The sequence below is a fragment of the Drosophila suzukii genome, chromosome 2L (genome assembly GCF_043229965.1).
Source record: "Drosophila suzukii chromosome 2L, CBGP_Dsuzu_IsoJpt1.0, whole genome shotgun sequence".
Classification (NCBI taxonomy): Eukaryota; Metazoa; Arthropoda; class Insecta; order Diptera; family Drosophilidae; genus Drosophila; species Drosophila suzukii.
The window spans coordinates 21,910,439-22,054,617 of record NC_092080.1 but is presented as its reverse complement, the minus strand read 5'-3'; the positions used below and the strand labels follow the sequence as shown (position 1 = coordinate 22,054,617).

The 144,179-nt window shown below is 41.2% G+C and overlaps 6 protein-coding genes, 1 long non-coding RNA gene and 1 other non-coding gene across 10 annotated transcripts; 4 read left to right on the top strand and 4 right to left on the bottom strand.

Annotated features, from left to right (window-relative positions):
• Nucleotides 1-8,362: 8,362 nt before the first annotated feature.
• On the bottom strand, nt 8,363-9,796 carry LOC108009770 (brain acid soluble protein 1 homolog). 2 transcript variants are annotated; one of them, XM_017074402.4, is made up of 2 exons: nt 9,639-9,796; nt 8,363-9,561 (listed from the first exon to the last, which is right to left on the bottom strand). In XM_017074402.4, exon 2 carries the CDS (start codon nt 9,553-9,555, stop codon nt 8,458-8,460), a length of 1,098 nt encoding a protein of 365 aa, XP_016929891.3. In that variant the 5' UTR covers nt 9,556-9,561; nt 9,639-9,796; the 3' UTR covers nt 8,363-8,457. The 2 variants fall into 2 exon arrangements, with proteins under 2 accessions (XP_016929891.3, XP_070855162.1); XM_070999061.1 differs by having other exon boundaries at nt 9,614-9,753.
• Nucleotides 9,797-10,204: 408 nt separating this feature from the next.
• Nucleotides 10,205-10,991, top strand: LOC108011145 (uncharacterized). Its single transcript, XM_017076233.4, has one exon. The coding sequence runs from the start codon at nt 10,308-10,310 to the stop codon at nt 10,878-10,880; it is 573 nt and encodes a 190-aa protein (XP_016931722.3). The 5' UTR covers nt 10,205-10,307; the 3' UTR covers nt 10,881-10,991.
• A 3,640-nt stretch (nt 10,992-14,631) lies between these two features.
• On the top strand, nt 14,632-19,090 carry LOC108008344 (uncharacterized). 2 transcript variants are annotated; one of them, XM_017072175.4, is made up of 7 exons: nt 14,632-16,003; nt 16,061-16,503; nt 16,560-16,891; nt 17,638-18,163; nt 18,224-18,490; nt 18,546-18,695; nt 18,750-19,090. In XM_017072175.4, exons 1-7 carry the CDS (start codon nt 14,686-14,688, stop codon nt 18,882-18,884), a joined length of 3,171 nt encoding a protein of 1,056 aa, XP_016927664.4. In that variant the 5' UTR covers nt 14,632-14,685; the 3' UTR covers nt 18,885-19,090. The 2 variants fall into 2 exon arrangements, with proteins under 2 accessions (XP_016927664.4, XP_070855159.1); XM_070999058.1 differs by lacking the exons at nt 18,224-18,490; nt 18,546-18,695; nt 18,750-19,090 and having other exon boundaries at nt 17,633-17,808.
• A 21,047-nt stretch (nt 19,091-40,137) lies between these two features.
• Nucleotides 40,138-93,631, bottom strand: kek2 (kekkon 2). The gene is made up of 3 exons (XM_070999053.1): nt 93,582-93,631; nt 75,523-75,553; nt 40,138-45,941 (listed from the first exon to the last, which is right to left on the bottom strand). Exon 3 carries the CDS (start codon nt 45,328-45,330, stop codon nt 42,643-42,645), a length of 2,688 nt encoding a protein of 895 aa, XP_070855154.1. The 5' UTR covers nt 45,331-45,941; nt 75,523-75,553; nt 93,582-93,631; the 3' UTR covers nt 40,138-42,642.
• LOC139354801 (uncharacterized) lies at nt 65,805-67,280 on the bottom strand. Its single transcript, XR_011605653.1, has 2 exons — nt 66,938-67,280; nt 65,805-66,882 (listed from the first exon to the last, which is right to left on the bottom strand). It is a non-coding gene; the product is annotated as an uncharacterized lncRNA (long non-coding RNA).
• spag4 (sperm-associated antigen 4) lies at nt 69,284-70,543 on the top strand. Its single transcript, XM_017089419.4, has 4 exons — nt 69,284-69,524; nt 69,583-70,152; nt 70,207-70,373; nt 70,431-70,543. The coding sequence occupies exons 1-4, from the start codon at nt 69,372-69,374 to the stop codon at nt 70,456-70,458; spliced, it is 918 nt and encodes a 305-aa protein (XP_016944908.3). The 5' UTR covers nt 69,284-69,371; the 3' UTR covers nt 70,459-70,543.
• A 2,795-nt stretch (nt 93,632-96,426) lies between the features above and the next one.
• LOC118876838 (U2 spliceosomal RNA) lies at nt 96,427-96,576 on the bottom strand. Its single transcript, XR_005013777.3, has one exon. It is a non-coding gene; the product is annotated as a U2 spliceosomal RNA (small nuclear RNA).
• A 1,477-nt stretch (nt 96,577-98,053) lies between these two features.
• Mst33A lies at nt 98,054-99,669 on the top strand. Its single transcript, XM_070999033.1, has 2 exons — nt 98,054-98,170; nt 98,365-99,669. Exon 2 carries the CDS (start codon nt 98,394-98,396, stop codon nt 99,591-99,593), a length of 1,200 nt encoding a protein of 399 aa, XP_070855134.1. The 5' UTR covers nt 98,054-98,170; nt 98,365-98,393; the 3' UTR covers nt 99,594-99,669.
• Nucleotides 99,670-144,179: the final 44,510 nt, after the last annotated feature.

Sequence of the window (144,179 nt, the reverse complement as noted above, 5' to 3'; positions counted from 1 at the left end):
AGCAAGAGTATCGATGAGGGCGTGCAGAAGTTGAAGCGAGTTTTGGAAGTGGCACAAGGAAATGGTTTGCGCATAAATTGGAGTAAATGTCAGGTGTTGAAGCGCAAAGTTAATTTCTTAGGCTATGTCGTTGAAAACGGTACCATCAAGCCAGGTAATGAGAAAACTCAAGCAGTTGCTGATTTTCCGATTCCGCGCGACAAGAAAGGAGTCCAAAGATTCTTAGGATTGACGTCATACTTCCGTAGGTTTGTGGAAGGATACGCCGTAATTGCCAAGCCGTTGTCCGATATGTTGCGCAAGGAGGTGAGGTTCGAGTTTCAAGACCAGCAATTAGCAGCATTCAAAAAGCTCAAAGAAGCGTTGATCAGTGGTCCAGTTCTGAAGCTCTATAATCATTCGCTTGACACAGAAATTCATACCGATGCATCCAAGTTCGGATTTGGAGCCGTTTTGCTTCAACGAGATCCCTGTGATAACTTGTGGCATCCAGTTTTCTACATGAGCCGTAAAACCAAGCCATGTGAGGAAAAGTATCATTCCTATGAACTGGAAGTACTTGCAGTTATTGGAGCCTTGGTAAAGTGGCGGGTGTACGTTCTAGGGAAGAAGTTTAAAACTATTACGGACTGTAACGCTTTTACCATGACCATGAAGAAGAAAGAGATTCCGCTCAGAGTGTCTAGATGGGCGATGTACCTACAAGATTTCGATTACGAAATAGAACACAGGTCAGGTTCGAAGATGAGACATGTCGATGCGTTGAGTAGGGTATCATGTTATACGTTGACTGACAGTTTGTTTCATCGTTTGCGGGAAGCACAGCTGTTAGATGAGTGGACGAAGGTGCTCAAAAGTGTCGTTGAGACCAAAGGCTATGAAGACTTCTACATCGTGAACGAAGTTCTGTTCAAGGATCCTAACAAAGAGTTGCTCGTAGTTCCTTCACTCATGGAAACCGAAATCATCCAGAACAGTCACAAGCAAGGATACTTCTCATCCAAGAAAACTCAGGATTTGATTGAGAAGTCGTATTACATTCCGAAGCTGAAAGATAAAGTAGCGCGAGTGGTCGATAGCTGCGTAGAGTGCATCCTTGTGAATGCGAAGGCTGGTAGGCAAGAAGGGTTCCTTACACCAATAGACAAGGGAGACAAGCCGCTCGTCACATACCATGTCGATCATGTTGGTCCGATGGAGTTAACCAAAAAACGATATAATCACATCTTCGTGATTGTAGATGCCTTTTCCAAGTACGTATGGTTGTATCCTACACGAAGCACAGGGGTTGAAGAAGTAGTGATTTGTTTGGAGCGCCAGGCTGTTTGTTTTGGAAATCCGTATAGGATAGTGTCAGATCGTGGAGCTGCATTCACATCCCACCTGTTCAAAGAGTACTGCGATAGGGAGAAGATCCAACATTTGCTGATTGCAACAGGCGTACCAAGGGGAAACGGACAAGTAGAACGCATGCATAAAATAGTTGTTCCGATGCTCTCCAAACTAAGCCTTGAAAGCCCAGGGTGCTGGTATAAGCATGTAGGTAAGGTACAGCAGATCATAAACAACACTGAGCCAAGGAGTACCAAAGTTTCACCGTTCAAACTGCTAACAGGATTAGATATGCGTATCTCAGGAGATGTCCAGCTCAAGTCGTTGATACAGGATTGTTTGATTGCAGAGTTAGATGACGAACGCGACAAACTAAGGAAGGAAGCAAGGGAGAACATTCAGAGTATCCAAGCGGAGAACAAGAAAGCTTTTGATTCGAAAAGAAAGGTCGAAAAGAAGTTCCAGTTAAACGATTTGGTAGCCATTAAACGCACCCAGTATGGTACTGGTTTGAAATTGAAAGGAAAGTACCTAGGGCCGTATAAAGTAGTCAGAGTAGGAAACCATGGAAGATACGAAGTTGAAAGGGTAGGAGAAGGTGATGGGACTTATAAGACATCAACCGTCGCAGAGTACATGAAGGCATTCGGGACGAATCCTGCGTCAGGAGGGCCGATTGTGGGATGCGGTACTGGAGAGACAAGGACCACTAGAAGCGGTCTTGCCTACTGATCTAATATCTTTCCCTTTCTGTACTCGATATTTCTAAGTAACACTCGATATTCCGAAGTTGTATTCGATACCCAGTTGCAACGTGAGTGCAAAGTGGCAACGCACCGCCATACTCACTCGCTGCCAGAATCTCGAAGAGTACAGTTTAATAGCACACGTATATTTTGTAAAACCTAAGTTAATCAGTCGAATGTGAATAAAGCATATCATCATACTATTTAAGTCAGCGTCATCTTTTCTAAAAGAGGACCCTGCATTAGTTTTATTCAACCAACAAAATTATCCATTATAAGTATCTTTATAATAAATATTTTAGATCTTTACATTCCTCTCACTAGCAACGTCCATTTTTGACCTTGGTAATTCCTATCATTTCTGCTTCGCATTCGAGTTCGCAACTGTTACCGTAGGTTACTTGATCCGATCCACAGACAGGGGCAAAAATTTTAGGACACGGGCAAGGATGTCTAATTATATGGCCAGCAGACAGGACCAGGAAAGCAAGCATGCAGAAAGGCACCAAAACGAGTCAACGCATGGTTTTAGTTTTAGACTGATCGAAAAAGACTAAAGCTATCACAGCCGACCTGCACTCATTATATATACACCAACAAGTGGTTTATATTTAAAGCGATAAATTAAAATGTTAACGTACGTTAAAGCCCTAAAGGTTATATTACGTTTGTATGTCAATACTAGGTGTTAAATATCAATTAAAGTGATAGATTTAAGTTTTTAAAATAAACAAAGTACACTCCAAAATAATTTATTTCGGTCATATTTAAATGGCAAAGGACTTTCAAAATTGTATGAAATAATTTGTGATGACGATAGTTCCTCTTAGCTTTTCTTCTGGCGATCATACGTAGGATACAGTTGTCTGAAATAGAAATATGAGTTTTGGGAAAGTTTTATCGAAAGTAAGTGTTAAAACAGAGAGACTAGTTTGCTTAGAAAGAAATGGATATACGGTCTTGGCTAGATCGACTCGTCTAGTGATGCTAGATCGGAAAGGTCTCCCTCACTGTCTTGCAAGCTTCTTTCTGTAATCTTACAACCCTCTGCATGGGTATAAACACAAAACATTACGGATAATCTCTCAATAATAATTTAGAAACATAAAGCCGAATAAGAATTGTGATCAACACTCCAATGATAATCCATAGAAAATCAAGTTCTTGCTTAAAAAAACAGACGCCACAGACAGCATATGAACGACTTTTCCGGTAAGTTTATCCATTGATCTTACTTCGTTGAGAAAAATTGGTGCGACTGACTCGTTTCAATTTGTTGCTTGAAATGTTGAATTTAAAAATAACGGCCTACCTATTTAAGATTTTGTGGTATTGTTAGTTAAATATTAGTAAATAACAAAACAACATTAACAAACATGATTTGGAAGAAATAAGCTTAACGTTTATCAAATAATAAGTTCAGTTCCAACGGGAGTAAAAAGGCGTAAAGTACAAAAACAGTTCCAGTTTTCGCTTGTTTTACTCGAAATCGATTTTCACAAAGGTAAGTATTTGACAAATTGAGGGTAATTATCTTAAGAAAAAATTTAATTATTGTTAACATATATTAATATAATTTAATTTATTAATATAACAATACTTACCAAAATTTTTCCAAGTTGCACAAAAACTAATTTAAATTTCTAGTACTCACATAATCAAAAGAAATTAATATGAATTAGTTTTATTTTCAACTAACAATACTATCCATTATAAGCATCTTTATAGTAAATATTTTAGATCTTTACATTCCTCTTACTAGCAATGTCCGTTCTTGACCTTGGTAATTCCTGTCACTTTTCCTTTGCATTCGAGATCGCAACTGTTATCGTAGGTTACTTGATCCGATCCACAGACAGGGGAAAGAATTTCAGGACACGGGCAAGGATATCTCAATATATGGCCAGCAGACAGGACCAGGAAAGCAAGCATGCAGAAAGGCACCAAAACGAGGCAACGCATGGTTTTAGTTTTAGACTGATCGAAAAAGACTAAAGCTATCACAACCGACCTGCACTCAATATAAATGCATCAGGAAGTGGATTATATTTAAAGCGATAAATTAAAATGTTAACGTACGTTATAACCCTAAAGGTTTTATTACGTTTGTATGACAATACTAGGTGTTTGATAACAATCAAAGTGATAGATTTGAAGTTTTTAAAATAAACAAAGTACACTCCAAAATAATTTATTTCGGTCATATTTAAATGTCAAATTACTTTAATAATTGTATGAAATAATTTGTGATGACGATAATTCCTTTTAGCTTTTCTTCTGGCGATCATACGTAGGATATAGTTATTTGAACAGGCTCGTTGCGACTTATATACTGTCTAAAATAAAAATATGAGTTTTGGGAAAGTTTTATCGAAAGTAAAAGTTTTAAAACAGAGAGACTAGTTTGCTTAGAAAGGGATGAACACACGGTCTTGGCTAGATCGACACGTCTAGTGATGCTGATCAGAAATATGTACGTCTGCTTCACTGTCTTTCAAGCTTCTTACTGTAATCTTACAACCCTCTGCAAGGGTATAAACACAAAAGATTACGGATAATCTCTCAACAAAATCCGAAACTTTTAAAATAAAAATGTTATACTAGATTAATTTCCAAGACCAGTTGTTCGGGAGGACTAAAATTCAATTTCTAAGGCATTGAAACAAAGTCGAAGGACACAGAGACGTGTGCATTGTTCACTTTGTGGGGGGACAGCTCTCAGGGACTCAGTTCTGGACTGAGGCTACGACTGAGCCTGTTCCTGACCGGCACTCGAGGGTTCAAGAAGGCTCTTAACCCGCTGCTTGAGGCTGTGGCCAAATCCACACCACTGTGCAAGGAGGTGGGATGAAAATAAATTAAAAATGTGTTGGACTAGCACCCACACAACAACGTGGACACTTATCCAGGCGACCGCATACACAGACATATTAAGGAACGTGACTTGGCTGTCCTGAGACAACCACACACTCCCACCGCCATATAAGTTTAGCATGTTATGAAAAATGTATACACAGACAGGAGACGGAGGACTGAAGGACTTGGGATCTGGGACTGGAAATGGGACTGGGATTGGGATTGGGACTGAGGGGACTGCCTTTGTCCACCCGGCACGTAGCCGGCCACGCCCAGTCTCCTCGGCGGCCGCCCCCCGCTTTTAATGACAAAAGTTATGACGACAAATGACTCGGTTGACTTTCACTGCGAAATCAGAGCCGGCGTTCCACAATGGGACCATGAATCATTTCCCGTTGACTTGACGCCGCTCTCTGAATTCACTTTTGCCATTTGGCCGCCTTGATTTGTAGTCGCTGTAGTCGCTAAGAGCGCTCCTCATTTATCATTATGCAAATTATAAATTAAATTTTAACGCAGTGCCGCAGATAATAATGTAAATGTTTTAATGCCTGGCTGATAATTATGCAAGTCTTGCTGCATCGGCGAAAAATTCACGCTCGACCGCAGGCGCCGTCGCGTCGTGCAAATTGAATTTGTTAATCAACTGCATTTAGGCTTAATTGAAAGTGCGGATAGAGGCGATAAAAACACGCGCGGAACTTTAATGTTAAATTTAATAAATAAAGGTCGGGTTTGTGTGCGAACTGTGCACGTGCCTCGGGTGAAATTGCCACAATCAATGCAATTACAAAGTAGATTTTGCAACATATTTCAGAAAATCGATGTACTTATACATGGCTGTGAGACATACGCCTTTCAGCCCTCAATAATTGTCAATGCCTAATTAGTATTTGCCTTGAGTTGATTTGGGCAAAGGCAAATCATACATAACCGACCAATAACTTGGACAAATCAAATTCAAGTTGTGGCACTTCACACTGGGTATTAAATGCTGTCAACTAATTTCGAGCTGAGGGCGAATAACCCATTTCCTTTTGAAGCTGTCAAACAAACATGAAATGAAATTACGGATTGTAAGCCGTAATGTTTTCCTGTCAATGGGAAATTTGCTGCACATCGAATTTGAGTTGATAATTAGGGCAAAAGTAAATCAGCTCGAGGCAGAAGTTAGTGTCGCAATCTGCTGGAATTTATGTCTATTTCAATAGAAAACATTTGCCTTGACTCCCATACTAACCCATCCTCGAAAAGGGGTGGTATTATTTACTGCAGCGCACCTTTGCCTCGGGCGACCTTGAGCCAAAGGATGCGTTAATTCAATTGTATTACGCATACGCAGTGTGGGCCGAGCACAAAAAGACATGTCGGCTTTTAAAGTGCGCCTTTTGAATTGTCCCTGTTCAGGGAATAGTGTGTGTGTGTATTCCTGCTAATATCTGCACTGCGACAGTTTGAAGTGTGTTTAACAAGAGCGTGTGTGTGGATTCACTCCTTTCTAGAGCAGCAATTAATTAGGCAGCCTTTGTTTGCCCATCTAGACGAACATATTGGATTTGCACAAGCAGGATGCTCATAAATTTGCACCGACTGGTAAGGCTCAAGAAATAGGGTGCCGAGTGCTCAAAAATAAAGCGATGAAATATATAACAATCATATCCTGATTCTGCAAGTAATACATTCCATTTTAAGTCCAAACAAATCAACAGAAAATAGTAAAGATAGTAATTGAGGAAGCCCCCTTTGTTCGCAACTTTCAAACTAATTCGTTCTGCGCTCAAATTACTTTGGAAATATTTCTAAAGAAACCGCCGCCTGCATATTTCCACCTTTTTTAATATTTTATGCTCTTTATAGGCGCAATGTGGGCTGCATCTGATGGCGTTGCCACTTTTGCTTTGTGCAATTGCTTTTTGCGGATATTGTTGTTAGTTTTACTTTTGAGATCCGTGTTGGTTTTCGCTGTTTGTTTTTGCATTGTGCGATGCCGCTTTTGTTTTACACGGCCAGCATTGAGACTGTGGTTTTTGCAGTTGTTTTAGCAGCCGCGCCGGCTGCCGTGTCCTATTTGTATCCTGTTGGCACACAGATACAGATACAGGGACAGACACAGATACAAATGGAATACCCACATATACTTACGTTCACTCGCATTTATGTCTATTGGCGCGCGTCCATTTCCATTTCATTTCCGTTATTGCAAAACTTTTCGTATTAAATATATTTTTCTCCCAGCGTTTTGTTTCATTTCGAAGCCCTTTGCTGGTTTTTGCACTCTGGCAAAGTTGTTTGTTGCCGTCGTTTCTGGTACTTTATGCGCCGTGGCCATTATTGCAGTTGTTTCCTTTATTGTACAAGTACAGGCATACAAATCCCGCATTTCCATATAAATATTTTGCGCACTCGCCTCGCCTTCGCCTCATTTATTGTGGCCTACTTACGGACGAGTGTGCTCGTGGGGCCAGCGGCTTACAAATTGACATGCAATTAAATGTAAGCCACAGGCATTTATTATAATTGTTGCACCCCACCCCATTTTAGCTGGTTTGACTCGCTTCTCCGGGCCCACAATTCCGATTCTGCTCCTGGCCAAATGCTGACGCTGATTAGGCGGCCACCAGCAACAAACTAACATTGTTGTTGCCCCCTGGCAGCTGCAATTAGCATTCTGCGCTGTAATAAATAAAGTAAAATTAACCACAATACCCCAAACAAAACGCTCGACCAAAGTGTCCCCATTAATTTAATTTCAAACAAACAGTTGGCGTACTGTTTTTGGCCAGCTTTAAATTGGAAATATTTTAAACTGTTTACCATTACATTTGCAATTACCATCATATACATTTCAAGACTTAATCCATTTTAGGTTTTATTTCTAAAACATTTTAAAAGTGTGATTGCAAACCTACCCCATGCATGAGTTCGCTTAATTAACAGTGACATGTATTATATTAGTTTGACTTGCCATTTCAATACTTTATTTATATGCGTATCTATTTTGTAAAAATGGGGTTATATATTTGCATATTTTATGGGTCAACAACGCATTCAAAATTAAAAAGTGACCGCAAATTTTTAGCGCATTTGAATAAATGACACAGAACATCGGTAAAAAACGTTATACCGCAAATCAGGTTAGTTTTTAACTTCCTATCTCGTTAGCCAAATGTGGTCAAAAAAGTAAGGAGAATTTGTTTATCTGATTGTCGTGGTGTGGTGCACTACGAATTCATTCCACGCGATTAAACTGTTAAAAAGGAAAGGGATTATTTGGTATGTTTCGAGTATTGGAAAATACGTTGCCATAAATGTATTTTATCCTACTTTGATGGGAACAAAATTGATTTAGAAGAATTAATAAAGATTTTACATTTTACAAACAAATTTACCTTACTTTTTGCCGACAGTAGTAAATGGAATGCAAAAACTGCTAGTTTAAATTTTTATTTTTCCGTCTGACTCAACAGCAAGCAATTGTGACCAGTCTTTGGCTATGGAATTTCGGAATAAGTAAATAATTTTCCTAGGAAAGCACAGCATCGCTAAACCAGAAAGTCATGCGATCACCTTGAGAAAGTTTTTGAGGTACTGCGATAGAGTGATTTCGGGCCACTGAGTTGTAGCGCCTGAAGTTCTCATTTCCGGCATTTAGGCGATCCGCCAGCTCGGCAGCTTGCTGGTTCAAGGATTGTCTGTAGGATAAGGCAGTCTCCGACTGAATGTAGCTGGGCCCATCCTTCGATTCAGGGAGCACACTTGACGTGTTGGTTTTCGATTTGAAATTAGTCTCTGAAGCCATTGCCTTGGAATTTTTAAAGATAAGATCAGAGGCGGGTTGTTCCTGGGAAACCCCCTTTTGAGAATCTTGATTTTCTGTCTTAATGGAGTGTTGGGAGACGGAATCAGTCTTTTGTGGCTTTACAGAGGGTTCTGAAGGTGACTCTTCAGTCTTTGATTTGACGGATCGGTGAGTTCCCGTTTCCGAGGACTTATCCGATACTTTTGATTTGATTGCGGTGAAGGAAACTTTTGCGGACTCCGAGGTCTTCGGTGTCTTCAAAATGGATTTTGGAGTGAGTGTAGTATTCGAAGAACTCCTGTTCGAGACCTCCGATTTTGCCCGGGAAGTTTTCGAGGCCTTGGCATCGATGCTGGCTTGACTTTGCCTGGGAACGCTGCTCGCCTTGGAAGCCACACTCGAGTCCGATGCGGACACTTGGAAATTGGCCCTACCCTCACCACTGGCCTGTCGACTGGACCTCACTGGCATTAAAGTGCGTAGCGAGTCCTTTGCCACCGCTTCTTTTGACCTGGAATCCTTGGCAAGCTTCGTCCTTGAAACACCGCCCGCATCAATGCGGTCTTTTTCGTGGATAGCTGCAGCCTGCTTCTTGGCCACGGCCATCTCCTCGTTAATGGCTTTGGAAATGGCCACTTCGCCAAGCTTTGTCGTCCCCAGCTTTGGCTTACTCTCCGCCTGTAAATATTCGGGCTTGGCCACGAACACCGGTGGCGGATACGTAACGCAGGTGGGGATTTTAAAGTCGGAGCGGGCTCCACTATTGGGGGGTCCCACATTGAACGGATTGAAGGGCTCCACGTCGAAGTCATCGGGAAACATTTTGCCCTGTGAGGATTGCAATTGCATATGGGTCATCTAGTTTATTTTCTAGTCTTACACTCCACAACTTTACGATCACTCACTTGTTTGGGGTTGAATTTTGGAAGGTAAAGACTTTCTAGTCTTTAAGTTGGCCAGCCGAATCGGGTTTTTGTGTGATTTTTGAATTGCTACTGATTTATAACATTTAGAATAAAGTGACACAAAAATCAGTTTGTGCTCCAGTTGCAATGTATACATAGGAGTATTTTTTCTCTACTTGTGTAGCTGAAAAAGTACAGTCTGTAATTATGGAAGGCATAATTGGAGTGCCCACATGCACACCATTGGTTATCCTACAGAGGTATATCTCTAAGAGCCATCTCTTTTTCCCCTTTCTTGTCTGCCTTTGTTTTTTTACTATGACAGTCTGGTCTACCTACTTCAGGTTCTACTCTGGCCTTAATTAAAAACGCCTCCTGCTTCCTCTGGGCCCAACTCTGTGTATCAATTCAGAGAGTACGTGCTGATAAGGTGTAAAATCCTTTGGCTCTTTTCATTCATGATGGAAAGCATGTTTCAAGCTGTTGCTCAGAAGTTACAAGTGGCAAATTAATTAGCAGTCCGAAAGGTTTGTGAGAGAGTGGCAGAGACTAAGCTGTCAAGATCCTTTCCCCCCTCTAGACAGTCTTTCGATCAGCTTTTCGGTGACCGGTAGTTGAAATTCGAGTGTGGAAATTCTAGAAACAAAAAAAAACAGAAACGGTTCTAATATGACTAGTCTGCAAAAATCGGCTGGCAGTCAGCAAGTGCAGGGCGGTCCCCCGCAAGTCCCCCAAAATGGAATGGTAGCCTATGGAAGCGGCCTCGTCTTCGGCGGGAATGTGTATCCGGTGTTGGTGGACGGAGTGCCCATGCAGCCGCCCATGGGCGCTCATCAGGCAGCAGTGCATCAGCGGATGCAGATGCAGATGCAGCAGCTACGGCCGCAGGCTCCACAGATACTGGGCCACAAACTCGTTGCTCCACAGCCGTCCTGTCAGCAAAGTGGCGTTCGAGCAGTGCCGCGATGTCCTGCTCCCTCGTACATGACCAAACCCCACCAGCAGAACTTTGGTCCTGTCATGGCCCAGCAGCAGCAGCAGCATTACAGCAACATCGCCAATATGCAGCAGCTGCAGGCGCAGATTCTTCAGCGGCAACTGATACAGGCTTCCATGGGCAATCCTTACAGCCATTACGGCAACTACAACTTGCAACCGAATGCGGGTGGCGACTCCGGAGGCTGGAACGGCTATGCCATGATGCAGCCAGCGGATGCCAATAAACCGTATTCCTTCGGCTAGAGCCTCACCGATTGAGACCGATTTGCATATGTGGCTGTGTTGGGGAAAACCGATGAAATTAAATGTAAATTTGTAAGCGCTCATCTTCGGGGATTAGCCCTAATCAACTTATGGTACTGTGCAATCCTTTGGGGAACCCTTCTCTGGGGTTAACTTGGCCATCATTTGCAGCAGCTCGCCTCGGTTCCTTTTTTGCACTTCGTCGAGCTCTGAGGTTGCCTCTCAGTGGCGGGGGCCACCTCGGTTCGGGGGTTGGTCGTCATTTAGTGGTAAATTTCCGTCTTAGTTGCCAACGAACGTCAGACGTGACATTTTGCAAATTCCGTTTTCAGCATTTTGTAATCGTTCCAGCATACGTGAGCCACTGAAAGTCGATTCCCAGCACCACCCATTTGGCTCCTGATGCGGTGCTGTTGGTGACACTCACTCAGGTTGTTCGTGGTGCTGCCGGATAGCAGGATAGCAGGATTTCAGGATTGCAGGATTGGAGCATGTGTGGGCCAGCGGGTTGTAACTGGTTTTGTAGTGGCTTCCGATTTTTTCACTGGTTTTCAGAAGCTCTCGTGATGATACCCTACATTAAAGACCTATCAAAACTATTTTAAGGCCATTAAAATGAGCATGAATATCAAATAAAAGTCGTCATTAAGGGAAAAGCTAAAACAATTGTCTGCTTTCGGTTTGAAAAGCTTAAGAATTTATTCTCTTATTTATGGAAAAGAATTTTATGTACGGTGCTGACGTTTTCGTGCAAGTTTTTATTTAAATTTAATTTCTTTCAAAGCACAGAAAAGTCAATTATAGCTGTCGGTTTGTGTATTAATTTAATAATTTCTGATACCACACGTTGCTTGGGTTGTTCAAAACGTGTGAAACAATAAAATAAATTGTTGTGGCCTAAGGAAAACTTAATATTCGTTAAAGAATATGTAAAGTTAAACATATTTTCCGAACAGTCGTATCTTTTCACATATATTGAATGTTAAGTCTATGATTCGAGGGTTATTTAAAGAAAATATTAAGAAAGAACGATGTAGGACCTTAATAAAGAACTCTTCTGTACCGTTTTAGAAACCACTAATAAATACCAACAAAGTCTCGGATTTCCTCGAATTCCCTCAAATGTTCCTTTCAAAGGGATCAACTTTCTGCTTACTGTGATAATTAACATTATTTCCATAAATAACTTTCTTTGTGGCGGGCCTTCGAGGCTAAGCTCCTGACGTCATCGGAGAAAACTCAAACCGCAAGCTGCATGTCGGCAGGCACTCACACATACACTCTCGGCTCTCTAATGATGATCCCCAAAGTCAACTTGCTAAAGTAACACGAGCTCAAACATGCATACACACACCCTGGGACGGCGGACTCATAAGCACACAGTGGTATTAACGCCATAATTCGTAAGTCACACACACACAGGCGCCGCAAAAGGGATTAAGTTATATTAAAGTTGTGAGCGCTGCATTTTAAGTTCCCCTCCTTTGACGACGTGAAAGTGCAGGAGTGCAGGAAGCCATGAAGCCGAAGTCGAAGCGAAGCCAAAGCCCAGGGGTGCGCACACTCGATCTTGAGGGCAAAAAGGACTCCGGTGGCCCAAAAAAGTGCGCTATGCAAATTTCGACTGACCCACATTTAAATAATAATAATATTCGGAGCCCGTCGAGCCCGTTATAAATGCAATATATGGCATAAGTTTACGCACTGCAATCCACGCTCATGGAAAAACTCCCTGGCTTGTATAAATTTGCCATATTTTTATATAGTTGCAGTCGCCAGTATTTTTACTCTGCAAGTTGCAGGTCAAGTGCTAATTTCTGTTCTCTTATTTTATTCCATTTCATTTTTACTGTTCTTGCGCTTGCCTTTACATGTGCGCACATTTATGCGAAAAGTTTGCGCGAAAGTTTAATTTTAAAAATGCATTTCCACTGACTTTGACCGTCGCGCTAAAAAAAATTAAAATAGAAACAGCAAAAAAAGAGCCACAAAACCCGACAACTATGACCTGTAAAGTTCCAGATGCAGGGAGACTGAAAATTAAATCAAATAAATTGACTTTCTTTTGTTTTTAGTTTTGCGCATTTAAATCAATTTACGCCCGGCCTTTTCTCCGCCGCCTTAATTAATTGCCAGCTAACAGCTTTGTGCCTAATTGTTTTGCCTTTCGTAGCACTGGCAGTAAAGAAATGTTTTTATCTTCGAATGAATTCAAAGAATTCCCTAATCCAGTGGTGATGACTGATTAAATTAGATCTGCGGCTGCAGCTGCCAGCGAATTTAATTCGCAGCCTGTCATATAGTATTCAAGCTGCTTCATAGCACTCCTGCCGAAATATGGTTTACGACCCCACCGTGTCTAATAAAACTTATATGTCTGGGAGCCATAAAACCCGCACAGCAACCCAATTCCAGACCAAATGGCATACGATTTTTGGGCCAGACCGTTCGGAATTTGCGAGGGCGCTCGAAAGCGGAGCAACCAACTTGTTGAAGTGTTTATTGTTTAGAATCCCGCGGCGTCGGCATCGGAATACATAAAACACTTTTTCGTTTTGAATAAAAGATACGCAGATGAGAGTCCTGGAGGGCGAGTAGGTAACCTTCTCAACTCCTGTAAGGATTGCGTGGATGTCTGCGAATCGGATACGCATTTCAAGTCTGAAGGAGGCATCTCAGACGGTTTTTGTGCAGCTGAGATGTATAAACGCGTTCCATCATTTTGAAATTAGCTTGGGTCGTCAGGATTTTGTGTCATCTGTATGCGCTGCGTATGGATAAATCTTAAGATATATAAAAGAGGGCTAGACCAGCCTATTTTTTACACAACATTCCATTGGGGGCCTTGGTGCCCACACTAAACAATATGTCCCATTTGTTATGAGATATGTACAATATACATTGTACAAATTTTTTAAAGTGGTGGTAGCTTTAAGCAATCTCTATACGGATGTAAAATCAGACCATTCGTAGCCAGAACTCAGAACCAGGGTACAGTGAAATGGTACTTTCAACTAGTTAAGATTTTTAGTCACTTCTTTCATCAGCAGAAGTCTGGTTTTTATTGGGTCTAGCTTTAACAATGAAGGGCTAAAATTCAAGTGTTCACAGTTTCTAAACGCTGGCATAGACGTGTTTTTAATGTCGCGTGCATTTTCCTTCTCCGGTTTCCCTAGCTTGAATCTTCTAGATTTATTTAACCAATCGGCTTATAGAGGTTTAGTACCGAGAATTAAAGAAAATCACAATACTTTACGATCTTGTTATGATCGGACGGTTGCTGCAGCTTTTCCATTTTGCGACTATATATAGTAGTCGCCTTTGCACAATCGCCTGGTGCCGTCCACAGGGATATCAACTTTTGATCAGAACCACTAGCCGTTTCCGTCTGTCTGTTCCTATGAGCGCTTAAATCTCGGAAACTATAAGAGCTAGAAAGTTGTAATTAAGCAAGTAGATTCTTGAGGTTCTGAGACAGCCACGCCCACCCTAACGCCCATAACGTTAAGCTAAACCTGTCTAGCGCCCACATTTCTTTAATTTTGTAAAATTGTAAATTAATTTTTGTTTTATTTATATTTCTTCATGCCAAAAATTACTCTCATCGGACCATCCATTAAAAAGTTATTAGGATTATAAAGGAATCCACGCTAGGTGGCGATGTTGCGGGGTGTGCAATTTTGGGATCCGTCGCTTTTCTGAATCTGGTTAAAATAAGAAATCCGTGTTTCAATTGTCAGCCCTTGCTGAATCTATAGATTGTTTCCCGTTTTTCCTGGTACACCTACGTATATTTTAAATCACAATGGAGAGAAACAGCGTTGTCGGTCGGAATACTGTCCGTCGAACTGCTCGTCATACCAGGCGAAGGCGGTCAACCGGAGGAATCGAGGGCAACGGGAGCAAGACATTCGAGGTGCCAAAGGTGGAGAAGCCCCCGGAGAACAGGACCTTACAGCAACGGGTCTTCCTCTACATCCAGCTGAACGAATTGACCAAGCTCCCGAAGACGGACTATCCTCTGGAGCTGCACCTTTACCATCCGAAGAACACTCTGCAGAAGATGCAGGAACGCTACACCACAGAGACCATCATCTACCAGCACGAGTTCAACCTGAAGAAACCGGTATTCGCATTGGGTGTCATGCAGGACGACATCGAGGACATGAACACGTTCAGCGATCAGCCGCTGTTGATTTCCCTCTACCAAAGGATTCCCAGACGTCGCAGGGGGGGAAGAAAAAAATCCAAGAAAGCTGTCTCATCGGCTTCGCAGGAAGTCAGTCAATCGAATACGGGGGCTTCGGAGAATGGTGAAAATATTCGAAGGAAGTCTTATCCCGACGCCGAAGAAGCTGGGGAGGAAGGTGAGGGAGGCAACTTTTCGGAGGAGCGACTGGAACTGTTGTCCCGCGGTCATTGTGATCTCTTGCAGCTTTTCCAGCGACGCCGCTTCATAAGCGACATAACCATCTTCCTGTACCCGGAGTACCACACCTTATCGAAGGCAAAGGGCCATGATAAAATCACCTCGTGCAGCGTTTGGCACATGTATTCCATACTGCCCATCCTGAAAAACTTTAACTTCACCAATTTGGCCTTTCTGACCCTGGAATCCATTTACAACGTTCCAGAGGAACTGCATCCCTTAGCCGCCGAGCTGGGCCTAAGTGTTTCCTTTCGAGCAAAGGAACCGGAGGGAGACAGCCTTACCTTCAGGGTGATTCCTCTGTGCACCTACTCGGGATTTATATCGCAGATTATCAGCGACCAGAACACCAGCATCGTGTGGGAGGCCATCAAGAGGGACCTACACCCTAATATGCACCTAAGCTTCAACCAAATGGAGACCAACTCGAGGATTAAGTTGCCAAAGTTGTTTCGCCTGTTGCTCTGGGAGCAGGACGTCGACTTTCAGATTCACAAGATCGATGCCGTGACTGACTTGGCCCTGATCAACAACTCCCTGCACCGATTCGTGCTCACCGAGGATATGCGAAAGATCCTTGAGCAGGCTGTGGTGCATAATGACTACGAGTTGCTGCTGCAACTGTACCAGGAGACACCCAGTAATGTCCTGTACGAGGGAGTCCTCAACCCGAGCATTTTTGGCTACCCAGGCGGTAAGCAATCTTAATTATTAACTTATTCATACCATTTAACTTTGTAAACTCCCCCAGTTAACTACTGCCGCTTTGCAGTCCGCCTAAAGCCCCTTTTCGAACCGGAAATCAAACTAAGCATACCGAGAAGTACCCTGGTAATGGGCCCCATGTTCTGCACCTTCAAAATTTGCTTCTTTCAGCCAATTTGCGAGCGCAACGAACCCCTTGACAAGTACAATGAGAGTCTCCTCAAAAGGGCAAAGCTGCGACGATGCTTCGATATGGAATTCCTCAAGGAGGACGAGGACGATGTAGATGTGTGCATGGAGCTATATCGGGCCTTCGATGATCTCATCTCCGATACAATCGGCTTCATAGTCAAGCATGGTGTGCAGGACATCGAGAATAACAAGGACTTTTTCTGCTGCCACTTGGGCAACCTCAGCAACCTGGTCCTAAAAATCTGCGGCTGCGACTTTAACGTACGCATGCCAACGAAATCGAACATAGAATTCAGAGTGGGTGTATTCATAAAAAATAAGTTGATAGTTTTAATTATTTATTTTGTGATTAGGAAATGCTAACGCACATGTACAAGGAGTTGATGGATCGTATTGAGGGCATAGTAACTGCCTGCAACTGGAAAAATAGTTTTGACTTTCCGACGCATCAGGATTATGGGGAACATGGCCTAACCCGACTGATGAATGAAATGCGTCTGGTCAGCCAATCTGGACAGAGGGATTTGGCCATTCATATATTCGAGGAAATCGACAAAAGCACCCCAAACCGCATTATATTTGACTTTGTTACCCTGATAAATAGCGTCGAAACCCTGCAGTTTGAACAGGCTGCCAGGTATTTCATGAAGCCCAGGACCAGCGATTGGAGTGGACATTACTTCACGTGAGTTATGGGATAATAATAGTATTCAGAAGTAAGGCTACTGGTATATTACATGTTCATAGAACTGAATGCCTACACTCAGAAAAAAAATCAAGTATTTCGTGCTTGAACCTAGTATTTTCGGTGTCAAAACTTCGCCAAGCATGGAAAATACAGAACGCGAGATCAAAATACTACTTTCGAGCACGAATTTTCAAGACCCAAAATACTAGATTTAAGAACCTTTCGGTCTTGAATCTAGAATGAATAATTCTTAAATCAAGTCATATTTGGACTAAAAACAAGAACGATTTAATAATAAAGTAAAAAGTTGCAGGCATGATTTAAGGACGAATAATTTTTAAATTAGTGTATAAATATTATGAAATTAAAATGAGTTTTTATTTTATGCTAGTAAGAGAAATAAGTATTGGAAACTGAAACGAAATAATCGAGATATATATAAATAATATTAATATTTGAAGTTTACTTACGACATGCCGCTCACGGGCATTAAAACTGTCTAATTTATGCGCCTTATATACCGAGTACTTTCAGAATAAACAGTTGGGAATTATTAGAGTTTGCAGACATTAAAAATCCAAAAAGTGCTCAATACGAGAATTTTTTGAGCACGAACGTTCTTAAATGTTAAGCATGCAATTTTTCTTAAATCAAGGCTGTTTGTACTTGTTTTTAGCACGGTGTTTTTCCCTGAGTGTAGTTAATATATAAGTTAAGTAAATACCTTTTCTTTTATAGCACAGATTGCTTTTGCAGCTCTATATTAACTACATGATGGATCTAAGATCCCCAGATGAAGAAGTCCTTGGCACGGCAAAAACTAATATGATCGAGAGCTTGCGCCAATTCGCCGATAAGAACAGGCTGGAATCGGAGATCTGGATTCTGTTGTACTGCTATTACAGGGAAGCCGAGTATTTGCCCGGGATGGAGTTTACGCGTTGGAAATTTCAGAATCTCCACGAAATTTCTTCAAAAACTCTAGCCTTTACCCCCACCTCCCTTTATGAACTGTACCTGCCAGTCGACTTCGAATTGAGGAGCTCGTGCACCCCGATGAACATTCAGTTCTATCCAGTTTTTAAGCTGTTTGCTCGCTTGGGAGCGTACGCCTTTGCTGAAATGGTTTTTTCCGTGGTAGAGCAGTGTTTTTCGGAAGCTGATGTCTATCTTATAAAGACCACTCTAAAGATACTTCAGCGACAGATTGATAGTAAGTTTAGGATTATTAAGGTGCCTACGGATAACAGTGTGCAGGGAAAGTTGAAAGTAAGATTCGGTTTTTGTTTTTAGTTGAAGAAAGTTGAATATTAAATAACTACAATCTAGCGCTGTTACCAACTGCACATCAACGGCAGTGTGGAATATGCCCGTGGGCGCTGTGACGAAGCTGTGAAATATTTTGAGGAATTGTTTTTAGTAACAGATCCCAGTGACAGGTCATTGTTTAAACTGAGTTTCCTGCGTCTCGGTCAATTAGCCTTTGAAAGGGAAAAATTCGATTTGTCCGAAAGGGCCTACGACATCTGCTTGCCTTGTAGCCAAAGACGCAAGAACTTTACGGCAAACTATGGAAAGGGCCTGGCACTTTACCATGTGAGTTCTGATAGATAAGGTGCAATATAATACTAAAACACATGGGTATCCATAGCAAAATCGACTGGAGGAAGCGATTCCCTTTCTGTCTCGCTGCACTGAAATCGACATCTTTGTTCCCGATGTCTGGGGATATTTGGCCACCATTAACCTGAGACTAAGCCGAAATAAAACTGCCTTGGAGTGCTGGAAGGTCGCTAAAATGGTTGGTATTAAAATGGGACAACAATAATATGCATCTAAGATTCCCTTTTTTAAGTACCCCGAACTAAGCATCAGCAAGAACGTGTATGCCGAACTGGATAAGATTCAGTACTCGGATATCCATCTGCTCGTAGACGACGACGGGAACCCAGCGGAAAAGACGTCGAAAATGGACTTTCTTCCTTTGTAATTAAAAGCTTTAAGACCACCCAAGAATATATGATTTTATGCACCTGGTAAATCCTAAGCAAACACATTAAAAGTCACGCCTTTCATCAAGTTCCAGCAACATTTATCACTTAAATTTAGTGCCCTACATTTAGGTGAAATTAAGTATACGCACACGCATATGTTTACAAGGTATTTCGGTCCCTCGATGTCCTTCGCCTGACTCGTCGAGCTGCCGCTTGTCAAAATTTTAGCCGCAGAGCGGCGGCACAAACGTGAATATGCCAACACAATGCATTTTTGGCCAAGGGCAAACCGCCACAGCAATAGCAACAACAAAACCGACAGCAGCAACAACGACAAAACAGAAACAAGTGAGATACGTAGTTAAACCCTTTTGGCCAACACTCCACCCATGACAGGTGTTTGCTCTGCAAAACGTTTGAGGGGTATGGGGAATTAGGCAAGTAACTTGCCTTACATGAACGATATTGTGAGCCGATATAAAAGTTTGCATTTGTCTTATTTAGTTAACTTAATTTTAAATATTTATTGGTTCCAGCTCTAAGCGAAATATTTTTTGTCATTGTATAAATAATTTTTTCATCTTGTATTTTTACAGAATCTAGCACAGATTTTAACCACTTAAATGATATATTTAAATGTACAATTTTGATTGAGCCTCTTTTTTAGTTATTCGACTAAGAACCATATTTCTGTCAGTTTCCTAACAACAGTAGAGTCTACTCTGTGGATATGATATGGTTGAGTGAATATTAATGTATGCAGTAGTTTGAATTAAATTCATAACGTCTTGCTCAAATGTAATCTTATAATCCTTTCTATTAATGAGCTAGATAAATTGGCTTAATTTATTGCAATTGTTTAATTATATTCACATAAAATATATAAAAATATATTTTTTCCACTATCCACATTTAACTAAGGTAAAATACAGAAAAATTCCATATTTTGTTTTCATTTATTTATAATAGAATCATTTGAAAAAAGCGAAATAGGAATATTTAGTAAGTCATTTTTCATCTAATAAATCAAGTTGTAAACCCTAAAAAATTTCTTGGCAGATACCACTATCCTATCTATCATTAGTGGGCCAATTCGAAGGGCATCCCCATTTCGTTGGCCTGGCGACTCAGCTCGCCTGTTGTTGTTTACCTGGCAGCGAGTGCTCTAAAATCCGCTTTGACAGCTCGGCTGTCAGCTCAACTCAAACCAAGCCAGGAGGGATGGTGTTGTCCTGCTGTTGGGATGGGATGCTGTACACTTTTTTGCCTGTCTTGTTTGGGCCAGACCCTCAACTACATATGCTAATGACGAGGGGCCATGCCGAAGGGGGACTGCGGTGGGGGCGAGGCAGCCACTCAGCTCGGGCTTTTGAGCTAGTTTAAGGCCAACAACTCTCGGCTGCTGAGCACACACATTGGAACACACTGGGGGACCAAACACATTGGCTTCATCAAAATGAAATTTGTGAGCAAACACATAAAGTGAATCAGGTAAGCAAGCCAGGTAGCCGGGACACATGCTGCTAATGTTTTAAGACGGCTTTAAAATGCGTTTGGTAGACACGGCCCTTGCTGCTCCTCGGTCCAGGTCCATCAACATCACGCATACGACGCGTGTGCCCGGCCCTGGTGAAAGGAAGCTTTTGTCGCCCCAACGTAACAAAATCAATTAGACACATGCATTTACATACTCCGATTGCAGATGCCGACCCCATCCTAAAATACCCACACTCCTCTGCCCGGCGAAACAACAATTGCAATTTAATGTGCTGCCTGCGCCTGCTAATGATAATGTTGTTATGTGCCTATTATGGCCGTTGTTTGTGGGTTCTATGGGGTCTATGGGGTGTGTGGGTTCTACGGGGTCTGTGGGATCTGGGGGATCTGGGGGCACCGTTTCGAGCCCGGTTGCGAACACATGTCATTAGCATTTGCATTATGCGAACTTTGCTGTCTGACAGCACTCAAAGTGATGCAGTTGGGCGTCTGCCCCCGTGGGCATCCGCCCGAAAACACCAAATGAAATTAAAGCTGAACCCAAATGGGACCAAAATTGATTGGAAACAACGGGAAACAAGTGGAGGAAACTGATACCAAAGCACATTATGCACATAAAATTGATAGTTGAAACTAAGATTCTAATTTCGTTGCGATAATAATACAATGCAGGACTGGAGTTCCGAGAAGTGCGATCGGTTACACAAGTTTAAAGTTGATTAAAGTGGTTCCAAATCGGATATCTAACATGAAAGCGAATCTCTATTATGAACTGAGCCGTACATCTACGCTCCCAATCAGCAAGATGGCCGAAACAGAATATTAAATGCCACACATGACCGCCCTCTACTCCCAAATATTAATCCGCATGAATTTCATATGCCAAAATTCCGAAACAAGGCCGAGTGGCAAGCCCGGCTCAACCTTGGAAGGATGCGACCTGTGGTGTGCGGAAACCTGAAGCAATTTCTAATCAAAATATGCGATGGACAGGCTAATATGCAAATACCATGTAAGCAGCTCAGACGCAAAGGAGCTCAGCTTAATACCGAAATAGCTCAGCTCGAGCACCGGCAGCCACCGCACATATCTTCAGCTCCGGCTAATAACACAACCGCAGAGAAAAATCCAAAGGATCCAGCAAAAAAGAGGAGCTGGTGGCTAAAACTACAACAGCTGCGTGCGCTGCTGAAAAGTATGCAAGGATTTCGCCCGGAATTAAGTTGGCAAAGAGCTAACGTGAAATTTACACCAGAATGGCTGCGGATCGAGGGGGTCTGCCAGAATGTTTGCTGCGGTGTGACATGAAAATTTCATTTGAAATTGAATATGAAAAAAATGGGAAGCCTCGTGTGCGCCGCTTGTGCGACAGCTGCTGCAATTGACAATTATTATTATTGTCAGTGCGAATGGGGCTTGGTTGGTATTCATATGACACCCGTGTAGCTCATAACCAGCGCCCAAAATGCCTCGACATCCGTCGGCTTCAATAAAATTCAATGGTCGCATTAAAATCATTTAAATTCTATTGTTTCGTTAGCTTTTTTCCTTGGCTCTCCGGATTTCCATGTATTTCTTTACGACTGTCAACCGCACACGCAAACCCACGCACTCGGACGGATGGAGCCCCGGGGTGTGGGTGCGGCACTCACGGCGAATGCCGCATAAGCTGTTTTCGTTGCGGATTTAGGCGATATCAGCAAATGCATATTTAATGGGCTTGCGATCAATATGACATGTGGTGGGGCGACACCGACCCCTCGCCGGTTAATGCAATTTAAGGCGGGTAGAGAACTTAAGTCGCCAAATTGATTAAAGGGGCAAGGGGTTTTATACCTCTAATATCTATATATGATATGTATTAGTACATTTTGCATTTCTTAACATACCTGATGAATATTTAGGTATAATATTTCTAACGCTTTTTTTTCTGACAGCATTATAAGTAAAATAATTTAAAATAAATATTTTTGTGATATTTACTTCCTTGATATATTTCATAATTATAAAGGTTCACCTTATAATTCATTTCATAGCATATCCACTATGGTTTTCACATAAAACTAAGAGTGTCCTCAAGGAATACATATGGATTTTCCCGCACTTTAACCTAAACGGGTATCTCCTCAAAATCTCAAAATGAAATCGTTGGCGTCACTTAAAAATCATAACTGCCAAAACGGAGTGGCATCTGTTCGTGCCCCCTTTCTTGTCGCCCAAACATCGCAGGTGCGATTCCATTTGGTAACCCCTCCTCTTATCCCCCGATGTTTGCAAATTCTCAACTTTCTAAAACGCGAGGACGAAACACGTTGAATGCGCGCAGCACGCAAATGCGAAATGGAGAAGGGGTAAAGGGTCCTTGGGCTTTGCCCAGGATCTGTCTTGTTTGCATAATGCCAGGCAGTCAACAGCCACCCACTCACGCGCCACATATGGCGGGTGAAAAATAAGTCAGCGGTTTTCATTTTACAATTTGATAGCCAAATAAGAATTTTCTGCTGACAGAAGTCGAGGCAAGAAATCGTTCAAGGAGCTTCGGCAAAGAATTTCCACTTTTGTGCCGTTGATTTGTTTGGTGATTTGCGTAAGTAACGTTTGAGGGGCGTCGCTGGGTCCTAAATCCTTTCGAGCGACTTTATGGCCAAGTTGTTTTTACATTTGTCGCATTTATAAATTATTTAAAGTGGCAAAGCGCCAGCGCTTCGCTTGATGAATGTGTGCGCTGACCATCATTGACCCCGTGACCCCAAAGGCAACTACACATTCAAACAGGGTATTCTAAGCACACAGAGAACAATTAGCCTTGTTAGAATGGAAAATCGATTTCGATTCGGTAAAATAATATGCAAATAAGAGATTACGGTTCAGTAAAATAATAATAAAAACAAATGTTTTCGATTCCGTAAAATAATATGCAGACAAATTAGAGTGTGGCTTTACTTATAAAAGTGGTGGGTTTTAACAGCGTCAAAGGAAACCAATGATTGTGATCTTAAATGTCACACTATTAATACACATTGTGGCATAATAAAATATTTTAAATATTATTATTTAGATAACCTCAATTTAAGTTTTCACTATAATATTTAAAATGTATGTAGTTCTAAAACAAAGAGGTATGCCTACATTTATTATATTTACAGACTATTTACAATAAAATTTGATGTTATCCTAAGTTTTATAGCAGGCAAACCATCACAAACTACCTTTGGACCTTCAGATAGTCTATAATAATTAGCTGTGAAGCAGTTTCGGATCTAACTATAATAATACACCCATTGTTCTCAGTGCACGCACAGGCAGATGGACCAGTGACATGAGAGACCATAAACAGTGGCTAAACAAGGTGCTTAAATTATGCCACAAGATCTGAAAACCGGCTGTAAATAACAAGCCGGACCAGCAGCAGCCCTTCCCCGCCCACTTCCTTCCGCCCACAAATCCCCCCTCCCCTTCCCTTTCTCCGTTCCCCTACCCCTCCCTCCATTGAGGACATGCATTCATATTTATGGTTGTCTATCTGTGGCTCGTCCTTTGCCCCCTCGGCCCCCCCTCGCCGCTCCGTTGACAAGGCCATGCGTCGCCTGCCACAAACTGTAGCCACTGCCACTGCCCCCTCTGCCCCCCCTCCGCTGGCAGGACCCTCCGCCCATGTCCTGCTGCTCCTGGCTTGTTGCTAGTTGTTGGTCTCATGGCTGGATGACTTCGGTTTCGAGAAATCAACGCGCACACTCGCACCGTGCGTGTGTGTGCCGTCCTGTGGGTGTGCGATATTTGCCCGAGTGTTTGTGTTTGCTTAGCGCTACTCAGCTGGCTGCTGTTTACACACATATATATGAATACCAGCGGACAGCGTTTAACTTCTGGTGCTAAAAGCCAGCGCTGCGACTTCGGCGGTTTTATGGCTAGGGGAGAGCCGCGGTCAGAGGTCCTTAAAGCTTTGAGCCACGCAGAAAAAAAACTAATTTACATATCAATAGAAAGGATTATAGAAGAAGTTATTTGTTATGATATTATTAGTGACTACTATTTTTCATTATGAGTTTTATTTTAAAACTCAAAAAGTAATCATTATTTTTGATCAACAAAATCAGAGTTCCTTAAGGCTTTGAGTCACACAGAAAAAAAACTAATTTACATATCCATAGAAGGGATTATAAAATAAGTTATTTGTTATGATATTTTTAATGACTACTATTTTTCAATATGAGTTTTTTTTAAAACTTAAAAAATAATCATTATTTTTTTATTTTTCTTTTCCGCGTTTGTCGATCCTAAGTGAGTGATTTTCTGTTTCAAAAAAACAGATCATTAATCATTATTTGAAGTCCCTGCTATTTTTACTTATAAATGGGGGTGCAACCATTTTCCAAATTGGAATTTAAACGAAGCTCAATTTACTATTGTCTCAAAATCAGGCAAACAAAAAAGCTAGAATATAAGTATAAATATTTAATTATGTGAATTAATTATCATTCTCTCAGTGGCTTGCGAATATATATAAATATCAACATCTCCAGCAAAAAATAATTATTATTTATTGGATTTTACAGATTGTACTGTTTTTTCTTTCACAGTTTCTTTCTTATAAAAAACATAAATGAAGGCCATTCATGACTATTAAAATCTCATTTGAAATGTATATAAATAATATATAATAGTAATGAAATTAAGTCCACTATTCACTATACAAAATATGATTGCCAGCCTTGACCTCGATTTTAGCAAGCAATTAAACATCGATTATGTATGTATACCGGTCGCAAAAACCGAGGACTTTCACTGTTAAAGGATTTACTAAAGCAATAAAAAACTAAAAAGGATTACTAATGTGGGAAAAAATACGGTTCTTTTGCTTTTTCTGAGTGCATATCTTTTTGTGACTGCGGTTACTGTTACCTGTCGGCCCGAAAATCAGGCTCCTTCCTTCCTGCAGAAAACGATTTTAATTAAAATCGGATTCAGCATAGACGATTTCCGGAAATTTAATTGCGTGTGGCTGCAAACCTTGTTTACATTGTGTGCAAGCCGTTCAACCTGGGTCTTTGATCTAGAGTTCCCCGGCCCCGAAGAGACACTCCAAGCAATAGCTGTCAGCTGCCCCCAAAAACAATATAAACTACGTGGCAATCGGGGTCGGATGCGGGGTGGGGCTGTTAGGATGGTCGAGAGCGAATGGTGGCAAAGATAAAAAATAATAAAAATTCATAAATGAATGCTTGAGCGCTTCTTGACACACGGAAGTTGGCCACCGGATGTGGGTATATGTGTGGCCGGTCCTTGAGCACAATGGCTCCTCGTGTGAGTGTGATGGTGAGATGGGGGCAATCACAATGCGAAAGACAAACGTCCTGCTGACTTGTCTTTGTGCCTGGATTTCGGTGTTGTTAGCAGTTCCGGCTTTGAGGCAGTAAAAGCCATTATGGTATTTACTTTATGTTGCCCAGACGGAGTCTGAAAATTGTTGACAATTTTCTATTTTAATCTGCGAATCGAGAGAAGCCCTGGAATTCGGGTTCATCTGGCCCGACAGCGGTATGCATTTAAATTGCTGGCCCCAGGACCTGAATTTATTGGGCCAACGAGTGCGAGGGCCACGCCCCGCCCGACACATCCTTTATCCTTTTCCGTTTGCGGCCGCAATGGGGCAATAATAAACAGTTTCCGTCACTTGTTTGACATATCTACAAGGCGCAATCTGATTGCACTCGCCTGCGTATTTGTGTGCTTAATGATATGTACAAAGGCCGGCCAAACATTAACCCTTTTCGGTGCGGCTGGGCGTGAGAGTGTGGAGAACAACGGCCGGCCGACTGGTCAAATATAAAGCGCTCGGCCCGTGCGGTTATTGCTTGATTAATTTCCGGTCAAATGGCTCTAGACACTAATGACTATTTAATGTTACAATTTACACTTTATTGATTCGCACACATATCTGATTGTGTTTGTGTCAGCATAATCGAGGCATTATGTCAAGCTGTCACGGCCAGGCCAATTTAGTGGCCTTTAAAGGGAACCCTTGTTCGACTGTCGCCGCAACTTAAGAGCCGCCGCTCAAACGAAACAAATTAGCCAGGTTGACAGCCTTTGCATTTAGCGTTCAGGCCCTGCGACGAATTTATGCAGCATTTTCCTGGCTGATTGTTTTCTTTTTCGCATTTACTTCCCCCATTTTTCCCACTGCAGCAGGGGAACTGGGTAAAGTGGTTTGCATTTCGCCTAATGCGACGTTGCATGAAAACGAAAATAGCAGCGTAAACAGAAAACAAAATAAGTGTTACGACATCAAGGATGAACGACTATTTTATGCTCTGAAATGTGCTAAGAAAGATCAGTAAATACTTCCATATCTTCTTAAATTAAGGAAATACTAATAAAGTGTCATTGGGTTAATAACTTCATATTTAGCAGTCCTGGCATTATAAAAATTTGAGTTATCTATTTTATTTAACCTAAGTTTTTTGACCAGTTTAAATGCTAAGCAGATATGTCTTCTACTCGGTATTACATTCCCTTTCTGCCTTCTTAATGCGTAACTTTAGATGACAATTGCAAAGTTATTATAACTAGAAACACAATTTAGTTTTGGCTCCCACTGAATCTTAGCAAATACCCTTATGGCAAGTAAATCTGCAAGTCTAAAACCAAGGCAAAAAATACAAGCAAAGCGAAAATTTTGCATTTTGCATATGCAGAAACACAGACGCTTTGGACTTGAGTGACCCCCGGGGAATGGGGATTCGGATACCAGGACCAAGTCCGTTCTCAACTGCTGCCTGTCACAAAATTTGTAGCCAGCTTCGGACTTTTCAGTGGTCTTTGCGGGGGTATATGGTTTTCCAGAATACATGCACTGAGCCATATCTTCTAGCTATTCATAAACGTTATAAATATTGGTCCTTTATTTTTAGAAATTTAAATGTAACACCTGATTCGATGTGATAAATAAAACAATTATGCATGTTTCCATAATAAAGGCTAAAAGGATTTTAATAATTGATTTGTGAAAACATGCTCGTCGATGGAAATGTGTTATTCCCTAACCACTTACCTTTCAAATGGGTATAAACTTTTTATTTTACTTTGGTATATTTATATTAAATACTGACGGATTTAAATAGATTTTTCCCAGTGATGGTCGGGCACAGCAGAGGAATGGCATTCGGAACTTGGTCCTGGGTGTTTTTCAGTCGGAACCGGTTGAGGTTGTGCCTATGGGAAGCGGGCTCTGCTGTGGCTGCTGCTGGACGTTGGAGTAGTCACAGCTATTATTTTCTGGCATTATCTCATCATATTTCTGCGCTGCGTTTGTGCCTGCAAAATTGCTAGAATTTCCTGCTGCTCGTGGGGACACCGAAACAGGAACAGGACCCGGCAAAAGCCATTGGAAAGTCGAGAGGATGGGCAGGATGCGAGCCTGTTTATGGCTGAAGAATGCCAGCTAATTCACAGAAAATACTCAAGAATTATGTGCTGGCTCAGGCTTATCCTCAGACAGAAACAGAGCAACAGACCTCGCAGTTCATCATGTGTGCCCCTTGAATCCGCATTCATATCACGTATTTTATTACATCGTTATTCATGATATTGACTCTCGGCGGATGGAAAGTTTTACCCACCGCTCGAGATATTCAAAGTGCAGTTCAATAGATTTCACTGCCATAAAGAATACATTAAGTTTAGGGTCGCTGCTCGCCAGGCAGCACATAATTAAATTGATTTCCACGTTCGTTTTGCTCCTTGCGATTTATAGTCATGTGCGATAAAGCCAATTCTGGCAAATTGAAAAGCGACTCGTTGCTCGTCTGAAATGTTGCTAAAAATGGCAGCATAAATTGTGTATGCATAAATTATACATGCACGTCGAATTGATCTGTTTTTTGGGCATCCGGCAAGAGTTGAGGCATTCCTGGCATTTTACCCGGCAGTGCGAGGAACAACCAGCTTTTCCGGCAGAGCCCGGCTTCAACTTATGAACTATTCGCTTTGTTTGGATATCTTGCCTCCCACTCCTCGAATGTTTGTGTGCTGACTTTGCAAAGCCCTCAAATCCCCGACTGCATAAAAGTTCGTATCAAAATACCAAAGCAAATATTTATTATCCGTGTGTGCGGAGGAAAACTCTCAACAAGGCCACACCTCAGCTGAAAACTCAAAGCGACGAATGCCGAAAGGCTGAGGAAATTTCGAATAGAAATTATTTCTGGCATTTTAATAAACAACTACAAGCCACTGGCAACTATTCTAATATGTTTTGTAGTAGGTACCTCAGCATTTTCAAGTGCTTTAAATATTCGTTTATAAGCGTTTTGTACCTCGTGTCGTATGCGTAATGGAATTAAACCCATAGAAGCAACGTCGAAATATATTAAAATTGTTTTACGAGTCTCAAGTGGAAACGGTTCTTGCCTTTGCACAAAAAATGTCAGAAAATTAGTCAGTGAAGCGTGTATTCACTCTAATTAAGACATTCGCACTAGCTTCTCTTTTCAGGCTTAATTTGGAATTTTGTGCGACCGGCTCTTGAAGCCTTCCCTGCAATTGCAGCGCTTTTGCGACGTCATTTAAAGCAAACATAAAAAAGCAACACAAACCGTGAAGTGCTAAAATTAAAGCAACAGCAGCTAATTACAAGGCGACCTAATTTTATGCGAGAGTGCGAAAAAAAGGAGCCCGGCGGTTGGGGAAGCGCCAATAAATGGCAACGAGGCCAAGCACCTCCGAAAACAAACACAGAACCACAGGGAAATGTTGCCATCCGCCCGGCCCCCGGAACCCCCGGAATCGTATCTGTGTGCTTGTTTTTTGCTAATTAGCGAATAACCGTGTTTAGATTGCAAACACTCATGCCGGCGAAAAGAAATAACAGACGCCGGCAAATTAATTGCCAAACAAGTGAGTGCAGAGTTGGCAACTGGAAACTGCCGTCGCCCAAAACCCACTGCCACAACAGCAACGGCCTAATGTCCGCCTCGGAAAAACACCAGCGGAAGTCGCTGCGAGGGGAGCCACCAGAGTGCGAAAACCGTTCACGACTATCGGAGGTGGGACTGGGTTAACTTGTTTTTCTTTTTGCCAGTTTGTTTTTATACAAAGAAACAAACATTCCAATCTGTTTGGAAAGACAACTCCATTTTATCAATGTAATGTTAATTTTAAAAAACACTGATCCTGAGATAGTCTGATATCTCACAATTCAATGAAAATTCGATTTGAAAAATATGTATCGTTTTGTTGTCGAAAAAGATAAAATATATTACGATATTAAGAAACTTCCAGCAATTTTCTTTATGACAATATTTAACACGACATTATAGTATTTATTTAATTTTTGCGTATTATTTTTATTAATTAGTATTATTAAAGCAATTATTTTTGTTATTTCCATATTTGTCGATTATTGCTAACATGAATTTTAATTAAGTTTCAAGGCTAAACAAAAATGTATAAGGTATTAAAAGAAATATTTATTTTCTATTGACAGAACAAAGCTGCTGCCAGTTTCTTGGCAAAGGGATTTCTAGATCTATGTCATTTTTGTTCTTTTATGTGAATTGTCTTTGAATTCAGTAAGCAACTTCTCGATCCCACCTCGCAGGGCTGCAGCACGCACTTGTGCAGAAGGGAGGCGGAAAAAGTCCTGACCCCCGGCAACAGACGCGATGTGGTCGACGACAGCGGCTCTGAAGGTGACGTCGCCACAGCTGCGCTTAGTTAATTAGTTTAGCAGTATGTTGGTCCTGTGTCGGTGGCTGTATCTGTATCTGTATCTCCGTCTGTATCTGTACATCTAGCATCCTGCGAACATGTGCTAGAAGAGGGGCCAACTGCGCCTGTCATTTTAGGCCACTGGGATTGGAGCTCTGGCTGCGTTTGCAACTGTTTGCTGTTGGCGGTTGATCAGCAGTTCGCTGAATTTTGGCCCTGTTTGCGTTTCTGTTTCCTGTGTCCTGAAATGCTCTTCAATTACAGCCCGACAAATTGTGACGACAACTGTTGGCAGTTCGCGACTTTAAAATCGCTTATCCTGCAGCGGGTGGGATTTGTTTGAAGTGTTGAGTGGACGATGCTAATTAGAACTTCCAGGATTAAACAAAAGTGCAGAATTCTCCATTGAGTCAGTATAGGAATTTAAGATGGATGTGTCATATTTTCCAGAAGGGAGTACTGTTGTTGCTTGACGTCTTTCCTTAACCTTTAAATCAATTTTTAAGTTTGTATTAAACAAATTCATTAAAAATGAAAAGTAATATTGAGTCTGAGACTACAATCTTAAAATATGCAATCCCAAGCGAAAATCCTTCCGACATATTCTAGCAATTTCTTATTCAATTAGGCTGTGTGTTTTCTTTAAAATTTGTTGATGCCTGACAAACACTTTGGAAGATTTAATTTCAGTTTTTAAAGTCTAACAACATCAACACCCGCAAGGACAACGGGCATAACAAGGGAAAGTGTGAAACTTTTATGTTGTTTGTTAAAATATAACCTAAAGCCCTCTTGTTGGTCAAGACAAGCTGCACACACCTCCTCCACATTTTTCCCACTTTTCCCGCCGCTTTTCCTTACCATCCAAGGAGCCAACAAAGTTGTCCGGCGGAGACTTCCGAGCAATTCCCTCGGGTGTATTTTTCAAGTGGAGCCCGGCATGGGCGAAACTTGGGCCCATCTCCAATCTCCATTTCCCAGGGAGCCGGGCATTAAAAATTGATGAGTTCTTAATTTGTGTTGCGCTGCCGCTGCCATATTGAAAATAGATTAAGTTCTATTATTTGCAGTCATGATGTGGATTAGCACGGACACTTCGCAGGAGCCTGGAGCCTGGAGTCCGGAAAGAAAGGGAAGCGATCCTTGGCCGCTGGCCAGCGGGGCAGCCTTTATAGACGTCATCATTAATCATGCTGACAAGGGCCGCTTGGATTTTCATTTTACGACGCTGACGGCGCTGCCGCTCCCACTTCTGATCCCATTCCCGAACCCATTTCCATGGCACTTTTTCCCCAGCCTTTGCCAATATCCCCGTAAACCCTATTTCGATTCTTATGGCGTTGCCATGGCCCGTAACAATTTTGTGTGCCTTTTGCGTTCGGTTTGTTTGTATAATTTATGTGCCTCACCGATGCGCAGGCCAACTGTCCAAATCCGTACTCCCTCTATCGGAGATGCCAGAATGGATATGGATGGGAACTGGGCAGTCCAAGACTCATGAACAAGTAAAAAGTGTAAGGTTAATGAAGAGAGGCGTGGCAAGGGATGGGAAATAAGGAGGATGAATGGAATTAAGAGATATGCCAATGAGAATTAAGTACCATCAATTTTAAATCAATCAGAGAAAATAGGTAATCGGTATTTTAAGGTGGTCCTAGCTGTCGTACTTATATATCTGATTTATTTACCAACAATTAGCTTAAGCATCGTAGAGTCTAATCAAAATTAATCTATGTTGAAACATGACTGGCTAAAGTATTAGGCTATTTCGTAGATGTTCAAATAATAAATAATAAATTTTAATATACATAAATGCAAAGGTGTGAATGCTCATGTGGAACGCGATAGGTATTACCCATTCGAGATGCCACTCTGCATATTTTTCCAACTCGGAGCCCATACACAACAATTTGCGAGTTATTTATGCGCAGCGCGGGCTCTAATTGCAATTTCCGCGCAGTCGCGAAATGTTGCAAAATGTATGGACCAACCTCATGCGACTGGGGCAAAAACTCAATAATATTTGCCACACACACGCCTTTTTGACAAATTTGCCAATGACGGTGGGACATCAGAATGGAATTGGATGGGGGTCCGGCTGGGGGAGCATCTAAAATTTATTTATGGTAATTTCGTCAAACTGCGCGATGTCGGCACCCGCAGGGGGAGGCAAACATAATAACGGCGGGCAAACACGGCATTTGTCGCAGCCATTTTATCGGGGGCGGGCACAAGGTAAATTTAACAGATTACCTCTGCGGCCCGACCAGATTTCGGGGACCGTCCTACCGAATATATGGATTTGGAATTCGGCATTCTATTAAATATGGTCCAGCGGCAGTTGATTTGATTTGCCGCTCATCGCTGGGCGCAGTTCATTTTGGGAGAATTTAATTAACAATTTTGTATCGTTCCTATTGACTGCTCAGCCACGCGATGGTAATTGTAATTGTCCTTTTTTTGTACCAACCAGACGATCGTTTTGTTTGTTTGCCTTCGATGGAGTTTGTGTAATTAGCTTGGCGCGCATTAAAATTTTCAAAATTAATTAGTTCAAACAACAGCGCGGTTTGTTGTGTTTCCATAATGCACCTGTTCAAAAGATTTTGTCTTTTTTTGTTTTCGTTTGCCACTATAGAATGCACAAGCAGTCGATTGCAATTTACGAACAGCTTAATTCAGCTGGCCAATTAATATTTTTATTTACCTAGCTGCTGTCTTGTCAATAATGTGCTTCAGTTATTTAATAGGAAAATACAAGCCTTTAAATGGAAATTTAAGTGATTCCATTAATTTATTATAACGAATACATATAGATTATGTATATATGAGATCATCCCTGCGAATATTTATAATAGCTCTTTGCTTTGTATTTTTTTAAGCCTTATAAATGTTCCTAATTAAATTGATTTGATATTCAAGGAAAAGCCAGGCCATACTTATCTGACCATTTGAATGCGAATTTATTATTCCGGATGCGATGTCGCCTGCGAACATTTCCTAATTAGACAGGGCGCCCAAAGCCCTGCGAAATATCCTTTCGGCAGGCGAAAGTCCACACACCCACATGCACAGGCAAAGGACTCAGCCACACACACTCTTACACCCTTACACCCAAATTGGAATGAACGTCGAAAACTTTCAACGCCACAATGAGGCATTGCGTATGGTTTAAGCTTTATTTATTTGCGGCCATAAATAACGCTTAACGCATCTAAATCTTGAACTTTGTGCGAGTGCGCTGGGTTAGGATATGGGCGGTTGGCGGCGGATGGGGGCGTGGCAGATGTGAAAGGCCCGAGTTGTTTACTCGACTAAGGATAACTCGACATGGCTTAAACGCCCGATTCAAAAGCCAAAAGCTAGAAGACAATACAAAAATCGTAGGTATTTCCCGTGCCGAGATTTATGAGCGACCTTTTTGCGCTCCCTTGAAGGGTGACGCTTAATAAAATGCTTTAAAGTTAACCATATTTCTCGTATCCTTTTTTCAGTTTAACTTGTCCGAGGTTTTTTCCGTTGATCTGGCGCCATATTTTATAGTTGTTGTGGCAAAGGGGCGGGGAAACCCAGCACCAAAAATGGATAGTAAAGGAAAATGTTTGGCTGACTCGAATCTGAATTACGATTTAAGAGCATGATGGAAAAACAATTTTCAATACATGATTTATAAAAAAAACTGTACTGTAAAAACTGTACACGTATGGTTTTATATGCGTGAAATATATTAATTGTGTTGGGTTTATTACCAAACTTTCTTTAAAAACAAATACTTTACTGTAAGAATTAAATAAAATCGAACACTTTAATAAAATGTCTTTGCCTTTAATAAATTTTAAAAAGTGTTTAACTGACGAGTAAAATTAATTTGTACTATTATTTAAGGTATTAAGGTATTAACTAAGTTATTAAAACTGCTTTTAAACATTTTACTATCTAGAAAATGCACATCCTTTGTGACTTTATTGCTGGGTGCGTGCATCCTGGCCCAAAGTGAGGCCTTTCAGGGCTGTCATGTTGTTCTACCAACTGATGGCTTACAGCTGCCTGCTAAAACTTGTATCTCGTCCTGTCCGCCCCCCTCCCCACCCTCACACAAACATATCCTGGCACCAACACACACACAGATATTGGCTCGGCAAATGTCAGTTTTGGCACCTACAACACTTTGTTGAACTTTTCGGTTTTTCTTCTCTTTTTCCTTTTTTTGGTGTTGCGTGAGTGAATATTTTTGTTTGCCAACGTAAAGAGAAGAAGAGGTATGGAAAACGGGGATTCGGGCCAAAAGCTTTCACACACTTTCCCTTGTCGTTGTGGATTTTGCTTACAAATTAACATATAAATTGATTTTACGCAGCGGCCAAGTGTTGGGCTTTTGAATTGTAAAAGTGGGCCAAAGGTGGCAGACTTGTAAGATCATGGAGAACAGCATTTGAAACCCGTGTTTTCCCTTTAAAAATGCAATATTTTTGTTTACCACCGAGAGCGATTAAGATTCAATTGCAAGTGAAAAGTAATTGTTATATCATGGCCTAAACTCCTTCGGCCAGGCCCAGTCGTATCGTCCGTAAATCGCCTTAGCGCTTTCCTTTTGCGAACTGGGTCAACCGGAAGTTGTATAAATTACAATCCCCTCCCAGGCCGAAAAAAGAACGGAAGCCAAGCAACCACATGCCCAGCTTAGACTTATTATGGCGAAGATACTGCACTGGTTATCTTTAAAATAGCCGCAAAATCCATTTAAATTATACAACAAAGGATGGATATAAACAAACAGAGCTTAGGCCAAGCTTCGGGCCATCTTAGATCCAAAGTTCTGGCCAAGTTAATTACACTTAATACGCATGGAGTAGTGTGTGCGAGTGGCTTTGACCAGAAAACCTGTTTGGTTATTTGGTGATTTGTGTTTAGAGAATGTTCAAATATCCCAGTAAAAGGGTTCGAGGGCGTTGGGCCGGATTTGTGTGTGCCAAGAGAAAATATTGGGTAGTTATTTGGCCCAAGATAAGCACAAGGATTGCATTTCAGAGGGAAGGAAGTGCCGAACTTTACATTCGCCCTAAAATATGCATTGGGAGAATTCGGTTCATTAAATTCGATCAAAGCCCAAAGCTAAATGGCAAGATATACGGAAAATTCCTAAACTAAAGGCATAATACAAATTCCATTGACTTCAAAATAAATACGGATATTAAACTGTATAGGTTAACTGTATAGCCTCCTTTTAACCAGTATTCAAATTTAGGGCAAGCAATTATGGAAAACATTGGTATAATTTAAAAAATTCCATTTTATAGTTTTAAGCTTGCACAAAACAAAAAAGAGAAAGTTAAGATTTAATACCGATTGTATTAAAACTTTTAATTTAAAGGTAAAGTAAATGCAGGTTTGAAATTAAAGTATATACTTATGACTAAATAATATTAAGTCTATACTTTACAGTTTCATTTCTATGTTAAAGAGTCTTAGTTGGGATTTGTGGTGTTATTTTTAAAGCAATATTCAGTACTTGTGATTTTAAAGTCTCAATTTAAAACTTTGGATCGATACTCAATATTGTAGATCTAATCTAACAATATCTGATTTTCTATGACTATTTTTTGCAGTGTGCTTCTATTAAAGGTATATAATCGTCGTTTCTATTAGACCATCCAAACCTGAAACCCAACCGATTTACTTTCCTAGTCCAAAGTGTGACCATTAAATATTTTGGCAAATATTCTGGTGTAGTCACCAGCAGAATGGCCAAGGAGCTGAGTTGTAGCAACAGCTGGCCAAATTATTCTAATTGCCAGTCAATGGACGTTGCCTGGCAAAACAAATTTAAAATTCCATCAATTTGGCAAAATAGTGAGAGGGCCAAGAGATCCAGATCCGAATCAAATTATCCTAAAGACGTTGACATTGCTCTTTGTGTGCCGGATCCGGCAAATAGAAAGTTTTCCAAGAAGTCCTTTGTTCGTTTCATTTGTTGCAGTCTCGCAAAATTGATTTGTCAAGCAGCCACATTAAAAATTGACAACTAGACAAATACCAAAAGGAGCCGTCCTGGAAATACATCTGGAACGTGTGGGGTTTTCCAAGATGAATGGCCCGCATCCCACATCATCTTCGGCCCAGCTGGCAGGCCAAGTCTGTTTATAGTCAATATTTTATGAGTTTGAATTAATTTCGAGACATCCACCGGGCAGCTGCTCGATTCGTGGCCGGCACGTTTCGGTCCTGTCCATTGTTTGTCAGACGAGTTTTGCAGTTTGACATATTCCGAGAGTCCACTCCTTCCTGGGACACCCAAAGTTTTTGCACATTTTTCGTATTAGTTATGCAAATTAATGTGCATGCATGCGTGAATGTGAATATTTAATTTCAGCTCTACGGGGAAGGGAACCTGTGACAAAAGACCGGGATCCGTTCTTCTTTTTACGGCACAACCCGAAACGAGCCATATAAACGAAGCTAGTTCGCACAGGCACATTTGATGCCGGGGATTTGAAATTGGTTAAGTTTCGCAAAAGGCCGGGAACGTGCCTGAAACTACTGGGAACTTATGATCAAAGTTTTTGAGCACTGCAAGTTTTAATTTAAAGTCTTAAATTTATGTATTGCAGCCATCAATATTTAATTGGCATATTAGGCCAGCTCAACGCCTAATCTCTTTCAACCTAATGACCAACAAAGTTGGCCATGAATCACCTGCCACTTCGAGATGCTTTACTTATGCATGACTCTGATTGCCTTTCTTGTGGCAGCAAACCACACATACTCATATCGACTGCCTGAACCGTTTGTTTTATGCACAAGCACTTCCGAACCACATAGCAAATTTTGTAACAAACATTAATTTTGGTTAATAACTTTATAAGACAAACTAGCCGGCCAGTTGTGCAGATAGCAAACGCCGGCTCACAGGATATTTCGCCACCATGCCACAAACTTTGACTCAACATTTTTCACACAATCTTCTTGGGGGCTGGGGCCTCCGAGGCATCTGGTTCGAGTTGGGGCATAAAATAGAATTGGAATAACCATACGATAAGCCCAATTTGTGCGCAGCTTTAGTGGCGCATTAGCCGTACATAAAGCAAAGATAGACGCCTCCATATTTGTGCGTTGATGTGCGTCACTTCCGCTTGTAATTGTAGCTACAATGTCACAATCACTAGACCATATAAACGCAGGCAGTTGGAAGGACGAGGACGGGGACGGGGATCGGCCATCTCTCGCACACATAAACTACCAGGACACCCCCACCCACACCACCACCCACAACACTACCACACACACACGCTGCGGAGCTGGCTTTGTGTGCGCTTTTAAGTGGCTCTGCGTCTTGCCCACTCGGGCGCCATCCCACCAAACTGAAACTTAGATGATGCACTGTGTCCTGAAAGTTTTGGGGAAATTCTAGACTCCACGTAACTACCCTCTAAACATGTTTTACTATCAGTTTATACCGTTTTGTAACTAAAATGGTAGTTAAAATATACAATTCCATTGTGTGCATGTAAAATACATTTTTTTTAAAAGAGTTCCCCTGAAAAATTTGGTGTAAGTTAAATATTTTTTTAAGGGGTAGATTTAACATTGAATATTAAATTTAACTATCTGTCATTTTGTTTATCCTAATTATGTTGCTAGCACTAAAACTCCCTTAACTTAATAACACTAAAATTCTTTTTTAAAATTATCATTTAAATACACTTTATAGATAGTGTACGATAAATGATCAAAAGTTAAAGAGTTCTTTAAATAATGTTTATCTATATTAACATCTTCAAGTTTATTTAATTATTTTTCCCAGATTAATAAAATACACACGTAAATCAAGATATTCTGTTAAATCTGTGTAGCCTCAATTTATACATATTAATACAAAATACTTTTTAAATTTGTTAAATTAAATTAATCAGTCAATTTTCGAACATTTTTCGGTTTGAAAGAAGTTTACCTTTGCGATTCTTGTATACCTGGTACTCTTTCAAAACTCCTGGAACAGTAAGCTAATTTAGCTGAAAACCTGGCCCCACTGTGTGGTGCCTGGCAACCTCAGCCTCACAGTCCTTGCTCGTACTTGCCACTTTGTAAGTAGCCGCATGGAAGGCACACGCCCCACCATATTCGCATCCCAAAGATACTCGGCATCCGGGAGATATGGTGTGTTTGGGTGCTGTGCATTGCCTTGGCAATATTTACAAGTCACTTGTTTTTATGCCTACATTAATTATGCGCGCCTCTGACTTTGGTTTTTGGTCGGAGCCGAGTGTGCTCGTCTTTGATTTTGATGCCGTGGCCGTTGCCGTTGCCGTCGCCGCAATTCCTGCTTGGCTTTGGTTTTTCTCTCCGGGGCTGTCAACGATGTGGCTGCTCGAGAGGGGGCCCCCGCCGCCCATGCTTATCCCCGCCCACTGTTCTGGCCGTATTTTTGCGGGCTTTAGACGCCTTTCGGGCGTGCGGGCTTAAGGCATTTCCAATAAATTTCGACACTCATGTGGAGACGGCGCTGGTGCGGAGCTGGTTTAAACCCTGCTCTTAATTGCTCGGCGCTGGCAAGTGTCTTTCGCCCCGGGCGGCTATCTACAGCTTTCTACGGCTGCTCATAAATGTCAGGTCGAGGTAACAACTGGCTGGCTGCATTAACTGACCCAGTTGTGCTTCCCTTTCGGCGCTCGCAGCCTCTTTTAATGACATTATTGCGCACTGGAGCGTATAATGTGCCAGGGCCCGGGTCCGGGTCCGGGTTTTGAGTCCGGGCCTTGTGCTAGCTCCGCTTTGAGCCGGGCTGCGACCTTGCCGCGCCTTGATGTGCTCATTTTGGGCAGACACTGCGTATGCGTGATGTGCGCATCTTGAGGCCTGCAAATAACCTTGTGCTGCAACGGGCTTTCTTGCTCGAGTAAGCCTGCGGCAGTAGAGCAGTCATTACTTATGCCGAAAGCGTTTGTGTTTCGGTGGGACTTTGCTCGGGTTTTGGGCTGCCTTTGACTTACGATAATTACATTTCACCTTGCCTACTGAATTTACTAAGTTATTAATAATCAAGTATGTTAGACTTTAAGTGCTGTGAGCACTTCAATGTCATTTTCCCATACTAATTGGTTTTAATTTGTAGTTATTTTGTGTGAAAGCCGTTGGGTTCAGTCATCCCATATTTTGATCCTTATATATATGTGAAAATAATCTTTATTAGCTTCACTGATAAAATCACGAAAAAAGGAAAACAAATATCTGCATATTGAATTCAATGTTTCGTACTACAAATTTAAATTAAACACAAAAACGCAACATTAAATAAAAAGGAAGTTAAAAACCGTGTAGTTACCTTTTGGTATCAATGCTCTCAAGAAAAGAGAAAAGAAAAGTTAAATTGAGTTTATGTAACAACTTTTTGATATTTAAACACTACTGACTGGACTCATAAGTTAGTTGTTGAGATAAGCAATGTAAATACCGTCAATTCAACTTGATTCGATCACAAATAAAAAATTTCAACTTCAAAAAGAACATCAAAGAACGTCAGAATTCTCTCTGTGTGAAAGTAGAAAATGTTAGAATGAAGTTACTCTTATTTACTTTAAATATTTTAAAGAAATTAATCATGCTAATTTTTTTTGATGATTTAAATCCAGAAAAAAGATTTTTCTTAGATTTCTAGCAACTACTTCTTCCTTACTTAGTTCGGCTGCAAATTGAATGGTAATTTTTCAGAAGGCCCAAGTTCAGGGTACGATATTTTAATCAACAAAAAGGTATTTATCTCCATTTTTCTATCCCCACAGCGTTCATCTCGCATTTAATTTTCTTTCAATATTCCAACACATCTGGCTTAGCATTCACTGAAACTCCGGAAGGTTTTTTTGCGTAGCCTACTTAGCGGCGCATTTGCATTTCCCACGCCATTCATTGTTAGTCCGGCATTATCCAGCTGCAAAAAAGGAAGAAGGCTCCATTTCCATCTATTTAATATTCAATCGCTGGAATTGTTTGCATCCCCTTTGTTGGCGCTGCAGCGGCCATTTGGCTTGAATGAAAGACGACATCATTTAGTTTATATTAAATTCTTCAGTTTAATGCGTTTTATTCGGTTTAATTTCTCTCTTATCCTTTTTACACTTTGCTGCTGTTATTATCAGTATGCATTTAAGTTTTAATTTAACTTAGAAAATTAATTTATAACTAGATTGTGTCTCCCCATTGTCGTTCTGAATTTTAATCTCTCTCTGTTATCCTTTAAATGTTCTGCGACCGTTTATGGGCCTTTTATTTGCTTTATGCGTATATGTTCTGCCTTGCCTAACCATTAACTTAGTGCTAAACATTCTCTTTATATCGTAGTGTATGCCATATAATATTTAAAATTATTCCGCCTGCAGGCAATTCTTTGTTTAATATACCTTCGAGTGTGTCTGTGTTTGGGCTGAGATTTAAACAGTTTGCTAGGCTAAAATGTTTTTGTGGTATTTTTCGCTTTGTTAATTTAGTGTCCGCTGCTATATTCCTTAGGTGCATTTGCCAACTAACTCACTTGGTGAAAATAAAACTTAATCGTTCGCTAGATACACAAATCATTCTGAGTACGAGTGTGTGAGTGTGTCTGCAGGTGTTAGTGTTTGCTTCGTTCTTACCTCTAATGATTTATTTATGCAATTTACAATATTCCATATTGTGCTTAAATGATTGCTTCTGCCCTCGCTTCCTCATATGCATTTTAGCTATTGCTAACCGTATGTTTTTGCCTTCTCCTCAAAACACTTTGCAAGCGTTTTGCAATCTCCGCTCTTCTCGATTCTTTTCCAATTTATTTTACAGTGGGAGATTCTTGAACACGTTACAGAACATTTACTTTAAAAGGTGAAAGCTTGGGCTCTGCTTAAACGATCTCTATAGCTACATTTACATACAAGTCTCAAACGGTTGGGGTTATCCTATGTTTAGTTAGTTCTTACAATGTTAGCCGTTCTAATTTACGATATCTACTTTAATGTTACCCGGAAACACTTGTGTTCATGCCTGTTCGATTCGATACAACAAACTTAAGGCGGGAGAATCAAAGTCAGGATGGGATGGCATGGGATGAGGTGGGTGAAAGGGAAAGGACTGCTTGCGACCGAAGTTCTGTGGAAATAAATGCTATAAATTATTTAAGTGCAACACTGGAGCGGATGTGTCCCGAATTAAAATTTCATAAACTAGAGCACACTACGAAGCAGAAGCCCTTAATGCCACTCGCGATTTTCGGCCGGAATTCTCGACTTAGCCCTTCGCCGTGAGAGGTTCAACAGTTCAACAGCCGGTCCTCGACTTGGAGTCCTTTGTGTCACGGAGAGCAGGTGTCGCCATGGCGAAAACACATGCCACTTGGCTCTGAAGTGAGCCACCGACTCGGAACCCCGTGAAGTGGTCCTCGGAAGGGGTGGGCCTGGGACTACCCCGTCGATTGTCAACTAACAACGCCTCCGAGAACCCAGAAACCCAAGACCCAATCGGCAGGGCACACACTCATAGGAACCCCATATGTCTAGTCTAGTAGGCCCAGGATTTCTTTGCCTCTGCTCGCTTTCTTGCCTTCTTTTCGCCATTGTGCTGCGGGGAAGCTGCTGAAAACTTTATATTAAATGAAAAAGTTTTTCAATTACATCAGCGGAAATAAAATGCTGCCAGCTTGCCACTCGAAGCACGCAGCAAACAGAAACAAACAACGACAAGAGGCTTTTGTTTAGCGGCGTCTTTGTTTTTCGGCTTTATTAGGTTAGGTCCGCCTATTGTTTCGCCAAATACCCTAACCGCAAAGGGTCCTGGAAAAGTGTGGGATGTCGGGGAAAAAAGGCTACTAAATTGTGCAGCATTTTAAATATGATTTCTTATAACTGAAGTTAAGATAATGAACTGGAATCGCCTTTAAGTGTCATTTAAGGTGCCTAAAAGTATGCAGTGAATAAAGGATATACCTCTTTCTGAATGTATTTATCGAAATATATTGTTGCATACTTTTAGACACCTATAACTACATTTTAAAATGATTTAAAAACCATACTGATTCGTGTGGCTGCCCACAGAAATTCCCTTCTATTTTTTCAACTTGACCTTTTGGAATTTATTGGTTGATATTCTTAAATTGCCTTCCGATTATACCCTCATCATTTGATCTAAACAATTTTTCAAATTTTAAATAGCCTACAACTTTATCAAAATTCTCAGAAATCAATTCGCAACAGATCCCTTTAGCTTGGGTATTTAAACTTCGGCTTGCCCAAGATTTCTTCTAACTGCGCTCCTTTTGTTTGGTTTTCTGGGCCTTCTCCTTTTCGGACTGGCATTTCCAGCTCCCTCCTTCCGCCAATTATTAGGTTAAACTCGGGTCTGCCTTTTGTTTGCCTGTTTTTTGCGGGCAAACCAACAAACAGAAAGAGGGAAAAGTAAGTAAAGCAAAGTCGGGGACGGAACTTAGGCTATGAGTGGTTTGGTTTTGCTGATCAGCCTGGCCGCTTATAGGGCCACTGAATCGTCTAAGGCCGCTTCATCCTGCTGGGCTGCCGGCTGCTGGCCGGGTCAAATGTCGCTGGTCTCCTGGCCATCGCCCACGTAGCCCTCGTCGGGGCTGTCGGCCAGCGGTCCATTAAGCTGTTTGAGTTTCGCGGAGTCCGAGTTCTCCTCCTCGCCACCGCCAGGTGGCGCCGCTGACCCGGCGGCGGCGGCTTCCTCGAGGCGCGGCGAACACGCCTCGCTCTCGTCCAGCTCCGGGATGGTGGATTGTGTGGTTCCGGCTGACGAGGATGGAGGTCCTGGGGCGGCCACCACTGCGGCAGGGGGCGTGGCTACCGCCGGCTGGCTGGTGGGTGACTGGGCGAAGCGGTAGCCGGGCAGACAGCTGGGCCACTGCTGAAAGGGCGCCGGCATCACCGCGAGATCGCTCTTGTAGCCCTCTGGCGGCGAGGGAAACTGATGTTGCAGCTGCAACTGTTGCTGCTGCTGCTGCTGTTGCTGCTGTTGCTGCTGCTGCTGCTGCTGTTGTGGATAGCCCTCCGCCGTGAAGCGCACATTGGGCAGCTGGTACTTCTCGTAGCTCACCGTCGGTCCCCTCTGTATGAACTCGGCCTCCAGGCTGTAGCGCAGGGTGGGATTGCCTCCACCCACATTGCCACCTGCCGCAGCCGCCGCCTGGAATTGCTGCTGTTTGTGCAACCGGTTGTGCGGCAAGGTGCGGTAGAAGTTGGCCGCTGGCTGCACCTGTTGCTGCTGCTGCTGCGGTGGCTGCTGCACCAGGTGGGCACTGCTGTAGTCGTAGGCGAAGGATCCATCCTGGCCCAGGAAGCATACCGGGTTCAGGTGGACATCGACCTGGTGGGGAGCCGGCTTCAGTTGCATGCCGCGCGGCAGGGTGGTCATCGCCTGGGCGAAGCGGCCCATCAGCGGGTGTCCCGGGTGCGGGTGCTGGTGTCCCGGATGCTGATGAGGATGTGGTGCCGCCGCCAGCTGATAGCAGCCCTCGTACTGGCCGCAGTCGCTCTGCGTCTCGTACTCCCCGGCCCCGTCCAGACTCACCGCCGTCTTGAGCTTGTGCTTCACGCTCTCCGCATCGTTGACCAGGTCCGGATTCTTCTCCTGGTAGTTCCTCAGGGAGGCGGGCGGCGAGCAGTAGGCTGCGGCCAGGCCATGGCCATTGCTCAGGAGCAGCGGGGGTGAGCCCGGTCCAGCGCCCATCAGGTTGACATTCAGCTGCAGCTGCTGCTGCTGCTGGCCGGGATTGGGACTGGCGTACAGCAGCAGGTTCTGCTTCATCTGATTGCCCAGGATAATGCCACCGCCCGCTGCTCCATTTGCCGCCTTGGTGGGTGTCATGGTGTCGCCCATTAGGAGTCCAGCATTCCCGTTCATACTGTCGCCGCCGTCGTTCAGGATCGAGGCGCACTTCATCATGCCCATGCCCGTGTCCTGGGTGCTGCCCGTGGAGGAGTCCGTGCCGCCGGCAATGCTCGTCACCTGGTCGCACTTCTTGCGCTGCTTGGCCGGCTCCGAGCTCTTCTTGCACTTGACCACAATGGTGCAGAGCAGAACCACGAAGATGATGCCGCCGCCGGCACTGCTGGCCACAATGTAGTTCATGTAGTCCCTGGGGAAGGAGACCTCGTTCACCACCGGCGGCTCCTTGATGATCACCCGCAGGGTGTAGTTGCTGAAGGTGGTGCCGGCGATGTTCTGGCCCACGCAGGAGAAGGTGCCGTTGTCCTCCGCCCCCACGTTGTAGATGAAGATCTCGCTGCGCTTCTCCTCGGCACCGCTCACGCCGATGGTCTCGTCGATGTAGTAGTACATGTGCAGGTTGTCCACCAGGCTGTCGTTGCTCATCACCTGGCCGTTGAACAGCCAGAGGACCTTCGGCTCCGGGATGGCCCTTACCAGGCAGGTGATGGACATGTTCCTGCCCTCGCTGACCTCCGTGTAACTCGACTGGGGACTCACCTCCGGCAGGCAGGCCAGCTGCTCCCGCTGCAGCCCCTTTATCACCTGACCCTTCAGCCGAGCCGGCTCCATGCACTTGGGCTCCTCGGCCAGCGGGGTGTTGTAGTTGACCAGCCAGGAGTGGATGTCCAGCAGGCGGCAGTCGCAGTTCCACCGATTGCTGTGCAGGCTGATGCCGTGCAGCGACTTGGGCAGGATGTGCGGCCCCTGGATGAACCCGATCCGGTTGCCGTCCAGCCGCAGCCACTCCAGGTTGTCCATGCCCACGAAGGCCTCGTTCTCGATGCGCTCCACCTGGCAGTTGGACAGCTCCAGGGTGGTGAGGAAGGACAGGTGGCGGAAGGCCGAGGTCTTCAGCTCCCGGATGGGGTTCCCACTCAGCGAGAGGCGCATCAGGGAGCTGTAGTCCTGGAACGTCTCGCTGGGCACGTTCTGCAGCGCGTTCTCGCTGAGATCCAGCTCGACCAGGTTGGTCAGGCCGCGGAAGGCCTTCTCGTGGATGCGGATAAGCTGGTTGCGCGACAGGTAGATCTTCTGCAGGTTGAGCAGGTCCATCCGCAGGAACCGCTCCGACTGCAGGACCTGCAGGGCGTTGCCGCTGAAGTTGAGCACCTGGGTGCCCGGATCCATGCCCTCGGGCAGGTTGGAGAGCTGCTGGCCCCCGCACTCCACCGTCTGCTTGCCGCCCTTCCACTTGCACACACACACCTCGGGCGGACAGGCGAGGCTTGGGGCCAGAAGAGTGAGCAGTGATACCAGGATTGGCAGAGCCCTCATTGTCTCAAGTGGCCTGCTCCTTTCTTCAGAGATTTTTCTAAGTTTCGTTCTCGGGGATTCCCGGCTGATTGGTAAATATTTTGCGCCAGCTGGCTCACGTTGGCATGTCAAATTATGCAGCGGGGCTTTCTCCGCGGGTAAATATTATTAGCCGATCGGAGGCTGTCACGTCTGCTCGAGGAGCAGGATTGTCGGGCCATAAAAGCAGCGCTACTCCCACTGTAATCGCTATCGAAGGGCCGCCCATCATTGTCCTGTCGCCGCGGCTTTTGTCATGGCTGCCACTTCCGCTTCCACTTCCACTTCCAGTTCTACTGCTTCAGCGACGTCCTTTGTATTAATTTCATAAAAACGCCAGGTCCTTGATTTTCGCTTGACAGCGCCCAGAAGTAGGCAATGGGCTCGGGGGCTATTGTCGCCTTTTGCGGCTTTCCGACTTTCTCCTTACGCCTTTCTCCGCGCTCTCGGCTCTCCCTTCTCACCCTATATCTCCCGGCAACGTTGTTTCACTGCCGGCGGAGAAAGGCTTTTGTCCTTAATGAAATTATAATGTAATGCATTTGCCGCGTGTTCTTGTCGAAGTTGTTTTGTGTGTCCTTAAATGCCGGTTCCTGCAAGAAAATTAAAAGAGACACAGAGATAGGATTAGTAAGGATGTCTGGGTTCATTTAATAACTTTTTAATTTAACATTATATCTATAAGTAATTATTTATGTCAATATGTTGTATTTTAATTATCAATGGATTAAATATCACAATAAATAACCAAATACATTTCAGGATATATTTTGTGAAAAGCAATTTTCCCACTCCGATTAGTTATTTATTATCTTTATGCCAGTGCAAAATTAATTAAACTCCAACCTTTCGATTTAGAAATTGTAAATGGCATTAAACTAACAAAAACCGAATCCTTACACATTTAGTGCACTCTGTGATTACAGCCAAACTAATTTTCCTCTCGTGCGATTAACACGCAAATAAATTGAAAATAATTTGGCTCATTATCTGCGTGACATAGACCCATAAATTAAGCGCAGTCTAGGTAATATATTCCCAATAAAAACGGTCCATTTCTGCGTCTGAGCCGGCTGATTTATTTTTAATTTCAACGTTTCAACGAGGCTTCTCAATTATTCAAGTGTTTGTTTTCTTGCATAATAAATCGGATCGGATCGGCTCGGCTCGATTTCAGCTGGCCAGTGAATCAAGGGCCCCAACAAGCTAATTATTGCACTCTTCTGCGAATCCGAATCGATATCGCTGTTATGTAAATACACACCCGGCCGGATAAAATGAAATGGAAATCGCACTCCCGGCATTGACACAGCGAAAGTACGAATTGAGTGCGATTGTCCGACTTTAATTGGATGGAAATGGATTGGTCGCTTTGTTGATATAATCCCAATAATTTGCTGGCCCCATTATGGCGCGTCATTATGCTTCTCCACCTTGTCCCTGACATTACCTGCTTGTTATTCATATTTTTATGAGGGCAGTTCATTAAATGCCCCTGGGCAGGCTGACATTTATATTTGTCAAAATTAATCTAAGTGAAAAACAAAGGCGGACCGAAGTAGAGCAGGAAACGAGAGCAATAAACAATTGAAAATGTCAGGCATAAATCATGCAACATATTGCACGATGGCTGCCTTAGTTAAATAACAGATAAATTACAGGAAAATTAACTTAAATGCAGGTTTATTGTGCGCACCGAGGAATTGCGTCTACGTGGAAAACAACATGAAACAAAGCCCCAGATTTCCCCCAGGTTCTGGTTCTGATGTGAGTCTGATTCTGGGAAACCCTAGATGAGCTGGTCGAACAAAGGCGGTCCCGAAAAGATTCCGGCGCTTCATTAGCTTCTATTCTCCCACGCCGAATACTACGGACTGACTTGAATTTCAGTCTGGCGCCAATGCAAATGCGTAATGGATACTCGGATTCCAGCAAATTGACTTGATTTGGCAGGCACCTGAAGTCCGTTCCTCGACCGACAGCAGGACATTATTAATAACCGAACATTAATCATGGCCACCGACTTTCTATGGCCTAATGCTGTTGCCGCAGCTGCTTTCGGCTTTCACTCAAATGCATGGTGCTTAGTCTGAAATTGAAGTCGTGAATGTAATGATACCCCGGGCAGGTGAGGATACTTTGGGCCCTGACTTACACAATGGCGCTCTGTTAATTAGAGAAATGTTTTGGTAGTGATATAACACAGGGGAGATGACCCACAACACACTACAAGGTCAGAAAAATAAGTGTCCATTTTCCAATATCAATTATTTAGAATTTTCCTTAGCCATCTGTAAATATTGTTATTGGTTTTTGCCTAATTGAACAATTTAATAGTTCTTTCCTGCTGTTCTCGGTTAGTTTAAGCCGAATCGAAATTTTAATTAAATTTCGGAAATGTCTCTCTCGGCAGTTTGGGCCCAGAGATAAATGGAAAATGTTCTTTCTCATTTGGTTGGCTTGTCAGCAAACATTTTTTGACATTTTCATTTGTCAGTTATGAAGCAGACACAGACACGAGATAGAAAATCCTGGCTCGCATCTGTGTGAGTGGAGTGTGCACATTTGTTATATCCTTATCACAGAATGATTTGACAGTCGAGACCAAGAGGCAGTTGAACCTCTGCCAATGTGTGGAACATCCAAAACATCCCCAACATCCCACATCCGTCCTGGCCCGAAACTTTTTCTATTCTATGTGATTTAATAAGACGACATGAGCGCAGCAGCCTCGGGCAATTTGAGAGATTTGTTCAACTCCTGCCTGCTACGGCTACTTCTGGAATTTCTGGAATTATTCGGGCTAGATAAATATTTATTTTATTTTTCACATGTCCCATGTTTTCGCAGGCCCAGACATTGACACGTCCTCTAAACTGCTGTCACTGGGAATAATTTCAATTTCATTCCGTTGGCTCGATCGAAAAATCAATAGGCATTTACACCAAATTGACCTTTCACTCACGAGCAAATGAAAATTTCATAAGAAAGTGGTTGCGCTATCGGCTGGCTGTGAAATCCCTTTGAAATATTGATGACTCTGATAATACGGGCTATCGATGCGGATAATTTGAGTGCGAAAAACCACTTTGTCTGGGCTTACAAGATATTTTTGTTTACGCCTGTACAACATGACGTATGGGTAATAATTAAATGTGTAAATTGAGAGGTGGAATTTATACCATCATCAAATTTATTAGGCAATCAGGTAGGCTGCCGTCAGTAGCAAAGCTCTTTCTTAGAAATGGTTTATTTATAAATGGGTCTCAAATTAAAACACATTTTCATTTCAGGTACATTTTACGTATTACTTTAAACGGTTTGAAGAATTTCATAGCTTAAAATTTAGTAAAAACCTTTTAAACTTCAAACAAGTAAAATTATTAAGTTTAATTTAAATCTCCCCTCCCAGAATAAAAGCTTAAGACCGAAAATGTTTCCAAAACCGCACCATTCTATGGCCTAGGCCAACTAATAAGCCTAAACCTAATTAAAAACTTATCAACAGCTGCGTTAAAATGGCAATTTGCCAAGCGTTTGCTGGTTGCCGTTGGCAAGACGAAGCCAGTCAACCACCAAACAACTCCGGGCTATCTCTTCGAAGGCCAACAAATTGCATTACCAAATTTAACAACACCAATTTAACAGAGGCCTTCGCTCCCATAAATTCTTTGGGCCTCTTAAAGCCGCACTCGGAATTAGTCATGCAGTCGTGGGAAAACTTCAAAGGGGCGCTGCGAACATGTCATAACATGTGGAAATTAAAATTTACATCGCAACTTAAGCGACGTCCTGGCACAGGACCTCGTCCCGTCGAGATCCTTTTTTTCGTGTTTTTCGCTGCTCCTTTTTGGCAGGCAGAGCACTTAATTTGGCACATTGCCGTGCATATTCTGGCAGCGAGACGACGACAACAATCCGCCCAGGTGCAGCCACAGTGGCGACAACAAGCAGCATTTTGTTGTAAAATGCATACATTTTTTACAACCTGCCAAAGGACCCAAGCAGCAGCAACCTGTGATGGCAGCTTACGAAAAACAGCTAGAATACTCCAGATATACGGAGGATGCCAGAGAATGCATAGGGGTTTAGAAAATCGTATAAAAGTGTCTAACAGCATGCTACAATATACTTTAAGCGTGGGTGTCAAAAGGATATCATTTTTTTTAGGCTGCCTACTTTTAGGCACATTTATAAGGGCTCCCAGCCAGTGAATACTTCCAATGTAACCATTTTTTTAGGTTTGTAAGGTAAGTAATTTAGAAAGCGTATTCTATTAATTTACAATAAAAAGGTAAAATATTTAAAACATAACGAGTAAGTATGCAATAATATATTTTTACCTACTTTTATATACACTTATAAGTGCTCCCAGCCTGTGAGTACTTCCAATGTACGTTTGGTTTGTAAAGTAAGTAATTTAGAAAGCGTAATATGTTAATTTACGATAAACACCTAAAATATTTAAAACATATCTGTATATCACAGAAATGCAAGGGCTGAGGAAATCCTAAAAACGTGTCTGAAAAGTATGCAACAATATATTTTTACCATGGCTTTTGAAAACAATTCATCTTTTCTCACAGCCTACTCTTAGACATATTTATAAATGCTCTTTTCGTTTATAAACTAAGTAATAAAGTGGGCGTAACATGTTAAACTTTACTTTCATGAGGATTTAAGGATTATCCATACATTTTTTATGATCGACTTTATATTTTATTTAAATGTTTATTTTTATAAATTTCCAATGTATTGGAATGTAACTAGTTGTTTCTGAAGTAAGGCTACTTACGAATTACTTATTAGATTAAAATTGCAAAATCCAACCAGTATCCGGCTAGAAAAAAGCTACGTATGTGGGATGCGGTACTGGAGAGACAAGGACCACTAGAAGCGGTCTCACCTACTGATCTAATATCTTTCCCTTTCTGTACTCGATATTCCTAAGTAACACTCGATATTCTTAAGTAATATTCGATACCCAGTTGCAACGTGAGTGCAAAGTGGCAACGCACCGCCATACTCACTCGCTGCCAGAACCTCGCAAAGTACAGTTCATAAGCACACGTATATTTTTGTAAAACCTAAGTTAATCAGTCGAATGTGAATAAAGCATATCATCATACTATTTAAGTCAGCGTCATCTTTTCTAAAAGAGGACCCTGCAATTTTTGGGGGCTCAACCGGGATATAGCCTACCATTCGACAGAACTTTCACCTTGGCAAAAAACACGTGGAGTGCGTGCAGAGAGCTGGTGAAATTGAGCAAATCGGCTAGATATCTTCAAATCGTCATAAGCAATTTGGCTGGAGTGTGACAAAGAAGACTGGCGCAGAAAGCAGACACAGTTGGTGGCTTTTGCAAAGGCAAGAACTTGGAGAACTAGCGGACGAAGTGCTGGAAGGATAAGGAGGCAGCGGATCGTGGCTGGAGATCTAGGAGAAGCAGCAGACACGGGCTGGAAGCAGTGGAGATACAGCGAGCAAGACATTGGATCTGGTGTGGTCATCGGAGCGTGCGTGCAGGATTGTGCAAGCGGAAGGCTGGTGCACAGATCTTGGCAGCAGACGAAAGCATCCAGAAAGTTCCAGTTGAGTTTGGAAGTCTTCATTGTATGTGTGACGTTACAAAAGCGGGAAGCGTGGCAAAGAAATACGACGACGACCAAAAGCGACATCATTGAGCGAGTGGCTGAACTTTTGGAGGAGTGTTGCCGGAAAGTTTATTTCAAGTCGTTTGTAAAGTAGTGGGGTAACATTGAAATCAAGCAGTTCCAGAGACAGGGTGGTTAATCTATTTACAATTTGCTTTTGATACTAAATTTAAGAAATCATTGTTTAATCTTAATAATCTACAGGACCAAGTTGTAAAATGGAGAAAAACGAGATCTTGGCACTGCGAGTTGAAGAGTTGCGTCGGAAGTTGTCGGAGTTGCAATTGGGTACGACTGGATTGAAAGCGGAATTGCAAGACAGGTTGTTGACCTACTACGGTCTAAACAATGACGGTGAGTCGGAAACGGAGGATAATGGTGAAGATGGTCTATCAGTAACGTCCGCAGAAACCACTATAAATCGGCCAAACGCAGCAGGTTGGCATCAAGGTCTAGGAAACGAAAGGCAGGGTAGATCATGGTTCACGTTGAAAGATGTAGAGGGCAGTGTTTCGCAGTTTTCTGGGTCGAGTTCCCCAGATATAAACCAATGGATAGGAGAGCTGGAGGATTGTGCAGCTACAGTTGAGTGGAACCCTTTACAGTTGTTTGTGTATGCAAAACAGTTGCTTAGTGGAGCAGCAAAGATGTTTGTGCGTAGCCAGAGAAATATCAAAGACTGGGCAAGTTTGAAATCGGCTTTGGTGGAGGAGTTTGGAATCAAGTTATCCTCAGCAGAAGTTCATCGCAGGTTGGGAAAACGACAGCAGCATAAGGGTGAATCCTTGCACGAGTTCCTTTATGCACTTATGGAAATTGCAAAGCCCATTTGCTTGGAGGAGGAAAGTTTGATCGAGTATTTCATTGAGGGTATCCCAGATGCTAGATCAAATAAGGCAATGCTATACCAGGCCAGAAACCTTAAGGATCTTAAGTTACAAATCGACGCGTATCAAAAATCCCGTGGATCATCCAAGCCAGTAAACAAGTATGGTTTACAGGGTAGCAAGGCTGTGCACGACACAAAACAAGATGCGGTAGGTGGATCAGTTAGGAAATGTTTTCGGTGCGGAGATTCGTCGCACATGAAGAAAGACTGTCCCGTGAAGGAGAAATGTTTTAAATGCGATCAACCAGGACACCGAGCAGCGCAATGCAAAGCAGATGTACAGGTCAAAACAGAGAGAGCAACCAATGTCGTCCAGGACGATAAAGTCGTTTCACAACCATCGCGTGAGTCCTTTTCTTCGAGCTTGGAATTGAAATCTGTGATTTGTAGGAATTCAGAATTCAAAGGACTTGTGGACACAGGTGCTGAATTGTGTTTGATGCGTAGGCGTGTGTTCTTGAAACTAGGCGTTGGAGTAGGCAGTCTGATGGGTCGTCAGAGAGTTTTGACAGGTATCGGTGAAAGTCAGGTGCTAACATTCGGAAGCTTCATTACAAAGGTCGTTATCGATGGAATCGACATGTCGGTCGAGTTTCACGTCATACCTGATGATGATATGAAGTTTGACGCAATCTTAGGCACAACAATCTTAAGCAGCGTTGACATGATGGTAACCAAGTCTGGCACTATATTTTCGCCAAGAGTTCAAAGTGTTCAGGAAAGACCAACGACAGGATCAGACGATAACCAGGCAGGGCAAAATACTTGTATGCAGCTAATTAGTGAATTCGAAAGTCTGTGCATGATCAGCACGAAAGACTCTAAGACAGTCTCAGCAGTAGAATTAGAGCACTTGAGTCAGGAAGTAGCTTCTGAAGTGGAGTCATTGATCGAAAGTTACAAGCCAAAAAGAAATCTCACTTCACCAGTCGAGATGAAGATCTTATTGACAGACGAGTTGCCGGTTTTCCAACATCCGAGACGATTAGCTTATTGCGATCAGAAAATTGTCGATGACCAGGTTCAAGAATGGCTAGAGGAAGGGATAATCAAGCCTAGTACATCCGAGTTTGCTTCGCCAGTGGTGCTTGTAGATAAGAAGAACGGGAAGAAGCGCTTGTGTTGCGACTATAGAAAGTTAAATGAAAAGATCGTCCGAGATAACTTCCCAACAGCTCAAATGGACTGTGTGATCGAAAAGCTACAAGGTGGACAAGTTTTTACAACTCTAGATTTGACTAATGGTTTTTTTCACGTGCCTGTTTCGCCAGAATCCCAAAAGTATACATCGTTCGTAACTCAGAGTGGTCAGTATGAGTTCCTGTTTGTACCCTTCGGTATAACAAACTCTCCAGCAGTGTTTACCAGGTTTATCATGGCAGTTATGCGTGATTCGATTAAGAACGAGGATGCGGTTGTATACATGGACGATGTGATCATTTCGAGCAAGAGTATCGATGAGGGCGTGCAGAAGTTGAAGCGAGTTTTGGAAGTGGCACAAGGAAATGGCTTGCGCATAAATTGGAGTAAATGTCAGGTGTTGAAGCGCAAAGTTAACTTCTTAGGCTATGTCGTTGAAAACGGTACCATCAAGCCAGGTAATGAGAAAACTCAAGCAGTTGCTGATTTTCCGATTCCGCGCGACAAGAAAGGAGTCCAAAGATTCTTAGGATTGACGTCATACTTCCGTAGGTTTGTGGAAGGATACGCCGTAATTGCCAAGCCGTTGTCCGATATGTTGCGCAAGGAGGTGAGGTTCGAGTTTCAAGACCAGCAATTAGCAGCATTCAAAAAGCTCAAAGAAGCGTTGATCAGTGGTCCAGTTCTGAAGCTCTATAATCATTCGCTTGACACAGAAATTCATACCGATGCATCCAAGTTCGGATTTGGAGCCGTTTTGCTTCAACGAGATCCCTGTGATAACTTGTGGCATCCAGTTTTCTACATGAGCCGTAAAACCAAGCCGTGTGAAGAAAAGTATCATTCCTATGAACTGGAAGTACTTGCAGTTATCGGAGCCTTGGTAAAGTGGCGGGTGTACGTTCTAGGGAAGAAGTTTAAAATCATTACGGACTGTAACGCTTTTACCATGACCATGAAGAAGAAAGAGATTCCGCTCAGAGTGTCTAGATGGGCGATGTACCTACAAGATTTCGATTACGAAATAGAACACAGGTCAGGTTCGAAGATGAGACATGTCGATGCGTTGAGTAGGGTGTCATGTTATACGTTGACTGACAGTTTGTTTCATCGTTTGCGGGAAGCACAGCTGTTAGATGAGTGGACGAAGGTGCTCAAAAGTGTCGTTGAGACCAAAGGCTATGACGACTTCTACATCGTGAACGAAGTTCTGTTCAAGGATCCTAACAAAGAGTTGCTCGTAGTTCCTTCACTCATGGAAACCGAAATCATCCAGAACAGTCACAAGCAAGGACACTTCTCATCCAAGAAAACTCAGGATTTGATTGAGAAGTCGTATTACATTCCGAAGCTGAAAGATAAAGTAGCGCGAGTGGTCGATAGCTGCGTAGAGTGCATCCTTGTGAATGCGAAGGCTGGTAGGCAAGAAGGGTTCCTTACACCGATAGACAAAGGAGACAAGCCGCTCGTCACATACCATGTCGATCATGTTGGTCCGATGGAGTTAACCAAAAAACGATATAATCACATCTTCGTGATTGTAGATGCCTGTTCCAAGTACGTATGGTTGTATCCTACACGAAGCACAGGGGTTGAAGAAGTAGTGATTTGTTTGGAGCGCCAGGCTGTTTGTTTCGGAAATCCGTATAGGATAGTGTCAGATCGTGGAGCTGCATTCACATCCCACCTGTTCAAGGAGTACTGCGATAGGGAGAAGATCCAACATTTGCTGATAGCAACAGGCGTACCAAGGGGAAACGGACAAGTAGAACGCATGCATAAAATAGTTGTTCCGATGCTCTCAAAACTAAGCCTTGAAAGCCCAGGGTGCTGGTATAAGCATGTAGGTAAGGTACAGCAGATCATAAACAACACTGAGCCAAGGAGTACCAAAGTTTCACCGTTCAAACTGCTAACAGGATTAGATATGCGTATCTCAGGAGATGTCCAGCTCAAGTCGTTGATACAGGATTGTTTGATTGCAGAGTTAGATGATGAACGCGACAAACTAAGGAAGGAAGCAAGGGAGAACATTCAGAGTATCCAAGCGGAGAACAAGAAAGCTTTTAATTCAAAAAGAAAGGTAGAAAAGAAGTTCCAGTTAAACGATTTGGTAGCTATCAAACGCACCCAGTATGGTACTGGTTTGAAATTGAAAGGAAAGTACCTAGGGCCGTATAAAGTAGTTAAAGTAGGAAACCATGGAAGATACGAAGTTGAAAGGGTAGGAGAAGGGGATGGGCCGTATAAGACATCAACAGTCGCAGAGTACATGAAGGCATTCGGGACGAATCCTGCGTCAGGAGGGCCGATTGTGGGATGCGGTACTGGAGAGACAAGGACCACTAGAAGCGGTCTCACCTACTGATCTAATATCTTTCCCTTTCTGTACTCGATATTCCTAAGTAACACTCGATATTCTTAAGTAATATTCGATACCCAGTTGCAACGTGAGTGCAAAGTGGCAACGCACCGCCATACTCACTCGCTGCCAGAACCTCGCAAAGTACAGTTCATAAGCACACGTATATTTTTGTAAAACCTAAGTTAATCAGTCGAATGTGAATAAAGCATATCATCATACTATTTAAGTCAGCGTCATCTTTTCTAAAAGAGGACCCTGCACGTATTTTGGCAGCACTTGCCACATCAGCAACAAAAATCGCAGCAATGGTCATAAAACTTATACCTTCGCTGCGAATTACGAGCCCGCAACTAGCCGCAGCAACAACACCGTGGAGGGATGGGCGGAGGGGGCGTGGCGGCAAATAAAATTACGCATGCAATGGCAAAATAAAATATGCATCAAAAATAAGCTGCAGCTGAATCCGAGAGGTGCAAAAAATGCCATAGCTTACGGCAAAAAATATTTATATAAAAGTAAATAAAAGAGCCAGGACTTTTGGGTTCGTTAAGCTCTGCGGGCCCCAAAAAGGGAGTGCGATGCGGGGAGATAAAATGTCCATGGGCGGAGTCGGTGAATCTGCTGCATAAATTAAATATTTTATGTCCCACAGAGATCTTAGAAATGTTTGGTCTCGCTGTGTGCAATTAATTCCTGCATTTTTTGCGAGGGCATCCCTGCTTCGGCTTGACATTAAGTATTCGCCCCGCGTTGCCGCTGTTTTATGTTAATTTCCACTTTGCGCTTGCCAACACAAACACAAGCGAAAATACAAATATGAATATGAATGTAATCCAAACAAGCGCTGTGAGAATTTTCACTTAAAAGACTTTTTTGTGGCAGCCGAGCCGCAGCTGCTGCTGCCCTAAAAGCTTTAAGAGCTGCGCTCCTTCCGCACGAAGACGTATAAAAAATCAACTAATTTTCATTTTATGCTGCAGCAGAAACAATTTTAATTTAAGTGCGCCAGACGCACGAACAGAGCCCCACTAACAGCCTCTAAAATTTTAATAGCTCACACATTATAAACGCAAATAAACGCCTCAGCCGGCATTCCTTTGAGCACTTTCGTCCTGCTGCCATTTCGCATTTCGATGTACATTTGCCTAGCGCCTGGGTTGTTTGTGGCATGTGCACTTAGAGAAAGGATCCCGGTTCCAACGGGCTGGAAAGGCAGATGAGGAGCAACTTTTCCCACCGCTTTTCCCGGCGTCCAGCGCGCACTTAAGGGGATTCCCCGTTTCTTGCGTCCCGCCTGCAACTTAAAGGCACTAAAGTTGCCCAGAATTAAGCATACTTCCAGGCACTCAACGGCATATTATGTTTATCATTATTATGTTCCTACTAGGGGTATGTGTGTGCCCTAATGTTGCCGTTTTCTTGGCCAGCAGCTGCTGCCGGAAAGTTCCTTTCGGACCTTAGGACTTACTATAAGGTGCGGCGGCGAGGGGAAATGGAAATCATGGCAGTGCACAAACTTTTTAATTGCTTTAAAGTTTCGCAAATATTGTGCGGCATTTTTGCCATCGAAAACAAATACCGGAGGGGACATCTCTTATTTTGCGTAAATTATTGCCAAAAATACTGAAAACAAAGCTTAATAAAATGTGGAAATTTATGCAGTTTGTCTGTTTATTAACTTTATGTACTCTTATATGCAGCTTAATTGCTTTTTAATATAAGAAAAACTTTGCTCGAAAACAACAGCTGCCAAAGGGAAAACCAAGGAAAAAATTTGTTTTTCATAATATTTGTTTTCGCTTCAAGAAATATCGACAGTACAAGTTGCCAACGTAAGCTTCGGGTAAAAATAAAGTATTCAATACTTATTTATTATAATTGAAGTGTAATTTTAGCTCAGTTTTTGCTGGGCGCCTTTAAAAAAGGCAGGTTTTTTAACCTACCCTAATCAGCACTCATTCTTTTATCGTAAATACATATGCTCGGTGTTTTATTCCCCCTTTCGGGACCATTCAAATGCTGCAAATAAAAATTATACGCTGGCTGATGACGTCCTGATAGCTTTTCTGGGTCCCTCTTTCGCTTTTTTGGCGCATAAACATAACGCAGTTTATATTTTATTTATTTTTCCCTTTCTTTTGCCGCTTTCAGGAGGGAAAGCCGGCTAAAAACCAATCATAAAAACCCAACCGTAGCGCCGGCGTCTACCAAACGGTTTTATGACATTTTCCTGCCTGCAAAAGCCACGCCCCAACGCCCCCAGCCATCCACACATGCGGCTGGGTAATTTGCCATAAAAAATTGGAGCACAGGCTCGTATTTGTGCAATTTCACAGAAATTGTCAATTTGCACTCCCCCAAAGTCTAAGCCGGAATGATGATGACGAGGAATGTCAGGGGCTGATGGGCCAAAAGGCAGAGGGGGCTTATCGGAGGAAGGGTTTTGGGCCACAAGTAGATAAGAAAGGAGCACGCAAATACGCGTTGATATTTTTATGGGACGACTGTGTGCATCGGAAAATCGACTGTTAACATTTAACGCTGCAAATTTAACCGCATTTATGCGATCTTTTCGCTCTTCCCGGCTTTATTTGATTTTCATTTAATTCCACACACTGGCTGGTCCTTAAAAATTGGCATAACAATTACGCCGGAAATAGGCAATGACAGTGGACTGCGACTACGGGATGGAGACGGGGGATCTGTAAACGCCGGACTCTGAAGGGTGTAACGAACACACTCTATGAGCGTTGTCCACCCTAACACCTCTGTCTACGCTTTGACCGGCCTGCTCAGGGAGATGGGTGTGGGTTTGTGTTAAGATGAAACAAGAGTGTCACAGAACTAACAATAGTAGACAGAGAGACGGTAACGATAAGGATTTTTAACCTATCGGCTAAGATTCGGACGAGAGACTGTACCTATCGAAGACGGAGGCCCAGATGTTATTGGCCACCTTCTATACCCACCCTACCTGTGAAGTCTCATTAGACTCCACCCTTAAAACAACCGCTGCGCTACATCCTCTAAGGTGCCCTCAAAAGATCACAAACTAATTCATCTTAAATTTCATTTAATACGGCAAATACGATAATATGGTTCATGGTTCTTAATACTACAAATCCTAACACTAAAGCCTTAGAACTAAGCGTTCTTTACGCCAAAAGACTCTCTATATGATCGAGTGTCAGTACAAGATTATCAAATAGGAAAAGAAATGGATATTTTGTTTACGTTAAATTATTACGAAACTGATTACATATTTTATCGATATGCGGCAAGCTTATTCAAAAATTACAGGAAATCACTTAGGCGTATTACGTTAAATTATATAAGTGCAAACGATTGTTATTTAATATTTATATCAATACGCGAATGTGGAAAAATTACATGTATATATTGGTACCAAAAGTGTGCGGGCTCAGACAAGAATGAATATATATGTAGGAATGTAAATGATTTACGGCTATGCCGTACTTACGAACTCTCCAACGAAGTCAGCAGGCCTGATGACGATCGATGTGCGCTGTAGGATAATTTAATTTAAGTGTATATATGTCATACTATGTCGTAAGCACACACGCAAGTATAAAAGCTAAATAGGAATCGTAAATTAAATTAGAAACTCGTCATACAAATATTTAAAATAAGAAAATTAAACTACCATCGCTTTAGCGATACAAAAACGAGTTGGCAGTCCCGGCCAAAATTAACTGGAAGCAGAATTGGAACTGAAATTCCAATTGGGATGCGGCGTCCGCCTCCGCTGTCTTGCCCGAATTACGCCGAATCGGCGCCGGTGCGTTTTTCGCCCGAACTGCAACTTGATCTGACTTGTAGATCGTGGTGCGGACTTGGCAAGGTCAAAACCTCACGGGGGTTCACTGCGGCGATCCTTGAAGCCGCTTATGGTTTGCCGATGATGAAATTAATCCAGGTGTGGCAAAGAAGACAGATTCCTTTCACGCGGTGTGCGGTATAAGAATCCCAAATGGCGATTATGGCCTGGCGCTGAAGAAATGTATGGTTCCGCTGATGAATCGCTGCACGCGGCACCTGCTCCTTGCTGTGCGCAGAGGGAGGACTGTAAAACTTCCGTCAATTCCGAGAATTTGCACGTGGGTCTGGTCACTGCTGTTTTCCGGGAATTACAATTAGATTTTTCCAATATATCGTCGAATAATCTTACCACCAATATTGGGAATGATAACAGGTCGTACTGCTCAACCAATATTCCTAGAATTTCACACGCGGATGTGTGGATGCGAACGGGTTTGAAAATTATAGCACTTTTTGCAGGGAACGAACCGATCTCGGGAGAAGCTTGCGACAAAGAGGAGGAAATCATGGCGTCTAGAGTGGATGTAGGATGCACAAAATCCCCAAAATCCATAAAACTGGTATTTTTGGTATTCTAGCGAGGATCGGATCCTTGCTACTGAAGGGTTGCATCTGGGCTATTTATGTTAATTACCATGGGTAATGTCTTAACTAGGAATGCCAACTTAGCCGAAAATACTGACTCCCACAACCACAGTTTTGATTTTTAGTCCCTGTGACTAATAATAAAAACTGAAAAAGGAGTCAGGAGGGATCACCAGATGTCCTTGGCATGGAATTTACCAAGCTCTTTGCCGTTCATGTCTTCCAGAACATATAATGATTGACCAAGTTTCTCCTTAACTCTCGCTTTTGTTCCGACTGGTGCTAGCTTTGCGTTGAAATGATTGGCAGCGTTGCTCAGCGCAAAGTTCCGTTTTGTCACCTCTTGACCTACTTCGAACGATCTAGGCCTCGTACGTAGGTTATATGTGCGCTGGTTCGTCTCATAAGCTTTGCTCAGATGTTTATGGATGCTTGCACGAATTTTCTGACACTCGTCAGTCCTTGAAAGGTTGACATCACCTTCGGCGAGTAAACCCAACTTGCGCAACAGTTTATAGTCCTGGCCGTGTGAGATCATATGTTGCCCAAAAACAACTTGGTACGGTGATACACCGATAGACTGATGAAGGAAGTTACGAAGTGAGCAATTGATGCTGCTGAGGAAAACATCCCATTCACGCTGGTCCGAACGAATGTAAGCTCTTAAAGCCGCGTTGATTGAACGGTTGACTCTTTCCGCTGCGTTGGACTGCGGAGCATAGGCGCCTGTGAACATGTGGCGCACGCCATATTTCGAGAGGAAGTCAGAGAAGTCACGGCTTTTAAACTGAGTGCCATTGTCACTCACGACTGTCTCGGGCACACCAAAGCAGGGAAAGATTTCGTCCTGCAGTATACTGATTATCACTTTAGTGGTGAACTTTTTCACTGGCTTTAGAAAAGTGAATTTTGAAAAGTGATCCAGGATAATCAATATGCCTATGTTTCCAGACTTGGAACGCGGAAATGGACCAATAAAATCCAGATAGAGTCGTTGAAATATCCTTTCGCTATGCACTTGAGCGCCCATAGGTGGTTTCAAGGAACGCGTAGGATGCTTTGTTGTGAGGCACGTTTCGCAGTTGCGTATGTAGTCCCGCACGTTGATTACCATGTTTGGCCAGTAAAAGCGGCGGCGAATGCGCTCTAGGCATTTGGTCATTCCACAATGCGCAGATGATGGTTGGTCATGGGCGGCACTAATTACGCTTTGGCGTAACGATTCGGGTACGAACAATTTCCAGCAATCGTCTGGTGAAGTGTCAATTGAATTGGGAAATGCTGCACGGTGATAGATAAAGTCGTCGACTACTTGGAAATCAGGTAGCTGTGAGGACGAGAATTTGTTCCGGAGTGCAGAATATTCTTCCGATTGGAAAGCATCTGATGCGAGATCGATTTCAGGGTGAACTTCAAAATTCAACGCAGCAACTTCCACGTCCTCGAAAGCACGGGATAGAGCATCCGCCACGACATTCTCACATCCTTTACGATGCTCGATTTCAAAGGAGTAACCCTGAAGTTTGATAGCCCATCTGGCCAGTCTACCGCTTAAATCAGATTGATTCATAAGCCACCGCAAACTGGAGTGGTCAGTGACTACTTTGAAAGAATGTCCATCAATATACATCCTGAACTTTTTTATTGCCAAGACTACAGCCATGCATTCAAGTTCGGTAACTGTATAGTTACGTTGGGCTTTGTTAAGTTTTTTGGACATGAATGCTATTGGTCGTTCGCAGCCAGATTGGTCACATTGGGCCAGAACTGCGCCAACACCATGTAGTGAGGCATCGCACTGCAGAATGAACGGTTTCTCATAATCGGGGTGAACGAGACATGGGGCAGAACATAACTTGGCTTTGATGTTCTCAAAGGCCTCTTGAGCATGTTCATTCCATCGAAAGTCTTTGCCACGTAGCAACTCTGTTAGGTGGAATATGACTGAGGAATAGTTTGAAATGAAGCGCTGGTACCAACCAGTCATACCAAGAAATCTTCTCAGCTGTTTCTGAGTTTTTGGTATCGGGAACTCACTGACAGCGCTAATCTTGTTTGGATTAACTTGAAGTGTTCCTTCTCCAACCAAATATCCCAAGTAATCTACTCTTTTCAGACAGAACTGACTTTTCTGGACGTTAATTGTCAATCCTGCTTTTCTCAGCTGGGTGGCTACCTCAGAAAGATGTAGAAGATGGTCTTCAAAGCTGCTTGACAACACCAAAAGGTCATCAAGGTAGACTAAAACGTGCGACTTCAGCTGATACGGTATTACAAGGTCCATTAAACGGCACATGGTTTGCGGTGCGTTGGTCAAACCAAATGGCATCCTTTTGAATTGGTACAGCGGACGGTTTGGTATCGTGAACGCTGTCTTTGCACGGGACTCTTGATCTAGGCAAATTTGCCAAAACGCATCCTTGAGATCTATTTTAGAAATGCAATGCACTGGCGGGAGACGACTAAGCAGACCTTCCATAATAGGAATCGGGTAAGCATCCTTAATGGTAACTGCATTAAGTTTCCTCGCATCGAGACAGAAACGTACCTTGCCAGGTTTGACGTGCAAGGTAACCGGAGAAGACCAAGGCGATGATGGTGCCTCTTCTATGACGTCCATTTCAATCATGCGATCGATTTCGACACACAAAAGCTTTTCCTTAGCTGGCGATAAAGGATAAAACCTTTGTTTGATTGGTTTCGCGGTAGATGTGTCAATGTTGTGTTCTATCAATCTGGTCAAACCTAAGCCCTCACTTTCGAATGATGGAAAGAAGTCGATTACCTTTTTCAGCTTTGATTTCTGTGCGTTGGATAAACAGATGTGTGAGGGGTCGTCCTCGGGTTTGTATTCAATTTCGTTAACTGAAAACGAAAGTTGGATGGAAATGCCAAAGGTTTCCCAGAAATCCATGCCGCATATCACGCTGTGTTGAATAGAGGGTACTATTAAGAATTCAAATTTTGAATCTATAGAGTTGTACGTCAAGGGAATGGAGATTGTGCCAGCCACGGATTGTGTTTGGCCGTCTGCAGTACGGACTATGCTTTTGAATTTGTTATAAAGTTTGTCAGATATTATTTGCTGGGCAAGCTTTCCACCAATGACACTTTTGTTGGCTCCGCTGTCTAAGAGAGCTGAATATTCGAGGCCGAAAATCTGCACCATTGTGAAAGGCCGGATGTCATTCTTTTTGTGGATGATTGATGAGATAATGCAACGGTTAAAAGCTCGTTTGCGCATCCAGAATTTACGTATACGCAAGGTAGAACGACGTTTGTAAGCAAAGATAGAATTGACACTAACAGGTTTAAGCCTTCGTTTAAGATACTCTTGAAAGCTCAGGTGATATGGATTGAACGCTTTAGTAGTCGGTTCATCAGGTTTGGGAGTAGACACATCAGATAAATTATCCGTTGCCGTAGCATCCGGAGTACTAAGAATATCCAAGGCTAACGGCGGACATTCATTTTGCGAATGTCCTGCTTGGAGTTTTCCGATACCGATTTACATTTTGCACAATTTGGTTTATATACATCGGGTATGCCGCAACCGTAACAGAAAATACGGCGAGGTTTTAGACAATCATGGTACCTGTGACCTGTTCCATCACAGTTCCAACATATGAATTTGTCTGCAGGCTTAATTGCGCAGACTTCGCCCTCGACATCGGCTTCGTCTTCGGACTGGTCTTCAGAGTCGTATTCGTGAAGAATTGTGTTGACAAACCGTTTTGTTACATTAGGGCGTTGAATTGGCTTCGATCGAGTGCTACGATAAAATTCTTCGTGGCGGTGACACGCCTTACGCAAAGCTTCCAAAGAAGGGGTGTCAACATGCAGTAACTCAAGTTTCAAGTCTGCCTTAAGATTGTGGCGCACTTCGCTGGCTAGCTCACTATCATGCATGGGCTCTCGGAGGGAATTAGCTATGATAAGCATTGCGTCAAGAAAGTCATCAAAACTTTCGTTTGAACCCTGCTTACGACGACGCATGGCACTTTTTATTTCACGGTCTGATCTCTGATCTGAGTATCTCTCCTTTAAGCGTCTGCATAATACATGCCAGTTCATGTCATCTACCGACCTATGAACACGCCAGTAAAAAGATAGAGCAGGACCTGCAAATAGCAAATTTGCAAACTGCGACAACAAATCGAAATTTCCGTTTAGGCTTTGTGTAGTGAGACAGTTTACACGGTATATAAAATCCTCAACTGCGATGTCGTCAGCTGACCCACTGAATTTGATTCGCCAGTTGGAAATCACATTTGAAATTCTGTCAGGACGATCCAAAGAAAGATCGCTTCGATCGCTTCGCACATCCGGAGAGTTCCTAACTCGCTGACTGTTTTGACCCTGATTGTTCTGGAAACCGACTTGTCCTGAATTGTTACGGAATTCGTGCTGCGTATTGTTATCCACAAACGTAGACCTATTCAATTGGCTAAACATCTGAGTCATTTTTTCTGTGATTGTATCTGTCATGGTTACTTGAAATGTTCTCTGGTTCTCTAACATGCTTTTTTGAAATGCTCGCATTTGATTCGCAAGACTTTGCTGATCTGGGTCTTCGGTTACATCTGAGTCATTGGTTTGCCTATTGTCTTGCTGGGGATTCGAGTTGCCATTCTGAGAGACGATAATATTGTTCTGATTATCGGCGTTACGAGACCTAGATCTGGTCATCATTCGATTTTGCATAACGGAATTCTGATTAGATACCGTCTGGGACTGAGAACATGGTTGAGAGCATGTTGGACAAGTGTTGCTATCCTGCAGCCAGTTTTGTAGACAAGCCTTATGAAAGCAATGTTTACAAGCAGTTTCAATTAAATCCAATTCGAAAACTACTGCGTTGCAGAGGGTGCACATCACTGAGTCATCATCACCTAGAGAAACTAGGTTCTCGTTGCTGTGCCTAACCGACATTTTTAAAACCTAACTAAACAACCAACTAATCTCAAAAACTTAAAAAGAGAAATGGAAGATATACGATATGCGATAGAAATATACGATATGCGATAGATATGTACGATATGCGATAGAAGTATACGATAATCATTCAACAATGACAAGACGAGAAAGATCCTTGAGAAATACGGAATGCGGTAGTATCATAAAAATATGAGGGGCTTATCCTGAGGAGTAATGTAGCAGCAGGTTGATTTTCGTTCGATAGGTACTAATTATTAACTGAAAATGTTTGCGGAATTAATTATATAAAAATAGTATTTTGAGGTCTAACCAATCAAAAGAGGGACTAGCCGAATTTTTCCAGCTAGAACAAATCTCGATTTTAATTGGATAGAAGATGTGGTTTGAAAACTGAAAACTTGGTAAAGAACCGACCTTAAATCAGAACTAAAATTCCGAAGTATCAAATAATCAAAATGGAATGTTTTTAACTATAATGTCCGAGTATGACCGAACTGATAGAAAAACATGTAACAAAAGTATAACATTTCTGCTGGTATGGCTCCGAATCTATCCAGAGTACCATCAAATCCAAGTCAAAAATGAAATACTAACTGAAACTACAATTTTACAAAAATGGATGGATTGAAATATTTTCGGGAAGCTCGGCTGTCAAACGACAGATGCCTGATCAGGCATCGGGCTTGCTCCATTGTTGGGCGCCATTTAATTCTGTAACGAACACACTCTATGAGCGTTGTCCACCCTAACACCTCTGTCTACGCTTTGACCGGCCTGCTCAGGGAGATGGGTGTGGGTTTGTGTTAAGATGAAACAAGAGTGTCACAGAACTAACAATAGTAGACAGAGAGACGGTAACGATAAGGATTTTTAACCTATCGGCTAAGATTCGGACGAGAGACTGTACCTATCGAAGACGGAGGCCCAGATGTTATTGGCCACCTTCTATACCCACCCTACCTGTGAAGTCTCATTAGACTCCACCCTTAAAACAACCGCTGCGCTACATCCTCTAAGGTGCCCTCAAAAGATCACAAACTAATTCATCTTAAATTTCATTTAATACGGCAAATACGATAATATGGTTCATGGTTCTTAATACTACAAATCCTAACACTAAAGCCTTAGAACTAAGCGTTCTTTACGCCAAAAGACTCTCTATATGATCGAGTGTCAGTACAAGATTATCAAATAGGAAAAGAAATGGATATTTTGTTTACGTTAAATTATTACGAAACTGATTACATATTTTATCGATATGCGGCAAGCTTATTCAAAAATTACAGGAAATCACTTAGGCGTATTACGTTAAATTATATAAGTGCAAACGATTGTTATTTAATATTTATATCAATACGCGAATGTGGAAAAATTACATGTATATATTGGTACCAAAAGTGTGCGGGCTCAGACAAGAATGAATATATATGTAGGAATGTAAATGATTTACGGCTATGCCGTACTTACGAACTCTCCAACGAAGTCAGCAGGCCTGATGACGATCGATGTGCGCTGTAGGATAATTTAATTTAAGTGTATATATGTCATACTATGTCGTAAGCACACACGCAAGTATAAAAGCTAAATAGGAATCGTAAATTAAATTAGAAACTCGTCATACAAATATTTAAAATAAGAAAATTAAACTACCATCGCTTTAGCGATACAAAAACGAGTTGGCAGTCCCGGCCAAAATTAACTGGAAGCAGAATTGGAACTGAAATTCCAATTGGGATGCGGCGTCCGCCTCCGCTGTCTTGCCCGAATTACGCCGAATCGGCGCCGGTGCGTTTTTCGCCCGAACTGCAACTTGATCTGACTTGTAGATCGTGGTGCGGACTTGGCAAGGTCAAAACCTCACGGGGGTTCACTGCGGCGATCCTTGAAGCCGCTTATGGTTTGCCGATGATGAAATTAATCCAGGTGTGGCAAAGAAGACAGATTCCTTTCACGCGGTGTGCGGTATAAGAATCCCAAATGGCGATTATGGCCTGGCGCTGAAGAAATGTATGGTTCCGCTGATGAATCGCTGCACGCGGCACCTGCTCCTTGCTGTGCGCAGAGGGAGGACTGTAAAACTTCCGTCAATTCCGAGAATTTGCACGTGGGTCTGGTCACTGCTGTTTTCCGGGAATTACAATTAGATTTTTCCAATATATCGTCGAATAATCTTACCACCAATATTGGGAATGATAACAGGTCGTACTGCTCAACCAAAATTCCTAGAATTTCACACGCGGATGTGTGGATGCGAACGGGTTTGAAAATTATAGCACTTTTTGCAGGGAACGAACCGATCTCGGGAGAAGCTTGCGACAAAGAGGAGGAAATCATGGCGTCTAGAGTGGATGTAGGATGCACAAAATCCCCAAAATCCATAAAACTGGTATTTTTGGTATTCTAGCGAGGATCGGATCCTTGCTACTGAAGGGTTGCATCTGGGCTATTTATGTTAATTACCATGGGTAATGTCTTAACTAGGAATGCCAACTTAGCCGAAAATACTGACTCCCACAAGGGACTCCTCTTTTGGGATGCGACTATTTGCTATCTGCAGTCCTCACTAACAATGGGCTGCCTCAATGGCACGTAATTGCAGTGCACACAATCGCAGCACGCACAGTGGGACCAATTGATGTTATTGGACCTTATGGATGCCTATGGACATTTTAATCAACTGGGTAAAAATTCCCAAATGTAAATATTTAGTCGGCTTGGGAGTATTATTAATAGATGAATGTATTTATGAAATTATCTTTTTTTATTAACTAAAAGGTTTTCAAGTTACATTTAAAATGGATTCCAACTCGTAATAAAATAGGATAAAAACATTTCTCGAAAGCAAAAATCAGAACAGGGGTGTATACAAAAGTAAAGAATTTTAATGCAGGGACTACAAATTTAAAATATATGATAACTAGGATTGACTATTTTAGAGCTCTGGACGAAATTCTTAATTAACATTTTTAGTAAATGTTATGTGTCGATTGTGTAAAATTTTTTTCTTTATTAAAACTAAATAAATTCTTGGAAATCAAGTTACTAAAAGTTAATTATTTTTACTGACTCCCAAGATAGCTTTAAATTACACCCAGAAATAAATTCACATACTAATATTTCAGTAATTTAAAACGTAAAATTAGCACCCTACATTTTTAGAAGCTAAAACTACAGCCCCGTCCCACGGTAACCCCAACTATTGTGCTCCCCTGCAACATATCCTTGCAACTAGCGCTTCCGTTTCCGTGCGCCAAGGAGACGAGTCTTCCTCCTCCTCCGCCGACTTGCCACCGATGTTGTTGCAACTTGCAATCCCCTGTACTCGCTGCCGCCGAGGATGCCCCTTCAGACCGCCTTTGTTGTCGCTCGCCGTGTGAATGAGTGCAATTAGCAGAGCCACTTGCTCTCAACGATGCCGTTTTTGTTTGTGTCCGGCTCTGCTGCTGATCTGTCGAGCAGTTGCATTAAAAATTAATTGTCCCCTGTCTACTGTCTGCTGACGAGGACGTGTCTCCAGCTCCCTGTCCATGTTTCGGGTCGTGATTGCGCAGCACAAAAGTCGATTAAACAGGAAAATGGTCCAGCACGAAGTGGACACGCTCCTCAAAGTCTGTCAAGTTATCGAAATATTAAGAGCTTCCTTTAGCGATTCTGTTTGAGCTCGAAGAGGCCATAAATATATGGAAATGAAATGCGTACAGCGTTTGCCTTCAGGAAGGATTAGCGACCACATCCGAATTCCTGTATTGGGATTTCTCGGGGCTGAGCAATTTTTGATTAAAATTACATTCGCTACGGCCTTTGAAGTGTTGGGACTCGGCCTCGGACGTCTGCGCCCGTCCGTAACCCAAATATCTCGTCCGGTCTTCGGGTCAATATTTTGCCAGCTTAGGCAACGCACGTGAGCTGGGCCAAAAGGACTGCTGGGATGAAAAACCCCCATCTCGAACCGGGGATGGTCACGTTCACGCTGCCTTCTCTGCGGGATTTCGTACCTTTTTGTGGACTTTGGGGCCGGCACAATGTGCTGGTCCAGTTCGGTCCGTTCCGTGCAGGCCAGGCTCCGTCCTGATGGATTGTTTGACTAATTAATTTTGCTAGAAATTTTCACAAAATTGCATTTGGCCCGGGCCAGAGTTATTAAATTTTTAATGGACGCTTAAAGGGCCGAAGGCGCTTTGTGTGTTTTTATTTCACCTCGACCGGCAACCAGCTGTTTAGCATTTAAAGTGATTTTCATTTGGATTTTTCCTTAATGCTATTACGTTCCGTTGGACCTTCCCCGCGTTCGCTGCTTCTTTTGCTCTCGGCTCTCAATTATTTAGCCATTGACAATTAGAGACTTTCGCAGATGCTGCCGCACCTAATGCGATTTCGCCTCATTATTCTCAACAATTGTTCATTTTCCAGCGATTTTCTTGGGGAATTAAATCTGATTCATTGAATTCCTTTGGCCCCATTATCGAACACTCCTTTTTGTGTGGTGCAGTGTTGAGCAATGAATCGGTTGAGAGCAAGGCAGAGATTTAATTTAACTCACATCTAAGTAGTCTTTTGCACAATTTTCCCTGAAATCAATTTGGGCTGAGCTATATATTTCTCATCTAAAATGGACCATTGTCGTCGCGCTGGCAAGCGAGTCTGCCTCACCTATTTGCTTTCATTTTTCCTGCTCTCGGCGTTTTTCTACTACCTAATGGCGCACAACAGCAGGAATAATATGGGTATAATGCGCCTTCGGGAGGATGTGGACGATATATCGGTGAGGATATGGATAAACCTCTGTGAAAAGGACCCACTAACCTTGTAATATTCCACAGCACATGCTCCGCCAGCACCAAATGGACAGCAGGGGAGGCCAGATCTCGGGCAAGTTCAACTGCCTGGGAGGAGAGCCAAAGGGTTTGGGATCCGGGAGGTGTGATAACCGGGACATTAGTGCCTATGTGGACACTTTGTTCAAACGCAAGATCGGAAATTTAATGGACGACGTCTACAACCTGAAGAAGCAGTTGATGAATGCCGACTGCTCAGCTCGAACAGCTCAGTTCAGTCCCCCAAAGGAACCCGTTTCGCTGGCCAAACCTCGCATTAACTACGCCTCTGAGGATCTGGGGGCCCGAATCATCGACGTGAAGGCCCAGCCCATGGGAGGTACCAATATTATAAAGACCCTGCTGGGACTGGATTTCAGCGCCAATCCGCCGGTGAATATGTTGCGGCCTGGACTGTCCCCGGGTGCCTGCTTCGGATTCAATGGAAGCCGGGCAATTGTGACCCTTCATTTGGCCAAGACCATCGTCGTGGAGGCCCTAACCCTTACCCATGTGGCCCGCGAAATGACGCCCAGTTTGTGCGTGAAGAGTGCCCCCAAAGATTTCGATGTGTATGTGAGTAGGGAGCGGTACTCGATCCCGATTCTTAATAACAAGTCATTTTGCCAGGGTCTCCCGTTAAATAATTCCAAGCGGCAGTTGTTGGGACAGTGGACCTTCGATAACGCGGCCAACAGGCGCACTCAAAGCTACACTGTGCACAATGACATCTTATTCCGAAATCTGGTTTTCGCGTTCAACTCGAACCACGGTGCGAATTCTACCTGCATATACCGGTAAGCATTCTTCAGGGCCTCAATAACTTGGAAACTAAATCTATTTCTTATTCGCAGCGTTGAAGTGTTCGGAAGACTGAAGTAATGTGCTTAATTTATTTTTTGAAATGTTTTTATATTTTATTTTTTTAAGCTTAATAAATGTTGACCTTGTTCAAGTTTTATATTAATATACCCCAGCAACTATCAACAAAATTTAATGAATGTTTGATAAGTTAAAACTATCAGTTTCTAAGATCAAATTGTGTGCGGAAATAATGTAATTTTTTCGTGTAATCGAATACATTGTCTATAAGGAAGAAATATAGCAAAACCATATGGTCATAAGAAAGCCGACAATATAGTAATGTAAAATCTTAAATTTGCTATTATTGGCATCCAGTTTCCAGAAGTGCCGTCCGTTAAACGGGCAACTAATTTAAATTTCGCAGCACGGACCGCTTGGAAAATTTCGGGATCCCCAAAGACATGTCGCATCCGCTTTGATCTTTCGCGAATGGTGTGTTTTCGTTTAATTTCGCTCGACCTGAATGCTGAGGGGAAAACACGGCATAAAAAATGCCGCCCTGGGACGGGGACGGTGGACCCAATAAAAAAGAGGATGCAAAGTAACTCAGGACCTGTGCGGCGGTACCAAAGTCAGCCGTTTGATCTGCGCCGTGTCACATTGTCAGTGCCCCGAGACTAATTAGCGCTTGAATGTGGATGTACCAGGCGTGCACATGCGTTTAATTAGTCGACAATATGCTCGGATGTCATCTGAGATTTACACGGCACTCGATAGGGAATTTCCCAACCATCCCATCCCAGGGACCCATCTGCCCAGAATTGTTTCATTTGATTCCGTTTCGTTTGAATTGATTTAATGCGATTCCATTTGTGACTTACTCGAGATTCGTTTTCGTAATTTTCAGCTGTGTGTGCTTCGAGTAAACACACGGGAGGACATGAGCACATAAGTCTGATTGTCTAAATGGGAATGTCGGTAGATGTGCTTGATTTTGTTTGCGCAAAAATTTATTTCCGTTTTTCTTCCGTTGAAAAGGGTATGGGGCATTTGTAAGGGATTTGGATAAATCACAGAAATCTTATTCCATCGCTAAATCATTTTTCTTAAATACAAAATTATATATTTTATGTATAGAATGATTTCTTTTAATATGATTTATACTTAAGGTCCCCAAAGGCATTTGCAAAATGAAGAAAAATCTTGTGCAAAGTCAATTTTTTTCATTTCGTAATCTTTCTGGTTGAAGTTAATACAGGGATTAAGCGGAAGATACCATAAAGAAAATTCAGAGAGAGAGTGCTCAAATATTAATAAGGCCAGTTTTAGTTATTTCAGTGACTGTGTTTTAACGATATGAGAAACCAAGAACAAAATATAAACTTTATTTGGTGTTTGCAAATTGTTATATGAAGTATATTTAAATGGATTAAGTTTCAAACACTTTTCAACTATAAGATTCAAAACAGGGACTGTAGGTAAGGGCCTTTGAATTGGAATTCACAAGCTCCAATCGATTTGAATTAAAATCAAGTAAATCACCCAAAGGCAACCAAAACGAATTCGAGTTCGTTCGAAAGTGAAAATGCTTTTCCAAAAGCGAAAAACAATATTTTGTTTTAGTTAGTGCATTTAGTGTGCGATTTTCCCGGGCTTAATTGTTTCCATTTTCTTCCTCGTCGCCAGCGCAATTGTGGCTTGTTTACACGGCAGCCAGCGTTTCGTTTCATTCTGCGGTCTGTGCTCTAATTGCGCCTCGGCAATATATCAGAGGCGCCTCCCCGAGTGCCACGCCCCCACACACACACTCCCATTCTCACCTGCCACCACCCACACACATACATTCCTCTATGTAGATGGCTCTCCACTTTGGGTTTTTTGCGCTTTTTGTGCTCTTTCTTAGCCAGCTGCTGCCGCTTTGCCATTTGCTTACGCGTTAAAGCTGACAGGTAAAATGGATTTGTTACGGCAATAGAACAGGTAGCTGGGGAGGACTGGGGGGGAGGGTCGGAAAATGGGGATTTTGTGAGAGCTGGCTGGAAAATGCATGACAAGTGAGGAGATAACCCGTGTGGTCGTGGAGGTGCAGCTGCAAAATAACTTGAATGGGTACGAATATTTGAGAACATTTTAGTAAAAGCTTTACCAACCAAAATATTTATGTAGGATTTTCGTTTACATCAACGCGTTGATTGCATAAACTTAATTAACACTAAAATGGTAAAAATAAGGCATACATTATACAATTATACATTTTTTAAACGTAATCATGTATTTAAAATATAGAACTTAACTTTTAAGTTTAAATTCCATGAAATATTTTTTTTTCTTTACATTTTATTGGGTACTGTGTAAAAATAAACTTTAAAACTAATATCCCCCACTGAGCTACAATTACTCGCATTAGCAACAGTTATGTACACATTTCAGCATGGTCCATCTGGGCATGCCATGAATTTTTCTCTGAGTTCAAAATGATCTGGCACTTTGAACTCTTGTCTCTGATCATTGCGATCGCATTCTGCATTGCCCCAGTTTTTTCACAGCCAAGACCACACTGTCCGCCCTGGCCACGCTGTAAAGATTGCTGCCAAAGAGCGGGATAAAGTGGGAAAGACCAAACTATAGCGATATTAAGAATTTTATAAGAAATAATGTAAGGAAATAAAAATAAAGTGTTTGATATGTGAAGACTTAAAAATATGTGTGCATTTTTCCGATTCTCGGATGCTTCCTAAAAATATTTTTTTCAAGTTTATTTTCCACAGATTTTATAAGTCGAATCCTTTTTTTTTTGAGTGATCCTTTTTACACAGACGCTGGCGGACAGAACTTTTGGCCAAATCGAAAAGCACATTTGAATAATGAGAGCGTTGAGAGCTGCTGCAGTTTTGCTGAGTGCTCTGTTGCATTGTTACTAACTGGAAAGCAGGCAAGCCGGCAAGCAGGCAAACCCGGCAAAACTGGGAAGCTGGCAAACTGGCAGCTGGCAGGCAGCAGCTGCTCCTGTCTGACGTCCTGTCCCTTGACAGCCCTCCACTGTCTGCTGCTGCCGGCCACTGACATTTTGGGATTTCGGTCTCGAAATTTGAGTTGCTGGTCGTTTATGTATGCAGCCTGGCCGGGCTAACAACCGGAGCTATAATAATGGTAAGCACTCGCTGTCGGAGTCGAAAAGTTTTGAGTTTGTGCTAATTATGCCGCCAGGAGTTGCCCATTCCCGATGCAAGGAGTTTGTAGCCCGGAGTCCTGAGTGCCGACTGGCAGCTAATTTTTGCCAGCTGTCAGCGCTCTCCATATAAATCCCTCAAAGTCAACGGCACTGCACCCACGTGACACATCAATTCGCATCCATGTCTGTCGGTGGCACACGCACATCCAGTACATATGTGAGTGCATACATATCCATCAAACTGCAATCGTCGGTTGTGTCGCCGCATGCAACGTCGCTTATCGCTCAGCTCTGTAATGATGGCAGCAGACCCAGAGAGATCCCAAAGTCCCCGGAAGACCCCGAAAGACCCGAAAGACCCCGAAAGTCCCCCCAATGTTCCTGCTCAGACCGTCCCCAGCTATCCATCCATCTCCTCGAACTGCTGTTGTACATTTTTCATAACGCAATTCATGTTATTCATGTGCCAGCGACAAGTCTTCGTGCCCCTTGGATCAGACTCTCTGCCAAATGCACAGTGGTCGGGGATTGGCATTTGTGTGACAGCCGAATTGATTACTTTTCTGACTAGACGGTTTAGCACGTTTCGGGAACTGCAGTTGGCTGGGCAGGGGATTAAAAACATAAGAGTTTTTTAAAATTTTTGACATCTACGCTAGATGGCTAAGCTGGAAATGCCCTGCTCTTATATTCAGTCCTAAAAATATTTTTTAAAAATCATAGGCATGAATAAATCCTAAGCAAGTTTCAACTTATTAAATTAAAACTGTTTTAAATTACCAAAATACTTGTTTTTAGAAATTCATAAATTAATAAAATAAACTGTCCAAAGCTTTAAGCTGACAGAAAAAAGACAAACAAAGAGGGTGGTTTAAAAAATACTTTTTTATATGGGCGATAAAGGAACTTAAAATAGATTTGTAATAAAAGTTTGACATCGTCTTTTACTAAACTTTAAATTTTCATTTTCTTGAAAGACTGAAGAAATAGCTTGAATTTTCAAAGAGCCCTCCCATTACTGTGGACCAGTAGTTAAGTAATCAATTTAATATCTGGCCATTTCCACTTCATGCTCCCACATTTCGGATGTTTATGTCGGCTGACTATTACATGCGCTCGCCCACTGTGCGATGTCATAAAAATTGTCTCATTAATCATCACACGACATGCCCCCACATATCCCCCATTTCTTGCGTTCTTGTTCGTGATATTCCCCATCTCAAGGGGCTATTTCGGTGCTGTTTGCAGGAAACATGGACTTAGTGTGAAAATCCAGCGAGCAATTAAATTGGCTCCCCCATTTTTATTCCCATTTCCATTCCCGGATTCCGATTCACATTCAGATGCAGCCCCTCGAACAAGTGCAGGGAGCATAAATCAAAGGAGTCGCCCCTTCGTGGCACCGGGAGTTTTATTTTTACTGGCGTGGCATTTTAAATTGTCTGCGCCATATTTAAAATAGCAACTAATTAATTTATTTTTTCACGCCGTGGCTGGGAAGTGCGCATTAATAAACAATTAAGTTGCTTTAATTGCAGTTTGCCTTGTGGATTATAAATTTCCGAGTGAAAATCCCCCAGACCCAGACAACCATAATGAGCCGTAGCTCCCAACTAAATTCGTTTATTATTGATCAGTTTGGGCCATAAGCTGCTTAACTTTGCCGGGTGCCAAGCCCCACCAGTGAGCTCTTTTCAAGTCCCCTCACAGACGCTTTCAAAGGAGTCAGGTGTTTGAGCCCGCTGCCAGACATTTGGCCAATTCCAGGAAAATGTGCTGCTCACTTTGCTAAGCTGAAAATCAGCGAGGCACTTTCCGCAGCTTACATGGCACGTGGCTTTTCTTATTCGATTTGTAACTTCAATTCTATTTATATACCTTGTAAAATTCACATAATATCTTGTTCATACTTTAATGATCCTTAAAGGATATCCTAACTCGTGCATAAAAATGTACACTCATTTACATACCTTTTAAGAGCTTTCGAAATAGTTGGGCAATCTGCAAGTAGAAAACAAGAAAGTTCTTCTTAGTAAAATAATTAATTCAAAGAAACGTCTCCTTTAATCCACCCGAACTGACAGTCAGTTTTTGCTTTCAGCATAAATTCCGGCCGTGGCATCTTGGCCAAGTTAATATGATGGGACACGTTAAGCAGGCTTGAATGATGTGTATCAAGGACGAAAGGAAAAACTACCAACTGTGTCAGCAGAAAACAGAAGCAGCAACAGAACAACAAGTCAGTGCAATGTCTGGTTGGAAAAAAGGGAAAAAAAGGACAAGGACGAGCGGAAACCAAATGGGAATGACGATAGACATTGAACACGAAAAGGGAAAATGGAGCGAAGACATTAGCCTGAAATGACAGCAACAAGATGCGAGATAGACACTTGGCTTATATCAGTTGTGTCCTGTCCTGCGGAGGCGGCCACGCCCCTTTCCGCCCCCGCCTGCCACTCTGCTACGAAAACAAAAGCAACTTGCAACCGAAAGGCGTCGAAAGTGCGTGCAACAAATTGAAGCCAACTCGGCGAACAACAAATGCCGATTGACAGGCAGCCCTACAACGCTTTCAATGGGAACTTGGCGGAGAGGAATTTCCTTGATTTGAAAACAGCTGTACGAATATTATTTTACCCAAAAGCGGGGAGGAAGATATTCTTAAACAGCGAATCTGTTAAGGGGTAGATTATGGCCAAATTAACTCAAACTTTGCTATAGTTATTAATATTCAGGGGTGCCACAGAAATCGCTTAGCGCTGAACTTATTTTGACGCAAATAAGAATCGCGTCTCCATTAAACGCTAATCGATTTCTATGGCATACCTGACTATTGATTTAATTATGTTGAATTGTTGTATAGAACTGATCATTGTATAATCGCCATAGATTATATGCATCATTTTAATTATGATTTATATTTTGTCAAATTTATGTTTTGATATTTTGGCACAAGGTTAGATAACGTTAATCCAATTTGATTTATAGCACAATTAAAAATATCTGTTTAATGTTATTTTATTTTTCATATTTGTATCTTTCGTTATAATTGCCGAAAAATTGGGGAAATAAACTGAGATAAATATTTCATCTTCCCAAGAGAGCATTAAACATTTGACTTCTAGTTTACGAGATTTTTGGCCTCATTTCGAGCTCATTCCAGCCATTCAGGCGATGCAGTTTTGTTGAGAGTGGGCCAAAGCTGGAGTCTTAGTAACCAATCTGTACCATGTTGCCAGTTTGAGTTTTCTATTGAAAAGCGCTTTTCTGGCCCAAGGACAGCTGGCTTGGCCCAGATCCTTGCAATCGCATTCGCAGCCACGCACACACAGGACTTGTTCATCACTCACTCAGTTAGTCAGTGTGCCGCCCAAGGATCGATGGCAAGGAGGCGGGAATTCGAAGACGTTGCCCTCCTCCAGGTCCACGTCCTCTTGCCGGGAAAATACAACGCCGCCAGCTGGCATAGGGCTTTTATTTCCCATTTCTAGCCCAGTCCTAAGTGCAGATAGAGAAATGCTTTTCATGCCCCTGCTTTAGTTTAAATATTTATGTAAGCGCGTTATTTTATGAGAAATACTTTGCAATTGCAGGCCCGTTCTTGAGTATTTTGCTTTTACTGCTTTTGGAATAGGTCCGGACTATGCAAAACGAATTTATGCCAAGTATTCCTCTCGTTTGCAACTGCACTTTGGCAATGAAGTTTGTTTTTCCCCATAGACCGAACATTACATTTTAGTTATTTCCTATTTCTGGGATTTTAAGAAAATAATGCGGCCTATCAGTTCCATTGTAAATGCCATGCCACAAGACTATCGTATATCTGGTATTGGTTACATAACATTTAAAGGTTTTTGGTATACCTAGATACCATTCTCTGCGCATTTCAGTTGCAAACAACATTCCACTTCCACATTCAAATCTATTTATATCAATTTACTCACTTCAGTGCCGGATCCGACAGACAATTTCCAGCAGAGACCCCAGACTCAGATCTCGTGGTTGAGCAATTTTTCAACAGATAGAATCAAGACCAAACAAATCAAATCAAATGCAGACAACGGCACAAAATTGTTACACCCAGAACACCCGCACACGTGGCAATGGCAACTAAGGCACGGTGGCAAACAACAATACCAGGCAGCAACAAAAGTAAATTAATAGAAAACAATAACAATTCCCTTTATTATTATTACTGCAGTGGGTCGAAGTGGAGTGAAGTTTCCTGGGAGAGATTCGAATTTGTTCGCCTGCCGTTTGCTGTTTGCCGTTAGCTGTTTGTTGCTTGTTTGTTGTTCGTTGTTTGTTGCTCGGTAAATGCCCAAGTTTCTGGGTTCTGAAGTGTCTGTGTTTGTGCATGTGATTTACTCAACGGTATGTAAGTAAAGAACAAATCATGTTCAGCGCTCGGCCTTGCCCCGAAAAGTGAGCCACACTCTTTGACGCTGGGCCCACGGGGCGGATGCGTGACGGGGGAATATCTGAGGTTTGTCCTGGCAAATGGTTGGATGCTCCCTCCGCCTCTCAGGGAATTTTCCCTTTTATAAACTCAACAATGGAGACCGAGAAATCAGGCTGAGTGAAAAACAACATGGAATGGATATGCAAACATATAATACTCTAACTGACTGATTGTTTACTTAAACTTAAATCTTAAATAAAAATGTATTGAGTGAAAAATTAATTAATGGTTTAAACAATCATTCTTTTGGATATTTCTTTTTGAGCAAGGATAGTACTGGACTTAACTGAATATTCAAAATAAAATTTCCCTGCCTACCAAAACTTCTCAGCTATCTTTTACTCTTGGAAACTGGCACGCATTTAAAAAGTTTAATGATGATCAAAGAACGAATATATTTATTTATACCTTGGATACGTATTTTTTCTTCCGGGCTTGGCAAAGTTTTTAGAAAAACTTATCACACTCTCAGCAAGAGTACGAGCTGGAGAAAGAAAATATCACAACAAGCAAAGTGGGATAAAAGTCTCTAAAGAAAAACTTTTGCCAGGTGTTTGTTAGTGAGTATCTGTGTGCGCCTAAAGGTGTGCATGTGTTCTTGTGGCATTACGTGCATTGCATGTCGAATGTTTGTAACAAAGTCTAAAAACATCAAGCACAAACATGGAGCAGCGGCAACTTTATCTAAAGTACAACATTCTCCAACCTCTGCTCAGACATTTCGTGTTGTTTTGCTGCCTGATTGGAGGGCTCCCTTCGTCGGCTCAGTTGTTTTTGGCCAGATTTCAGCTGCTTTAAGCCGAAAACGAAACTCTTGTTGCTGCCACGCATGCCACATTTCAGTTTGTTAGACGGCTCTTATTTATTTATTTTTTTGGTCGGGCTCGTGTCGTGTTTTGGCCACCTTGCAAATGGCTCGCCAATGATTTTTAATGCGATTTCCGAAGCAAAAGAAAGCATCGCAACCTGCACAGCCCATTTGAGCGGCTTTGGCAACCTTTTTTAAGTGGCTGGCCAATGCGAGTGGGACGGGTTGGGTTCGGTTTTGGTTTCGGTTTCAGTTTCCGTTTCCTGTCCCGCTTCCGAAATATGTAATGGTCGTGCGGGTGCGTGCAAGTGACTTTATTTAATGCCATTAACGCAAATTGAAAGTTTTACGCTTTCCCAGCGGCCGTTGCATGCGCAATTGAGTTTTTCGGGTCTCTGCGTCGCAATGCCCCCTTTATGACGTTCCATCGCATGGAAATGGCTCTGCCATTCACAATTTTCAGGCACGACCCCTAGGAAAATCCTTTCGCCCATTGAATGCCTTGTGTAATTCACTTCGCCTCTCATTATCCGCACACACACACACTCGTTAGCCAGAATCCCTTCACGAGCCGTGTGTCATGCGAAAATGGAAAAACTAGCCGGAGTCATTCATGGTTTCTATAGCCACTCTATGGCTTAGACCAAGGACGAGCTCTGGCTTTATTGCCAACACTTTGTCGCGACTGTGGAGAACCCATTACAACTACTTAGAGCATGTAAATAAAGCAGAAATAAGCCAAGGCGAGTGACGAGCAGGTAAGCAGCGCAAGAACAAGCCCGAAGCAAGGTGTTTTCCCCACCCAACCACCCACCACCCAACCACCCACTCACGCCCCCTTGCACCACCCTGCACCACCCTGCAGAGCATTAACATAATCGTTATGGTTATGCGCGACGTGTGCATAATGGCAGCGTGGGAGAAGTTTAAGCAGGGGGGTAGAGATCGAGAAAGAGACAGATACAGGGGCAAAGAAAGAGACAGGGACACGAACAGCGACAGCGACACGAGGATAAACTATGTTAAGTGCGCTGACATTGTGATATATAGTGGGTTTTGCCACTCTTAAGTGGAATAGAGGTACGACTGCACCTTGCGTACGAGCACTCTTTGATTATATCATTATTTAATTTAAGCTAACTACCACAGGTGGAGGTGAAAGAGACTTTTGGGGGTCTTTAAAGATAATCGGAAAGGTAAACCTTCTAGATTTTTAAAAACATAAGAGTTAAGAAGATATTCTGTTAAATAAACTGTATAATTTTAGGTAGAAATCCTATAGAGATAATTATTATCTAATAACAAATATATTAACTATTAAATTGTAGCTTATGTTATTGAACATTACAATATACTTTTTATTTATTATTATTGTTATTATTATATGTATCATATTTCCTTTTTATTTCTTATCGAAAAGTATTTTCTCTTCGGCATGATGAAAAGTAAACATGGATATTGCGTAGCTATTTTTCTTTGTCCTGCCCCTCATTGTTTTCTTTTCTTTTTAGCTAGTTACCTGCGAGGCGGGCTTTAAAGTTGCCAACGTGCGTTTTGGGGGCGCCGTGGCCAGGTGTGCATATCAAGTAGCCGCCACGTCTGCCGTGGGACAAAGCTATGTGGCATACTTTTCGGGCACAGGCCATTAGCAAACCTTGCAAAGTACAAAACACAAGAAGAGCGAAAACAAGCGCAGACACACGTATGAATATAATAAATTTCCCGCACACAAACACAGGAAATTGAGAGCATATGAAGAGTCAACCTAGAAAAGCAACGGAAAAGCTTTAGAATGGGAAGGAACTTATCGGAGGACCTGCTCTAAGTATAATATATTTGAAATTCCACACGCATAACTTATGAAATAAAAATTAAAATTCCAATTGCAAGCCTTAATAATAAAACAATTTTGGGGTCTGCTGCCTCTGGGTGTTGTTCTACTTGTATTTGCCCCAGAAATTCTTTTGATGAAGAGGGTAGAGTTGTGAATTGATTTCATTGTTGTTAAGTTCTGAGGTCATAAAAAATATCTATATAACGCCGATTTATTTTTCTAAAATTTAATAACTACATCATTTAAGTAACAATTTTCACCCAAAAAGGGCGAGCATAAGGACGCATTAAAAAGATGTTGGGATGAAAGAGCAATAAAAATATAATATTAATCAGTGACGGGACAAAATAATATTGATTCAATAATTAAAGGTTTACTCGAGGCCAAGGCACTTTGCATTTTATTTATTGACTGTTTAAGTAAAGGTGCCCACAAATGCCTAAAGATCTAATTGAACTCTTAAACCATCGTTTGCCCACTGTGTGTCAGCTTTCGCTTGATGGTAAAATCCACACGGACCGACTTGGCATACATAAGCACTTCTGAGTGCCCCAGACATTTCTCTCGCTTGCCACACACTCACATCTGCTGGGGGTTATTAAAAATTTCGCCCCAGAGGCATCTATCAGTTATGGGGCTCTACCGCTTCGACAGTGCGCGACTCATTTCAATGAGTTTCGGCTAAGGAAGCGGGCATTGTATTCGAGACAAATGCACTGCAAAAAACGGTGTTAAACATAAATATGTCTTTTAAACAATTTCTTGAAACCTTTTATTCAAAATAAAGGTTTACATTTCATAAATTGTGTTTATTAAAATATACTTCAAAGGGTAACAGCAAAATTTTTATATTTTGCTGGTAGTTATTGTAGCAATTTTGTAAGGACAAGAAGGTCTCTTGCAATACTTTCTTTTTCGCCAAGTGGCCGCCACATCTTGTAATTGGCATTCTGCACACTGACCGAAATGAAAACGCTACGTGCTTTCATTTCACGTAACGACAGTCGGATAAGTCGGCACAACGCTCCATTGACCGCCGATGGAAAAGCGGAAAAACGGGAAGCCGGCCGGGAAATGGAAGGAGATGGGCCCGAAAGGCGAGGCTTATTTGCCGTGGTTTTGGGGCCGCCAGTGCTCGTTTTAATTTTTTACGTTGCGGGCATACAGAGAGAATGCCGAAGTTTCGGCGATTCTTAAAGTCAATCACATTACGCCGGGGCATCGCCCATCAAACAGCCGACAAAGGCACTCGAGACCCCTCGAGAAGATGCCAAATATTTGTCTGGCCTGCATCCCCTGCGAAAATCGATCGGCTGTCAAGCACCTTGTAGCATACGCCCCAGTCCAAACCCATCAACTCTTTCACTTCCGTTTTATGTGCATATTCAATATGCGCAAAAAATTTCATTTAATTTTGGTTTTCCTTCGAATATCTGGCATTGACAGTCGGAAAATTTCGTTGTCAGCCTCACGCGTCTTTCGATTGTTTGTCTGCTTTCTGTTTTATACATATATTATTTCCTGATGGGTTTCCAACTGTTTGTTTTAGCGTTTTTCACCAACTCCACTCCACGATTGCCAATCCTTTTCGTTCTGTGCTTTAAGTGTGTCCTGGAAAATATCTTCTGGGCTGGATTCTTTTCACGATTTATTTCTGGCGTAATCCTTGCTCGTTGCTGTTTGCCCTCGCCCAGAACCTCAACCTTTTAGAGACCCGATTTATAAGCACCCAAAATACTTGTAAATTTCAGCCGGATTCCCGGCATAAATATATACGCTGCCACTCAGTTCTTAGCCATCAAATTTATGGCCACTCGTCACACTAACTCATAAAAACGGGGCATTTTAAAACGCCAAAGAGGCGACGGGGGCGGAACAAGGCTGCAAACACGAGACAACACTTTGCATGTGAAAGGGCTTTACGCGGGATCCGAATCGGGGGTTCCGGGGGATCTGGGTACCGGGGGATCGGGGTTGGAAGGTCCGCCGATGAGATTTATGTACTCTAAAGCTTAGACCGAGCTCCGGCCTGTTTTTTGTGGTAAACAGCGCGTCCTGCCGCCAAATCCTGCCACGCACTCATAGGCTGAAAGAGGACTTGTCGCTATTTATTCTACTAAAAACGCAATAATATATCATCTACAGTTTATCATTGCTATGACGCCAGACTGAAATTATTATCCAGCGAATTTATTGCCTTACAATAAACGCAAAGTGCACGACTGTGTATGTATGTGTGCGTGTGGGACAGACTTTCTCCGTGTGTGTCTGTGTGGCTTGGCATTTCTCCAGCATGAAGAAATTGTGGAAAAAACCATTCAGAATGTGTACTGTTTTGACGAGGCTTCAAAAGGATGGAAAAAGTAACTAAAGAGGACAGCATCAAGTTCGAGCTTGAATGTATAAAATTATATAGTACCCCGTTAAACAAAATATTGTAGAACCAAAGAATGAATTCGGTATTCCTTAAGATCCCAAAGAATAATATTTTTGTAAAACATTAAAAACTTAAAGTTTAAATAAATAAGTAAAAAAATCGAGTTCTTGGAATATCTCCAGAATGTTCTACGGATTCTGACCAATCCAAAAATTCTTACTAGGTCTGTAAAGTATAAAAGAGTTACGTACACTCTCAATGGAAAGCATTTGTAATAAAATAGCTTGTTTGCTGTTCCCCTACCCTGATTTTTGAACTGGGTGCCCATGCCCCATGGATCCATATACATAATTCTGGCCAAGTTTATATATTCATGGTTATCTCGAGAGCTGTCACACAGAAACTCCATCGCGCATATTTTTTACTATTAGCCGAAAGCAAGAGGAAAATTTGTCAGTCGGGCCAAAGCCAAAATCAAATGGCTCGTCCTGTCAACTTTTTGCTCGTACATATTTTTGTATTTATTTCATTTTTGCGCAGTGAGACAAATAGCACAAGTTTGCTAAATTGTGGCCCCATTCCTCAGCTTGTATCCGTAGTCTCCCCCATATTTTCACCCTTTCTGCCTACATTTTTACGACAAACAGGCCCCCACATCGTGTTCATTCGTCAGATACTCGCTGCAAACTACATAGTTCTGTTTTGGCAACTGTTTGCCCAAATTGCCACACATTTTGTGCATAAATGACAAATGCCTTTGATGGCATAAAATATGACTTTGCAAATTGTTTTGTAGCAAATAAAATGGGCGTTCCCATCGCTTTGAAAGGGTTTGTTTGTCGAGCGTGTTTCAGGGGATATTCCATGAATCAAAGGCGTGGAATTGGGGGATTAAGTGCGAATAGTTTTGACTAAGGGATCACCGAATGATTTTCGGGGAAAATGGTCTGTAATAACCAGAGCTCTGGATATTATAAATATTTGAAAGGCTCTCGATTTATTTTCCAAATTTTACATTTTCTATTGAGTTCGTGAAAATCGAATAAAACATTTTCTCCGAATGGAAACTGTTGATGACACTCAAATGAAAATATTCTCTGGCGCTTTTGGGGAAAATTAATTGCCGTTTTCGCCGAAAAGTTCCAACAACTTTTACAAATGTTGCCTTCTTTACAAAACTTTCATTTACATGGTGGAGCCAAATTGAGGCGCCATATTGGCTTCTCGGCTTAAAGTTTTTCACAAGGGCAATGACTTTGTGAATGTATTTAACAAAAACTGTGAGAACAGAAACACTCATTTGTAAATTCGCCAATTAAAAATGCAATTTAAGCAATATTTAATGGATTTCTATAATTATGTTGCTTCATTTCTGGAAATCTTTTATTGTGTTCTTCTGTTCTGAATAATTGATTCCCGTTGTTCCCACATCAATGTCACTCCTCAGTTGACAATACCGATTTATTGATTTGCAATCCTCATATGCGGCTCCAATTAGCTGACAATTGACTTGTCAAAACATCAATTATAACTGACATTCGTCGAATGTTTCAGGGTTTCTTGGCAGCTACTTCCCCCCCACCCGCTCGGCTTTTCCGGGAAAAACCCATTTGCATTTACAAGTCGGGCAATAAGTCGAAATGTGAGTTCCTTGTTCGCGGTTCTCCCTCTGCATATCGAATGCGCGCATTAACATGGCAAATAAATGGGCGCGTTAAATATTTAATTGGCATAATGCTAATCACTCGATGGCTGCAAAATTCATTGGCACACACATCCACCGATCACATCTGTCAGCACTCAGCAAAACCTCAAAAGCCCAAAGAGCCCGCCATCAAAGTCAGGGGGGTTTTTGGGGTGCGGAAAGTAAAAACTAAAAACCCTCACCACAATCTGGCACGTGTTTGCAGGCCCCTTAACCCACTGCGGCCCCCTAAAACCCTCAAAAACGCCCTGGAACCCCCAGAAAACCCATGCCACCACACTTCCTGCTGCCAGCTGATGCTGCCTGTGCTGGTGGCAAGCAAACATTACACAATTTTGATTGTATTTCCGTTTCGTATGCGCAGAAAGGCGGCAAACAGGCAGGGGCAGCAGCAAAAAGCGGTGACAGCAACAGGAAGTTTCGCTTATTTCCGTTTGTTTACCTCTGCTCTGTGCCTTGATTAAATGTCAGGTAACCCCGGGTCGGGATTGTGGGTGGTTTTTCGGCTCCCTGGCTTTTGCGGTGCTCCAAACACACCTGCCAGCCCCATCCCCCAGTATTTTGAGACCATTTTCACCTGACCTGCCAGCATTTTTCGTGCATACGTCAGCATAATCTTATTAACAAGGCAAGTATTCTAATGATGCCCAGGCACTAAGTGTCTTGCGTGGCAACAAGACAGCATACCACATTATTTGTTGAGTTCCAAGGGTGCGGGAAAGCATCTGGCGGATTAGTCGGATTAGAGTTCCCTAAGTGGGCATCGCGACAAGTCTTATGATAATTCGGGCGAAACTTAAACTGCCATAAATATTCAGTTGATTTTCGTTCGTCGCTTACATAATGTACTAATACCTTAATCCATATAATAACAGTTGTGGTTTCGCAGAATTATTGCGATTACGTTTTGGTATTTAATTTGCGGCCATGTGACTTTGGTGATTGAATAACTTTATAGTTCTTATATAGCTAATTTCAGAGTACTTTTAAGGATCTTGTTATCTAACTACAAGCCATACTAGCATTGCAAAGTAAGGAAAAGAGATGCCCTCTGTACAAAAAATCGGTGTTCATCAATGTTTATTTCCTAACAACACTTGGTCACACTAATACAGTGTTGTATAAGACATTAAAATTCATTGGGCACATTGTTCAACATGGTTTTAGAACCCAAGGGAGCTCTGGATGGAATACTTTAATAAAGGAGTAAAACTTATATTTTCGTTTGTGGTTGCCTCCTGCCCAATGGTCATACTGCTTTTTACCGACTGTATCGCTTACATACTTTATGGCTGGTCTCGGCCGCTCGACACCTGACAGTTTGAAGCCAACAATTGCTTAAAGTGTCGCGCAGACCTTAAATTAAGGGGACACATTCCGTTCCGACTGGCCGCGGACTGCAGCTAATTAATTGGCCGCAATTTGCGCGGACCTGCGCGGAAAAACTTGCCTGGGAAAATGGAAATGGAAATTCGCTCTGCCGCTTTGTAGGTCAACAACAATGATGTTGCGGCTCTGGTTGTTGCCGGTCGTCTGCCCATTGTTGTTGCCGGCACATGCTTTGGCATAATTTATGTAGCCGGCCCCAAAAATGTTTGTGCACTTTTCCCTTATTTATTTATTTTCTTATGTTTTCGCGTGTGTTTGCTGTTGCTGCTGGTTTTATTTGGCAGCATTAAAAGCTGCCGCGAAAATGTTTTATTTACCGAAAAATGTATTTGCATGTCTGCCCGGGACATTTGCATAATTGTTAAACAAATGCCAGCACGGCTGCGTGTGTATGGAGAGTTGTCTGTGCTTTTTTGGGCAACACCCAAATTGGAAAATACCCGAAAATGCTAAAACAACTTTATTTTGGCAGTGAACCGAAATAAATGTTAGTAGAGCTTAGATTGGATAGAAATAATAATAGGTTCCCAGTGCATTCTCTAAAAATGTTATAATATACAAAGCTTTGCATTCTCCTACTAATATTATAGAGTCCTTAAAGACGCCATTGAATATTTCTTTTGGGAAACATTACAAATCTATATTATCTTTTCCATTTCCCCATCCTTCCGGCGTTGCAGCATTAAATTCCTGATAGAATCTATTAAATATTTAACTTATCGGCACTCTAAATCAATAGCCAAATATATTAGCTCCTCTACATGCGCTCTCAGACAATACATAGACGGCACACGCACACTTGTGCACATAAAAACCCATTCAAGCGTTTCATAATGATATGAGAAAAACGAAAAAGACATGCGAAAAATAGCAAACCCAACACATTGCCTCAACTCATTTTCGCATAAAGGGACGCCAATGTGTCGGCCCTGGCAAAAGGCCAAAAATGAACTAACACACACACAGAGATGCTTGGCTAACACACACAGGGACACTCGCTTAGCTCCTCTATATATAAAGCCATTGCTACATGGCAAACAATAAATGTACGCTGCCAGGACAAGAGACCAACTAAATTATCAGTAATATTGGAGCACCAGGATAACGCTCCGCCTGTGTGTGTGTGTTTGTGTGTGTGGGAGGGGGCGTAGCCGGGGGAGGTCCTTCGGTAGGCGTGGCAAATAAACACATCAGGCAAAATGCTTTTTACTTAAATTAACAGAGGACCGAGCAGCTTTTTCGACTGCCAACTAACGTTTAGTCGTTAAGTTTTAGGGTGAGTCGAGGTGCACTTGAAAAAATATGTGTATTCCAGGAAAAGCTCTTAAGAGGAGTTTTAAAGAGAACATGAATTTTTAAGCAACAGTCAGAATACTTGAGAGGAGTATAATATGGATGAAATTAGTTTAGCAAATCTATGGAAGTATCTACGCTATGAAAAATCTTTGTTAATTTCTGTTAATAACTAGAATATTATTTAAGATTCCTTTTATAAGTTGGAATGCTTATAAATTTGTGGATTGTCATTATTAGAAAGAACACTCATAGCTTGCAAAGACACACGTAAAAACTCAGGAGAAAATCAATAAAACTACAACGAAATTGATATTCGAAAGCTCTTAACCAATTTCCACCCATGCGAGATAGCGAAACGCACTTATAAATCTGATAGCCCGAAAACAAAAACCCCTTTTCGGCACTTGAAAACTGAGACTTGAGCCCACTTTTGATTTGCCAACGAGGCACATCAATAATTGAGTTTGCTCAGTTTTTCTGATGGCATACAAGTACGATTCGCCAGTTCGCTCGTGGAATTACGTAATGGCATCATAATACCCAACTCGCTAGGGTGCAGGAACAAGCTGCTCATCAGAGCCCGCCTCCTCGAGGGCAATCCCCTCATTTCCAGAGCTTTGCCAGCTCCATCCTGATATGGCATACTTAAGCAATCGAGGCAAATGTTTTATCGTCACTTTGCCACTCACACTCGCACAACATAAATACGCACACACATATAAATGCGGTGTGTATGTGCGGAATACAAAATGGCGCCAGCTTCCTTATGCCTTTGGGCCCTCTGCATCGCTCGGTTCGCCTCAATCTCAATCGTCAGAAAAGTCTATCAGCCCAAAAGGCCGAAGGCCAAAGGGAGGGTTATTGCCACCGAATCCGGGCTGAAGGGCGAAAAAGACAAGCAGAAGTGAACTTAAATGTCGAATTTCGCAAGAAAATGTTTAATAACATCCCCCTCCCTTCACACCCAAAACGACAAGTTGTTCCATTGTAAATTTAATAAAGCCGGGGCTAAGTAGTTAGGGCGAAAATCAAGAAGCCAGCAATTATTTGGTTACGCAATTACCACAGCCAGGCAACCGGCAGGTTCAATAGGCTTAAATAATTTGCCCAAATCCCCTTGGCGCAAAAACAAACAAATAAATTCAATGCAAAAGGGGCGCAAAACTTTCCGGTCTCGAAAAACACAAACACAAATAGTGAAAGTTTACAGGAATGATACGGGGCAAGGGGAAAGTGGGCGTGGCACGAGAGCTGGGGAAAGTCAAAGCGACAAAAGCCATCTCCTGAATTGCCCCACAATTTGTTATTATTGTTTTACACAAACAGCAAATGCGCGAAAATAAAGCTGGCTCAAAGCAAAAAGAAGGAACTAAACATTGCCGAATTTTGAACCACAACAACTAATTTTTTAGTAGTTCCTTTAGTGAAAGTATCAGAAAGCAACAAAGTGGAATTGCTCAACTACCGGAAAAGTTTCAAAAGTGAAGTTTCCTAGCCTTAGTGTACTTTCATTTAGAAAAGTGCAGCAAACAATTGAATTTTTATTATTATGCGATTTGCTTTACATTCAAAATTAAAAGGGAAAGCCAAACAATTCCACTAAACTAAAAACTTTGAAATTAAACTAAGCAAAAATGGTATAAAATCATTAGAGACAAATGAATAATATTTAGAAAAATTCTACTCAACATTGCGAAAAAGTGGCACTCCAAATATTTATTTAACAACTATCTCGTTTTTCAATAAACGATTTTAATTTATTTATTGCCGGTCATTCATCAGCGCGATGATTTACACAGCCCAGAGGAACATTTGTTTTGCCTGCAGGACTGCAACTCAATCATGTGCGCTTTAAAGAATTTATATTTATGACCAGATGCAATCAACGGAACCAATGTGTCCGCGAATTGTCCATCAAAACGAGAGCCCCAGCAAGTAATAATAAAAACAAATGCATTTCGCATTAAATCAATTCGCGTTGACTTGCTGGCCACAAAAAGTTGCACAAGCGCCCATCAATCAAACATAAGACTCGAACAAAACCAGGACAAAATGGCAAAGGGATAAGCCCCGGCCGCAGATACACATGAATACCATATAAACTGCACATGGACTCATACATTTAATTAAAATGCGGCCCAGACACAATATTCGTCAAAGTGATTGGCCCGAAAGCGGCTTAGTGAACTTAAGTAAATTAAATGTTATGGTTGTTGTGGCAGGCGGGGCGATTGTGGGCTGGAAAAGCTGGGGAAACCTCAATGAAAATTGTCTTCAAAACTGTTTTCGGCGACGACAAAGCGAATCGCAATAAATACTCCGCCAAGTGGTGGGTGTGTCTGGGCTCAGAGGGTTGGTACAGGGCTCCGGGAAATTTGCATATTTTAAATTACTAGTGGGGCCTCTTGGCAGCGATTGCTTCTGGGGTTGACAATGGCGCAGCCACGACAACTCCAATTTATTTGTAATTTGTTCGAAATTTATATCAGGCGCAAACCCATTTCCTGCCCCCAGAGGGTCTCTATTTCACACACTCCCTGCCACAGATAATTGCACTCATAAAATGCCAAATACTCAGCCCCGCACACTTCGATATTTATGCGTCGAAGTGATACCCACTGATAGAGAGGGTGTCGTAGAATATAGGATTTCTTCCTTTTATAATTTAATAAGTTACTTGATCTTAACAGATTTTGAAAATTTTGAGAGCAACGATTTTAAGAAATATTATTAATGATTAAGTATATGTTACTGAAAGTATTAGAGCGGATTATTTCTTATTAATCTTCGCTGAACAAAACAGGGAGAAAGCAAGATTCGTTAACCTGGCATTTGGGTAAACAGCGATTTTCTATTTATTTTCCTAATGGTATTCGACCGATTTATCTGATAGTTGGCATCATCAGGTCGATACCATCATTCCCAGGAAGTCCAATCCCACATGTAGACATATCTTAATGCTCACAGACTTGGGGTTGCTGGGAAGCTTGCAAACAAACAAATTATGTGCTCATTTGAATACACATTCTAATGCGAATCACGTTGACAAAAATTCATTGAAGCGTGCAGGATACGCACACGAGCACACGCACTCAGCCTCACTGGACGGAGATACCTTGACTTTCGAACTCTGGTCTATCCAATCAGGCCTGCTGGGGTCCTGGCAGGTCCTGGCGCAGATAGAGATACGGGGAGTGGCAAATTGTCCCACCTCGGACGCTGACAAGGACATATTTATAAAGCGCTCATTTCGAGCAGAGCACATACGTATACATAAGGATGGAGAGGCATCCCAATATCCAGTTAATCTATCAGGACATGGTGCAATGTGTAGAAAATTAAATGTGCTTTCTAGAGTCTCAGACACTAAGAAAAAAGTTGGGTACTCCAATTATACATTTCTCATCAACTCATTTTTGAAAATTGCCTCTATAAATATCAGTGTTGGGAAAGGTAATACTTTGTTGTACCTAGTTGAGGTACAAGGTATTTACGAAAATAAACATGTAGATAAAATACGACTTATAAATTACCAATTGCTTTGGAAAAGGGCCAATAAATATAACTGTGCAATGTTTCATAAAAAGTAAAACACAAGTAACAAATGATCTTAAAAGGTACAGATTTCGATAGAACACCATTAATATTAATGGTCATTAATATTGACATTTCAATTATAAATTCAATAAATAGTTGTTCAGTTTAAATTTACTTTTCGCGATATTAACATTATTAAATATATATTTTTCATTGAAGCGTAAATGAATATCAAGTTAGGTAAGGTATAAAGTTTCACAACACGTTTAAATAGAAACTAAATTAAACCAAATATGTTGAACATATATTACTTTTAAGTTTTAATATCAACAGATAAATCTGGCAAGATATGAAGTGCCAGCAAAGGAACTTCCATAAATTAGAGTTCCAACAACAGAACCTTGTATAAGTATTCCATTTTAATAATGTAAGCATTTAAGCTAACACAGTTTACTGTGGTTTTCTGCCAGTGCTTTTGTATGCCAATGTCCTTGTTGTGTCTGTGTGTGCCATGTAAATGCAAACTAAATATGTACAAACGCCACAGCCAGGCATTAAGTCGATTGCTTCAAGGACTTTCTCGCGCTTTGCGGAGAAAGCGAGGGGGGGGAATGGGAGAAAGGGGAGCAGACGGGTAGGGAAAGGGGGAGATTCCTGGCGGCTTTGTCATTCACACCCAGTTGGATGTCTGCTTCCATCGCTCTATTTCGCATTGTCACTGCTAACAGCTCCTCCCCACTTCGCTTTGGAGCCCCCTCAAGTGTAAATGAGTGGCTCCGCCTTTTGCACCACCGTACCCCCAAAAACCACCCACCTTGCATGGGCTGCGGAGGCTTTTTAATAAGCAATTTATTTTTAGCTTAACAACGCTCATGTAATGAAAAACGCGGAGCCTCTGTTCCACCGGCTTACAATTCACTTGCAACGATTTCCCCGCCCAGCACACGCCCACTTTACCACCCTCCTCGCTGAGCGTGTTTGCCAACGATAATTAATTTTTTGGCCTACCCCAAGCAAGAAGCTAAGACCATGAGTTCGTACCGCATTAAAAAGAAATTAAAATGTTGCCATTCTCCTCCGCATTTTCCACCTCGCCAACCTCAAGTACATCTAATGAGATAACTTGGAGACAACTGGCGAGAATTGAGTGTATAAGGAATAATAATGAACAGCGAGAATACTGGTGGAGTATTTAAGTATAATGCCTATTTAAAGCCGAACGTATTTTAAATTTTATATTTAAGGCTTTAATAGAGAGTCAAGACATTTAAGCCCTTTTTTTATGTAAATGTGATCGGTTAAAAAATACAATAATTGTTATTTTTTTTTTTATATGTCATTATATTTGTAAAGTATTTTTAAAGTTTTATTTTAAGTTGCACTTTGGCCACACTAGAATTGCATTCCACTTCAAAACTCGATAAGTGAATGTAAGAAGTTATCAGAGCATTATACAATAATTGTAATTTATTTTAGATATTTAAGAGCATTTAAACCCTTTTTTTAAGTAAATTTGATCGGTTAAAAAATACAGTAATTATTATATTATTTTTTATATGACATTGTATTGTAAAGTTTTTTTAAAGTTTTATTTTAAGTTGCACTTTGGCCACACTAGAATTGCATTCCACTTCAAAACTCGATAAGTGAATGTAAGAAATTATCAGAGCATTATAATTGTAATTTATTTTATATAACAAAATTTTTTTTATTTAAATAAAGAATCTCGAATTCACGAAGCTTACTCATAATTTTAATCCTGATTTTTGATGTAATAAGGCAAAATTCAACTAAAAATACTAATAAATAGCCCTATATACCATGTGACCTACTAGATCATTAAGATATTGCTAGTTCATCAAGGATTAAAATAAATCTTAAGTGAGAGGATCATAAGTTTAATGATCGAGGATATAAACGCTCCTGTCAAGGGCGTTGATAAAAGCTACTCTTCGTTTTCATACGGCCACAAATCGCTGGCATCAACATGGCAAAATGGCAACATTTCAAGTCTCCTCATAAATCAATTTCGTTTTTATTGCGAATGCCGTTTGTCTGCGCTACTTTTACATGGCTATTGCCAGCGATTTTTGTGGCCGTTTTTATGTCGTTCAGTTAATAAAGCCGAAAGAACGAAGGCGAAAAAAAGTTGCAAGTTCAACAAACAGGCAAAAACTCTCGGTTTTACTTTGGCCCGCAGGCGTATAAATATTGTTTTAAAACCCCAATGAAATATTGCGAGCGTTTTTGACGAATCGCCATATGTACATATAGCATTTATAAATAAATAAATATAATCATAAATAAATAAAGGCCAAGCACATGACAGCTCCATGGCAAAAAAGCACAAAGGAAAATAAATATTACTCCAAATTGAAAACTTACTTCAAAGCCATCGCGTCGCTTTTGATTTACATATTTAATTTGATTTGCATAAAAACAGGCAGTAATAAAAAAAACATACTTAACGTAATTTAATGTACCTTTATTGCAGTTCTTTTTTTCAGAATAATACATTTCACTATTACATTAATATGTTTAAAATATTAGGCACACTTGTACTTGGTAAAGTGTGCTCCCAAAATAATATTTTAAAGCTGTATGAAAATTTTCCAACCTACCTTTTTATCGTTTTAATCATCCGCGGCTTAGTGTTCCAAAAAAACCTGAAAAAAAGGAAAAGACGGCTTTGAGAAAACAACGAAAAAGGGTTTTTTATTAGAAATGTATAAAACTTTTCGTTCCATTTTGTTTTGTTCCTCTTTTTTTAATATAAAATGGCTTTGGGGGAAATTTTGGAAAGTGAAGCGGGTAAGAGGAATATGTAAATATGTGTTGGATGCTGGATGCCTTGGGAGCCTTCCCAGCAGCATGCTCGGAATTTAAATTTGTAGCTAAGCCTCGAAAAATGCGCGCCGCTTCATTTTGCGAAAGCGTCCTGAACCTTTTGTGGGTGTGTGCGATGTATCTTTGGTGACAAAGGACAATGCCATAAGGCTGCGGGGGCCACAATAAAATTAAATATTCTATTTAATGGCGTCGTAGTATGCCAGACGCGTCGCCCAACTTTTCTTGATGCATTCCTGCAGGAACAGGGGCGGGGCTGGGACCTTTGACCTCCTTGGCCCTTCACAGCTACAACTTGAACTTCCTGCAACGCCTTCAACGTCCAATCCTTTGTTTACTGTAAGTAACGAACCCGGACTGCAATCCAATAAAAATGCCGTAAACTTTCATTTTAATTCCGTTTCCTCTCAACTCAAATTGCATCCAGTTTATTCGAATTCTGATTGTCCGTTTATTAGCCTCGGGCCCCTTTCGAATAACCAAAAATAAGGCCACGTCTCTGTCCGCGCCAGGGGCATGCAAATAAAACAGATTTTATTGGCGGTCCTTGGGTCCTTTTTTTATAACAATTCTTGTCCAACATTTCCCTTTTTTCTGGCCTAACGACTTAGTGGGGGTATGGGGACTATCCATCTTGGGTAGGGTTGTTGTTTTGCAATTTGGTGTTCCATATAAATTAGGCAGATAATATAAATTAGATGTTATCGAGTCGGCTTGTGTGATCAGATACCCGCACCATATTCAAAGTAAAGCTCTCCCAAAATCGATGACACAAATAATGCCTTAATTAAGCTGCCAAGAAATTTCGCCGAGCCAGCGACGAAAACATAATGAAAAGCAAGCATAATATTTTCATCTCCTGGAGGTCGAGGCCTCAATTCGGGCACTCCACACCTTCCCCTCAGACCACCCTCCGCAGACCACGAGGGGTAACCACAGCAAACAGAGTCTAAACTTTTTATTTTCCGTTTTTTCCAACGGAAGACGTAATGAGTGGGTGAGTGCCCGGGTGTTAAAGGTCGGGGGCGTACTCAGGCTCAGCTTTTGTTTGAGCAATATTTTCATGTATATTTTTCTGCACGTTGTTGATGGTTGTGCTTAGTACCCCCTGAAACGCTTTTTGGGTATTCTAATTTGAGGGTTTTTAAAAGGGAAATATTTGATATAGTATTATTTTAAAATTATGTGTCATCAACCCCTTTTTTCAGTTTGGCTAAACCATAATACATTTTTGAGTATAATTATCATATTTAATAAATACATATTATAAATCTTTTAAATTTGAGATGATTGTTTACTTTGAGAACTCTGAAGGTAATTAAAAGTCCAAAGTTAAGTGTGATAAAAAAATCTTTGTTAACAATTAAAAGCATTTCCTCATTGGGTATAAATTAGTCGAAGACTTAGATCCTTCTTCCCTCGACCCGAGGTCCAAGTTTTAAAGGCGTCACAACCTTACAACGCATTACAACTTACTTGCTCAGGATGGGGGAGGATTCCAGAAATGGGTTTTGACTTGGGTGCGGGGGTTGCCTTGATTCTCTTCGAGTGTGCCAGGGTTGCCAGGCCCACTCACCCCCACTGACAGAGCATAATTGCGCCGCGTCTGAGGCAAAATGAAAATATTTGAAGCTGCGAACTTTTCAAGTGTAAAAAATTTAATTTCGAAATGTAGGTTTAACGAACGGAAATTGCTTTCGCTCTCCGCGGAAAATGGAGTAAGCCCTTGCCGTTGTTATTGTTGCCTGATTTTTCTCAACTTTTCGCCTTCCTGTTGTTGCCGCTTTTCGGCTGGGGAAAAACAAAGTGAATGCAAAGCCAGAATTAAAGTCGGCCGAAAGCATCGCATCCCAGGCGAAAGCGTATCTCATTTGTGTTTTCGTTTGCAATTTGTTTGGCTAACTTTCTGATTGAGCTCGTGGCCCATTGCGGCGCATAACAGGCGCAGAATGGAATTATTTAATGTTTTACATTTGGCCCAAATAGCACCCCAGCCCCCCAACTCGGCCCCATTTCCCCGATGGCAGACTGGCCGGGTAATTGCAATTGATTTGTCGAGCACTTTGCACGCCAATTTGTTTCTGGTCACGGTCAGTTTGGCGGGGAATGTGGTCAAGGCTGTGGGGTGCCAGCGAATGGCTCTCAGCAGGCAAAACTCGAGCAGTCTTTGATCTCGAGATGTGGAAACCAAATTAGCACCTTGCCAATTGCTCTGACCTACAAGATGATGTAATCATTCAGTATAGAAGGAATGATGTTTTTGGATAATTTAGGGAAATATTTTATTCCATTTTCATGCCTTTGTAAATTAATATATGGGGTATGGGCTTATCACGAATATTTTTTCAGCTACTTAGCCCATTTTTCCTGGACTCATGACACTTAAATCACACTTCATATAACCAAAGAAATTTGCAAAACGTTAACAGAAAATTGTATATTTATGAACTTTGTGGCTGGTGTCATATAAAATGGCTTGACTTAGTAAAGATTTAGTAAAGGGCTCGTCAGAAGGCTTTGTAAAAACGAGACTCAACTAAGTATACATTAAACACATATTCTTGTGTACTTAAAACAAGCAATATGAACTAAAGTTACAATTATTTTCTTAATTTATTTCTAAGTTGGGCGAAAGTCCCGGCGGTACTGCAATACAGGTCAACCTCTCTAAGTCAAAGAAACAGTTCCCTTCAATGGAGGATATATCAGATGCTAAGCTGATAAGAACAGATACTACACCTTGATCTAACCATAAGGCCATATGACGATGCTACGAACCAGTTCGAAATTATTAAAGATTCAATAAATTAATTTAGTCTTGCCTATTAAGCTACCTAAGTCCTAGATTCAATAACAGAAACAACCATATCCCAAGTGTTAAGTTAGGATCCTTATAGTTCCAAATAAGTTTGTCATATGTAGACTGGTACAGCAAATGGTTTGATGTTGTACGTCACTCTGGTTTCTCTTCAACTGTTGAATAAGTCGCTTGCCGTTTACTAATGAGATGACTTCTATATGTCTGGTCATAAAGATGCATTAAATGAATGCTTATAATTAAGGAATTAAAATTGCATACAACAAATCCAGTATGTATGAACCATAGTTGGGTTTCATAATGTACCTTTTCATAAATGTAAAAAAATATTTTAGTAACAATTTTAAGCCGCGATTGTGCATTGATTTATAAAATTAAATTGAAAAAAAAGTTTAACACCATTTATTTTAGTTCGAGTAAGTTTACAATGTTTGCAAGGTTGCGACTCTACTTAACGCACATTTTACCATTTAAGCCCTTCCATCTGAACTCTCAGTAAACCGCGCGAGGTCGAAGTGCATTTCTGTAAAGTGCTAAAAGGTTAAAAGCCAGCTGACCTGGCCTCTCCTAGCCGTCCCTTGTGAAAAGGACTACCAAAAATAGTGGCTAAATGTGTGTAACAAAAAACAACACTCACGGACAAACCTCAAGCACACTCTAGCCAACTTTTTGAAACCCCCGAACCCGATCCCAAACTTTCGGCAAATATGTTGCCAAAGGTTTTTTTTCGGCCAGTGTTCAAATGCAGAATGTTGGCCGAGAGTTCGATAAACTCCCTGGCCACTATATATAACATTAATAACATTATCGGCACCCAGCGCCCGAAACAAATGCAAAACAAACTAATCAAACTTTCTCCAGGATAACCGAAACGACACAAAATGTGCAAAACAAATAGCTTTATTTTCTAATTCAGCTAGAAAGCATTTTCCAGACTTTGTTCCCGAGCAGAATGGACGAGCGAGTGGGGGAAAAATCGAAAATCAATTTCTGTTAATGTGCCTGGGCCAAGAGTTTGATGCCAAGAGACCTTGCCACCGCCCATTCAACCCAGTCACCGAGCCACCCGACCAACCAAACCATGAACACCCAGCATGCGTTGGCCAGAGCATATTTTTGCATAAAGTTTATGCAAACATTTTTACTCGAAACCCGCATAAATTACGGCGCCCGGCTCGGTGCCCTAATAAACCCTATCTGGCGGATGTCTGGGGCTCAGTAAGTGGCCCGGCTGCTCCTGCCCATGGTTCCACTGGTTCTGGTTCTGCCGCTTATTTTGCATGTCATTTGCGTCTGAGCACTCTGCGGCCCAGATTCTGGAGGATATGGAGGGCTCTGCGGGAATGGATTGGACCCAACTTGCACTGCTTGCCTCCCTTTGGTGGGCGGCAGATAAATCTTCAGTATTTATAGGTCCAAAATTACCACAAAAATATACATTTTCATTTGCTTGCGAAGTGTAAAAAGTCCCAGTTACCCAAGCCTTTACATTTCTCCAGTTATATTCAGTCTGTGTAGGGAGTAGTACACAATTTCTAACTCAAGGTAAATATTTATTTAAATTTTTTCTTTTGAAAATAATTGTTACAAAGAAAATAGAAGGAAAGACAGAAGTAAACAAGATTTTTCAAGAATCTCTTTTCATTTAAGTCGCTTTTGAAATCATTTGGCAGCCGACACCTTCTACTTTCTTAGTTACTAATCCTGTAAAAGATAATAATCTCTGCTTTAAATTTAAGAAACGTAGATACCAACACACAGTCACGAAATGGCCCCAGTTTTGAGGTCAAAAAGACCAACTCGAACCCAACCCAAGCGCAAAATTAAACAGGAACATGTGCTTTCGAATATAATAAGAGAAGGGATGAAGAAGTTAGGCGAAGCATCGCCGGATGATGTTAAGGTCCTTGAATTGCCTAGAGAGTTGAGATGTTCTGTTACGTCGATTTCTAGTATCCAGGAGCGTAATCCTCCCGCACCACAGCAAGCTAATAAGCCAAAGCCAAACCATTCAACGGACCAAACGCAGAGCGTTTTGATGAAAGTTTCACCTGGTACTGATTTGAATGGCTTCAAGCCGTTAACTACAGTGTCGGTGAATGATAACCCCTTCGTAAACTTTCTCCAGGATATATCCGTGGCTCAAGGCAGTAAGCCCGTAAATAATATACAGGAAGCATTGGATAAATGGCGTATAATGACATCCGAGCAAAGGAAAGACTTTTATCCTGAGAACTATGTCCTGAAATTATTTAACCAAGTGCAAAATCGAGGTGATATTTTTAATGCTGTTGGGCTTCACCCGGATAATGATTTACAAGAGACTGTGGTTTATGAAGGGCGTGAACTTTCAGAAGCTCAATTCAGTGGGGCTAAGGAGCAGAAACCAAAGGTCAAGGTTGAAACTAATATGAAGAAGACGACCCAAGTGCGTAAGCCTGTTAAGCGGTTGAAGACAAAAGCACGCGGAGTGGTGACCCCGAAAAAACCGGCCAAGCTACAAGGTGCTTTATCGGTACCGGTTCGTCGCACAAGTAGTGTCCCGGCCTATAAACATTTTTTTCGCAAAATCATGCAAAGCAATCCTGGCTTATTATCCGTGGAGGTAGCCTCCTTATGGCGTAAAATGGACCCATCCGATAAGGATTTCTATCGAATATCCAGCACCAATTGCATAAAAAAAGCTCAAGAGGCCAAAACGCAAGTTCAGAAGATAGTGCGATCCAAGACCAAGAAAGTTTCGAAATTGCCCAGTCCAAGGCGACAAGTAAGAAACCGGAAAATTTCACGATTTACCCAGGTTCCTGAGAATGCCTTTGATGACTCGGAAAGCGACTCTGATGTTAGAGGTGGCCAACTCCAAGTTTGGACAGGAAACATTTCAGAGTCATGGCAAAGTAGGCTCTCCTGGCCGAGATTTGAATATTTGTCAAACGCAATAGACAAGGTAAAGCATTTATTTAACTAAATATTTGCTCAAGTTTTAATTATAAATGTTCAAATGTTTTTAATAAATAAATAATAAAACACCATAAAAACCTAAACACTATTTTATAAAGGCTGAACTGTGATACGTTTTTGAATTGAATACGCTAAAGGATGTTTCTGATTAAATGTGCTACAGAATTTGAAAAACATTGTTTATTAAATTATACTGTTGTTTAAACCTTGACCTTTTTCGGTGGCAGCTGGAGGTGACTAACTGTAATAAACATTAATGTAGGCACTAAACTTAGTTAATTATAGCCCAAAAATCATAATTTACAATTTAAACTATAATAATATTCACCAAAATCAAGGACCGTGTAAACTATTTATTTGACATTTTTATTTTAGAGGCCTACTGAGATTTTTATAAATTTTTTTTAACCATTTAGGATGATTTATATATACTTTTCAGTAATGCGTATATATATAAGTTCTGTGCCTTTCAAGTTTAAATATTTTACTTAATTATACTTTGAGAAATTTTTGACGTTAAAAGTCAGAAAACGCATACAAAATAATCACTAATAACTCCTTTTTATGTTCCCTGTCAAAATACATTTTAAAAGCCACCCCGAAAGTGTTGAATTGTTGAATATCTATGCGAAGTGCAATTGTTTCTGCTACTTGTAGCTCTGCCACCCAAAACCCTCCACAATTATTGCCGTTCTGAGGGCGGAATGGCCACTGAGGTGAGTCAATAGGGCCTTTGTCTACTTTCGACTTTCCTGCATCGGTTCCTGCTCCTGTGCTAACAAATTTCTCGCTATTGTTTACTCGGTTCAGAGTGCGTCGTTCCAGCCGCCTGAACTCCCATAGCTGCTTCCGTTTCCGGCTTTGTTTTCGTTTCGTTCCGTTCCGTTCTGGCCGCCCGTTTCGAAAACCTCGGGGCAGCCCTCCACATTTGGTGTTTATTTTATTGTACATTTGCTGCCGGCAACTCCGCTGAGCCGTGAACTGTGCGGCGTGTCATCATCTGCCTCGGCTTCAGTTGCAGAACATCAGCATCATCAGACCCAGAATCACCACCATTATCATCATCATCATCGTCATGTCCATATGAGAGGTAAATTTCCTCAGTGGCCCATAGACACGCGGGGATGGGCATGGTGTTGATGTCTGTGCCTGTTGTTCTGGCTGCTGTTATTGTTGTCTTTTGGCTGCTTTTTAACGTGCGCCTTTCGTGTTATTTACTTAACAATTTACTGAATAATTTAAGCACCTTTTCCACCCAGCAGGCGGTGAAGGCTGTCAGGATGGGCATGTTCGTCCTGGCAAACAGGTGCGGACTGCAATTAATGGATTGAAAAAATCAAATCCATTGAAATATTTAAAACCTCCAGAATCTCCGAAAAAATGTTGGAAAATTGACACAATGCTAACATGTTGTTTAAAAATTTAAAAATATAATTTTGGATGTTTCCTGACGCCAAAAAACATGACAAGGTTGTGATAAATCTATACAACTCGTATTATTTTTATGTCATTTTTTTACCATTGGTTTTTTAGGAAAATACTTGCTTAGCTTTTTAATATATCTTAAAATAAATTAAAAGTGAAACAAAAATATTCTCTTATTGAAATGCTTGCCAAACATATTCAAAGCCAAACATATTAAATTTTGGCTTTTCAGACATATTTTTATATAAGAGCAATATTTGGTATTTTATGATTTTTAAATGACCTCTAGTCTAACCCACCTCGATTTCGTCCTTGTTCCCTGTATTTTTTCTGCTGCCGCCTTGCTTCCTGTTTGCTCCTTGCTGGCCAGCACCACGCCCCCTCCTCGCCATCCTCCGAAGGGCGTTGAATTATGAACCTGACTTTCCTTTTGGGGGCTTGAGGCTGTACGGAAAGTTAAACTTTCACCTGTGCCTGTGTGTGTGAGTGGTGTGGCTGATAGTTGTCCACAGACTCACACACACTCGCTGACAATCAGCCGCACACCATCGCCGCCCACACACACAGTGTACAGGGAAAAACTTCCATGGGCTTGTGTTTACTTAGTCGAGTCTTTGACTGACATTTAATGCGGTTACCAACACACGTGTGTGCGTGCTCGCCCCACTGTGTTGATAATGTGCATAATAAGCCTTAATTAATGTTAAATAATGAATTTTCTCATTTGCACGCCGTCAGCGTGGAAAAGGCATTGCCTTCGGCATTTCCTTGTTTCCATTTTAATTCGAGACAAACACACGACTTTCAGTGTGCTTCCAAATATTTGCAGTTTAACCCCCGGTTGCCCACCGAAAAGAGTCGACTTCGAACTGTTGGGGAGGTTAAAAATTCGTTGTGAGTGGAGGTCCTTTGTTGTGGTTCTTCCACCTTTGCCCTTTACAAAATTTACAGAAGCCACAACACAAACATTTTAAAAATCAGCAAGTTTTACTTTTGGGCACTTTGTGTGCTGGCCAATTAAATGACCTTATCAAAGGGGCTTTATCAGGTTGGCAGGCCGTTTGACAGCCGCAATTTACACGAGCCTAATTGAATGCCGAACAAATTAATAACAAGTTCTCTGGGGAAGGAAAAAAGACAAATGGTGAAATGTTTTTTCACAATGGATCTGCAGATCTGTAAGCAAAAACTACCCATTTTATTGTTTTGAGCTCCTGTACAAAGTTGTGGGAACTCTTTTGTTCGGATAAAACTTCTTGCCAAACTTCATTCCCAATCCCCAGAAGAAGCCAGTCCTCAGAATGCCAAACTTTGCGTGGGCAACTCTTTTAAATCGAACACTTTTGTTTATTTACAAGCATTTAACCTAATTATACGAGCAACTTTCCGCATAACAAATATCGGAAGGGCTCCTTGGACCCCAAATTCAGGGCGGGATAACAGGAGAGGATGGGAAAAGACGGCAGTTCGAGCATATAAAAAGTTCAAACTGTCAGAACTTTGACAGCAATATTGTTGAGTTTTATGTACAACAAGCGGAATAACTAAAACAGTGCAGAAATTAGAGGCAACATACCGAAAATGTCCGAAAACTTTGCCCTCGATTCCTGCAACTTTCCCAGCTCGTTTCTTATTATGAAAGTTGTTGTTGTCCTGGCTGCTGTTTAGCCGATGGTGGTGTTGTTGCTGATGTTGTCGCAGGATAAAATCAATGCCGGCATATTTTATCCTTTTTCCTACGCAGGCACACAAAAATAAACGTATATGTATACGCGAGTGAAACACACCACTACACTGACACAGCAAGGAGTAGGAAATCCAAGTGAAAGGCCAAAAAAACAGTTTCCCAACTCAGCGCTTTTTTATATGTGTATATATTTTTTGTGTTATTTTGTTGTAGTTGATTAGCCGCCTGATGCTGTGGATTTTATTATTTTTTGTATTATTTTTTCGACTGGCTTTTCTTTGCTTTATGCGAGCGTGTTTTGTGCGGTTTTTATGGGCCTTGATTTGATTGCATTTGTTTCTGGCGCTATGGCATATATATTTTTTCCTGTTTGGGCTGGCACTTTCGCTGACAGCCCTTGAGGCAATTATTTTTTAGACCCGAAAGTGCTTCAAACGCTTCAATATTTGTTTGATTTATAGTGAATACTTGTGGGCGTTGTTTTTTGTTGCAGCGATTGTCCTCGAGTTGGTTGTTTGTTTTATTTTTACGCCCCCCTCTTTTGTTTTCTGTCACTTTTTCGCAGTGGGTGGCATGCGCTGAGGGGCATGTCAATCAAAATCAATCAAAATGTTCGCGTTTTCGCGCTCGTTAGCGTTTACACATGTTGTTGTCGCTGGTTCCTCAAATTGCGGCAAATGGATTTCAGGTTGTTTTCCGTAGTCTCCCGTTTCCCGTCGTCTCACGTTACCCGGCGCACTCGGAAAATCCTGATGGCGGCACGTACTGCCCCCTGCCTGCGCCACTTTCCTCTCGCCACACACACAGCACACGGACCCTCGGGCACCACGCGTTTTCTCTGCGTTGACCGAACCACTGGTCAACTTTTCGGGTCTGAGTAACTCCGTAAAGTGATCCCTCCGGCGGAGAGCTCCACGGGCGGGGCTGCGGATGGGAAACCGATCGGATGCAATCGAATCGACTGAGATGGGGGCAGAGCGCAGCGAAGCGGACTCGAACGGATCGACTGCGGCGTGTCTGTCGCTCACGGCGGACGCTTTTCAACTGCTGCGCCCGCAACGCTCGACGGATTTCCAGGCAGGCGGACGCCTCCGCCAAGTGAAAACCAGGCTGCCTTCGTCACTTCTCTCGGCGACGTCCTCGTGCCTCGTTTTTCGCTCGGGAAACTGTTATACCCTCTCAGAGAAAGAGAGAGTACCATGAAGAGAGAGCTCGCGCGAGGGAAAGTCATCGAGAGAGCGCACCACTTTCACCGGTTTCCCAGCCAAAGAACCAGAGCTACTTTATTTATATTTTTAAGGTGATTTATGTGCTTATAAACTTCTTAATAAACGGATTTATCATTAGCATATTAATACTCATTTTTGTGTCAATTAAAGAAGCTAAGACATAAATCAGATAGATAAAAACTTTTTCGATAACACGTAATACTAAACTGGCATTTGCAGATCAATTAAACAGACTAGGATTTTATTGCATTTGTTTTTTATTGTGCATATTGACCTTTAAATGTCAAAGGAGATATGTCCATTTAAAGGCTATTATATTCCTTAAATTCGTTTGAACAAAATATATAATACGTATTTCATATATACACGCAAACCTGTTATGAGAACTAGCGAAATAAAAATTATTTAATTAAAGCAAAGAAAAATATGTTAAACAAGAAGAAATTTAATTTTTTTTGCAAAGAAAACTTTGAAGTAATAAGAACAATAATTTATTTTCTTTTTCTAAAGGTTTTTGTGAATTTGTTAAATTTATAAATTAATAAGCAAGATCGATAATCAACATAAAATCTCTAAATACACCCATTAAAACTAAAACTCCTCCATTTCCTAAATCAAACCAAATAAATCAAGTACAATTTAGGAACTAATTTGGTAATTAAAAGTTATTATATATTTCTATTTCAATCGAATAAAATATAATGTATAATTTTTCACGTCTTAATTATTTTTTGTTTAAAAAAACAAATGTTATTGGTTTACTCTGAGTCAATATCAAATTATATCATTATTTTAAAGACAACTTTAAAACAACTTGAAAATAAAATCAAAGTAAATTAATTTATTTGCAGAGACCATAAGGTTTTGGAGAAATATTATTCAGCTGTTTAGCTTTTTAGAATAATCAAGGTGTAATTCACCTACATGTTTCTGCTTTGTTATTGTTTCTGATTTCCTCGCAGCCTCTCCACCTATTTTGATAAGCACTATAGAGTTTTCCCTTTCTTTTTTCCCCCTTCCCTATAAGTATAAGAGCGGGTAACAAAGTGTTCCCAGAAAATATCCCCTTATAGGGCTCTCTCGCAATATCACAGATGGTATAACAGAGCGTCCGTTCAGGGAGTCGGCGCCACTCTGGAAATGCAAAGCACCAAAAGCCAGAAAAGCCAACCTCAACTCGCAGCTGACTGCGTGAGCTGGTGGGAAAACTTCACCACGGACTCAGGCGTGAAAACTCCCAAGCTGGAGTCCTTGGCCGGCGGGATGTGTGGCCGGAATCGGAGGCTCAGATCGGGAGTGCATCGCCACCTAACCCCGCCCAAAAGCCCGTGACACCGGCGGAACGGGTCTCTTGGGGGTGCCAAAAATCCATTTTGGCCAGAACCAGGGACAAGAAAAAGTCAAGACGGGGAGGATGGGATGCGAAAGCCAAGAGGAAAAACAGAGGGGGCAGTGGGCTTTCGCCCAGCAGCGAAAAATATCGATTCGGTTCGATTGTTGTTGCCTGGCCGCCCACAGCGAATTGTATATTGGTTTATAAGCAGCTTCTGTCTTTGGAACCCAGAAAAAAGGAAGAAAATCAGCAGACCCTGCCCTGCGGTTGCTTATTTGGCTGCTTTAGTTTGGCTGCCATCAAGTGAAGTCCTTTTCGCGATTTCAAAAAACAAACCGGGGAATGGGAACTTTTCGTTTTACGCTGTTTTTCTTGTTTGATGCCTGCGCTGCTTTTCTCCTACCATCGAAATGAGTAAATAACCAATGGAGCAGATAGAAATGTTTATTGTTATTCCTCGGGACTTCCCCGCCCTGGCTCCTTGGTCATTCAAATCAATTCCTTAGGCAGCTTGTAGCCGAGTTGTTTCTCCATTTCCATCTGCATTTTTATTTAAATTTACTTGGCCCGGCATAAAGGACAAGATGGTCGTCTTGCTGGGCAAACGAGCCATTGCACATTATGAATGTTGGCTTACAATCTCAAACCCCCTGCCAACCTCCTCGATTTCTCCTCTGCCGGGGAAGTACAATAATTAAGGCTGTGTTAAGTATACGCACCTTGGGCGCGGTGCCGCGAATCTTGTTCGCCTTGTTCTCGGCTCTACTCCCGCATAGTTTGTGTCGCATTAAAACTATTTAAGTTTTTAATGCCCTAACAGCGATGATCTTGTGCCTGGCATATAAATTACTCAGCCGCCCCTTGGCCCCGCCTCCCCTGCATTAACGGAGCTTCAAAGGCCTCCGCCCTTCCGCCACCCACCACTACCACCCACTACCATCCGCCCAGCAGAACGTCCTTGCCACCGAGCGAGGCAAGCGTAGCAAGCGCGGAAAGCAGCGAAGCTCCAAGACGTTGAGCACTTTGCCAAAGTTTTTACTTGGCTCGTTGGCAATTTTTACTTTGTTGCTTTATAGGGATTTATGTTTAATCGGCCAAAGGTTACTTCAACTCGTCCGCACACACACACTCGCTCTTTGGCAGACATGTTAAAAGCTCCTTTGTTTCAGAGACAGGACGAAAATGGCAGGATACGAGTGGAGTAAACTGTTACTTGCATTGTCAACACCGAAAGTGGAATTTATTTTGTCTCTTCAGCATCACCTCAGGCTTGCATGAATATGCCTTTGAATGGGAAATGTTTCTTTAAAAACTGACCAATTGAGTCAAAACTCCCTAGAAGAATATTAAGAGATTTAAGTAAATCTGTAGATAGAAATCCATGTTCTATTCCCAATCGCTTTTCAAAATTTCAGATTGAAACAATAAATCAACTTATAGTGACTTACGTAGTTCAACTCACAAATCTCTAATAGACTCTATGAAAAAATAAACACAAATACTGCATGTATTTTAAGCAATTCTATTTTGCTTCTCTGTAAATAGTTTCCTGTAAGTCTCAAAAACTTTGTCAGATGCCTAGAAGCTCTTCACATAGCAGCTTCTTAACAATATTATCCCATTAAATACCAGGCAAGGCAAAGAGAGTCAAATAAATAATCCATCTGCAAGCTGAAGTGCATTTACCCCTCGCTGCTGGCCATTCATTAACCCTCTCTGAGCCGTTTATTTACTTGGATAAACTGTTACAATTGTCCCCAGCTCAGGTTCGGTCAATAAACCAACTTTCCCTGGACTTTAATTGAAGAAGTGGCACCAGCTGCATGCAAATCTTGGCTAAGAGTTGCACTCCGACAAAATTCGTAAGTGAATCTAAAAAGTATTCATTAAATAACCTCTTTTGCAGTAAAGAATATAAAATGAAACATTTTATTAGTAGGTTTTTGATAAGCAATGAGGCTTAGATTCTTGGCATTAAAATACCAACTAATGAATTACTTTTTGAGAAACTTTAAAGCTCTATTTAAATGAATTTCATTAGGGTTTTAATGAACCTATTACTAACATTTTTAGTTACATTTTTTTTAGATACGGTTTTCAAATGGGGATCTTAATACACTTTAAAGTCAAGCTTTTGGAAAAATTCAGCATCAATTAAATGAAGTTAAGAGTTGTATAAGGTGACTGTTTTTAACTAGTACATTTTCGTAAATTTCTTAAATGATTTGATTTGAAAAGACCCAAACATATTTGAAAACACTTCTTGCAAAAGTAAAAGAATTGGAAAATAATGCTATACTAAGCGATTGTTTAGCACATTTAAATACGTATTTCATAAGCTACGATTTGTAGAGACCTGTAAAGACTTTAAAGTAAATCTTTATGAACATTTAATTCCTGTAATTGGATGTGTTTCAAAAGTAGGCTGTAAGAGTTATTCACACGATAAACAGTTAAAATTTTTTTTTTGTATTTAACACATCGAATTACCCAAAATACGATTTTATAGGATCTCAAAATATTTTAAAGTAAAATTAAGATTGGCGTGCTATCGTGTTAATTGAAGCCGCCGTGGGCGAAGATGCGGCATGCAACTTTGAGCCAGAGGTACGTACGTTTTATCTACAGTATGTGCTCGACTGAGGGGCAACATTGATTGGCAGTGCGAGACGTAGTTCTTTGATTTGCGTCTAGACCGAGCAGCGCGTGCCTCAGTGTCGACGGAAAACAGCAGAGCCAAGCTCGAGGAACGAAAAACAAGTTGGCTCGGAAAATTCATAGCCGCGCGCGAAAGTTTATTAGATGCTCTTTGCTGTCTGTCTGTGTCCTTTGTCTTTGCTTTTGTTGCCTTTGAAGCGCCGCCAGAATTTTAATTTCCGCCCGGAGCGTGTCGCACGTGGCCGCACTGTCAAGGAAGTTGACAAAGCCGGCAGCTCCTTTGAATTACGGCCAAGTACTGCCGACCTTTGTGGGCGTTGTGGGCCATCAAGTTGGACGCCCGTCTGTAATTATGACCCGCTCTAATTAAAAGTCAAAATAGTTGACCTTGAGTCCGGGGAAATGTACGTAGCGCGTACAAGTGTGTGAGCGTTTGCAGTTCCTAAAAAAAAATTGGGGGTGCGGGAAATTGAAAAACAAAATATTAACGGACAGGGAATATTCATGGGAAATAGTTGGCGATTGTTTTCGACGCATTCGAGCGTTCAATGCACTCCAAATATTTGTTCAAATATTTGCCAACACGCTCCAGCTTTTCTGCTGTTTCTGTTTCACTTCTGCTCGCCTTGTTAATGCTATTGTTGTACAACTTTTGTGCAAAATATTTTACGCCCCACAATTTCCTGGAAAATCTACATTTCGCCCAGGACTTTTTTGCTTTTCGGGGCAGTGCTCAAACACATACTGAGACAGACACACATTTATGAGAACGGCTATTGGCATCGAGCCATGGCCCAAAGCCGTGATGCAGTTGGCTCGTTTTGTGCCTTTTCCCAGTCGGTATTTTCAGCTTTTGTTTCGATTCACAGGCACCAATGGGCAAATTTCTATTACCGAAACTTTGTATGTACTCTATAGGGATATAAAAATGCTATCAATCGGTAGCCATATCAATTTCCCAGTCGAAGGGTTAGCACCTCTGTGGGGAAAGTGATAGGGATCCCCTGAGGTGTCGAAACATAGGGATTTTCGAACTATTATGTGCACTTCAATGTTCAGTCACTGAGATTTTATTCGGTAGAGCCAAAAAGGAGTTCAGGAATTTAAATAAACCAAGTATTATAGTCATATTCATATTTAATTGAAACTAATTGGATTCAAAAAAAGAATGTGATTAAACATATTAATTACATTTTATTTAACTTTAATGTTTTCATTATTTTTGCTTTAGTTTCACAATTTTTACCTACCAATGATGCAATGATTTTAATGTGTCCAAAAACTTTAAAGCAAATGTATGTTTTAAAAGTTAATAAAATATTTTTGTAATTGCATCCCTTTTCGATTAGAGCATTCCTTAGTCGTTCGCTCCGGGTTATCGAAGATTTGCTCAAATTAATACTTAAAATGCGCTGCGTTGTCAGGCTGGGATTTGTCTGGCTGCTCTGCCTGCCAAATGGGAAAAATGTTCGCTCCGCCGGTTCTGTTTTGGCACGGATTGCATAACAAATGCACAGGCCGAGGATGGTAATGGAAATGTCAATGCAGCCCCCTGGTTGGGCCCAAGTTTTGGGTCCGGGGGAAAGGTGTTGCTATAACTCAATTTAATGTGGAAATTCGGGCAATTAAAGCGACTTCAGCCGACTAGCAAATGGCTTTAGTAGTGGCAGCTACACAGATAAAAAACTTTAAAGGATAAATTTGACACTCTCATTGTAAATTTTGTATCAACTTTAACACTGAATAATATAAACTCTATATTGAAAACTGGTTTTTCTTAATATATCTCTTCTTGAACATACTCATAAATCTAAAAAGAGGGAAAATAGCGACTCTGGGTTTGAGCGAGGCAGCATTATTGGAGTCTCTCTGAAATATAAAGATGGAGCAAAAAGCAGAGTGGCATAGTTATCAAAGTCGTTTCTAGATAGAAATGACTCACAATTTCATTAAAATGCTCATAATATCTTATCCAATTTTTCCCTGTGTTCGTATATTGCAAAGGCAATTGCAATTTGCCTACTTTTGTGCTGCGCACTTCATAAAGTGAATCATTTGGACAGGCTTCAGAAGTAGGAGCAGAAGCCTCAAGTCGAGCATACATTCGGGACTTGAGCCAGACTTGAGCTAGTGCAGCAACTCGAAACGGAAGCCTGAAGAGCGCAATTAGCAGTCCTCCAGCCGAAAAGAATAAATGCCGAGCTAAATAGCTCAGGTAAACGCACGGAGCTCTGGCTAATTGCGGGCCATTGAGACTTTGAGCTGGTTAAAAACTTGCAGCACCTCAAGTGGGCTAACAATCTCGAGGGACTCACAGATGCAGATTTAGGCACACACTCAAGCCAAGATATAATTTGAAGATGTTCACAAGTGTGCGCCGCAACTGCCAAAAAGACATGAAGGTTAATTGTGTTGCACTATTGCCGAAGGCACGGCATTGTATCTTGTATCTGGCATCTGAATCTGCACTTGAGAGTCTGTGTGTGCGGCAAAATAAATTACATTTGTGCTGGCTGCCAAGAAAATTGAAAAATTCTGCATGGCTGGCAATCGTTTGGCCTGCAGCCTCAGCAGTCACAGTTTCCACAGATTCCAGCTCCCAGTTCCCAGTGACACAAAAACTGTCGCCCCGAGAAGCCCGCACTCACTTTTCCTCCCCAGAAAGGCCACCTTAATATAGGAACCATGGATCCCATGTATGCATATGCATTCCCTTGCTGGTTTGCAATTTTCAGTTGGCTTGAGAAACAATTTGTGACTAATTCGAAATGCATTTGCATTGTTAGTGAGAATGTTTTCGATCCACAGCCCTTTGACACAGAATATAATATTCAAAATATTCGGCACACACAACAATTGAAACAAAACTCTTAGGAAATATATATAAAGAATTTAATAAATGTTTACTGTGTTGAACTGAGCAAGCATCACAAGATGCTTGTTGCTCAGACCATTTCGTATTTATATAAATGCAATAACGATTCACATGTGGTTTACGATTTTAAGTACTGCTCGCATTCTTTTAATCTGTAAATTTGAAACGAATATCCAAATATGGCTTTCAATTATTGTCAAATGTATTTCTAAGACCTAAGTGCTGTATTTATTTTTATTTGAACTTTATTGTATCACTAGATTACATGTGTATATTTACTTACAAAACTTTTGGATACATTTTCCCATAAAGTTCCCGTATTTCCTTTTTGTAAGACTATAGTTAACTAAGAAAGTTTGAGAAAACTTATCATCTTAAAAACACCTTTATTCCTTCATAGGGTTTTATTCTCCTTACAGGCTCTTACTATTTTATTATTTTACCCATAAGCAGCTAATAAAATTTCGCATCCATTCTCCGAGAATGTGATATAATGGGTAAGTGGAGTTAAGTGGGCAGCTATTGTATGCTGCCGCCCCTTCTGAATACCCCGTACGACGAGGCTCTTAATCGATTCTTAAGGATCCCCTGAATTGTTTCGCCGGCAACGTGTGTGCCATCGAAATGGATTGCATTGTTCTTCAAGCACCTTCCATGCATTCCACATGCTGCACTATAATTCACACTTAACACTTGCATTTTTTCGCGGGTCGGGGGTTGAGTTTGAGTTGTTAAGGGCCGGGCCATTCTTGGGGCAACTATTTCGCACTTCGCACTTTGCGGAAAGTTTTTATGCCACTTTTATCTGGCAACACGTAAATATTCGTTAAAAGTTGAAATTTAATTTTATACCCTTGGCGCTTCTCGCAGATGCAGCTGCAGCTGTTTCGTCAAGTGCGACGGAGGGAAAATCAGCCAAATAAATTTCACTTGCACCTTTTGCCGGGCGTGGCGCGTCTGTTCTGGATGCTTGTTAGCATTAAATTTATGTCTCTACATAAATAAAGCTTTTCTAAACAGTTTGCGCTTACGCTCTACGGTCTACGTGAACTCCGGGGAATACTTTCCGGGACTTTCTCGGACCCGGATTAGTTCGTCCGGGCGGCGCATCTTCATTCGGGCTGCGGACACGCAATTGAATACCAGATTACGTCGTTTAGATAATTTCATTGAGATAAATCCGGAGCAGCTGTAATGGCATTTAATATTTATTATTATTATTATTAATCCGCATGCGCAGGATCACGGAATTCCTTTGTTTGGCTAGGAAGTTGCGTCGTCATCGGTTCAATGACTTCATCTCTGGCCTCTATTTGCGGCCAAATGGCCTTTATTATTGATGTCTTCGCCTTGTTTATGTGTCAACAACAAGCGAATTCGCATAAGCAGAAATTTCATTAAGTTGGCAAAGGGCAGGGCCAGCTTTGTATAATGATCCAAGCCGAAAGAGAAATCGATAATTTCGCTTTTTCCGCCATGAATGTGGAACGGGGGATAAACTTTTCCAATGTGTGCTCATATCGGTTTGATTTGACATTATTATAAGTTCCCTTGAAGTTGGTTTCCGCCAGAGCTTGGGAATAATGATTGATTAAATTATGAATATCGTTAACTAAGCATCCCCTCAATAAAAAACATTGTAACAACTATAGAATTCTTTAAAGATACGAAACTTTAAGATAATATTTAGAGACACAAATCAAATGTAATCTGTACTCTATTGAAATGAAGTCTACACCCCTGAATGTAAATTTTAAAAAACCACCGTAATAGTCAGAGTCCCAATATTTGTATAATCGATGGTCCTGGCAGCAAGTACTATAACAATAAATAAAAATTAAATTATTTCTGACACTTATTTAATTTTTCTTAAAATTTACATCCCCAAAATTAGCCCATTTCAGAACTTCATTGGAAGTTATGAAGTACTGGGCCACATGCCGTGTTTATAATTTGGAGAAATTGTCATAATTGATTGTCATTTCGAGGTTAATGGCTCGCTCCTCCGTTGAGGTCTCCAGAAGTGGTTCATTAGCATTGCCATTTCATTTCCATTTCCATTGGCAATTTTCATTTTCCCTGGCATTTCAGATGTCAGAGCATCAGCAACATCAGTTTTTGTTTACGCCGAGCTAATTAATATTAGAAAACAAGGGGAAGCGTTGTTTGCCAACTGTGTTGGCTGTCAAAACTTGCGCAATTTATATTAAATTACGATCGAGTGAAAATCAATTAGAAAACATTCCATAAAATCGGCTGCCCACAATTTCCCCTCAATCCCGCACACCCAACTTCATTTCATTATTTTTGCTGTGGAAACCTGAATGAATGGGCTGTCAGGACGTTTGTAGTGAATTATTCGGAGCTGTTCGAGGTGCAGGGCACTGCTTAAAAAGCAACTGCGATAGCACCAAGGCCTGCAAACAAGTGCAAAAATATTTTTATAATTTACACTCGACAGCCAGGACACAAACAACAATGGGGGCAAATGTTTCGAAGAAGCTGGATGCCCTACCACACCGCACCGCACCTCCCAGCGAACGGCGGGCAGAATAAATAGTTGTGCAGGTGGTGTTAATTGAAAAACTTTCGCAACACTAATTAAAAGTTTCTAAACAAAATGCCACGGCTATGTCGAGCTCCTGGGATTATGTGAGGCTGTAGGACCTCCCACATCCGCCGCCTTCTGGATCAGTTACCAATGCGAGTCGTCAATTGGCTCACAGTTTGCTTCTTTATCGGGCGAATTATGTGAAATGTCGAGTGTGACAGGCCAAATTGATTGTGGATTGCTCTGTGTGGGTCTGGGGTAATTAAAAGAGCAAAAGCAATACATAATTGATTAGGTGAGAGCAATTGACAAAGTGCAATTTCACCCCGACCCGCTAAATTGGGGCTACAGAATTTTTTAATTGCTTCTCTGTTGGGTGGGCGTGGAAATGGAGTGGTTCGGATTAATATTGTATGTCCGTGACTTAAGATAGGGATTAATAATTTGCATTTGATGTGGGTTCAACGAATCGGTTTCATTAAAATCCCTCCTATCAATCAATCTGAGATTCTTTCTGTTGTAAAAGTTTCTGTGAAATGAAAAATAAATCAACCAATTAATTAAAAACCTCTGAAATGTGACTGAATGTAAACACAACAGCTTGGGTTTCTAGCTTAATTTGATAATTATTTAAAATTGATAGATATATAGATATTATTTTAATCTGCTTAAAGATATTTATTAAATATTTTTATTATTTGATGTAGTTTTTATAAATATTCGATTTTAAAATCACATTGAAATCATAACAATTTATGTTTTTAAAGTTGTATACCATGTTTAAAAATAAATTGGTATATGAATAAATTTAAATTTATATTTTTATTTGGGTTTTGACACTTTCCTTTAAAATGTTATTATAATCGTGTATGTTGTGAAACGACCCTTTCCCTACTAAACATTTATATTTTAAGATGGAAAATCCGAAAAGCAAGGGAACCCTTAACTATTCCATGTTCATTAATACATTGGTCTAATAATAAAATTAAATCTATATTTTTAAAGACTTCTCAAAAAGATTTAAATTGAATTTTGATACCTTCCTTTAAGATGTTGTTATAATCGCGTACGTCGTGAAACGACCCTTTCCCTACTAAATATTTATATTTTAAGCTGAAAATCCCTAAAACCAAGAGAACCCTTAACCAAAAAACGATAGAAAGCGAAAAACCTCAAGTGCTTGTCGACAATGAGTTTAATTTCCTCAACATCTTCCTGCTCTCCGCTCATCTGGAGGGGATTGCGTTGGTCACTTTCTGGCTGAGTTGTCATATTTTTCACCGGACAGGCGGTCCTCAGATGGGAATGAGAAGGCACAAAATGAAAGCGCAAAGTTGGAGCGGAAAAAATGGGGAAAATATTTCATATCAAGTGCCGGCATTGTCCGAAACGAACCTCGTTTCAAATTTAAAATAACTTAAACGACTTGAAACAAGTGGCTGCTGTTCGTTGCCGCTGTGCTGCCACGCTGACAGGCGCTGTGTCACGCCGGAAGTCAGGGGCAATAATAGAAAACACACCCAATTTACGTAAAAAATAATTCACTGGGCGCAGCACGAGCTGCGGCAGCAACAAAGGACCTAAAACCAGGACCAGGTGGCTCCGCTTTCAGCCCGCTTCCTGTGAGTCCTGCCGCTGTGCGAGAATGTTACCTTTTGGCCCCGATGTCTCGCTGGTTTGTCAACTTTTGTTTTGGCGCGTGCAAGTCACATAAAGTGGGCGAAAAAAGCATGGATATTTTTATTTTTCATGTAGAAACAAGTTGTAAAGGGATATGGTTTCAGTAAGTCTTTGCGAACTTGAAACGGTTGGCTAAGTAAATCAGTTTCAAAGTTTTCGGCACAACAATAAGTGTAACTTAAAATGTGACTCTTGTACCTTAAATTTTATTTTACCATTGAATTTTTAAGTTGCCATGCTACTATAAGAAGTCATTCTCTATCAATTGGGTAGAGTATATTCTACATTTTTTTTTAGAATATTACAAGTAATAGAACTCAAATAATATTGAAAACAGGATATCCCCCTGTCGATATCCAGCCCAGCTCTATGTTTATTTATTTTGGGCTAGTGCTTGAAACCTGGCCACCTAAAACCGAGGCAAACAAACGGAAAACGTGTCAGATGCGATGGGGCAAAGGAATTTCCATGCCCGGCTCCAACTTGAGATGATAATCAAGGTAATGGCTAGGCCGTTTGGCCGGAAATGACTTAGTGTTTGCTGGGAAATTAAGCGACAGGAAGGGCGACAGGCGGCGGAAGAAGGTGTAATGAATTTAATTGAAAAGTTCGTATATGAACGTCATGTTTGGGAAATGCTCGACCATTGTTCGAGATCCCAAAGTGAATTATGGTAAATTGCGGGCACGCGCCACAAATCGACGCACTGGGCCACAAATCGCGCTAAATGGGCCGCTGGGAGAGATTTTTTGTCGGTTCAAAGCGGTCAAACGAATATAACTGTTTAATAATAATGGCTAATACGTTTTGTCGGCCCAAACAAACATGCAATTCTGGTTGTTCCGTAATTAATTAGCCAGCCGAGCGATGACAGTTACATGTGCCGATCAAATAGCATTAGAGTCCTTTGGCCCAGATGTAGATACAGATACAGATACAGATATGGCTGGTGTGTTAGATAAATGTCCTAGCAGATAGTTCCCACGAGTGCCGTTTAGCATGTGCGATAAATGGGGACACTCGCCCGTCGACCGGGGCAAAATACATTTGTGTTAATAATAGACATTGGCAGTGTCATTTTTCATACACCAGAGGGGCAGGAGCGGGGACAATTGCCTGGAAGGTAAACAAATGGCGGGATAGCTCGATGGCTGAAAAATTGCTACAAGCCAGCATTGGGCGCTCCCTTGGATATAGGTAAATTATGGCTAGATAAATGATGCGATTTATTGGCAGCACAGCACTTGCCCCAATATTTATGCCAGCTAATCTAAGAAGAAGTAAAAATCATAACTCAGCCTGGTCTCAAGTCTGGGCCACCAGACAAAACTTGTATATTCCTTTTCTCAGACAGCCACTAGTGGAAAATTAGCTGAATGCAGCTGGTTCATATACTTGTGTTCATTTACGTAAGGGTAATTGAAACTCATCATCTCAAGTTGGCAGCCATGGAGAGCTGCGAGTGCTTCGAAGAGAAGCGGGCTCACCGGGCCAAACATAAATTTAGCCATAAAAGAGCATTTAAGATAAGCTTGCATTTATGGTCGTTAAAATTCAAAATGCCATTTGAGAGGAGCCAGAAAAGAAATAATAGCGAAGAGGGAGCACTCGAAACAGCACGACATCCGGGGGTGGTGGTTCTGGTGGGGCTGCACAAAGCCAACTTGCAACGGATGCGGCAAGTAAAAAACGCGAGCCATTTACCTAATACGCTAAATATCCAAAATCACATTGGACCTGCGAGTCCGGGGATCGGGGATTGGCTGCGGTTCGCTTATGGCCCAGACAACATTTTATGTTTGTGCAGGCCAACCTGCAGGATCCCTCCCGAGCTCAGATACTCGAATGCAAACACACATTGCCAAGCTTTATGCTGCCAGCGATAGCAGTTTAGTGTCGTCGATGTTAATTTTTTGCAGCCACCCAGGTGGGGATTGGCAGGTGGAAAAGCCCAGCCCCGCTGAGCAGAACCTCATCATCGAGCAGCATTGCATATCATCGGCAGATGCCTCGATTTCTGCTGACTTTCGCTCGGCATTACGCTCGATTGAGTGCACAATTTCATTAACCGTATGTGCCTCAAAAGGGGTCAGGTCCCGGTCCCCGAGAGATCGAGTCAGTGGATGTGGATATGAATGTGGATGTGGATCTGGATCTGGATCGGGGGTAAATGCAGTTAGCAGGGTGTCGACAGATGTGAGACACGAACCGTCACTCGAGGAACTCGAGCTATTTTTCGGAGAAATATTCGCTTAAAAATAGGACACGGCTGGCGGCTAAACTATGGCAGAGTAGTTGAGGTGGCAATGGGTATAGATTTAGAATTCAATCCAGTTTTGGGAATCCTGTGTGATTTTTGTTAGTCTCTAAAGAAAGAGTCCCTTTAGGATTCCCGTCCAGCGCGATGAGAAATAAATTTATTTTTATTGTCTGATTTTGTTTCTTATACAGGAGTAAATGTCGGCCGGTCTTCAATTGAGCAGTTCTGAGCAAAAAACCATTAAATACGTTTTTCCTGAAGCCACTTTTTGCATATCTGTGTACCTCCTTCCTATTGGTTTTATGGCTCACAACTTTGTTTAACTGTTGACGGGTGCCCTTCCTTAAACAAATTTAAAATATTGAATAAATCATTTCAAATGTAACTTTAAATCTTTAAAAGGAAAAGGCACTGCTAATTGTGGTATAGATTTGTAAAAAGCTTAAACCGTACTTGTGTTTTTAAATCAAAATATTAGGTACTCCAATAAATATTTACTAAAAAAACAACAAATTTGTCTCAATCGTTAGAGTTTTTATAAAAAAACTTTTTTCCCTAGATTACAAAATCAATAAAAAGTGTAAGAAACAAAAAGAGAATATGATCAAATATAACGAAGCTATAACTAATTTCCAATGGCAGCTATGTGATATAGTCGTCCGATTTTCTTAAAATGTAATTCCAATTTCAGAATGTTTAAAAAACGTATGTTCCTAGGAGCATAAGATATGTCAAAAGTAAGCTATAATTTAATAAATGTATTGTTAATTATTTTTCCGATTATTTCTTTAGCTTTTTAATTGAGAGACTAGTTTAGTTTCGTCTAGGGATGCTGATCAAGAACATAATTACGAAAAGGTCTCCTTTATCTGACTGAAATCATTATACCCTCTGCATGGGTATAAAATTACATAAAAAAACCAGTATGTATTAAGAAAAACATAAATTACTATAGTATCTAATAGAATTCTTTTGAGTTTTAAAATTAAAATTCTAAGGTCATTTAAAACACATTCGTTGGGAACCAACTCTAGCAGCTTAAAGAGTTGAATTACCATTGGTTACCGAACCGGCGGAAAAAATTCAAATGCATAATGAAGCATGCCAAAGATTGATATATTTTTTGCGGCTTTTGCGGTCACATGGCGGAATCGGTTTGTAATTAGTTTGTGGGTCCGGGTTCGACGACCCGACGACCTGTCACTCACTCGACGAGACCCAGACGTACAAAAACTTGTGTCGCCGCCCGACCGGCCCGAGTTGATTTCCCACAAAAGTATGCCACACACTCTGAATGCCTTTGAAGTGCTTCCCGGGGTCTGGGTGCGAGTGCGAACGTGAATGCGAGTGTGAGTGCGGACGTGAATGTGAATGTGAGTGCTTTATTCATGACGGCAATGCCTTTGCTGTTTTGTGGCTTTTGGCATGCCACAGAAGTTATGCACTAACCGAGGCCCGGCACTTTGCAAATTTATGCTCTGTCTGGGCCAGTTCTTCTTTAAATGTATTTTTTGGCAGGCCGAACTTGCCGGCAATTGAAAAGTTGCCCAGGCCGTGGCCAATAACTTTTTAAACGCCTTGGCAGACTGGCCCACAAGTCGGTCGTCCATCTCGAGAGCCGAAAGTCTTCAAACTACATGTGTCCAAAATAAATAATCCTGGACCCGCTCAATCGTCTGACGCAGCCCCTCCTTTTTGCGCATGCGAATGTCTGTGCATCAACACCATTTGTCGTTTGTCAAGTGACAATTGAATGCAATGACTTTTGCCAAATTGATTCTCGACAACGGAGCGGAGCAACAACAAAGGCGACAATGAATTCCACTATCGAATGCAAGACACTTCTCCGTCTCAGTCTGCAGTGCCCAAGATCCTCCAGATGCGGGTATTTATGTGTGTCGTCGGATGGTCGCATCTGTGTGAATGGGTTTCGTTTCATTTCATCTCAGTGGCTTTCGTTTCGTTCGCTTAGCCTTGAGTTTTGCCAAAATAAATGGCATATTAAGTATACGCTCAGTGGCACCTGCGACTGGGTGCCAAACAAACACCGACTTCGCTCGGAGGCCACGCTTAATAACATATAGATGCATAATGGATAACCGTATTAAAAAGAAATGGATGGGCGACTCTATAATAGAAGGACTTCGAGGAAGTGAATGCAAATATATCAGGAAGCGTAATGATATATTGTGAAACAGGGGGAGTTAACTGAATGAAAAAAATGGTCGACATATAACTCTTTTTCAGTGCTGGTAGAATGGGAAGTTATTTGTATATGTAAGAAACCATTAATAACTGAAGTTAAGATATTCAAAAATATACATTAGGAAAATATATGTTAGGAATAATTCACTTCAAATAACCTTGATATCCTTAAGTCTTTAATTTTAATTTTCCTTATGATAAGCTCAGCACTGCGCTGCACACATCCACTTGAAAGTTTCCTAATGAAATTAAAGACCTTCGGATTCAACAGCACCCAGGAAGTTGCAATTGTCTGTCCTCTGGTGGCACTTGAGAGTTAGTTTACCATAACCATTTCATTAGGGGCATATCATGTGGCCATTGAAGGTTGGCCCGGACCTCGGTAAACACCTCAAGATTTTGAATCCACACCCGCAGCTCAAAATGGCAATCTGCAGCCGTAAGACTCCCGAGTTGCGACCTTCAAGAAGCCACTTGGCAGTTGCCAACTCGTCATTACCGGTTGTATAAATATTTACAAGGCACATAAAACACACACACACACACGGTAGGTAGGTAGCTAGTGTTAGTGGGGGCGGGAGAAGGGGCGTGGCAAGGACTGGGGCTCATAAATTGAGAAGCTGCAAGGCGTTTGGGCCAAACACAAATACGAGTGCAAACATGGCCTGACATCGACACTGACGACTCACGGCTGGTTGACGCCCCCCACTCGAGGCAGATTTCCCCGTCGCCCTGTGAGATTTCCCCCGGCTTTCTCCGGAGACTTTCCCCCAGCTGGCATCGTGTTTAATCGCGTTAATTGCGAGCTGCTTGTTACCTTGGCCAACTAGGAAATTCGACTCTGTTTAATTGCTGCGCTGGCTGAGTGGAGAACTTCAGGCAGCCGACTGTCTGTTTTCGGCCACGTCTTGAGACCTAATTGGAGGCGTAATTCCCATCGACTTTTTGACTTTCGTGGTTTTTAATTGCACATGTGCTGCCCTCAAAAAGTCACCGGTTATTAATTAATTTTGCGGTTTCGGTAAGTGTGCAAATGCATAGACTTAAGGCTTCGTTGTGTCAATTATTTAAATCGAATAATTCTGTTTACTTTCCACCACTTGGCCTTCAGCTTTAAGTGGCCGGCCTCTGTTCACTGACGAAAATATTTTTCATCGTGTGCTAATGCGAACTTTAATATTATAGAAAGGCAATCGCCTAAAATATACCTTTGTAAAAATGCTTAATTATTTAAAAAGCCATTACATTTTGAGGATTTTTCTATACTTCCCTTTAAGGTACAAGTACCTTAATGGTATGACAACACTATAGAACTTGTATTCTTTTTTCTCTGTGCCCTAACTTATGTTTGACTTTAAGTTTGGGCTCAAGTGGCCTCGACATTAACCAGAGTTGACAGGCTGCAGCATTTGCGCGGCTTCCATCCCCTGTCCCTCATTAACTTCTCCTGGCCCGCGGCAAAAGCTAGTCCGCTCCTCAATCCCCAGCCCCCAATCCCCAACCACTCCGTCCTCGAACCACGTCCACTTATTGTTAATCCTCGGCGGCCTAATGTTCAAATGTTGGAAAATTGAGCCGACAGCCACGGATGGCTGGCAAAAGTGAAAATAAAGCAGCGCAAACGAAAAAGAACAAAACACGACAGGGAAAAGAACGCAACTTTTGAGTGATGCTTGCAGCACGATAAGCACCACCAGCTAACCAGATTCTGAGTTCGCTCCGGTGGTGCTGTCCTGGGAAAGGCTTCCCACTACCACACTGTCCTGCATAGAAAGGAATTTAAGCAATGAGGAAATAGTTCCAGAATAACATTTTAATTTATAAAATATATAAACTAAAAAATTACATTTAAAAATTACGTAATACGTAAAATTACTAAACAAATGTAATAACAAATCATAAAGTATTATTGGAATTGAAAAAATAACTTTTGTTTAAGGGGAACACTTATTTCTACAAATTCTCCCAGTCAATAAACACCCAGTGTTGATTCTGCACGCCATATCCATCTTACACAACAACTGCATCGCTATTCAAACACATAGACCTAGTAACCCAAATTTGAAACTAACTGATCTTTTAATTAACCCTACATTTAAAATTCATTTATTTCTAGGGTACACTTGTAAGCTCTACCCTAACCGCTAAAGCTAACCCTAATCACTAAAACACACCATAATAACCAAAAATATATTTTCCTGTCCCAGATGATAAAGCTCGCGAACAGAAACATTCTCTGCGTAAGTATACTATTTAAAACAAGGAAGAACGCTATAGTCGAGTACCTCGACTATCAGATACCCGTTACTCAGCTAAATGGAGATATGCAAGCAGCAAAGCGAGATTAAAATGCGCCACCTACCGGCGGTATACAGATTTAAGCGTTATGGGCGTTAGAGAGGGCGTGGCAAATTTTTTTTTGGATCAATCGATAGGTACTGACGAGCGTGAAAATTGTGGGCGTCACAGGTTTTCGCGGTTTGTAGGCGTTAAAGTGGGCGTGGAAAACTTTTTTTTGGGTCAATCGATAGGTATTGATGAGAACATTACATTTCAGTTAAAATTTTTATTCTAGCATCAAAACTGTAGGAGCCACAGTTTTGGGCGGTTTGTGGGCGTTAGAGTGGGCGTGGCACTCTACTGAAACAAACTTGCGCTGCGCAGGAATCTCAGGAATCTGCGTGCCTAATTCCAGTATTGTAACTCTCATAGTTTCCGAGATCTTAGCGTTCATACGGACAGACGGACAGACGGACATGGCTAGATCGACTCGGCTAGTGATCCTGATCAAGAATATATATACTTTATGGGGTCGGAAACGCTTCCTTCTGCCTGTTACATACTTTCCGACGAATCTAGTATAACCTTTTACTCTACGAGTAACGGGTATAATAATAGTCTTAAGTTGGTCACTCAAGAAAAGACTTTAAAATATAAAATTATTTACCTATTCGGATCATCCTTTCAACTGTTAGTTCTAAAAATATTTTTTTAAATACTTAAACATTAAATAAAAACGGACTTGATCTAATGCAACTCATAGATAATCTCATGTAATGATCTTACTTATTTTTAATAATTTATTTTTCCCCAAAAACTTTTCTGGCTTTCAAAAAAATTTCTCTATTTACAAACTATGGAAAATCCTCTGTACTTTTTAATACCACGTTGTTGAGTGTTATTAGAGCAAGCAAATGAGGTTTAGTCTTTTGGGTGAGATGGTGCTTGAGTGGGTGGATGGGAGGCAGCCCTGGTGCGGAGGTCGCGGGGTCAGAGGCGCTTTTGGCTCGGCTTTGCCTTTGTCGCTAGTCCAGGACAAGAGCGGCACAAAAGTTTGTTTGTTCATTTGATGGTAATTATTGTAAATGGCGGCAGCGACGCAGGTGGAAGTGGGAGTTCGCCGGCTCTTTGAAAAAAATGAGCCAAAACTCTTGGCCCAAAGGGGGCCAGCCGGGGGATTTTGTGGGCTGGGGAGCATTGACGGCAAAAGCGCTTTGGGCGCTGATTGAGCAACCAAATAAATGCGCCAAACTTTGACAATGGCTGATGTTGTTGATAATAGCATAAGGATGATGCCCGACCTCCACGGCTGTTCCTCCAGGATGCCGCTGACGATGGTAATGATGATGACGCCCGACGCCCGACCCCCTTGGTGTTTATGGTATTCCAGCTGGCATTCTCATCTGAACCGAGCTCCACTGAGGTGTCCTGTGGATGCCCAGCGGCCAAAATGTGAAAAGTTGTCGCGCCACCAACTAGTTAATGGCATTTGTGTGTTGCTGGACTCCCAGTGGAGTCGGCAGCGGTTTGGTGTCCCTCTCCGGCGCAGGTGTGGTCGCTCAACCTTCGATTTGGATATCCAATTGCATGACCATACTATGTAGAAATGAGATTAAATAAATATTAACCTAAAGTTATTTTTTATAAAATGAGTATACATTGTACAATATTTGACTATAATTCTTTATTATAATAAATCAATATTTTCCCCTTCAAAGTTATCCCCTCCCGATAAAATACACTTATGCCACGTTTCTTCCAATCCTCGAAACATGTAAATTTCTTCAACATTCGATAAAAACTCACTTTTTGCGTAACGAACATCTTTAAAAGTTCTTTAATCGCCCCCAGGAAAATGTCCCATTTAATTAGATTAGTTCACGTAAATTGCGAATGCCTGGACAATGTCTTCGGTATGCGAAGGCAAACGCAATAAAAAAGCCTAACTTAATAAGGAAATAAATTAATAGATTGACCACACAAAACATACAACGACCTCCTCCGCAAGCTCCTCGGTGAAATTGCCATTGATTGGTCCCCTGCCATCGATGAGCTACCCGGGAAAAAGGAAATATTTTTCTAATTTTGCGAACATGCCCCCAGCCAAACACAAACAGACAACAACTAGTTCAAGGAGGAGGGAACAACGGGCTACATATGCAAAGTAAAGAGCTGGAAAATCATGTTAACATTTCACATTATGGCCATGCTGAAGATGAACGGAAAACTCATTCAATTTTCGTTGCAAAATAGGAGAATAAAGAAATCTTCCATTGGACATAATAATTTTATAAGAAAATTGCAATGTGTGTCGTTGGCCGTAAAGGAGAATGGCTGAAAATAGATGGCCATCAAGGCTGGAAAAGGTGGGTTGGGAAGGGAAAAGGACACAGGAGCCGTGGAAAACTGCAGACTGGGCGCAATGGAAAATGGCTGATTGAGGCGAGGGAATGATGTGTGGTTCTAGTGTCAGTTTTATGGTTTTATATTTTCATTTCCGGCGCACTCCCTCATAAATGCAATATACGACTTCCGCTGAGGTCTCCAAAATTTTGGCCGAATGCAAAAGCGAACTTTGAAGGTGAAATGAAAGTTTCAGCGACTATGAAAGCGGTCATTGCATTGCAGTTACCCAAGCTCAGTTGGCCAAAAAGTCAGACACATCATTCTGGCTAAGCCCTGAATGGTCCACCAAAGTCATGTATTTTTTCGAGGGTTTGTTGTCCCCAGCATGCATTGTCTGCATTTTTTCACGAGCTGTTGGTTTTGTGTGAGAGTTTCCTTTATTTTCGCAATTTTTCCGTTTTTTTTGCTGGTCAGACATAGAGACAAGTGCAAAAGCAAGGTGTTGACTGGATTTCGACATGGTCAATAATTTTAAGTCCCTAAAAACTAAAACCCTCGAAAGACTTTCCAGTTTGTCTTGTGTATATCCACCTCCAAGGTGAATGACCTTCAGCAGCATCAATTGCTGATTATCGCAATGAATTGCGCTCCGTTGGGTCTTAGTGAAATTGATTCGTTTGATTGGATGATGGCGACCAACAGACTGGAAATCCCCCTTATGAACCCTGAAAAAACGCAAGTTGTTTCGGATTCAATGAAAAGGTAAATTATTGCGAACTGATTACGAGCAGATAAAACAGCATAAATTGTTGACTAATTAGATGTCGCATAATCAGAAATGTTAGTTTACTACTAATTTGACATATTTGCACAAATTAATTTTAACCAGATAACAATTGTTAGTTTTAAGCAAAAAATAAATAGTTGTGGAATTGGCTTATATTTAAAGTTCAAAATAAGTTTAGCGGATTGATGCATATTAACCTAAAAAAACAACATAGAAATTAACTATTCGCAAAATTTACATAAATTAGTTGCAATATTTATTGTGGCCCATTTCCAAGTAGATAAAAAACGACCACACATCAAGTGGAATAATTAGTGGAATTATTGCAGCTATGGATAATTAAAAAATTATCTATGTTAATCCGCGCGAATTAAATAATATAAATTGCTTTAAATATGATTACATTTTTTGCCACCTGGCCAGCGCATTCTTTTTTCCAGCAAATCTAGTCTACCGATATGGAATTCAAGTCGGCGGCCGAGTGAAAAAGGGCAAGTTTTTAATCTGATAAACATGGCCAACATCCAAACACGAAATTAAATTAAAACTTTTCCTTTTCGGGCACAAACAAAAATCGAATCAGGTCCGCTAAAAGGAAGGGGATGCGAGCTCGGGAAGCAAATAAATGTATTAAATCAATACAAGTTGCCCAAAGAGAGAGGGCTTGGGATGAAGGCTTTGTTGAACTGCCCGAATCAAAAGTGATAAATCTAAACCGGACGTGTGCGTGTACACTTATAGAAATTGAAAATGAAGAAGGCGGGGGAAGGGGCCCAAGGCAAGACTGCTCCTTTGAGCTGCCGAAACTATAAATTTTATTTTCGTTGAGGGGCTGCCAGTTCCAATGACACTTTAATTTAAATTCGCTCAAACGCAATTGCTAGCCACGCACCCAGTGACAATCAAAGGGAGCCAACCGATCCCCACATCCGTGGCACGGAGAGTTCCATTGAGCAAGTTGTCAAATTGTTTGAATTTATTTATTGACTTGCTGGGGCGGCAGCATTTGCATTCCAGTCGAGGGACTTGTGACTCAGTGGCTCGGATGGAGCCTCTTGCACAGCCATCGGCGGCGGATGTGTAAGCTCACGCTGCCTGACTCCCTTGTCCTTCCCCTGCCTTCCATCCCATTTTCCTGGGGGTCCGGGTAATGAAAGGCGAAGGACTGCAGCTCATCCTGCGGGGCAGCAAACGCGACATTGTCTGGGAGGCACAGTGGTGATGGAGATTGTAATTAGAGCTTTCATAGGAAGGATTATAAAAGTCTCAGTGAGAATGTAATCAAGTTCTGAAACGTACAATTTGTATCTTCCTTTACCCTTATATTTGTTATGTAAGAAAAACTTTACGCCTCCCCTCACCAATTTTGAAGAGGTCCCGACTTTTTGAAAGGGAACCCATTTATATTTTGTTATATACATATATTAAATTAAATATTTCTGGCCTTTCTGAAATATTTTTGTACTTTTAACTTACTACAACTTTATTTAGTTTAACAATCTTAAGAAAAATCTCGACTTTAGATGGCAAAACTTAAAGACTAGATATTACATATACCAAACAGATGTCCAGGATGGCTTAAAAAATCGTATAAGCATGGTCATTTTTTAACAGGTGAATTTACTGGCTAAACTTGAGATATTTTACATCTTAAAGGACTTCGAAAAAGTTTTACAATTTAAGGTTATAACCCAGCCATTCTTTAGGCCACATATAAAGCAAAATTCTATTGTTAGCCCTTCCTACCCACTGATCACTGATTTCATTATTTTTCCGCATACTTTACAATCAAAGCATTTTATAGCACACTTTCGGGGGCACTGACGGGAGTATCTCAAACTGATTTTCCACTGTGAGCAATTGAATGGCGAGCGGAAAAGCGCACACAGATACAAAAAGGGTCATTGGTATGGTGTCCTGACACCGAGTGTAACTATGTGTGTGGGGTCATGTACTGGAATGTGCGTATGGGTGTGTGTGTGGGAGAACCTTTTAGCTTTATCGCATGCAGCGAGTTCGACCCACACATTCGCAGAATAAGTTAAGTAAGACTTGCCGCTGGCATTTGTGTGTGTGTCACGCACGTCTCACTTGGCCACAGCCCTTTGTTGGTGTGAGTTTCAGTTGACTATTTAATAAATCCCAGTTTTGTGGCCAGCATACCAAATTAATGCGATTTACTTGGCCCACACACACGCACAAATAGCACGGGAAAAGTGTTGCCAATATCCGTAGGGGAAAAAGAAGGGAAAATTCATTTAATTTATTCTAGAGATTAGCCATTCATTTCACTGTCTCGCTCCCGGAGTTCTCAGTCCCTGTCGAAAGAGAGTTGTTACACCCTCTGGACGCGGTGGCAAGTGCGGAATTTAAATTTGTCTTGACCAGTTAGCAGGTGTGAGAGTGTCTTCCAGTGTGGCTACGAATAAAACTTGCCAACTTCTTCCTGGCACGTGTTTGACTTATGCGCAGAACAAGCACCAAAGTTTAAACTTTGCTCAACCGAACCGAGCTGAACAAACAGAAATTTGAATTTCGATTCCGACTAGACGGTATCCTACGATTGTTTTATTTTCAACAAATGTATACTAAACCACTAAAGATACATTTAGCCTCTATATCGGTAGTGCATATTTGTAAAATTGGTTAAATACGGTTTTTATACACAGAGAACATTGTTCTTGAATTGAAAACATTCGTTCTCAAAAAACGTTAGAGCTAGAAATTGAGTTTATTTAAAAACTTTTTGATAAGTATACACTACGGACTGATCCAATAGTTTATTAGTTGAGATATTCAATGTAAATATCGCCAATTCAACTTGATTCGACCAACTTCAAAAATATCGTTATATTTTTAAGAACATTTTCAACTCAGATGAGAACGTCAGAATTTTCTCTTCTCATAGCTTAAAATTAATTTGAAAATATTTAAAAATATTTTTCTATGAAAAAATTATACCCATCAATACTTAACCACTTAGTAATGTTGGCTTTATATTTAGATTAGTTGTTCGTTTTCTTGGTGGTTTCCAGTTCCAAAAAATATATTCCAGCACACTCCCATGCTTTAATGACCATAGGGTATCGCAGCAGTCTAGAATTCGGAATCACAATGGTCGAGGGGAAAAAAGTTAGCGAGTACAATGCCAGCACCGGACACTAATGCCCGGCAAGTGCCCAAGATCAGGTCGGGTCAGGTCAGGGAGCTGCCGACAGTTGGCAAAATCGTGGCCCATATGCCAGTGGCGGTCGAAAGGGAGGAAGGGAAAAGGAGGAACGGGGCTGGCAGCCACCCCCTAAAAACACCCAAAAATTATGCTAATTTCTTGGAATTCCTTACACATTTATATTATTTATTGTTTTTCCTTTTTTTGGGACTGCTTCTTTTCTATTCCCGGCGAGTTGAAAAGAAGTATTCAAAAGTATTTAGAGTCCTGACAGTTTTTTGTTTGTTTGTTTACGTGTTGTGGGGTGGCAAGATAGGATTTTTTAACTTTTTGTGACTTTCATTTATACTTTGCTGGGGGGAAAGGCACGTTGATAAAAAAAATGCTTAATAAGAGCGACATTTATGAGTGGAATGTGTGCCAGAAAGCATCTGAAAATTGCTTTAAATAATATAAGTGCCTAAATTATTTCTGGGCATTTAAACGACAAGTTAATCAACCAACCAGCGTGTCCTGTCCATCAGTTATCAACTGGTCATATTTCAACCACATGGAGAAATCCAATCTCATGTCTCATCAAGTAGCTCAACCATTTCGCAATCAGGCTGCGGCTTGAAGCACTCAACTAAGCCGTCTACGAGGAGATTTGGACCTGGCCAAGACCAGACATGGCCAAAAGCAGCAAAACAAATCAATTAAAATAATACTGGAACACACACACTTGCCACACACAATGGGGGACAGCACGCAGCTTAGGCCAAAGTCCACTTCAGTCAAACTATTACATAATTAAATCACAGCGACGCACGCACGCACACAGCCGCCCAAACACACACAGATACTCATAATAAATGGAGGATTATGTTAATCAAGCGGAAAAGCAGACACGCAGCCGTACAGAGAATGGCCAAATAAATGAATGAATAAATGAAACATTTTATTAATGGTTTGTTTCCTCAGCCTCGCGCTGTCCTTCAAAGTCACACAAAAAAGTTCAACAAAGTCTAAAAAAAAGTAAGTATACGAGGCCGAAGTCGGATAAAAAAGGACAAAAAAGTTATAAGCATTTAGCTTTGTTTTCGTTTGCTTAAATAATTCATTAAATTAAGTGTACCGAACAATCAATCAAGGCGCATTTAGTTTTGTCGGCCAGCCCAGCGATAATGAAATCCGCAGATTCCTTTTGACTTTGCCCTCATTATAAGCAAAACTTTTTCGCCAGAATTCAGTTTCTTCACGACGGATTTAAGCATATTTTTAAGCAATCCGGCAATAAATTTGCCCTGAGCTATTTTTTTTGGCTTGCCTCGCGCCAGGGAAATTCCTTTTCAGTTCAAACATTGTCGGATATGCGATAAGCTTCAGGCAATTATGGTAAGAAACTGCAACAACTTTCTAACCATCATCACTACAAATAGGAACGTAGACAAAAAATGTACACTTACTGCACCTAGTCTTCTTGTGAATCTATTAACTATGATGGCAAAAATTAAAAAAGGTGTTAAAAAAATGTGGAAAAATATTTGTGTGAAATATAAAAACAAGGGATTAACGCCTTAACCGATTTAATTTATTTAATCTGTAGAGTACAACCTAAAAAATATATTTAAAAGGGAGATTCCTTTTCGAATTGCAAATGTTAAATCTTTTGTTTTCCCATATTGTCGCTTGCCTAGGAGAAAGCAAACTTATGTATAGGTAAATATACTCTTTTAAATTATTGATTTTTTAAATATGTCTATCTTATCTTTTAATTTTTAATTTCAATGTTAAAGTAGCTTTCAAGTAAGTAGCAAATTATCGATTTATAAAACTTGTATTATAGGTATAACAGGTCTGAATACAAAATGTAGGAATGGTATTAAAGAGTACGAACTCAAGACACACTTATTGAGTTGGTATGACCAAAGTATATACTTTTTATTCCCAGTGTGGGTCCTGGAGCAGACGGAAACCAGACCTCGGGCAGACTCGAATGCTCTTGCAGCTGAGCGCTCCGAGTGGCACAATAATGCGCATAAAAACTAGCGCATTTTTCCAGATATTTCGAGGACTATTCCTCCCGCAGGAGCTTAGTGCCACGCCCCCAATCGGGCGCCCACTTTAACTCACATGGATGTCGCGTGGCTGTCGAGTTCTCCGGCTCGTCTCATAAGCAGTTGCAAGTTATTGGCGCAAGATTTCCCCTGACGTCGGATCCTGCGGAAAATTCAAGGCGAGTGCCGACGGCGGCAACATAGTTTAGTCCTTTTTCGTCACACAGATACACGGATCCGGAGATACTCGGATGCCCACACATACACACTCGGAGCCGGGGGACGGCAACAAATATGCGAAACAAATGTTTGCCTTGTGCTTGCATTTTTAGCAACATATTTTTATAAAAATAATGTGCAACCCAACAATTTTTGGGGCTGGTACGCCTTTGCACTCGCTTTACTTTCGTTAAGCATCGAGTTTAGTTTAGTTTAGTTTATAAACGTTAACAAATAGTTGCCCATGGTCCATGCTCGGTGATTTTTCAGCAAACTTATTTACTGCGAAAATAGTTGCACTCGTTATAAAGTTAGTTGCTCGAGTGCCAAATAAAATGCCATACCTTGCACTGCTTTCTCCTTTCGGTATTTTGGGGCTTGTTGGCTGGTAATTCTTTCTTTTTGTTTCACTCTTGTTTTCTGCATTCTGTGCTCTGTTAAATATTTTGCGACTTTGTGGCCTGAGTTGACTTTGAGTGCAAAAGAAGCTTGCGAATAAACATATTTGTGAGAGCTAAGCCTTGTAGTGAGAATCACAAGCAAGGGGTTTCGGCAAGGAAAAGTACCATATGTATTTCAAACAAATGTTACCAAGTATTAACCTTGAAGTGGAAATAACTTATAATAAAAATTCTTTTAATTTAAGCTGACACTTACAAGAGTTTCAATCACATTCTGGTGGCAAATAACAATTCCCAGTGATACTTTAACGCTTAACACGTAGTCAAAAAGTCTTCTTATCTCTCCGCTTTTTAAAAACGACTCTTCCGTTCTTTTATTGGACTGCAGCACGTGATTGCCGTTGGGCAGGCTTTCAATTATTTCAGGTCTTTATAATCGAATAATTAAAAATGAAAAATTAACGCATGAAAAATGCATCCTCAACTCAAATTTACAGTGCACGGATCGGTCGACAGGGGGTGGAATTGGGAGGGAAATGCCAGCAGAAAGTTTTCATTTCTCCTTATTTGCCTGGACCAGGCTACTTTTTGCCCACTTTTTTGGCCGTCTGCTGCCCAAACACTTTGAACTCACACATGGACAAACAGGCACGCACACATGCACATGCAATTCACGGGGAAAAATAATTGGAAGATATTTCGCATACTTTATGGTCGAGGGCGAGTCCTGGGCGGTCAGTAAGGATGCGGGACCCAAACTCATTTAATGAAAACGGCCTGAGTAATTAAATACATGATGACAAAAGTGGGCATACATACGAGCTTACACGCATTTATAGTTTACTACTCTATGAAACGAATGGAAAGCCACTAAGTCTTATAGAGGATATAGAAATATTCGAAAATATGTCGAAGGTCCTTAAACATTTTAATGAATTAACAAGGTATAGACTAAGGATACTGCATCTAGACTTTTTTTTAAATATATCTTTTCAGCTATTCTGTGATCTAGATTTATTAAAAAAGGTAATTTAGAAATATTATATTTTATTGTTGGAACAACATTGAACCTTATTTAAAAAAAAAGAGTTTATTTTAGTGCTGCAAATCTCAGAGTAAGCCGTCTTCGCTATGACCCCAAAGCTGTCGGATAATTCCATCATTTTATTTAAAAACAACGAAATATGCGAATTATTTATGGCCTGCATTGACCAGCGACAAGGAAAAGAGATATCCGGTCCGCAGAAGGACTACGGGCCGTGTTCCGAGCTGACTTGACCCGCCTGTCGTCGTTTTGGACCCCCTCCCGTCACATTATCGGCGGCCCATTGACAGAAGATATTAAATTAAAGCCCATTTGCCACCCTAATGCGTTAAAAAGCCTGGCTTAATGAGACCGCATCGAGGGGAAAACTCATGGGAAACTCGGGGAAAACTCGGCCAACTGAGGTCTCACTCCCACTCCCGAAACTATTTGCGAGTTGCTTGTACTCCGGCGGAAATTATTTGCCGAACCGGGAGACAAGGAAATGTAAAATGTAAAACTCGCCAAGTAGTGTCCGGCACAAAAGGCGTAAGAAAAACTCCAAACAAAACTTAATTACTTTGTGGGACGAAGGGGGGGACAGTACAAATTGGCCAAATTTGCTTGACTTGCTAGCAAGTTTGCATTCGTATTTGCCACTCTTTGTTTATATTAACTGAGCAAGGGTGACATTTTTTCCTGCTTTTCATTTGCTTGGTTTTTTCCCTTTACTTTTCAGTCCCTTTAATGAGGGTTTAAGTATTATTTGCCCGAGGGTTGCCTTTGGCCTTTGTTTGACTGCTAGGTACCCATTTCTAAGCCGAATACCTTGTCGCCGTAATTTGAGAAGGAAACGCCTGGCCGGGCGGAAAAAAAGGGTTTGCGTGTAATAATTTTTAATTTTAATTTTTAGTTCGCTGCGGCCAGAAAAGTTTCTTTGGCCCTTTATTTTCTGAGCCACTTAAGCGGACTAGGGTCAAGCCAAGAAGGTTTGGGCGCAAATAAATGTGGCAACAACAAAAGTGGCTGTTCTTGGCGGATCCGAGATAACCAAATGAGATGTCGCAGGCGGAGTAAATAACCGGCGAAACTTATGACAAAGGCAAAGTCCGAGTCTGATGTCATTTGCAAGATTACTTCTGGCAGTTGTGGTCCAATTTCAATACAAATTTACTTAATTGATGTGGAAATTGTGAGCGGAAAAGTTGTTATTATTTTTGTATCTCAGCTTAAGATGAAGTGTGCATTTAATAAAAATGTAATTTAGGAATTATTTATTTAGCCACACAAAAGCCATTAAAAGCGGGCCATCGTTTTATAAAAGGCGGATGACAAATCTCTAAAACGAATATCCAACACAAACAATAATAAAAATAAACAAGGAAAAACGCTATAGTCGAGTACCTCGACTATCAGATACCCGTTACTCAGCTAAATAGAGATATGCAAGTAGCAAAGCGAGATTAAAATGCGCCACCTACCGGCGGTATACAGATTTAAGCGTTTTGGGCGTTAGAGTGGGCGTGGCAAATTTTTTTTTGGACCAATCGATAGGTATTGACGAGACCAATACATTTCAGTTAAAATTTTTTATTCAGCATAAAAATTGTGGGCATCACAGGTTTTCGCGGTTTGTGGGCGTTAGAGTGGGCGTGGCATATTCGCGTGACAAACTTGCGCTGCTTATAAGGCTACGGAATCTAAATCTGAAATCCCAATTCTCTATCTTTGATAGTTTCCGAGATATCCACGTTCATATTTACGATTTTTTGAAGTTTGTGGGCGGTTTATGGGCGTTAGGGTGGGCGTGGCAAACTTTTTTTTGGGTCAATCGATAGGTATTGATAAGAACATTACATTTCAGTTAAAATTTTTATTCTAGCATCAAAACTGTAGGAGCCACAGTTTTGGGCGGATTGTGGGCGTTAGAGTGGGCGTGGCACTGTACTGAAACAAACTTGCGCTGCGTAAGAAGCTCAGGAATCTGCACGCCAAATCTCAATAGCCTAGCTCTTATAGTTTCCGAGATCTCAGCGTTCATCCGGACAGACAGACGGACAGACGGACAGACGGACAGACGGACAGACGGACAGACGGACATGGCTAGATCGACTCGGCTAGTGATCCTGATCAAGAATATATATACTTTATGGGGTCGGAAACGCTTCCTTCTGCCTGTTACATACTTTCCGACGAATCTAGTATACCCTTTTACTCTACGAGTAACGGGTATAATAATCGAATAAATGTATATATTGTTTTAAATATTGATAATCATAAATCAAAATCGTCACAACTTCGCAAAATATTCGACGCACATCGTTCCACAACCACCATATTTCCATGATTTGGCTCCGTGTTAATACTAGTTATTCCCAAAACTGAAGAGACCACTTCTCAGATCGCGATACGAGTCGATTGAGGAGATAAAAAATCGAAGACGGAGCTGAAATGACAAATGGACTACTTGAAATGCTCCGAAGATTAGAAAAATAGTTGGAATAAGTGTATTTTTTCGGGAGGAGATTACTTTAAAGGAAATTAAATTAATTAAGAATAATAATAAAGTACTAATTAGTTAATAGATGAATGAATAAATTTAAAGAATTAATTAATTTACTATAAATAAATAAATAAATAAATAAATAAATAAATAAATAAATAAATAAATAAATAAATAAATAAATAAATAAATAAATAAATAAATAAATAAATAAATAAATAAATAAATAAATAAATAAATAAATAAATAAATAAATAAATAAATAAATAAATAAATAAATAAATAAATAAATAAATAAATAAATAAATAAATAAATAAATAAATAAACAAATAAATAAATAAATAAATAAATAAATAAATAAATAAATAAATAAATAAATAAATAAATAAATAAATAAATAAATAAACAAATAAATAAATAAACAAATAAATAAATAAACAAATAAATAAATAAATAAATAAATAAATAAATAAATAAATAAATAAATAAATAAATAAATAAATAAATAAATAAATAAATAAATAAATAAATAAATAAATAAATAAATAAATAAATAAACAAATAAATAAATAAATAAATAAATAAATAAATAAATAAATAAATAAATAAATAAATAAATAAACAAATAAATAAATAAACAAATAAATAAATAAACAAATAAATAAATAAATAAATAAATAAATAAATAAATAAATAAATAAATAAATAAATAAATAAATAAATAAATAAATAAATAAATAAATAAAAAAATAAATCAATAAATAAATATATAAAGTCAAGAAATGATGTCTTCGTAATTTCACTTTGAAGATGTCATATAAAGTGTTTCTTTGCAAACGAAAAATGTTGAAATACTATAAAACGTTTGCTTAAGAGTTGATCAATAAAACACACAATCAGAAGGAGTTGTAAGCCTCTTTTTCCGCTCATTCGCTTCTTTTCCCCGCTTTTGTTAAAGTAAATAATGGCGCCTCCCCACAGGATGTTGATCAACAAAGGCTTCAATCAGTCGGCGCATTGAAAGCTACTTTGTTTCTCGCAGGACCTTCCTCTTCCGCCAGTGATGCCGTAATTTGATTGACTGTTTTCGGTATAAATCACTCGCCGACTGTCGGCCGCGTGGTCAATCGATTATTTCAACAATCTTGGCGAAAACATTTTCGCTCTCGACTCTGACACTCACTCCACGCAATTATCATTATGATGAGATGCGGAATAATTTGCCAACAAGTGCGCGAAAGGACCAGGGATTGTTTGACATTGCCATTCGAAGGACTGGCAGGAGAGTTTGCGACGAGACATATAAAAGTAAATTCCATTTTTATTAATTGTCCGCTTTCTTGTTTGCCCTCGGATCGGAGTCCGTTGAGTTTTCATCTTTAAGCCCCCCACGGTTTCCTCGATTTCAGCGATTTTCCCCTTCGATGGCACTTGACTGGCGGGGCCGCTGAGGGCGTGGCAGGGGCGGTCGATGGAATGCCATTTCGAGTGGCATCCATTGAAACACTATCGAGTGTCGGCGGTCCTGCGGATTCCGAGGGTTCGTTGGTCCTCTCAATCTGGTGGGTCTTTCAATAATTATAATTTGTGTGCTTTAATGAGACCCGGCGTGCGGAGTGTGCAGTGAGGGGGGAAAAGGGATCAGCTGCCGCTCCCGCACATAAAAATAATTTTAAATCAGCTGCATATTTACCCAAAGCCTTATTTGATTTTAATTGATTTTTTCGCCAGCGATATTTGCTTTTAATTTGCCTGGCGAAGTCGCAGCGAATCTGCAGACACGTATTTGCCCATAATTCGACTGTTTGATCTGTCGAAAAAATGTACGCGCGCATTTACACACACACGCTGGTGCGTATTTTAATTTTATTTGCTTTTTAAATGAAGCGTCATTGGCCCAAAGCGAGCGCAGCTGATTGTGTCTCCGCCCCGGGCGATTGACAATCAGTTGGTTTTGGTGACTGCAATCCATCAGTACCATCCCATCTCACCCCGCTCCACCCACTCCAATCACATCCCCTGCAAAAATTAACCTCAATGCAAGTTATGCGTGCGCAAGCAGCGAATAAATAAGAAGAAGAAGAAAAAAAAGATAAAACTTTTATTTTTATCATAGCGAACTCTAGATACACTTCCCATTATGGTTGGGAAAGCAAAGATAGTGGAAACCATCTTTAGTTTTGGCTATTGTTAGTGGCTACCATCTATCTAAAACTACGATAACTATAGTGAATCGAAGTCCAATGTTGAGCATTAACGTTTGAAACCCCGATGTGTTTTGCAAAATACACCTAGAAAATCGCATTTATTCTTTAAAATATAAAAATATAAAAAATATCGAAATTGGATTTAAACCATCGATGTTTTCTTCATTTTAAGACCATCCTGTAGAACTTTGAGGGAAAAAAACCAGTTTAAAATGTTTTGTTTTGTTTTAAAAAAGGGAAAAATTTCTTAAAATCAGAAAAAACGATCTTAAACTAAGAAAAAATTGTCCCTAACTTTAAATAGCGGATAGAGAGGTTGCGACTTTGAATTTGAAATATATCCTTCGGCGAAAAATACAATTTAAAAAAAATAGAAAAAACAATAATATTATTATTATTTTTAACTCTTTTTAAGGCGTAAAAATAGTATTTTAAAATAATATAATAACAATTTTTGTAGATCTAAGACATTTGGTCTTTAAAAAAAATGTTCGGTCTTGACTAATTTCTATGACCTAACGTTCCTTATAAAAGCACATTTTTTTTAATTTAATTCTACACAGAAATAATTCTGACGTTCTCATCTGAGTTGAAAATGTTCTTAAAAATAGAACGACATTTTTAAGTTGAAATGTTTTTATTTTGCTCGAATCAAGTTGAGTTGGCGGTATTTAAGTTCATTGTATGTACATACAAATAAACTATTAGTTCAGTCTCTTCTCACCATTTCGTTCTTATATTGATACCAAAAGGTACCTACACGGTTTTTAAGAACGAATGTTCAGAATTCAAGAACAATGCTCTTAGATAGTTTTCTCTGTGTGTGTGTTTTTTCCTGTGTATCAATAAATTCACCAACCCTTCTTATGGGAAATCTGAAATAAAAAACTATTACTGATCAATTTAAGATTGTTCTTGCTTGGTAAGAAATATATTTTTTATAAATTTATTGTACTTAGATTTAGAAGATTTCATGCTTGTGTTTTCCTGTTTTATGAATTTTGCTCTTAAATCAAGCACATTCTCGGAAGTTCTGGGTTTTAAGAATGACTTATTCTTGTGTTGAGATCGAGCAACACATTCATTATTTTATGCAGCACAACAACACTATCCGAGATTAGGCATAAGTCACGCTTAAATTTAAAATGCTTTTATTTCTGTTTGTGAATTTTTCCATGAGTGTAACAGGACATGTCAGTGTATTAGTCAGAACGTAAAATATTTGCTTACTTTTGTTCTTATATTTACTTCTTAATAGTTATGCTAGCTTTTTCCCCAAGAATATATAAATATAACTTGTTAAATATTTGAAAAAGTCGAACTCGTAAATCAATTATAGACTCCGTGGCACTAACAGAATTTCGGTTGGATTTCACAACAATTGACCCCAAAATCGTCGTCCCAGTTTTCCTTAACTATTGACACAACCTTCACAACCTAGTTCATATAGCCTCCATAAATATTGTTCAACAAAAATAAGGGAAAATTTTATTTACTTTGTTTCTTTGCTCGCCTGGAGCTACTTAAGTTCTTGGCTTTTCCCTGATTTCCCAGTCTTGTTGTTTTGGTTGTTGTGTATCGTAAAATATTTGCGTTATTATGCTAGTAATTTTCCTTTTTTTGTTGTTTCGCCCTCGCCCCTTTTGCCAGGGTCGTGTTGCTGTTATTGTTGGCTAGTTGGCGGTTGGGTTTGTGACGTTGTCGTCGCAGTTCGGTAGCTCATTTTTATTTCACTAGCCGCGGGCGGGGATGACAAAATCAGGGCTTGCATGTGAGGTTCTACGTTCTCGGCTCTTGTGGCAGCTCTTCCAGCTTTTTGCAGCTCGTCATAAAATGCCAAGCATTTCCCAGGAATACAAAGAGCAGCCAGTGCACAGCAACCAGAGATACTCCCATTAAAACTAAATCAAGCACGGGTAGTTTTGCGCCAGCACTGGATTCCGGTTTCTCAGAAATTTTCAACTTTCTGTTCAACTTGGTTTAAACAAACAGGGTAAAAGGTAGGAAACAAAAGTATATGAGTAAATCCAGAGCCAATTGCCGAAGCCGGGCGGAATGTCCTTAAGCTCCAAAATCGGATGAGGAACTATGTCGGGACACAGACTGGCATTTTAATGACCTTCAACTTTGACAACAAGGCATAAATGGGGCAGCAATTGGGGCGTTAACGGAAATTGGCTTAAAAAGGCTATAAAATTTGCCCAGTAACTCGGACGGGAAGCCAACACATTTATTGGTAAATAAAGTTCCGTTCAAGGTATAAAAGTTAATAATAAATTGAAACAATGAGGCAAAATTTGTTGATCTTGGCTAGGACAACGGAAAACCTCGGGTAACAAAAGTCAACTTTTACAGCTGGCAATAAAACCGGTAATTGGTGAAAGGGCATATGAAATAAGCTACCGAAAAGGGGGTGGATTTAATTAAACTCCACAGTGCAAGCTGTTGATTAAAAGTCCCTTTCATTGATTTCTTAGCTGGATTAATTTTGTGGAGCTACATATTATATTTTATTTACATATTACCTTAATATTATCTTTCCATTGAATCTATTCCCCCTTTTCCAATGTCTAGAAGTATTTTCACATTACTTGAAGTGTCTTGTAAACTTCCTCACATCAAAATATCACGTTAAATTTCCAATTAGCCCATGCCTTGGTTTCGGCTGATGCCTTGAGTGAAATATAAAAAGAAAAATAGAATAATATATTCCCGGAATATAAGACATAATTAAATATTAATAAGGTTTGCCAATTAAGAGGCCGCGAGAAATGTTCAAGTGGGAAATTTTCACAGCAATTCATGTCTCCAAATTATCGCATGAAGTGAGAAAGGTAAGAATTCAACTGAAATTGCCCAAGGACCTGGCATGGGGGTAAGTGGCAGAGGACATTTGGCCCTAATAGATGGCAATCTTGGGCGTGTGTATCGTGATTGTAATGCTCCTCGTCTCACAGACGAAGACGCAGTGCGCATGTGACATAATTGAAGGCGACGCGGCCGCCTCGTATGAGCAGGTGAGCAGGATACACCTGTCCGTCCTGCGTCCTTCGTCCTGTGTCCCGCATCCTCCGTCCAATAGAAGATTATAATGTACGCGTTGCCTAATTTGAATGGTGCGTGATGGGCCTGCTCCTGCTCCGGCGGCCTTTGAAATGCTGTCACAGACGCTAAATGAAATTAAAGACTGCCGCCCTTCCTTTTCTCCTGCGGGGTCACAGATAACAGGGCACTCATGTTTTAAAAATTAAGCGAAAATAACGAAATTAGCATAAATAAGCGACGCTAATAGGATTTCCTTTGTAATTATCAAATTGCCAGGCTGGCACAGAGAAAAAATGTAACAGGCAATAAATAAAAATTGTGAAATAAATTAAAGAATCACACGGCTTAAAGCATTCCTTTGTGGCAGAGAGCAAAAAAGTGCGCAAATTTACACACATGTTGGCACCTGTTTTTTGTTTGTCGATTTCTGTTTTGACGCCTGCGCTTGTTTTGTGGGTAATTTATTGGCCTGCTCGCCAAAATCGATTTCGCATTATCCGCGTATATCAATGCAGTGGCTAATTTGCTTAAAAGCATAATTAACACGGCTCACGCAGACAGACACAAAGCGCGCCATTTTATGGGAGCACGTGAGTCGTAAAAAATCCGCGAACACGCGAGGTGCAAAAGACACGGCAAAAACACGGTGCGGAAAAAACAGCTGTAAATCAGCGCATCGAGCAGACAATGCCAATAACAACGGTCCGTACCACACGTCGTATGCGTAATGAATATTTTGTATGTTTTGTTCGCCTGTTTTGCGGCTTTGCATTATTTTTTAGCGCGAGAAAATAACTGGTACGGGGAATGAGATTATCCTAGAATGTGGATAGACAAACGTTAAGTGTGGGTAATATTTATCATAAAAAAATAATTTAATATTGTCTAAAAAACCGAGGAATTAAAAGAAAACGATGCCAATTGACACAAATCTAATTAGCTTAGCATTTGTCATTATCAACATTATTATTATAAATTATTATAAAACAAAGAGTTCTTAAATTGTTTAGTATTATTAATAACACCTATAAAAAAATAATTTGATAATAACATGATGATCATATAGTAATATATTAAATTCACAATTTATAATTGTAAAACAAAGAAAAAAATTATGATCGCGAACAAAATTAGAACGGATTCCTCCAAATACACCCCATCTAGTAATAAATTGAATTCACAATTTAATTGAATGAAATCATTTGTCTTAGGCATTTTTCAGTCCAACGCCTCAATAATTGTGATTTAAGACTTTGAAATTTGGCTTTTATACAGTCATAAACTCCCCGGTTACCAAAACTCATTGGCTTCTCCCCAACAAATCAGTTTAGCATTTCCAATAGCGGACATAATTTAGAAAAATGCTTACCCCCATTTATTGGCCCGTAAAGGCTTCTTGACTTTCTTTCATTGCCATAATTTGCTTTGTGGGCCAATTAAAAGTGATTAGTTTCATATTGCGCGCCGTCTATATTATGCGTACTGCTCAATGTGAGTTTTGTGTTTTCAAATGGCTAAAAGTACGCAAACCTTTTTAATTCTGTGGTAATTAATTAGCCCGCCCATTTAAATTGCCCAGCGGACCCAGGAACTCGCTTTTCACGGAACTGGAAAAGCTTTTTCGGCAATGCACGTAAGCGTTTACCTATAATTTTATGACTTTATGAGCGGGGCATGGGAAAATGGCGGGAAATGGCGGGTGGGCCTGGTGTTGCCTGTAAACAAAGTTTTTGTTGGGGCCAAAAACTTTTCTAATTATAATCTACATAACTTAAATTTGCAAATGAGACGCGAGGGCAAAGGCACAAAAGTTTACCGCTGCCGAGGCATGCGAAATTAAATTATGTCGGTGTCTACGCCATGTGTGTTTGAGTAAAACAAAAAACATCTGTTTGAAAAGAAACGTAAATACGCAGACAGCATTTGAGTTCAAGAATCAAAACTTGAAATTGAAAATGGAATTTTTGAGGCATTTTATTGATTGCTTCATTTAAATACACATATCCATACATAGGCAAATGTAAGAGAGGGGCATTTCCTTTGGATGCGAAAAGTGCCTACCAACTCTCTGCGTTTATCTTGAAAAATCATCTAATCTTAGCTAGACTTCATATTTTTCGCAACGCTAAGCTGCCTGCCATCTAAATGTGTATTGCTTTTGTGCACTGTTCTGAATACCGAAATCTCCAAAAAATCTTAATCAAAATTATGTACGAGTATACGCACATACAAAAATTAACACAAACATAAATATATATATATATATATTTATTAATATTTATGCACCTCTTATCCGTCAGATTAATAATGCTTTACATTTGCTTTTCATTAATTTAACATAGATTTCAGCTTAGGCAATGCTAATATCAATTCGGTTATGTAGGATTGCAAAATTTTCCTCGGTGATCTACTAAGTATAGTTTGCATTTAATATGGAAATAGCTTGGATTACCTATGTTTTATCCCTGCTTAAAAAAGCGTTGTGATATTTTTTTTGAGAAATTTGTTTTTAAAACACAATTACCCCGCCCTGCGAAGTGTGTGTGGTTGGAAGCTCTTGGCTTCTTTTTTCCAAACACCCTTGGGCATATTTTAGAGGCTCATGTGACAAATTGCGCCAGCACGTGTATCGCATGCTCATTTCTGGAATATGCCAGGTCCTGTTCCCGCTGATACGAGTATCTCTTAGTGGCGCCCACGCTGACAAATCCAATTCATTCCTGGCCGCCTTACGTGGCGTATACGTAATGGGCCAGCAACTAAAGGTAATGTGATGGGTGCTACCTGCCCTCCACTCTGATTCCATGTTTATGCATGTACAGTGTACACTCCTCAAATTGGCCCCCACTTCAATCATTTCCAGCTGCCTCGTTATTTTTTCTGCTCCCATTTTAGTTTTTCATTTGCTGGTTTCGCTGCCGGTCCATCAAGTGGAAGGCAATCGAAAAGTGGCGCCTCGCAACAAAATGCTCAATGTTCAGCAAGAAATGGCCGGACTTCACTTGGCCGGAATGATATTGTTGCATCGGCATCGGCATCGGCACCGGCATTGGCATCGACATGGGCATCTGCATCGGCATTGGCATCGGCATGGCCATCATCCAGCAACTGGCAACAATTACGCGCGCCTTAATTGCCACACATACACACACTCGTTAGCAGGAGGATGCTGGAAAAACGCCAGCAAAAACAACAGACAGGGGCGGATCGGACTGGCCATCGGACCTGAAATCAAAATCATTGGTGTGAAAATAAACTAATTGAAGAAAAATTTCATTTGCAGCACCGGCAGCAACAGCAGAAGCGCCACTCGAAGCACCGCATCTTGTTGCATTTGACCCGGGGTCAAGTTGCAGGCGCACACATGCCATCCCGGGCCACATCCTCGCGCCGGAACAGGGGACACCCGAGAAGGGGGACAGGACACCAGGGAGCCCGGTGCGACGTGTGCTTATTTATCAGTTGAACCAATCCCCTGCAGTTCTACACTGGCTACAGCGTTCCTCAATTCACCTTAAGTGGAATTCGCGATCCTTTTCATCGGAATATTTGCATGAACTAAAAAGATATCAATTAATTTAATTGAATTCGTTGACTTTCGTTCCTACAATTTCTAAAGGTAGCTTCAAGTCTTATAGAAAATATGCATTTAGGTGTTTCTTCTCTCTTTAAACACATGGGTATAGACCTTTTGGAATAGGATAGGAGTTTGACAACTGATTTATGTGATCAACCTCAACAGTGCGAATGAGTTATGAACTTTGAAACCAATTCGTAGACCGTAAAATGTGTTTTATTTAAACAATTTCGTTTGGTATATCTTAATTTCCTCAATGTGCACCTTATAGGCGGATGAGAGTAGGACCTTAAATATTTGTGGAATATAATGTGGACCCCACTAGTGATTATGCATAACATAACTAGATTAAACCATGACAAAATATGTATACATTGCATTATCACGTTCTTAGAAACTAAGATTGCTTATTGAATAATATAACTTCCCATTTTTTAAAAGCATTTTACTGCTCCAGCATTGTTTTCAGACCACTGTGCAGTTGGAAAGTTCCTCAATGCCTGGCACTGTCCTTGTCGGGGCAATATTTTCAGGGAGTTGCCTGCCGCCCGGCTAACTATCGAAATGCATGAAAAACAGCGAAACGGTAATGTGCAGTTGCCATGCAGCAGTGGACCAACAGCAGCAGCAGCAACAGCAGCAGATGTTGCAGATGGAGGTGCCCTGAGTTGTATGCTACACTTTTTGAACAGCAGATACGATGGCGTTCGGGCGATAGTGTGTGTGTGTGGGCGGGGGCGTGGCATATATCCTTGACTGTTTATTTGCCGCTGCCTACCGGCTGCCAGCGGCTTACGCGTTTCCAATGCTGTTGCAAATGCCAATGTTGCCAGTGTTGCTGGTGTTGCTGTTGCTGCCGCCCAGTTGCCAGCAGCAACAGTTGCGTGCAGATAGATGGACAGGCGACTGACTGGCAGACCGTAGATATTGCAGCTTGTTTGCGCGTGAAAAGACAACAAAAGGTGCAAAAAACATACGAGTATGAAACACACTCGGCTTTTGCCGTATGCGCTTTCAAATTTTGCCCCTAATTGGCAGCCAGCCGATTGTTTTTCAAGTGCGGATTCATCGTACGAATTACAGTTATTATTCAAG

Excerpts from the sequence above, each read along its gene's own strand:
- LOC108009770 (XM_017074402.4), bottom strand. The coding sequence starts at position 9,555 with ATGTTTCCCGATGACTTCGACGTGGAGCCCTTCAATCCGTTCAATGTG.
- LOC108011145 (XM_017076233.4), top strand. The coding sequence starts at position 10,308 with ATGACTAGTCTGCAAAAATCGGCTGGCAGTCAGCAAGTGCAGGGCGGT.
- LOC108008344 (XM_017072175.4), top strand. The coding sequence starts at position 14,686 with ATGGAGAGAAACAGCGTTGTCGGTCGGAATACTGTCCGTCGAACTGCT. Across the intron at positions 18,164-18,223 it reads GTGTGCAGGGAAAGTTGAAA|CGCTGTTACCAACTGCACAT; the intron begins GTAAGATTCGGT and ends ACTACAATCTAG. Across the intron at positions 18,696-18,749 it reads GCTGGAAGGTCGCTAAAATG|TACCCCGAACTAAGCATCAG; the intron begins GTTGGTATTAAA and ends CCCTTTTTTAAG.
- kek2 (XM_070999053.1), bottom strand. The coding sequence starts at position 45,330 with ATGAGGGCTCTGCCAATCCTGGTATCACTGCTCACTCTTCTGGCCCCA.
- spag4 (XM_017089419.4), top strand. The coding sequence starts at position 69,372 with ATGGACCATTGTCGTCGCGCTGGCAAGCGAGTCTGCCTCACCTATTTG. Across the intron at positions 69,525-69,582 it reads AGGATGTGGACGATATATCG|CACATGCTCCGCCAGCACCA; the intron begins GTGAGGATATGG and ends AATATTCCACAG. Across the intron at positions 70,153-70,206 it reads CCAAAGATTTCGATGTGTAT|GGTCTCCCGTTAAATAATTC; the intron begins GTGAGTAGGGAG and ends TCATTTTGCCAG.
- Mst33A (XM_070999033.1), top strand. The coding sequence starts at position 98,394 with ATGGCCCCAGTTTTGAGGTCAAAAAGACCAACTCGAACCCAACCCAAG.